The sequence below is a fragment of the Lathamus discolor genome, chromosome 2 (genome assembly GCF_037157495.1).
Source record: "Lathamus discolor isolate bLatDis1 chromosome 2, bLatDis1.hap1, whole genome shotgun sequence".
NCBI classification, from domain to species: Eukaryota; Metazoa; Chordata; class Aves; order Psittaciformes; family Psittacidae; genus Lathamus; species Lathamus discolor.
This window is the reverse complement of record NC_088885.1, coordinates 132,952,066-133,073,961: the sequence shown is the minus strand read 5'-3', so window position 1 is coordinate 133,073,961 and position 121,896 is coordinate 132,952,066. Positions and strand designations below refer to the sequence as shown.

The window sequence follows — 121,896 nt, the reverse complement described above, 5'->3', positions numbered from 1 at the left end:
CTGCTATAAAAATACTTAGTGTTTGCTTTAATAGAGAAGGATACTGCAGTCTGTAAGAGGAAGATGAAGGGCATAAATTGCTTAAACTAAGGAAACCAAGCTCATTCCAAGTCAGTAGTGAAAATGTGCCTTTTCTGATACAGAAAGCAGTATCTGCACACAGGAAGGCTAATCCAGGTACTGAATTAAGAATTGAGTGTTGGGAGAAAAACAGCTGAGTTGCTTGCAGTGAGAAAAGAGCAAACAACCCATGAACTACACAGTAGTTCCTTCAGGTAGTATTGCCTCCCTTATTCCTTCATCTGACCCCCAGTCTTTGATGCCTTCCCTCTCTTTGCCGTCTTCCTCCCTCTCCCTGAGCACCGCAGAATTGAGGGGAATGCAAACAGAGAAGGTTACAATGCAGTGTTACTGAAATTCCCAGAAGTCTACTTTCCCTGCACACAGACACACACACACACACACACACACAAGTATATAAATAGTTGGGGGGTGGGGTTTTTTTCCCCCCGGAGAGCCATGCTTTCAGTCAGTCCTTTGAAACCAAGTCATAGATCATATGGCCATGTACAGAGGGCCACTGGGTTTGGGGTTTTTTTCTTCCTTTCTAACCCTTACCCACAGAAGAAACTACTGCAGTTACGAGACAGCTAAAATACCAAAACAATAAAGCAACTACATGCTCGTGATGTGCTGTCTTTTTTTATTATTATTTTGCTCAACTTACTCACAGATTCACAAAATTCAGCAGTTGGTAGTGGGTCACCAAGTCAGTCATTAGTGCAAATTCGTAAAGTTCAGCTCTGTGACATTCACCCCTCTGAATGGTCTTTCAGGCAAGCCACGTGCCCTTCTGTTACCTGACCTTTGACTTTTGATGGTTGTTTTTTTCTGTAAAGCTTCCTCCATTCTAACCAGCTTAAGTCATAATTTAAATGGATCTACACTTCCAATTAATTTGATGCTATATTTATGAACATGGTTTTGCAGAAGACATTTGGTGTAGTATGAAAAACTCTCGAAAGTGGTGGAAATATTTGGAACTCTTCCAGAAAGTTCACGTAAGAGAGCAGTCTATTGGGCCCATTGTACTACCAGTGTTATCACAGCTATGTGCAGGTTAGCAGCTCCACAGCGAGCTGGGTGTATAGAATACAAAGCCTCAAGAGAATCCATTGTGTAGAAAAATAAAGTTTTAGCAGAATTCAGTTGCTGTATTGGAAAGATACATGAGCTTTTCTGCATGTACACTTTTAACAGTGCAATATGATATGTTACAGAAGTGTTTTTAATCATATTTAGAAAATCATTTTCATGTGTGTACAAAATTCTGTATAAGTTAAATGTAATGGAATTTACAGTTAATATTTAAAGCATAATACAAATGGTAATTTTAAACATGGTTTTACTCTATAATAAGGAAGCACAATTTGCTAAAAGTAGCATTTAATATCATTCACATGAATAAGGTGTTAAATTCAGGGGGGTTTTGAACACATATGTGCAGTTCAGCAAATGCCCTCAATGCCAATAAACCTAATTTTAAAATGCCTTTATACTATTGTGCACTTAGGGCAAACTTGACGTACACAACAGGATGACAGGTTTTAGACATACTTAATTCAGGTTCATCTGAATTTCTGTAAGAAGTTAAGAGGAATAACAGTATTTAAGGATATTTTTACCTGTGCAGAGCTGATGTAACTGTCATTTTATTTGGGTTTACTAGATCCAATAACTGAGGATGAACACAGAAAGCAGCAGAGTTCACATTACCTTTCGTATACTCTTCTAGCTCAGTGTACATTAACATACTCTACAGAGAGTTGTACAAAGGACATCAGGGATTGAAAAGCAAAACAAAAAACCAAAGAAACCTGTAAGACACCAGACCAAGGAGAGAATGTGTAGTATTTTCTCTTTTATTATTAGTTTTTCTTTGAAGATTACCTAACATCCTTGTGGTGATAACCCAAGGTAATATGTAAACAAATTTCAATGCTGCTCAAATGAATTAAAATATTCTGTTCAGCTCCTACAATAAGTCAGAACAGTGGCACCAATTCCTTTCAACATTAAATCACATTCATCTTATTGTACATGACTTTTGTGCAAGTAGTAAAGGCTTTACTCATGACCTTGGCTACATCAGTAGAGAGGGATATATCAGCTATTTACGTATTTAAAAAAATTAAACTGACAGAACAACGTATTCTGTCGTCTCAAATACCAGCAGCATCTTTCTACATATTTAGGATACGTTTGGCCTAAGCCTTTAACACCTTTTAGAACAGCCATGCAATAAAACAAACTTGGAGATGTTTCTTAAGAAAGAACACAGAGCAGTTTAAACATTTTTCTGAATAATAAAGCCAAGATAAAGCAAATCCAGGCCCTTTTAAATGGCTGCAACTTCTCATACACTTAAAGCTCTATAAAACTAGAGCCTATTCGTATATATATTTATACTTTTTATATATATTTTAAATAAGTCTCTTGTCTGCTTTCAAAATTTATGAGGGGTTTTTCTGGTCTTTTGGAAGGGCAATAAATAAAAGTAGAAAAGGCTGAACTGTTTTGCATATCTTTGTGGAAGAACAGAGAACACTTATACTTTTAGAGTTCCAGAAAGATCACTGTACAGAACAAAAAGCTTATATACAATTAAGTGTGCAATCTTAGTTGGCTGGGCCTTTTGTTATGCAATATCTCCTTTTTGACTAGAAGCCACTTCTACTCTTGACCAAATCCCTCTGTTTCTTCAATGGCAAAGAGCAGCTTCTCTTTTAGTTGTTCATAGCTTTTATATGGTGGCAAATCCAAACGATTAAAACTGAGCAGAAAAAACCAAAATGTTAAGTTTAGCGGAATGCCAGGTAGAACACTACAGAGCTTGACTGCTACAGCAGAAGTTAAAAATGTTCTCATCTAACATTAGAAATGAAGAGACAGCAATCAGTGCAATCTTACTGCCCTTTCTATGAGCAGTAAAACCAGAGTACTTTAAGAACAAACTACTCTTATCACATCAGATAAAACCCAGAGCCTTTGCAGATTACAGACAGCCCCAGAGACAGAGAACTGTAACACTCACAAAAGGAAATGTTCACCATTATAGAGTGATCCATCTTCAAATTCCATCAACAGCATGAAAAAACTGAAATTCTTCTTTCTATACATGCCTAGATACAGCCTGGGGCTTTTTTCCTCTCTAAACTTTGCCCTAAAAGGCTTCTGCCAAAATTCTGTTTCATTCCATGTCTTCCTCAAAATTATGTCAGACAAAGAGAGATGTTTAATTCCTGCAAACATCACTTGAAAAAACAGCAGTGGTGGAGGAAATGGTGAAAATGGAGGATTCCCTAAAGTAGATTTTTTAACTACTAGGAAATTAGATAAATCCAAATTAAAATTATTAATTCTATTAATTAATCACCAATGTTATTAATATTAATAATTCTATTATCATTAGTGTGATTAATATTATTGTTATAATGTTGCCATAGGAAGGTGTGTCTACTTTGCACACAGTATATAGGGGAAACTGACCTGGGTGCCTGTTGCACCAGTTTGGCCCAGGAATGACAAGCCAATAATAGCCTGCAGCCTGTCTTGACTAAGCATCCCTGTTCTGAACGTCTGCTGTCATTTCTCTCATGCTGCTTTTTCTCATCACTATACCTTTATCTTTTACAATTTTACTGTACAATAAGTGTATCTAATAGCTGTAGATGTAATAGCTACAGCTAATAATATGTAATATATCTAATACCAACTTGACTTCTGCCAGTTATTTAACATTCTCTAAAATGATTATGGAAATACCTCTCAGTTCTATGCAAGAAGAATGATATCATACTTTTGATAGATCTAATACTAACAAACTGTGTACAGTGCAGCAGCAAAACTTAAGAATAGGGGAACTAGAAGAGTTTTCAATACCGGAATGTCAGAGCAATCAAAGAAAAGAAGCTGAAAATTGACATAAGAGAACTGATTCAAATACATTTCATTTGATTTGGTCAATGCAAGACCAGAGGCAAGAAGCCACTTAGAGTACAGAAAGTTTATACGTATCAACTCACCAAGTGTGACTCCTTGGTAACCAGGTTTCCTTACCAACTTTTTCAATGCAGAATTTCTGAGGACCATTACTTCCTAGAAAAGAGTTCAAAAGTGTGATCACAGAATGGTTTGGCTTGGAAAGGACCTTAAGATCATCTAGTTCCACACCCCTGCCATGGGCAGGGATGCCTCACAGTCATATATTTGTGACATAAGACACAACTCAGACACAACAGAGAGAGCTCATTATGTGCTACTCTATGTTACATGATTATGAACATTCTTCTCACAGAAATGATATAACTTATTAATAATTTATAAAAGTATTCATGGGATTTCCCATATAAAAAGCCTTTCTAGATCCAAGCTGACATACATGAAGTTCCTGCTGTCTGCAAACTTGCAGCACAGTTCATTTGCAAATGGAACAGGTACAGTATAAAAGTTGAGGTCACCTTTTACTTACCCATAAGTTCAGCAAATCCACCCAGTGGTAATCGGCAAGTGCCAGTGACAAACTGCAGAAGTCGCATGCGAACCTCGTTGTCTGTTTCTTTTACAAACTAGGTACAGAAATTCAAATTACTTACTAAAAATCTTTACCATAGCTGGAGAAAAACAAAAACACCATGAAACTGCTTTAAAAGTGTAGTTCCATTTTAAAAGGCACCACCTTGAGAGCAGTTTATCTTTCCTTCTTTCAGCAAAATTGGGTTGAGGGACATTGATTTCAGATTATATGCACTGTCTACTGTTACAGTGTGAAGGCTGGGAACAGCAAACAAGAATAATCTTTACCTACTGTATTCCACACTAAAATATAAATCACGCCAATGATTATATGAAGGCTACTGCCATTTTGATTAAGCACAGCAACAGATTAACCACAGGCTCTTGGTATTTCAAGAGTGAAGTATTTCCTGCATATGGCAGTCTCAATGAGAGAAAACACCATCCAAAACAGCTGCACCACTATGGAAAGAAATTCACTGTGAAAGTGAAAAGGAAAGAGAAGGGAGGTAGTGAACATTTCAGTAAGAGAGGAGACACTGATACATCCAAGATTTTAGCTCAGAAAAACCAGGATAATAAAATGAATATTTTTGTCCTATAAATGTTAAAACCATATCCAAGTTACTGATTCTTTCAGTGCAAAGCTTCTTAATCATAAGATAATCTTAATCATAATCTTAATCATAATCATAAGCTTTCATATCATCAGATCTGACATTATTCTGACAAGATAAATAAGCTAGAAAATAACTGATTTACATCATTTTCTCATTGAAACTTTGTCTAAAACAATGATTTGCATCTCTAAAATGATGACTTATGACAAGACAGGAAGTGCGTAGCTGTGATTGCTCTTTAGGGAAATTCATAGAAACTGGGAGCCTGTATAGAATTTTTTGAGGTTTTTTCCTGAAAATAATTCTTATCCAACTTCACTGAATTGTGAGTTATAATCAGCCAGTGCTAGATTGGGACAGCTAATATGACAATAATCATAAATAGTATACGGCATTTCAGATGTACAGGTGTACTACACAGAAGAATGCTTAAAAGGTAGATCACTGCTAAGAATACAAAAAAAATTCCAGCACCATATAGTCAATACAAAGGACGAGATTTAGAAAAATTATTCAGGACCCAGCCATCGAAGTGTAATGCAGGTATCCATCTGCCATTTCGCACCCTAAAGATCAACATACCTGCCAGAACCATATTATCTGCTTGCTATTCCTTGTATAATGACGATAAACAGTGTTCCTCTGCCAGTCTGCTAAATCAACTTCTTGCATACCACAAAGCATAACCTAGAAAAGAGAATGGTTACTTGATAACATACATGTCTACATGCATTAATTAATTTTGTATCCTGTATAGGAGACTAACAAAAATGGAAGTACTTGTTCCCAGAAAAAGGGCTGAAAATTTTTAAGTATACTCTGCTGTTAAGATTTTTCTTTATCCTAAGTTTACAGAACTTCCCCCAAACTGTTCATGCGTTTAAGTGGTCTGAAAGCCTGCATACCAGGACCTTTTTCTGTCTAATAATTCAACAATAAAAGGTTGTACCTTAATATAAAATTTCTTTTTATGGGAAAAGAGGATATTACCTTTCCCATTAAAACCTTGCCTCGTTTTTCCAGCTGATGATAACATTGCTGCTACTGCTACCACTAGTACACACTGCAAAGTATACATCTGCAAAATATTCATTATGAGAGGCAACGGAAGCTGAAAGTGCTAAAGGCAAAGCCTCCTAGAAAACTGAACAACAAAGAAGACAGTTCAATGTCCTTTCTCAGGAAAAACTCCCATTCAACTTAAGAAGCCTTCAGAACACTGCTCATTCTATACAGAGAACCTTGGCAGGTCTCACAGAAGCCCTACAAAGCCTTTTATCGCTGCTACAAATCACAACCCCAGCAGTGAACATAGGTCAGGCAGACTGTTAAGTAAACACGGTGCCTGCAAGCAATTCCTCTTATCAGCCCTTGAATCACATACCGAGGACCTGCAAAATTCAGTTTCAAATCTTGTCAGTTCCTGCAACTTTCTGTCCTGGAGTGTCATAACTCTAGAACCTACCCTAGACTATGTATGTAAAACTAAGTGATCACTGTACACCAAAATCAACTTCCGTGACATCTGTTACAAGATAATTCTACCCATCTCCCACAGAGGGAGTAGTCTTCTGTGACTAACAGATCCACCTGTGACCTCATAGGCTGATCTTTTGACCTTTTTGAGGGTGGTGAGGCACTGGAACAGGCTGCCCAGAGAAGTGGTAAATGCTCCATCCCTGTCAGTGTTCAAGGCCAGGCTGGACAGAGCCTTGGGTGACACGGTCTGGTGTGAGGCATCCCTGCCCATGGCAGGGGGGTTGGAACTTGATGATCTTAAGGTCCTTTCCAGTTCTGTGATTCTGTGATCTTTCCAGAGAAATTTACAGAACACATTTTAATACTAAGGATGGAATCTAAAAATGCCAAATGCTGAACACCACAAAACACCAATTCAATATATTACTGGCTTTTCACCATGATTTACCCCCACTGCTCCTAGTAAATTCTCCATGTTTCAGAAGCTATGAAATGCAGCATGCCACAGATGAGGGATTCAATCTGATCTATTCACTTAATCACTCCATATATATTACCTTTGCAGAAGTTACAAATGTTGAACAGAAAACCTCACCTCCAGCTCCTTTTCATCAAAATAGTGCAGCCACTGTAGAGGAACAACTTCATTGAAGCCATCAAGAAAAGCTTTGGTTTGTTCTCTAACTCCCCGAGAAAATCGCCACTCAGCCATTAGCCTGGGATGGAAAAGAACAAACATAAATTAAATATCAATTAGCACTCACCATGAAGAAGCTCAAACATGTATGATTGCATGCGTGTTCCCATAAGGTAAAGCTCTCTCCAATTCTACTTTCTTATACTGTACAATTCCATAGAAGGTAACAGACCAACCACACCAACAGTATCACAAATCTCCAAACTCAGAAAACAGTAAAAGATGTACTTAGACTACCATTCCAAAAAACTATACATACATACATACATACATATATATATATAATAGGAGTATTATTAACCTTCCATTAACAAAAATTCAGCAGCCTTTTCATGTACATAATGCTTCTTGGGCATTACGGTTTTGTTATGGCAAAATTTGCTTTAGCTTAAGAAGTGCATAAACATAGTGTTTCAATGATAGGAAAGAAACATTTCCATTGAAACATTCTGTTCTTGAACAAAAGGCACCATGTACACAGAGAATAGTAAGAAATACTATTGCTGGGAACACCCGTAACTACAGATGCCCCATACTTCCAGCATGAGACTACTTTCAGCTTCAACAAAGAATAGTCATTTCCTGTTCTGAGCTTTTGATTTATGCTAAAATTTGGAGGAAGAGGTAACATTTTTTAAGTTTTAACTGAAATGGTCAAGCCACTTCTGAATAAAAAAAAAAGACAACAAATATATATTTGAGAAACTATTTCACTGAGAGACCAAAGATGCTAATTTAAGAGGAAACTATGTGTAGCACTGGACATACACTGTATCACAGAAAAGAATCTGTGTACATCTCCTTTTGAGACCACTCCGAATAGATGGATCAGAAATAGAGGTTCAGGAAAAGAAAGGCAGTGATAACATTAGGAGAGAGCAGCATAACAGAACAAAGAAAAAAAGTAGTTTAAATCACACCACACTGTACACCATTCTGGATTTCAGTTTCCACAGTGACAGCAAAGTTCTGAAAAATTTGAAAAATCTGTCAAATAAATGGCTTCCCTCCACCTGGATTCGTTACCTAAATCACTGAAAATAGCTTCGCTCACTTTCAGTTTCACCTATTCTCTCACTGTACATGTAATAACAAGACAAGTCATCTTCTCTTTCTATGGTCTCCTTTTTTGAGAGGGATGGGGCAGGAGGACAAATGGGGTAGGGGTGGGACAGTGGGGGAGAGGGAAGAGTGGAATGGGAGAGATTAAAATGTTCCAAGAGATTATGTGCACCAAGATACCAACAGTCCCAAGAATTACACAGTACTAGAAAAAGAAAAAAATATTATATACTGTGTCAAGAAAGACTAGAGCAACAGAACAAATATGGAATAATTTTTTTCAGCATCTACACCTTCCTACCCAATATATTCTTCCTTGTTTTCCTCAGTTACCAAGATATTTGAACCTCCTGATTTCAGCTCATGTGAGGTTACTTTTCCTAAGAGCTCCATATCCACACAAAAGTACATTTCCAAGTTACACTCTTCAATGTTGTTATCCCTGAATGAAAAGAGAAAAAAAAAAGTGTTCTATATAATTAGTTCTATATAAACAAAATGGGTTCTATATAAACAAATTAAAAAAAAAAAAATCAATAAAACATCACACACACAAAAAATAATCTACAAACCTTATCCAAATTAGGGAGTTGTAAAATTCAGTATCAATAGATTCTAGGTCCTTAATAGTAAGTTTTTTGCTCAGCATTCGTTTGTAGAAAGGCAAAGAAAAACCAGTGTCAATAAATTTCCCATGAAACAATGCCTGTTGAACAGAAAGAAGTCTGTTTAGCTCTTACTGAACTGCTGAATTATTGAAGCTTTTCTGGACTTGAATTCTTTTTTTCCTTTCTCCTTCAAATAATAAGAAGCACCAAGTAGCAGTAGCAGCTTGGTTTTAAAAAGAATGAAACATTGCATTAAGAGGGAAGGAAAAAAGAATGATTAATTTACAACGTTATCCAAGCATATGTTATCATTAGAATTTAGAAATTATCTGATTAAAAAGAAACTTGTCATAAAAGAATGAAGTCTACAAAAAGAGAAGATTACCAAGTTTCCTCTTTCTTATGTGGATAGGTATATATGCCAAGTGTTATTTGCTCTTACTTGATCATATTTGATCCTACTTGATAATATTTGATCCTGCTTGAGTAGTGCATACACCCTGCAAAATCATCCTTTACACAGTGTTACCGCAGCTTGTATAAAATACTTTAAAAATGTAATCACAGACTGCTTCAGAAAGAGCTTTGGGAATCACATTTTTTATAGGTAACAGAACTGAAAATGAAATTTTACCTTCTAGTGCAAAAATTAAACTGAAAAAAAAAACCAAACCCCAAACCAAACAAAAACATGTGCTCACACTTGTCTCGCCATACATGCACAAAAGGTGTAAGCTGATTTCTAGTACTGAAGCATAGCACACACACAGACATACACACTCTGAACCTGTATCCTGACTCAGTGCATTTGAGTGATAACAGAGCACGGCTTTTGAAAATATGAAATATTTTTTATGAATATGAAAATATTTTTTCCTCATCCTTATCAAGTACACTTTCTTCATTAAAATATTCCTTTAAAAAAATCACCCTAAACATTGGTCTGGTATGGCATTCATTGCTTGCCTTTACTTACAGCTGAAGTTTTACCAGCCAAAGAGCCACGGTAATGGCCCATTTCCTCTAGAAAAAGGCAAGGCTCCATCTTTTCTCCCCACCTTCTAATTTCCCCCTTAGGGCTCACTCTAGCATGTACTATCTTCTGATTTAGGAAAGCTTAAACAGAGGCATTTATTTATTTATTTTTAAACTGGTCTATACTTCTCATGGGAGAGCAACCTAATCAAAATGGAAAAATTAAATGCCAAGTGCAGCATCCACCCATAGGATTTCCTGCTTTTTGAAAAAGTCAGCTCTTAAATTATCTCATTTAATGTCTATGTCATCTTACAGCAAAATATAAAAGTTACCTCAGCCAACCTCATTTAACAGCTTTTTACTACAGTAATGTACATTTTTACATTTAATCCCATTTTGGTCAAAAGCATTTGTGATTATTTTAGCACTTAAAGCCAAAATAAGTCACAACTATTCTAGAACTGTGAGAGCAACAGAAATTACAACTGTACTTAAAAAGCCTACCTAAACTCCCTGAAATGATTTCCACTTACATTATTACCTGAGCTATTTTAAGCCACTAAAGGGTATCCCCAGGAAGTATTGTAGGGAATACCATCCATTACAAACCATCAGTATACTCAAACCTTTCAACTGACCACATCAGGCACCATTACACAGGCCTCTACCTCACTCTCTTCCCCTTACAGAATTTAAAGTAAAAATACGAAAGTAGTTCAGGAAAGAAACTTTGTCTTTTAATTACATTAAATACTTTAATTCAAGTATATTAATTAACTTACAGGCCTTCTATGATCCCTATTTTTATGAATTACATTTCTGAAATTAACATTTCAACTACAAATTTTATCTTATGTACAAGAAAAAAAAAAAACACTGGCTAAAAGAAAGAGAATTTGGCTCTAGCACCTACTTGGCTTTATCACATCTTCCTGCTTAATGGCATTATAGCTTGCTGAGGGTTCCAAAAGAAAGAAAAAAAATGTTGGCAGCCCACTGCATCTGTTAACCCAATGAAATAAACTTTCATGACAGCACAAAAATACAGGAATGTCAGGGAGCTTGCCCATAAAATCCTCAAAATCAGAGATGTTCTCATCAAAACTAAATAAATTTGTTTCTCAAGAAGAATCTGTAAGAAAAGTAAAACCAAGAAAACCCCCAAATCTAATTTCTTGTAAGTCTGAAAGTCTGTTATACTTTACTGGTATTTATTATGATTTCATACACAAAGCCTGAAGAACAGAAAACAACAGTCTCTTCCATCTGAAAATGCACTTTTGTTTACTTTTTGTTTTCCCTATTCACCATTTTCCGGGATGTTTGGAGGGCTACCTGTAGACATCATGATGATTATGTGGAAAGATGACTGTATCACTACATGGAAGGAAAGAAATATGACAGAGTAGGAGTCCACTATAGGAAACAGACTCAGTGGTATGAGAAGAAGAAATGATACATACAGCATGTCTCATCTGCTTTTAATTTAAGAGACACCCGATGGCAGAGAATCAGCTCCCTGCCAGCTTCTGCTCTCCTTAGTATCTGACCTTTGTATCCAAGTACATATGTTTAAATTAAGGCTCAGTGTATGCCACAAAAAAATTCTAACTCATTTTTTCAAATATAATAAGGTATATCAAGTCTAGCAAAGGAGCCTTTTTTGGAAAATACGTCACATTTTTCAGAGCATCAGAATTCAGACACTCAACCAAACAGCAGTTTGCATGAAGTACACACATCCAATTGATAAAAATAAAATATACTGAATGCCATGCTAACTGTCATCACTATCCCAGGAAACTTGATTGTGTAAGAGACTTAACTCTCCGGGAGTATTTTGGCTCAATAACCTTATGTGCCTTTCATTTCTAATAGATTAATATAACCTTTAATAACTGTAAAAACAAGTATTGTTCAGGAATAAACGTATAGCTACAGCAAATAATAAAACCTTAAAAATCTAACCTACCATGGCAATAAAGCGCCCAATGAAACAGAAATATGAAAGATGGTCAGGATTGATTGTTGATGCTGGATTTATCTGCAGGCAATAGTTGCTCTTGCCAGCATATTCAAATAGGCAGTACATAGGGTTCAGTACTTCATGGGAAAGCAAGAAAAACCATTCTCTAAGGAAAAAAAAACATGTATACACATAAAAACCATCAAATACAGATGCTTATCACCATTCCCCTTAGGTAACTAGAAAAATGGTCAAAATATATGCAAACTTAGAAAAATAACATAAGCAATGCTGTATTAGAATCATAGAATTATATATGGCATTATATACTTTTTAAATATTAAAAAAATCATTATTCAAATCAATAATGTTAGAAAGTCATGGTTGTCATAGTTTAGAAATTGTTAAGCTTGTCACCTTGAACACACCCTCATAGCACAAGTTTTAGCTGTATATTAGTAACATTTTTGCCTACAGAGTCCTTGCCTCAAATACACAGTATTTACCCTCCTGTCTGCTTTACTGCATATGTATCCAATCTCCATCCAAAAAAACCTACAATTATTCCATGAGCCGTGCTTAAAAGAAAACAAAACCAAAAAACCCAAACCACAGCACACCTTATTTGCTTTCCCCGTATGGCAGTGGAACACACACAGTTACTGTGGTTTAACAAACTACCATGTATCAGTTAAGCAAACACAACATGACAATAGGAAAACATATTTTTGTTGAGGTTTAACTAGGACATGTTATTCACCACTTTCATAGTTTCCAACTCAGCTGACCTGAAATAATAACAGATTCTGGTATTTCATCATTAGCATAGCTGATTTTTAGAGCATTTGTTGCTTTATAGCATTTACATATAACCACAGACCTCAGAAGCAATCATATATACTCAGGATTTATTGTATCAGGCCCTTTGTAAAGGCTTGGAACTGAACAATCAGGGTTAGGGAAAAGCCACAAAAAAAACCCTAAAAGTCTATCCTGCAGGGACTGAATTACATCCTAATCTGCCTTTCAGCAGTCACATTTAAGAGGTATCCCTTCTATCTCTGTATTTACCTGAGATCAAGTCACGGATGATGACTGCAACAACATGCTTCCAATCCAAAGGTCAAGTAGAAAGAGTAAACAGAGAAAAGCAGCCAGGATATGGTAACTCTAACAGGGTTCTGTGTATCTTTTAATAAGCACAAGACTGCTGTACAACATTCTATGCAGGCTTTATACTGAGACAATACTAACCCTACATAGATACATCAGATTTAACAGGCATTCAAATTAGATCAAAGCCAGATAAAGGATGAATCAAAGGAATCGATCATCAACAAGAAGTCTGCAGAAGCAAATTTTCGTATCAACAGCTAGAATTAGCCACAGGACCTCGTGTCAGACTGGTTCTGCTAAACACAAGGTAAATATCTGGAGGGAACACCAAGTTTAGCCTGCTGAGAAACAGGCAATAAACCAGGTGCAGCAACTTTCTATATTTGAATTAATACAGTATTACATTAGCAAGTCAGCACATGAACATTTACGCAGTGTCACTTAAGAATTCTCAGCTCAGATTACAATTGCTGGTTCTCAGTTTCACACACAAAATCTCGGACAAGACTTATTCCTAAAACTATGAAATTATACTACCTTTACATTTGTTATTTATTCTGCTACTTTCTGTGACTAACAGATGTTAGTTATATTATTCTAACATCACTTCTTTGGAATACTTTTTTTCTCTGGAACAGACAACTTGAACTCTCCTGGTCCCCATCCTGTGCCTAGGGCCATCATGTCAGGGACACCAATCAAACAAAACCCATGCAAAACAAAAATTTGATTCCTCCCTGCTGTAACCCCCCAAAAGCCTATCAGACAGTGTAATTCAGAAGTATAACCACCCATAAATGCAAAGCAGCTCAACCTTCAGATGCAAGCTTCCTTACTTGCAAATACTACATATTTTCGCTGAATTTCATTTAGTAAGCTACATAAACCAAAACTGAACACCTTTAAATTAAAAAAAAAAAAAAAAAATCAAAAAATTTATCACCTATGACTACTTCTAATTACCTGGATCTGCAGTAGTACTGACATTTTCATCCTAATAGTAACATTTCGGTCAAGTATCTGTCAATATTAGTCAGTGGTTATCTTTTATATGGTCAAAAGATGAAACACACTTTAGCTATCATTTTCCTGTTACCAGATTTTCCCTTCAAGTTCCACTTCAGATTCTAGAAAATCCCGTAGTCTAGCTATTTTGCACTCCTGCACAGCCTACATAGTCTGTTCATCTGCTGTTACTTCATGGCTGCACTACTCTCCTCTTGTTCATGTCCTTTCTGTTCTTATCAATCCCAATCTGGTGCTGACTCTTTTTTTCCAAATAAGCAAAACACTTTTTATTTTTCCATGGTCCCTACATCTAGGAAAGTGGAACTTTCTGATAGGAAGTTTCTGATATAACTCAGTCTACAGCAATTAACTGGCATAAAAACCTCCAATTTAAACATCAATCTTTGCCAAAGAACTGAACAACTGAGACCACGGTTTTACTAATGTAATGTTATAACCCATAACAACAGCCAGTGCTGTCAGTTTCACCTCCTGAACACCTTAAGGGAAGCTAAAAAAGGTAACCAGAATCAGACTGCAAAAGCAAGCAGTTTCTTTGCCAACAGAATTACATTAGAAATCAAGGCTAGAGTGCTATTAAAACATATACCTATATTTTAAATAAATTTTCTTTTACCTTGCCAAGCCACCATAATCCAATCCTTCTTCTCCTCTGAATATAACATACAATCTTCTCCTCAAATCATAGGGTTTTAATGCCATAATCTATAAAAAGAAAACAAAATTGTAAGAAGTTATAAATTATGCATTGTCAATACACTCACTCCTTATTTAGATTCTCTTTAACTGATATAGAAATGCAATATATGTCAAATGTTTACACAGATTTGACAAGCAATTAGACCACCTCATGGAACATGCAATTAATAAAGAGATATACCAACTTGGACTTAAAATCCTTGAGCAGAAGTCTGCTAGCAAGTGGGAGAGCATATCTGGAAAGTATCACTATATGACTGCCCTGTTCTTATAATCTGCCTAAGGCAATTCAGGGAATCTGGCAATGTTAAATGTATCTGATATATTACAGATTTTGGTTTTCGGCAAATCATTTAAAAAATAATTTAATCCAAAATAAATGTAATATACTTTCATTAATAATATAATTGTTACTTATAGAGAATCCCTCCCAGGAGTTTTTGATGTGGTGACAGCAGCAAGAATTTTCCTTGTTACAGAGAAAGAAGAACATGCATTGGCTACAGACTGTAACAGCTTAGGAACCATAAGCTTCAATTACACAGATTTAACCTCTGAAGGACAAAGCAGGACACCAGTTTTAACTGGAGAAAACACTATTTTGTAATGTATATAATCACAAGAATCAGAAAAGCAAATCTGATGTGGTTAATAGGGTATGCAATGTGGTTAAGCTATGAAACTCTTTTACCACAGGATGCAACAGATGCAAAAAGTTCACAAACAGAGCACAGACCAGCTCAAAGAAGCCCCTTGAGGATTATTAAAATACACAGAAACCACATCAAGCTAAAGAAGCATTTCAAATGTAAACAGCTGGGAGCTGAAGGATCATTTGGTAAAAGTGTTATATACAATACTTTTGTTCCCAGTTTTCCATACGAATCCCCCTTTGGCTAACACCAGAGGAAGATTACTGTGCCTGAAGGACCATTAGTCTGAACTAGCTATGGCCATCTTTGTTCTTATGCTTTGTCTTGATAAATAAACATAACAATCTTTGCAGGCTTACTTGCTGGAAGGAATCCTCAAACAAAGTCTGTCTGGATACATTGATTTTCACATGACTTGGCAGTGCATTGGACTGTAATCATAAGGCAATAACATTAAAAGGCAGCACATATAAATTCAGATAGTTTCAAAAAGTAAAGAATTACTTAACCAGTACCTGACACAAATAACGGAAATGAGCAAGTTTCCATCTAAAGCTACGCTCGTAAGCAATCTGTGGCCCTTTATTTCTGTAAGGAAATAGATTTGAGATATATTAACCACACAGACATCAAGCAGTACTTTCAATGCCAAACAGCAGCATGTAGATTTCAAAAATACACAAAAACTGTTAGAGTTAAGATATGATAAGAAACAAAAATGGAGTCCATGGTTTGGCCAGACAGTCTGTCCTTCTGCCACCCTCCTAGTCAATTTACCAAATTAGAGAGAAAGGTAGAGATCCAGAGGATTTCAAACCCCTGCCTATTTTGTAAAAATTACAAGTCAGCTAAAGAAGAGGTATTTAATTAATTGTCCTCACTCGAAGACTGTTAAATTAGGCTTCATAAATTCAGGTGCTTGTGGAAGTATGAATGAGTTTCTAATACAACACTCCATAGGCTTTTTGAATGAAAAGTCATCCACATGTCATCAGAAATAAACCCCACCCTACATAAAAGACATTAAGACGGTGTCCTAGGTTCAGCTTAAACCATGACAGACGGCCACAGGGTCAGTTTTTCTGACTAAACTATTTTTAAGAAGATTTGCATGTAAAGTTTTTGAAAAGTATTTAGAACTACTCTGTTTAGACATGAATGTTGCTAGAGGGTGCATAACTGTAACCAATACTCATTATGATCATTTCCTGTTTCTTAAGAAAATTAACTATTAGTCACATTATTTCAATATTCCAGTTTACCTCACTTTCCCTCTGATTTAGAAAACTATCACAATCTTGGTATTTGAAAAGTGTATAAAAACTAGTGAGCCTTAGAAAAGCACAGAAAAGTGTGAGATAGATTAAAATTAAGTCTTAAAAATAGATTAAATTTACAGGACAACAATTTGTTCATAATTTACTGCTCAATCACAGCTAAAGGTATACATTGTTTTTTAGTATAAGAAGATTTCATTATTAAACTACAGGAAGTTAAAACATTAAAAAATATATTTGATTTCTCACTTACACAGATGATTTCCCAGTACGAGGATCATTGAAGGTGGTGGTTCTTGTATTATGGTCAACAAAGTATCTGACACCTTCTCTTGTATATCTGATTTCCCAGCCCTCCGGAAGAGGGTCTTCATTTTGCAAACTGCAGAAGAAATTGCAGACAGTACTTTTTCCCCCATATCATGATATCTGAGAATTAAGCAAGACCTTTTTATTTCAGTCAATATACACACCTACCCTTGAGTTCGAGGGTCTTCCCACTGTGTTGTCTTTGTGTTATGATTTACAAAATACACCCTATCATTTGAATCCACTCTCCTTTCTAGGGAAAAGAAGAAAAAAAACCCAAAAACTATATAACAACTGCAATATAAATTTCTGTAACTGTCACTTCCTGAAATCAACAGCTAATTAACTTACCCCAACCTGGTGGTAAAGGCCCAAGTGGGTCATTTTCTGCTGACAACATCGAAGCCTATTTAAAAACAAGAGGACGCTCAGTTAGGCCAATTATTATTCGCATTTTTCCTTAACGTGTTCTAAGATTACCACTAGTTCTGAAGACTACTCATACTGAAAAACATGCCATTTTTAGTCTGGTTTTGAGAAGGAACACAGATTATATGATAATAAGATACAATTTGCACATTTGTCTCTACTGCTTCCAAGCCAATGTACCCCCTATTTCCCTTCCTACAGCAAACTTGAGACTCAGTGGTCTTAAAAGATGTAGAGTTCACAGAAATTTTGCAGAATGTATAAACAGATAAACACTATGTTCTTGCTGAAGAACATGCTTTATCATAAGATACGTTTCCAAGCACAGTGATTACTGCCAACACAGGGGTTTTTGCTTCCTCAATACATGATGACTTCCCTGGATGTTTGGCTATTTTCAGACCTGATCATTTTTAGCAACTGCAGCTGCAATCATCAAGATACATGGATGGTTAAAATTATACCACAGACAATAAGGGTAAAAGGAAAAAAAAAAATAACAAACCCAGATGAAATTATGATGTCAAACCATGCTAAGCTCATAATATACCGTAACCTTGCATTAGCCCCCAGGTAGCTCCCAAGAATAAAAAGCATGGGAAAAAATAAAAACTAGAAGGCAGAAATCCCCCAAACTGCAGGATCCATGCTCTGATTTATAATAAAAAGCATACACCCCCTAAAATTTTTTGCACACTAAGATTCCCTTCTTTTGCTGCCGTTGTTGTGCAGAATGGAATTTTGATACATGGAAATCAAACTGCATTATCTAAACAGTATCTTAAGGATCACCTTGCGACTAATACTGCTTTATATAGCATTTGCAATCCAAAAAATCTCAAATCCACTTAAGAGTTTACAACAGCAAATTCAGGCAAAAAAAAAAAAAAAAGCTTCAGTATTTTTCCTGTGAAACAGTAACAGAGCAAGGATCCGAAAAAAATGCAATATTTACACTCAAAATCAAGCTGCCTCTTTGTTCCAGCCACCAGCCAATAGACACGAACAGACTATTACCATTATCTCAGCAGCAAATGCAGTAAGCCTTTTGTGCTTTTGGGAACTATTCAGTCACAATGACCCTGTAACCAAAGATTTCTCTGTGGTGAGTATAAAAAGGATAGCACACAAAAGAAAATGCTGTCTGCCAAAGAACTGAATGACGGCACGATTCACAGAATTCTGATCTTCTTAATGAGTCCAAGGATTTGTGTGGGCTGCTGGCTAATGTAGATTTAACAGAACACTCCTAAACACTAGGCAGTGCCATGGAATGAACGAGGTTCTACAGCAAAAGTAGTATATTAACTGGGGTAAAAATAAAATTAAATTAACTAAATTAGCTATATCCTATCCATTTTTCTCCCTTCACATAACTTAGCTTTGACCATTCAAGGAAACTGAAACATTCTCTTACTCATGAAAAGTATTAATACATTTTTTTCCCAACTAATAAATTACAATCTCACTTATAAGCTGCAACATAGGCAGAGTCCTGGAGTCCTGGTATGTCACCAAAGGAAGAAAAGCTATTTCTAGTTTGACCTTAACAATTCTAGAAGAAAAGTATACAACAGTACTAAAGAGAAAAAAAAAAAAAAAAACACCAAAAACACACACCACAAACAAACAAACTCCAACAAAAAGAAAAAAACAAACACACAACACCGCACACAAAACCCCCATAATTTCTTCAATATAATTTCAGTTTTTTTACCCACAATATGTTAGTTCTAGGTATGCAACTGACACACTACTTAGAGTTCTAAAGCGATGCAAACAGTACCGTCATCTTCTCTCTTCCTTAAAGTATCTTCTGCCTCACAAACAAATCTTAATTCAATGATTCTAAAGTCCGAGGGGACATCTTAAGAAATTAGTCTGTGGGTTTCAGTAACAGTTGTTATTATTAAATGAAGAAACATAGTTTAATTAAAAAAATTATATTATTCCCTGAGAGAATAAGTCTAGCTCAAAAGAAAAAAAAAAAAAAGTCTTTGTGTCAGGAAAAGTGTGAGTTTTCTTAGATGTTTAAGCCACTGATCAAAGTAGTACACGAGTACAAAAAGTTGCTTAGTGGGAGTTCTTGACTTGTTATGTTTCAGCTGTGATTCCTGGATTTGCATTAAAAGTTACCAATGTGTACAACTCCGGTAGGGGAGGGTGCAAAAAGATGGAGCCAGGCTCTTCCCTGTGGCGCCCAGCGTCAGGTCCTGAGGGAACAGGCATTCCCTCTGAATATGAGGAAGCACTTTTTCACTGTGAGGGTGAATGAGCACTGGCATGGGCTGCCCAGGGAGATTGTGCAGTCTCCATCCCCAGAGATATTCAAGAGCTGTCTGGACACTAGGCAACTGGCCGTAGGTGACCGTGCTTGAGCAGGGCGGTTGGACCAGATGATTTAAAGAAGTCCCTTCCAATCTCAACCATTCTATCTTTCTCAAATTTCATGAGATAAATTGACTTTGATGAACAGCTCCAGGACTTAAGTGGTGATGCATGTTTCTCCTATTGCTAGTGATGACATATAAGGTCTAAATAGGTAAGAGGCTGAGAACCATTAAATGTAAGAATACTGCAGCATCCTTTACTTCAGAGGGGTACCTGAATAAAAGTCCATCAAATTCAAAGCAAAGTTAGGTCTGGAACGCACAGAGTCCTAGTTCAATGAAGCTGTTTCAGACCTGTACTTCAATGGTTTCTTCTTTAAAGCACTACAGCTTTGTTACATATCAAAGTCTCTGGGACTGGATTTATTTTTTTCTTTAAGGGACCAAGCACAATTCCTAAAATGGACTGGTTTAGAGTGACAGTGACATGCAGGCACCATCATTCTTAACTCTATAAAATGTAACTATCCTATTTATCCAGTCACAAATAGAAGAAAAAATAAAAATCTATCTCAAGAACTGTCTTCTTTGAAGCTATTCATGGTATTTTCTTCCGGCAGAAGTAAGTGAGCAACTATCCGAGAGAAATGAAAAACCATGTAGAAAATTCCAGAGCTGAACCAGGTGCATAAGCTTGAAAATGAACTCAACATGGAAAAATTGCCACCTGTACTAATGAATGACTCCTAATCACTAAAACAGTTTTGAAGGCCATTTATTGTTCAAAATGCCCATAACTCAGCTTTTATGTTCCTTTTCAGTTAAGGGACTTCTTTAGGTTTACTTCTTACTACTATCATTAAAGGTTTTAAGTATCATGCAGTACACAAGGCTCAAAAATTAGGGAACCAACTTTTGCCGTTAAGGACAATTTTTACAAGCATTTTCACAGAACCAGAATCTGAATTACTGATGCCAAACATCTCATAACACACACGACTGAACACTTACAAAAGCACTTTAGAAAAAGATAAAGAAAAAGCATACCTATACCTCTACTCATTTCCAATTTAATATGAAAAGTTGATGTGAGAAATTTTACCGAATAGAGGTATCGTTGGTTAAATTGCTGCATAGCTCCCTGCAGTTGATTCCGTTGAGACTGCCATTGCTCAAAGTTTCTGACTGATTCCATTGTTGGTCGCTGCCACGTTGTTGTTCTGGTGTTGTGGTCCACATAGTAAACTCTCCCACGATCATCGACTCTTCTTTCCCAGCTTTTAAGAAAGCCAAATGTTAACAGCTAATTCCATAACTGATTTTCTCTTTATGCTGAACTCCCAGACATTACTTGAATGAAGTACTGGAGTCACAGGCATGAATTTAATTTCTAAAGTCTCCAACCTTATTGGTAGGACAACAAACACATTGAGCAAACACAAAATTCAAGCAATAGCATGCTCAGCAATTTGTCACCTCATTTTTAATGTCATAAATTCCTGTAACCACAAGCAATGTGGGCAGGCTCCACAGAAAACACTTTGCAAGAAATTTGAGGTTTGAAACCAGTGCACTGGTGCCACCCAAGTAAAGGTAGTCATATGTGCTTAAGTTTTAAGGGAAGAACAAAATAATTTCGTAGCTGTATTTGAAAAAATGATGAGAGCAAACAACATATACAGTACCAATTTTCCTATAATAATAGCTGTAATTAATACAATTCTAAATTATCTGAAAGCTAGAATTTCTTACTATATGATCCACAACACAGTTTTAATGAGCTGCTTACAAAAGCTGGTATTTTTCCTACACCAAAAAACCCAAAACAAACAAACAAACAAACAAGTCCCTCTATCATATTTAAATAAAAAAAGTCTACATTACCCAGGAGGTAAGGGCTGTGGTCTTTCCCATGTTGTAGTTCGTGTGTTGTGATCAACATAATAGGTTCTACCATGAGGATCCTTTCTCTGCTCCCACCTTCGAGACAGAAAGACTTCCATGTAAGTCAAGGTGAAAATTACTTCCCACTAAGCCAAAAAGGAACCTTGGAACTGAATGAAAACACTGATCCAAAACTCATTCTAAAACACCAGAGAAAACTCACACCAGAATACATTCTGTTACTTCTTATTGAACTGGTATCACCATAAAGTGACTTGGTACACAAAATGAGCATACATCAATATTCACAAGCATTTTCAAATTCTATTTAAGGTATCTGAAGACAAAGGCAATTAAATATCTGCTCAAGGCCTTAATACTAAGATAAGCTCATTCAAAAAGCACTTAGAGATGTATTCTCTGCATCTTGAACTCCATGTCTCTTAAAGAAAGAGGCACATTTCAAAGCACTGTGCCTATATCCAACAAACAACAAGCTCTGTCACAGTGAACCTGAAATGTGTACTATCGTATGGTTTTCCTGTGTTTCTATTTCCTGTCCTGGTAAGTTATCTATCTGATATACCTGGGTATTATTTCTTCAGTTTTAGTTGCAAAGCAAACTTTTACTGAAGATGGAGAGAGGGCCAAACATTGTAAAACAACTGAGGTTCCATGCTGCTGAGAACTGTAATAATGCAATAGGAGTATTTATAAATGGGAGAGGAAACCAGGATAAATGTTAGATGAAAAGCTGATGCCCTTGCTTGCACCAGATACATGTTTTTCTTATACACCTAGAGAGGTAGGCAGAACACCTTGCCTGCCACTCATAGGACTCAACATGCATTTTCTCACTATTACAGGGTATCCTATAAAAATCCTACAAAATGTTTTCTGCAGTTCAAGAGGCTAAATGTTAAGATTATAAGAAGATAAGAGAGGAGCAGCAATATGTTACAGAGTTACTAGGGCTAAACATAATGGACTGAACTAGATGGGATGAAGGGGCAGGGGGGAAGCACTCACACAAAACACAACCCAGAGAAACCTGATGAGGGCGGAATGGCGAAGCAATGCATGTGGCCATAGTGCACACGGGCACTCATGACCCTGTCTTTAGTCTGAAACCATATAATTAATTAAAAAAGACTGTGTGGATGACCACAGGAATTCCCACCTATAAAGAGTCTCCACTGTCAAAGCATCTGAAAATTAAAAACTTTGTAACTCTTTCCCCAACAATATCTACACAATCTTTCTATCTTTTTAGGTGCTTGTTTTCATGTTTACCCAACTGCAGAAACTCAAGTGAAGTGTTACTAATAACTTACTGAACCTCCTTCAGAGGGAGCAAGTACAAGACAGGCTCTGAAAGATTAGCTACAATGACACAAGGTATATACACTTTGGGTTAAGAAACAATTTATGTCTTCAGAAAATGCTGTAATCGTTAATATCTAGAATATTACAGAAATGTCAGTATTTCCAATTAGTTACTGAAGACATCTTTCACACAAACCTGAGAGCATCTATTAAAGAGCAAGTACCGTATTTTCATCTAATGTCTGAGCACATCTTTAATTTTTCATTTAAGGTTTAGGATCACAGTAGTAGCTCCTAACAGTCTAGCAGAATTAAAAGTTTCTTGCTATTCTAAACACATACAGACACTTCAAATCTGTAATTTTACCTCTAACATTACTATTACACAGCAAGCACCTACAAGTATTTTATCAAATTTCAGTTCTCTGTATTTCTGTCCCTACTGCAGTCTCATAATTTAAGAGCCAAAGAAGTAACAAATTATGACCCAAGTAAGCCTGAATACATCAAATGAGAAGTCTTCATGTCCATAATGCCCAAGAGTTTGTCTATTTGGACCACAATACCATCTCAGCAAATTTGTTATCAGTCATTACTGGGACAAGAGCTACTAGCCAGTTACAGCAGCAGTACGAACCCCATTTTAGATCAAATAACCCCATCTCAGCAAACAGATCTGCACTTGGCAATCCCATTACAGAATCAAATTTCTGTTTCTTCATATGCGCATTTAGACAAAACACAATTACAGCATTAAATTCAAGCCCACATACCCTGGTGGCAAAGGCTCTGTACTCGCATTACCAGACTGCTGTCTTGCAGGTTCTACAGATGCGCTTGAGGTGGAGGAGGATTCCCTTGGTTTTGCTGCATCTGCTGCTACACTGTTTCGAGCATTAGGCTGAGCACAGTCTGTTGCACCTGCAGGTTCCAGTCCAGCAGACGCAACAGGTGATGCAGAAGCATGGCTTTCGGAACAGCTTGCTGCATCTGTTGTTGACTGAGTTTCTGCTGTAGTGTTAGCGCAATCTGAAGACGTGGGAGCTTCAACTGAATCTACCGGAGCCTCAGAGACAGAAGAATTACCAGCTTCGGGTGCAGAGGAGGAGGATTCGCCATTAACTGAGAAATGGGAAATAAGAACACTTGTGCATTATCATCTGCTGAGATTTATTTTTCAAATGACAAACTTTTGTAGTAGGATAGCACCGAAGGAATATGTTTAAGTCACACCTATATGCCATAAGCATTATTTTTGTCTAAGATGACAAAAAGTCACAATGTACCTCCCTCAGTTAAAGCTGTAATTAAAACTCAAGAGTCTGCAAGCCACACTCTATAGACTTCCCTGCTAAGGTAATTCCTTAGTGTCTGCATAGCTTGGTCTACATTACATTTTACTCTTTAGATTAGCGAATGTATCCATCTGCTTAGGACCAGAAAACAGTACTGCTTTATTTGCTTTGAAACTTATTTGCTATGAACTTATACCAACTTTAAAAAAGAATCTCGATCAGTATGACATGAAAGAAAAATGTGAAGAGACAAAAAATACCATGAAATTTAGAAAACTAAGATGCAGTTCTTAGAGATTATTTTTATCTTTTCATTTTTCAGAGTTGAGGTACAGAACCCTACAATTCAGCAAAACACACCTGTGTGTGACTTGGGTAAAAAAAAAATCCCCCTCCAAAAGTGGGATTAAAATGTAAAAACCAGTATTTGGCTAATGCAACTTACACAGTCCAATGACTGAACAAAGTAATTTCAGAATCACAAACTAAATCAATTTCTGTCTTTTAAAGAACAATAAATATGTCATCCAACTCAAGCAAGCATAATCTCATAAAAGGTTTAAAGCAGGAATGGATTTAGCAAGAAAAGGGGGCTAAGTAGGCTTTAATACTTCCAAGCTCACTTGGCCAACCATACATCAATACGAATCATCTGCAGAGCTTAACAGAACAGTATGTCAGCACAGGATCTTGTCTTAGACAAGTGAAATCAGGTACAGCAGCCAGTAGGACCCCATCAAATGTCAAGGCCCTATTAATTAAAAGCAGAGCAAGATCATTCACACTTTGCATTTTCTGCAAGACTAATCAACACCAGACACTGACAATTCTATTTAAACTCATTTGGACCTCTTACAGAGCTGTAAGTGCTTTTCTACAAGAAAAAAAAAAAAAAAAAGTGGATGGACCACTCGGTGGATAAAGAACTGGCTGGATGGCCGCACACAAAGCGTTGTGGTCAATGGCTCGATGTCCGGCTGGAGACCGGTAACGAGTGGTGTCCCTCAGGAATCGGTGTTGGGACCGGTCTTGTTTAACATCTTCATTGCTGACATGGACAGTGGGATTGAGTGCGCCCTCAGCAAGTTTGCCGATGACACCAAGCTGTGTGGTCCGGTTGATATGCTGGAGGGAAGGGATGCCATCCAGAGGGACCTTGACACGCTTGTGAGGTGGGCTGATGACAACCTTATGAAGTTCAACCACAACAAGTGCAGGGTCCTACACCTGGGTCGGAGCAATCCCAGGCACGGCTACAGGTTGGGCAGAGAAGAGATTCAGAGCGGCCCTGCGGAGAAGGACTTGGGGGTGCTGGTCAATGAGAAAATGAACATGAGCCGGCAGTGTGCGCTCGCAGCCCAGAAAGCCAACCGTATCCTGGGCTGCATCAAAAGGAGCGTGACCAACAGGTCGAAGGAGGTGTTCCTGCCCCTCTACTCTGCTCTTGCGAGACCTCACCTGGAGTATTGTGTGCAGTTCTGGTGTCCTCAACATAAAAAGGACATGGAACTGCTGGAACAAGTCCAGAGGAGGGCCACGAGGATGATCAGAGGACTGGAGCACCTCCCTTATGAAGACAGGCTGAGGAAGTTGGGGCTTTTCAGCCTGGAGAAGAGAAGGCTGCGTGGAGACCTCATAGCAGCCTTCCAGTACCTGAAGGGGGCCTATAGGGATGCTGGGGAGGGACTCTTCATCAGGGACTGTAGTGACAGAACAAGGGGTAATGGGTTAAAACTTAAACAGGGGAAGTTTAGATTGGATATAAGGAGGAAATTCTTTCCTGTTAGGGTGGTGAGACACTGGAATCGGTTGCCCAGGGAGGTTGTGAGTGCTCCATCCCTGGCGGTGTTCAAGGCCAGGTTGGATGAAGCCTTGTGTTGGATGGTTTAGTGAGAGGTGTCCCTGCCCATGGCAGGGGGGTTGGAACTAGATGATCTTGAGGTTCTTTCCAACCCTAACTATTCTATGATTCTATGATTCTATGAAATGTAATATGCAACACCAACTTCAAGCACAGCATACTATCCACTCACAAATCTAAGGACTGAGGCCAATACAGCTGCTCTATATTCATAACTTTATCAATACAGATTTGCAAAATTGAACCCTAGACTAGTGACTACAAACCACTGTTCCAGCATTTTACAGTTCATTTGCAAGAGTGTTATAAAGTAAATAAACAGCTACATTCTACTTGTGACTTGTAATATGTATATAATGTCAGCAATTTCTTGCTTTCCTAAATGGTCAGAAAAGCAGGTCAAAGAATTACACGCAATGCACTCAAATCAGGGAGTCAAGTTTTTTAAACAATTATCACTGGGCTGTAAGTATTTTCTTGATAATGCAGAATAAGCATGATTGTACAGACAGCAGCAGACTTGTAAAATCTGTAAATGCTTTGCTTTTTGAACACAATTATTTCAGAATAATCCGTCACTACTTCCAGCTCACACAGAACAGGTTAACTACATCAAGACATGTCAAGACTTTGCATTATTTCAATCAAACGTAAACCGTATTATTAAAAAAAAAACCCACATAACTACAACTTGATCACATTTCTTTCAACTTGTTTTAACTTAGCAGCAATTTTATCTTCATGGGAAAAAAGCCAACTGAAATTTTAGCTTTCATTAAAAAAAAATAAAATAACCACAATTCATCCACATGAAAGACTGAATGGGATTATGTAACAAAGTTATAAGCAAAGTAACTGACAAATCATCAGCTCTTTAGTAAGCTGATCTCCAAAACAGATCTATAAAACATTACATCAGCTGATTACCTCACCAATGAGATCTAAAACAGCAATTCTGGCAACATCACATGAAAATGCAATCCTGCTAAGCCCAGTAGTGTGGGGGATAGGAAGAAAGAAATCTGTCATCAACAAATGCTGGAGACCTGTTTTATGCCTTCCCTTAAAAAAGTCCCCACTAACTGGTACAGTATTTGAAGACTGCTCTATCAGTGCCCCAGTGCAAGCCCAGTGATGATTTCATCAATATTATTATTTGAACAAATCAATTATTTTTGCAATTACCCTATCCTAATACAGATTTCAAATGGATCTCTCTGCTACTGGAGAAAAAGGGAGCAATGTCTAAATAATACATATGCCCTCTGGCCTTCCACTGGAAAGAGAGGGGAATCGAATTAAAATTCTCCAAATAGAGAAAAGCTTCAGATAGGGCCTAATTGAATTATTAGCTTGTAAAGTTCATAACTATTTCTGCTATCTTTCCACTATACCCACATTTCCCACTCTATTGCAGAAAGTTTGACAGTCTCTGTTTTACTGTTTATTCAGCTTGCCTATTTCTACTGAAGGTTCTGAAGTTTGAAACTTAATACATCTAAGAATGGGTCGAACTCAAGAAAAATTCAAAGAAGTGGACACATAGGATTATAAATTCAAGCCCAGAAACATCCTTTCAGTATTTCTGAAATCTAACAAAAAAATATAGAGAAAGTATGCCAACTTCAGATACATTTCAACCAAACAAAAATGCTTAATGGAACATTTTCTCATAATTCTCCCATTCTTACCAGTGCTGTTGACAGGCTGAGATGCAAGTGGTTTTGGTTCTGGTGTATTTTTGGGCCTGGCTGCAGCATGAGCAGGAGATGGTGTGCTGTCTCCATTAACAGCTTCTACACAGAATGTATTCTGTACTATAGAGTCGGAAGGTACTTGATTGTCTACCCCATTAGAAATGTCACAAGCAGATCTTGGTAAAAATAAGAGATCATTTTAGGTTACCACAAACAACATGTTAATCAGATATGCAACTAAACCAAATCATACACTAAATCACACTAACGAAACAAATAAAGAAATGGAAATAAATTCACAACAGTTTGTAACACAATTTTTACCGCCTAGATAAGTCAAATGCAACACCAAAACAATTAAGGAACAAAAGGCAAATTTTAGTTTTGAGGATTTCAGACAACAAATAAGATTATCCTTTTCCACTTAATCTTTTACTTGTAATGACATACTAGAATTGAGTTGAACAGACTGATGCATCTGCCACATCTTCCAAAACTGCCTTAGGGGCCCTTCAAAGAGCAGCTATGAGCAGGAAAACTCTACTTCTCATTAAACAAGTGGAACAGTTGGGGTTTTCTGTCGTACCTCCAAAAATTATTCTAGTGATAAGAAAGTAACAAAATTCCCTCAGTAAAGGAAAATAAGATGAGCTTCTCAATACATAGGCAGGATTGGACATTGTGAGGACAGATATACACAGACAGCTCTGTGTTTATAAGGCCACATGAAATTAAATATAGCATCAGGGCTTGTGAATAGGAAGTCTCTTGTTCAGTTACACTGTTTTTACCTAAATCTATTCCCAAAATGCTTAAAGCCACCCACCAGAGACACATATTGTGAAAATTAAATTCAATGCCAACTCCCCATCTTCTCAAGGAGGCTAAAAATTAAAGAGAAATTAAACAGATGACAAAACAAATCTGAAAATCTGACAGAAGTCCCACTTTGCAGAGTAAGAAAGGAAGAAGCAGCATTTCCATGCTATCAAACTAGTTACCCAACTTCAAAGGAGTACTATAAATAGAGAATTAAAGTATTATTTCTTTCAGCTCTAGACTACAAAGCTGATTTGCTTCCTAAAGACATGCAGAGAAGCTACCTTAAAACTTTCGTCTCTTAATTTTAAAGCTTTAAAACAAAATTGCTGGATAGTTCTATGGAAAACTGCTGTCATCAAAATACCAGGATCAAGAGCAGGTACCCAATGAAAGCCGCACGCCCAGCAACAACAGCTGAATGAAAACAAATGATTGTTAACTACTGTTTCAAATCGGTATGCTTAACAGTTCCAAACCTAACAAATACTAAGGAGAAGCAACTTTTTATTTGATACTCATTCCCTCATATTAGGCACCCATGGGGGAATAGAGACAAACTTCCACATATTAAAAAAAAAAAAAAAATCAAGTTGAGTGTTAACGATAAATGTGTTCCTGTCATTCAAATGCATAGCAACTGTATGTTTCTTCAATCTATCACGTATGCCAAGAACTTAGATGGAAAGGGGTTCACTGCAAAATAACTGAGCAGGCCAGTAACATTAAGTTGATCTGAACATTGACCTACTTATTTGATTCACTAGCAGTGAGGGGGCAAACAATTTACTCCTACTTCTGTCCAGGCAGTCCTGGAGCTGCAATAAAGATCCAGAAGCCAAGAATTAAGCTCTAAATTGACCCCAAAGCCTATTTTCTTGCCACTTAAGGTTGAAGCAGGCAAACCCTTTGCTTCAGTGCTCTGCATAATCCTCCCAAAACTCAGTACAAGTCTCGTAAATTCCTGATCATAACCTTAAAAAGGAACTGGATGAGGGACAGTAATTTAGTTTTTATTTATTTCTTCTGTTCAGTTGGTATGTTGCAACAAGGTAGTACAAATGAATAGAAATGGTTCTTACACAACAAAAGAAAAGAAAACAAGTACACAAAACCACATTGAACCACTGCTCCCCTAATCTCTGCCACAGCATTTAGTAGACTTCTAGCCACTTGAACTATGTTCAGAGGGCTACACACGCAAGAGGTAATGCTAAAGCACTGGTGAGCAGACTCTAGCAGCAGAGGAAGAACAGAATTGTAAATTTAACTCTCCTCCAGCTAAACTATGTAATTATCATGTAAGTAATGTTTCTAAAACATCTAGTAACATTATTCATGTCTTGACAGTTAAAAGTCTATTGCCTTCAGGAAAAAAAATCCAAAAAAAAACCCCTACAAAAAACAACACACAAGCAACCCGAAGATTTCAACTGATAAATTTGCTAACACGTTTCATATAACGTAAAACACACACAAAAAATATTCCAACCTGGATGTACTTCTTGCTGAAGCATCTCTGCTTTCATGCACAGCCTCTCCATTTTGCTGAACTTCTACTGAACAGTAAGAAACAAATTCAACAGAAATATTCCATTATGTCTGTTTGAAATCTTAATCAAAATATTACCATCTGATTTAATTATTTTAACTTACTTGCTGCTGATGAACTGAGATTTGTAAGAGATTCTTGTTCAACAACCAAACCATCTAGCACAACTGTCAGTTCACCTGTTTGCACCATGCCACTCTTGTTTTCCAAAGAGAGTTTCAACTGTTCTTTCACCTTCTCCACTAAAAAATGTAGTGAGGATGGGTAGGGGGAGATAAGGAATGAATGGATAAAGAAAAAAATTAAATTTTAAACAACATTAAAAGACTTTCAAGGCAAAAACATGATGCGTATTTAGTTGTACAAAACTGAACATGAAGAATATTCAGATGATTCAAATCAACAAAAATCACTAAGGAGCTGTGTAAATTTACATCTGCTGTGGGTGAAGGCGCAGTTTATTGTAAAAATTAACTGGCCATTTACATAGGATATTCTACAGGTATGCTGGAAGATCCACATGGCTTCTTTACTTTGTTGTTAATGATTTTCCAGGTTTGCTGTTTCCACTAAGCCCCTTTTGAAATTATGCACTAACATAATATGAGACAGCTTAAAGTCAATCAACTTCTGAACTCCACATCCAAATATTACAAGTCACTGGGAACCTCATTCAACAACCAGAGCTTATGTTCATTTCTCATATCACCTTCCAAAACTAATCCTAAGAGACCACTGAAAAGAACATCACTTTAAGGAAGAAGTAAATGCAAAGACAAGACTGCAGAGTCCTTCCTCATTTTTTAAAATTATTTTTGGTAAATCCTCACTAGCATTTTCATAGATCCCAACTCCAAGGATTAAACAGTAACAGAGAAGATACTTACATAGCCAAAAATTAAATTAGAAACTATTTTCACCAAAAGAAATTTTGAGATAATTGCGATATACAAAAAATATGCACATGGTGCATTTAAAGAATTCCCTATGACTGATAAGCAATGCACATATTTGTTAGAGAGACATACATAATCCAGAAGTAAGCCCTACTGTGGATGCTGCGTAATTCTCTCTAAATCAATCATTACTAGTACAGCATTTAAAACTACATGTCAAATCCAGACACAGTCAGCTATGAATTAGCATTAATCAGGTTAAAATGGTTAAGGCCTTTTAGTATTTGTGGTCTCAGATTAAAAGATAAATTTTTCAAGTTATACCACATTTCCCTCCATATGATTTAAAAGATAAATTTTTCAAGCTATACCAACATGTTTCCCCCCATATGATACCACTCCAAGCTAAAGTTAAAGCTTACCATACACTTGATGCATTAAACTAGCATTTCCTTTTTTTTTTTTTTTTTTTCCATTCTTAACATATATCCTAAATGAACAGTAAACATGAAAACAGGGAAGGCTACCATAAACTATTGCTAGATACCCCCAAGCTGTTACTTTAAAGAGCAGGTTCGACAATGTAGTTGGGCAGTGGTATAGTGACTTGCAGACACCCACTGCAATATTACACTGGATTTCAAAGTATTTCACTGGAGCAAGCACAAAGCTCCCAAATCTACAGAATTATTAAGCAGTCCGCATTTTGGAAAATGCTACTATCTGAAAGAATCACAGAATCACAGAATCCCAAGGGTTGGAAGGGACCTAAAAAGATTATCTAGTCCAACCCCCCTGCCTACCACTGAGTTGTTAACATATTTGTAAATCATTCTGCAAAGGGTGATTGGTTTAGCTTATGCTGTTTTAACAAGTTATCTCCCCAGACCAGATCAACAGTTGGCTTCAGTTGAGCTGAGCTGGCAAGAAAGCTGAGAAGAGTGTGGGAAGCAACTCAATACTGGTAGTGTTCAGCAGGAGAAAATAACAGCACTAATTCTAAAGTCTCTGCATTTAGAGGACTTCCCTTTTACATTTTCTTCAGTAAAGAGCCTTTCAAGTGCTGCATTTTAGATTAGCTATTATCAATAACTGAATGACTAAGGGATACCAACAAAGTTATTCTACTGGAGAACAACTGGCTAGTACAGTGTGCGTCAAACTGCTGATTTGCCCAAATGAAACACTGCATATATATTAGTTTTGGTGCAATGTACAACTAACTCACTCAACCATTCCCTGAAAGAATTTGCCGAGTTGTTGGATCCTACAACCCCTAGATATACAGTAATAAAGCATTAACTATTTTTTTAGGCATAGTTAAAATATATCTTTTTTTTTTCCTGTCATTATTAGAACTCTGGTTTCTTCTGATAGTTTGGGGGGGTTATAACTTGACAAGGAAACAATTTTTCTGCCTAGCTATGAAATCCTGGGCAGAATCTTTACAATACTGTCAAAGAAACCCCACTTGCTTTTGGATTCTGTTGCAATTTTCTCTGAGCATCAGAAAAATTAAGCTTTTTTTCAGCTTTCCTTCCCCACCATCTCCCTAAACAGAGCTCTCAGGTATGCATATCTAAAATGCGAGACTGGCTTAGCTGGAATTCTACTGCCACTCTGGAGTGGAATTTAAAGTGTGGATTCACCATCTTCTAGTACTAACAAAAAACACACAAAAAAAAAAAGGGATACAAATTAGATAAAGAAGACCTGGTTTTAATTGTATTAAAAACAACTAAAATCAGAAGTTACATAGAATACAACAATCTCTAATGTACTAGAAGGAAGTTCTTGCTTCTTTCATTATTCAGTGGTTCCTACTGCTTTCTGAGAAGCTATATTATGAGGAAAAATACTCAGCCTTTCTGTAAGTGATTCCAAAGAAGGAAAAAACAAAGAATTACATAGATGACTTTTCTGAAAGCTTAGACTTCTTTTACCAAGTTTAAAAAAGATCTTCTAGCAAATTAGTTATTAGTTTGCCAAAAAACACTGTATTTCATCACTTCCACTTTTACTTAATTTGTAGGAACTCATACTCTAATGTTTGGTTCAAAATTATTGTATCCCATTGTTAAACTGCTCTCAACAGCACAGGTATCTCTAAAAGAGGCAAGACATCAACTGAAAGCCAGTTGTAATTACATGTGTAGTTAGTAGTCTGGTTGCCATTTTGATATATAGATTAGTAATAACAACTCTACTCAAAATACCCTTCATGGTAACTTACATTTTCTATTGTGTATTTCCAAAGCTTGTCTCAAGTCTACAGTGGCTCTTCCTAATAAAGCATCTGCTTTTAAAGTGTGATGGCTCCACACTCTAAATTCCAGCGTAGTCTGTGGAGTCACATTCCTGCATATAAAATACATTTTTAAAAAAAATATATATACAGGTTTTAAAGTATTTATTCTTGTTATTAGGAGTATTTGACCTTAATTTGCTTTCTTATAATTATTGTAGTTCTTGGTACTAATTAACTGAGGTTTTGTACTGCAAGGGGAAACTTTTAACTAAGAACTGCAAACACTACGATACCTACATTTAAGATCAAACTTAAAGTCCATTACTATAACATAAGGAATTTGAGGAGTATCAGAATAACCTACACTAAAGCTCAAGTCTGTTATATAAAACACATCTCTCTATTTACAAAAGATGTATTTTCCTTATTTCTCACTGTTCCAGAATTCTACCTAAAAACTCACATTATTAAATGTGGAGAAAAAAGGTGGCAAATATATTTATCACTAGAAAAATACTAATTTTTTTTTTTAAAGGAAAATGCAAACAATCAGTTTCTTGCAAACAGGAAGAACCTACTTAATAGGTATCAGCTTACCATGAAAGTGGTGATAAAACATTATTTGTGAATCCACAAATATGTATAAAACCATAAAGCATACTCACAGAAATCAGAGGGGAAAAATCAAATGATGAAGCTAAAGTAAAAACTGGAGGGAAGCAGAAACATAACAGACCAAATTAGAGTAATATTATGATAACCTTTGGCAGTGATCTCTCCCCTGTTCAAGAAGAAAAACTGGAAGCTATGCTAGGTCCTGGCAAGTAAGTTTCATAGTACAGGATCTAGTACTGCAAGAGTGATCCTGACTGTGAATAATGGAGTGGAAAGGCTGTTCTGCAAAAAGTCAAAAGCCACATACCCACCAGTTACTGGATACAGAAAGTTATATTGACATTGATGAAAATAACGCTAAAAAAATCCCCCTGGAGAACGTGAGTTGTTTTTGCTGAAACCTATGAGCAATGTATTTTTGCATTTCGAATAAGCTGCCTTCTAATGGTAGTCTTACTAAATCACTTATGTGACAAAGAAAAGAAAAAAAACCAAAACACATACACATGGAGAACATATTGCTGGTATATATAAGATCCTAATACTGATGATGGAATAAGTCTGTTTGGCTATACTGTGTATGTCAAATTACCTCATTTTAATCAGGTCACCAAATTCTCCCAAATCAGACCTGCCTCCTCAACAGAAACTTTGGATTCTCTGAATACACTGATAGCTCTGTACTTGTGCTAGTAATAACTCCTGGAAATCACTGTCAGGTCCAGGACTACACTATTCTCTATTACAATACTGCAAAGGGCTAGCAAGCTCTATTAAACCTAAAAAAATGAGGAATGTGACACAGGAATACCCTAATTGCTTCAGCCCAAATCTGCAGTTAGTAAGTAAGTGTTCCCAAGCAAACAGTTCCCAAAGCTAGGTATGTTGTACCACTCCCCACTCTCCAGCACTGTTAAGTTACAGGAACCTGGAATGGTTCCTACTGCTAACAAAGTTGAATTTTGCAAAAAGACAAGTCAACACTGCAAAATGTACCAGTTCGTGTACAGTGCCACTTGATAGTAGCTATGTTGCTTCCAGAGCCAAATCTGAAGCAGTACGATCTTGCTGGTATAATAATACATTCTTGCAAATTGTACAGTGCAAGACTGCCAGCTCTTCAGAGTCATATTCAGGTATATTAACACTTGTAGCACAGGTAAACAAAATTAAACCACAAGATGATTAAAAAAGTCAAACATTGGGATAAGTTGCAAGGTCACTTCGCAGTAAACTGTTTCTGCGTGTGTCCCTTCATCAGGACATTTAAAGGACAAATTGACCATCCTCTAAATTACTACTTATCCAGCTGAGATTTTTTTTTTCCTTTTGAAGTTGCGAATGGCATTTCTACAATTAGTATCATCACCTAGAGATTAATTTTAAACTTGAATGGTCCACAGCAACTGCATGAAAGGAACACTGTCCAAAAAATATTCTCAAAACACTGTAAGAATTGAGAAAAAAAAATCATTTGAGATAAATATCATCTTATGTCTGCGTTCAGTCATCAAGGGACAGAAAAAAACCTATGCAAGCAGCCAAGCTTAGTAAATATTTTCCTACAATGCCTGCCTAATAAACAGTATTAAACAACCAAAAAAATCTACTTACACTGTCAGCTGCTCATCCCATTTTGGATTTGAAGAACTACTTGATTTCGCTGTTTTCTTAATTTCTCCATCTGCACTTAATTCCGTGTAGAAAGTTGTTCCAAACCAATTCTTTCTCCGTTTCAGTTTGGCACTGGAAACTAGTAAAATACATTGCTTTATCTGTAACAGCATACTGTCACTGAAAAAAACAGAAAATGTGCTGCCTACACAATGAATGAAACACAGCATGAGAATGTTATTCCTCACCTATTTCTACTGAATATAAGGAGATCAATGCTAAAACATTAGCTTTTATTTCCAAAAGCTACTTTGTCAGACAGTTGAAACAAAGTGTGACATATTCCCTTCACCACATACTGGCAGGACGGGTTGGAGAGACAGCACGACTATTTACGGATAAATACTGAAAATCACATATGGTTTTTGGTTTATTTTCTCATTGTTCTTCTTACTCTTACTTAACTAAAAATACCAAAGTATGTTGACATACAACATCTGAAAGATTACCAGCCTTTTTGGTTTTAATTATATGTAGTCATGAAAGCATATGCAGTTCAGGCCTGCTCCAATATGTATGTCCCTGTACAGCAACGCCTGTACACAGAGCTTCATTTCCTTGCTTGTATTACCTGTGTGGTTAACTTGTGGCTTAACACCTCTGTTTGTTAAAAGTAAGAAATAAACTCTCAAGTTTGCCCTACTTAAACACCTTTTCAGATGAACTTGAAAGTTTCAGCTAAATATTTAACAATTAGGAAATAGCAAATGACCAAAGAATCTATTTTTTTAAACTCCAAATCACTGGTGAGGTCTTCAGGGCTCCTGAACATACATTTGCTCTCCTGCTTCCTCACCCAGCTGAGGAAGTCAGTATAAAAAACAACAGGAATCTAACTGCCCACATTTTAGACTCTATTTCAGGCAGATGTTGTCTTCAGAAGACCACATTGATGGACACACAGCTGTGTCCTACCTGCTGGCTATGCCTTCCCTCTCATTCCTCCCATAATTCAATTATCCTTTTAATTTCAAACTGATGCTGGGTATTTTCAGCCACTTGGAATTAACGCCTAAGTTTTACTTTTCTGTATGGTACTTGCTAATTCAAAAAGTGGAAGTTAACTAAATTGTCTGGAAGGGAGACTAAAAAGTCCCATCCTATATTTCTAGATTACAGTATTCTGAGACATATATACTAGAGACGCATATAAAAGTTAGTGGGACACTGACTTGTCATTCCTCTGATCTTGCAATAAGGCCTGGTTAAAGAACTAAACCTTCAGAAAACTACCCCTAAAGATTGTACAGATTTCTTCCCACTTCAGTCCTTGAACTAGATTTTCTGAAGCCAAGAGAAGCTCCAGAATACACAACTTGCATAAGGAGCAGTATAGACGAGGATAACAAAATGATGATTTCTGCCTGCATACAGAGATCTGAAGGTACAGGTCATTTGTGTAACTCACTTTTCTATAGTTCCATATATTCAATCTACAAGTGGCTCTATCTGTGTTATTAGTTATTGCCAGTTTTGGTGATTGATGATGTTATCAAGTTATGTGATCCTTACACAAGGTTAGTCAGTTTTAAGGTTTTTCTCTCATCTGATTAAAAAAAAAAATAACCATTTTGGGGACTCTCCGACAGTGTATTTTTTCCTCAGATAACCTGATCATCTCTGGACCATCCAAGCAGGATGTATGTTGAGATGCAGCTTTTTTTAAGACATGGTGTCTTCATCATGTTTTTCCAATTTTTGTTCAAGACTGCTTTAAATATATTCTCAGTCATGCACTCATTTTTATTTCAGAGCTCCCAGATTTCTCAGGATTCCTGAAAAGTTCAAGCTATTCATCAATGGTAAAATGATACTTATATACAGACATACATGCACATACATCCATATGTGTACATATGTATTTATGAACAGTATCTACTTGCTGGTAACATTATCACTTTTAACTACATAATTAGTTATCAAACCTATTTACCTAGAAGAATGTTACTTATCTTTTGATTACAAGTCTTTGTTCTGCCCTGCCAGCACACAGAAAGAGCAGCGCAGACTGACACTGATGGTCACATCCCAGATGAGTCCTTATCCATAAGCAGCAAAAATGCAGAACCTACTAGGCCTGTTCAACATCTATTGAAAAAAAGTGTCCCCAGCACAATCAGAAATTTCCAGAATTGCTTGCAGCCCACTGTGGCTTCTTCCAGCAGATTCTGAGATGGCTGAATTCCGCCCCAAACTCTGAGAGCCAGCACGGCAAAAGGAAAAAAATAGTCACAAGATGCAACACAGTAAATTCCAATTTGATGGAAGGAAAAACATTTTCACAGTGATGTAGTGTATCACCAGAACAAGCTGCCCAAGCTAGTAATCTACAGCCTTGGAGATACTTAAAATTCCACTGGACAATACCTTGAGCAACCTGATCCAACTTCAAAGGTCATCCTGCCTTCAGCAGAAGAATGGACTAGGAAATCCCCAAAGATCCCTTCCAACCTAAGTAATACCATGAATCTGTGTAATCCAACCTGCTGCTCTAAGGATAATAAAACATACCTATATGATACTCAATATATGTAACTTTTACTACATATCAAGTTGTTTACTTGATATGTAATCAAAGACCTTAATCTTTTGAAAAGCTAGCAGATTTTGTGATCTCTTCCAGTTCCTCTACAGCTTCACTATAAAATGGCATGCATTTTCAGCTTCGAGTTCACTACAACTGCCCATCTTTTTTGTAGAATTTCAATTATGTGTGCTCCCTCTATAGAATTTGTGCCATTAATTATTTGTTCCCAAGCAGAATTCCTTACATTTGCCCCTACTGTTGTATGGAATATCTTTTTTGTTTTTAATTATAATTTGAAGAGATCATTAAAACCAGTCATCCAACTCACTGTATAACGACTACTTAGCTTCAATTCACCTACATATAGTTATATTCTTAACTGTAACATTCAAATTATTAAGCTATTAACTATACTAATCCATTTTTACACTAATTTCAAAGACTGCTTTTTCAGAATACATATGCTTTCCTGTAAAAATCGCCATGGTACAAACCACTACTTGCCTGTTACTTGCATCTGTAATCTTCCATTATGGTTGTTACTTGTACCAGATCTTGGCGAGGATGTGGCCATGTCAGAGGTTTAGGCTTTAGCCTGAAAGAAAATAAAAAAAAATAGCACACAAGTAGCTTATCAAAAAGCACTTATCTCTGCATGGTAGTTAAAACTGTTAAATAAAATACCGAAATAATCACCAAATTCCCAAATGTTACTTAGGTATGGCAAAAGGCACTATTTCGTAACACCAGTTCAAAAAAACAATTACTTTGTAGATTTTTCCCATGCTACCTTTTGAAGATGCCAAGACACTTCAGTAATGCATAAATTTACATAGTTTAGAACAACTGTGGAAGGCAAGAGAAAAAATTCAGCCATGATGCATCAACATCCCTATCTCCAGAAAGTAAGCTTATGGTCTGATTTCAGATAAGCTAAGCACCAACAAATTCAAATGAACAAACTATCTGAAAGGTTTATATGCTTGAAAATGAAGCTGTCCTCAAAATGATACACTCGAGCAACAATGTGATTCAAACATTTGAATTCTATCATTAGATCTGCAATCAGCTTTCTATACCACTGCTGTCCAGCCACAAATCACTTCCCTCATCTATTGAGACGGTAAGCACTTTACAAGGACCACCCCATCTTCCCATTGAGCAACTAAAATAGTATGGTCTGATCTCTGGGCACCCCAGCACCTGAAGTGCATGTAGACAGCATCACTCCATCCTCCTGCATTACTACGCCTGAAACAAAGCTGGAAGTCACATATCCTCTGTTTCTATCAAGCAACTGTTTTTCATGGGAAAAGAATATGTACATTTAAAATACATTTTCCATGATATGGATGAACTTCCATGTATTTATTTTCTGGTAACAATAATTTGGGAACACTGTCACCAAACCTTTTCCATAGTGCACCTCTATCAGCAAAAAAGTTTAGAAAACACACCCCTAAAATGTGTATATTTATTTATACATTATGTATAGGTATCACTGTACCAATGTATTCTATATATTATAAAACATAAAAATAGAAAATAAGAAAATGAGAAAAAGATTCAACATTATTTTTAAATAGTATTCATTCCTAATGACACAAAAAAAATCTGCTCTCATAAAAATACTTTTTGTGATAGCCATGTGATTGAATATGCTTCATGTTTTAAAATGTTGGCTTAACACTTTGTACTACAGTGATCTGAATGTCTAGTTCTAAATTCAGTTTATTTTAATATTTAGGTTTAATGCCATCATAGCTGGAAAAGTCAATTTACAAAGATATATATATCCAAATCAAAGTGCATCAATGACGCTAATTTTTCAATCCCATCCACTAACAGTACAAAGGTTTCTCCTGAAATTTCACCAGTATATCTCCATCTTTGCTGTTGTCAGTCAGTTGTTAATGCAAACTAATGGAAACTAATGAAATGTTGCATTTTTATATTCTTAACAAATGGGTATAAACAGCCCTGAAACTCATTATTTAGAAGACTTTTAAACAGGTGAGAAAATTCTGCTTCCAAGTTTAAGTGTACAGATATGAGTTTTTAATAGATGACACATCTTTTCTGGCAACAAAACTGCACAATGATCAAACCATTTCCAAACATTCATTTTCAAAATGTTCTCTACATAGCAAGAGTTTCCTGCAAACAGCAGTCATCATCTTATTTGCTAAAACATCACCTTTACCTTGAAGGGATGTGTTAAGTGTCTTTTTTAAAAGAAGAAAAAAACCTGTTACTCAGCGTACTGCTGACAGCCACTTGTCATTACACAGCAGGTCAGAATACTTGTCTTTTTGTGAAAGAAAAATGTACAACTAATATTTAAGTTTTACAACTCATCTAAGCACTTTACCATGATAACCAGCAAACCTCTGCATAGTACAAGATTTTCCTGGTCACTCCTCACGTCATTACAAATTACTGTTATTATTCTACTATTTAAAGGTCTTGCCTTCATACAATTAACCACAACGATGAAATCCTGCAGCACGCTTCATGCACTTCCAGCTCCAATTTCCTTCTTGCTTGCCTATGCATGATGCAGTGAATGAACGACATGCATGGTATTCTCCTTGCAACCTTACCCCAGAATCCTTTTTGCTTTAGTCAAAGGAGCCACTCCATCAGTGGTTACGTTTGCAAAGTTTTTCCATAAAAAAAAAATGCTGTTAAAGAAGTCATTTACTGTTAAGAATGTTTACTTTGGTACCTCTTTCTTTAGTGACTTAGTTATCTGTGTATTTCATTATCGACACATAATCTAGCAACTACCATAAGCTGAGCCTCGTCAAACATCTCTACTTTCATTTAGCTGTATAGCACGTCACCCACACTGTGTAATTTCTTCTAGTATTTGCTTCTTCAAAACTCTGGCAGTGTTTTTCAGTCATCTTCCAAAAGTATCAGCTGATAAAGGAATGCATTTTAGTTTCTCATCATATTGTTTTCCATGTATTACTTCAGACATTTTTACTGCCACAGGAAGATCAAGTGTTTCCCCAGCCATAAGTGGCTTCTAAGTCTTTTGCTATTGAGAAACCTCAAAAGAGGCTTTTAAAGATCTATCATTAAGTTTAGTGAAATCATATAAAGTACTGGCCTGAGTATTGCATAACCTTAAACACTGGTGAAAAAAACTGTAGGGGTTTGTCCTCATATTCTGGATGCTTAGTTCTTAAATGGCTTGCTAATTGTGATGGCTCCATACCATCATTAGCTGATATTTCAAGGTACAATATTCTCTTAGAATGAGGTTCATCATTAACAACAGCAGATGTACACTCACATTTCGAACAGCCTTCTTAATAAATCCAAATATTTTATGGCCAACATCTTTGTGAGATCTAACTGCCATTGTTTCTACCTCATTAATGCAACTGACCAAGAGCTCATACTAGGAGTGGGAGAAGCATCAGCTCTGCAATATTCTTATTGTTCACTTGTGCTCACATTATTAGTATTATCTTCAATCCATGCTCTCTTTGCAGAATTTTTTTAAGCTCACTTGCACATTTTGTGTTAGCTTAGTTGAAATTAGATAATATAATCCATAAATCCACATAAGTGGGTACATGTAAACTGCATACACTGCAATACACTGAAAGTGAACAAACAAGTGAAGGTGCTACTGTGACCCTTCCACTCTGTGCAATACTAAATCTGCCCTCAGGACACCTGTGTCACCTACATGACACAGGACCATATGACATACACACCAAGTGATGGTGACAGTGTCAATGCGTATATTACAAGGAAAAAAAACCAAACACCACAAAACCCTTAATTTCTTTCTTATTATTCAAATAAAACATAAGTCTTAACGTTTTCCTCACCCACCCCACTTTGGATAGCACTGATACAGAAGACATCAAAGGAGCAACACATGTAATCAATTCTGTGACAAGTAAACTCAAATTCTTCACAAGTAACCAAGATCTGCAATCTAGTTGTAATCATACATTTAAAAACAAGTTTAGGCATGGTTTTGTAACTGACAATTATTTTTAATGAGTTTTTTCCTCTTATTGTTCAACGTACATAGATCCAACATGCTAGCACTATCGCTGAGTTTTATTTGGTTGGTTGATTGGTTGGCTGGGGTTTATGGGTTTTTTTAAGTCTACTTGTAGCATGCACAAAGCAAAACAAATACAGCAATAAAGAAATAAACTGTGTCAAAGTCCTCAGGTAGACAGTTGATTGCCTAATCTCCTGAGACTTCAGGTTTCAGGCGCTGATTTATCTGCAAGGCACACTACCTGCCCTAACCTGAGTTTCTGGCTCTGATTGCTACTAAACTGCTAACTGCATTTGGCAAACACAGGTTTGCTAATCTCCTGATAACAGGGAAGTGAAAATTCACTACACACACCTTGGCATCTTTCCACTTGAAGGAAAAAAAAAATTACCATGATGCCTGGGAGAAATTCTTACAATGCCAAAGATATCCCAACAGAGGATGGGGATGAGAAAGGATGAGAAAGTTGGGACTGTTCTGCCTGGAGAAGAGAAGGCTGCGTGGAAACCTCATAGCAGCCTTCCAGTAGCTGAACAGGACCCTACAAGGATGCCGGAGAAAGACTCTTCATCAGGGACTGTATCAACAGGACAAGGTGTAATGGGTTCAAACTTAAACAGGGGAAGTTTAAGTTAGATATAAGAAAGTTCTTTGCTGTGAGGGTGGTGAGGCACTTGAATGGGTTGCCCAAGGAAGTTGTGAATGCTCCATCTCTGGCAGTGTTCAAGGCCAGGCTGAACAGAGTCTTGGGTGACATATGCTTTAGTGTCCCTGCCCATGGCAGGGAGGGTAAGAACTAGACAATGTTAAGGTCCTTTCCAACCCTAACTATTCTACTATTCTATGAAACAAAGTTACGCTTAGGGTTGGCTGTTTCTACAATAATTACATGACTGTATCCCATGTCAACATGGAGAAAAAGCTGGCCAAGTACAAGATAAAGGATCTTATCTAAAGGTTCGGACACCTATTAGTCCCTGAAGACTGGTCTGGACATATGACAAATGCTGCTGCACAATCAAAGAACAGAAGTTTAATCTAGGATCTAGCTCCTCAGGCTTTGATAGGAGAATTTCCACCATGATGGGAGGGAAGAGAGGGGCAGGACACAGAACAATAACCCTATTTACCACATGAACTGTTTGCAGTAGTGGTAAAAACACTATTAGCAACATTGTAAAAGGTATTAGTACTGATTGTGACATTCAAGAAAAGGCTATGAACAGCACTACTTGGAAAATAAACACAATGAAAGTACAGTTTAAAAATAAGTCTGGAATTAAATCTGCTCATTGTCTATAAATATAACAGGAACATGTAGAAAACAAAAATAAAGGCCACTGAATTTAAAGAAAAGTGTTGACATAAATGTTTCCAAAAAAAACAGCTTTCTGGGGGACAAGGCTGCAGCAGAGAGGGCAAGCAAGTGCATACTGTATGAAACTAAGCAGAGACAGTAAAGAAGCCACATGGCAGAGGGACTGAGAGACTTGTGCTAGGATGGGATTACACCATCACTCTCTTGCCTCAGTAGAGGTAAAAATTTTCATAAGCTGAGAAAGATTCCAAAGAAGATCTACAGCTAGAAATTCTTCAAATACTGAAAACCTGGAAATTTCAAGGACTACTCGCCTCCCATCTTCATGAGCCAGAAGAAACCCCCAGCCAAAACCAACCAAGATTTCAACTATTAAGTTGTCTGATTTTGGTGAAGGAAGGGATGGGATGGCAGCTACATGAAGTGATGACACTCATTTGGAGGATTAAGAAGTTTTCACAAAATAACATCAAAAGCTAAATTTGAGTACTCTATTGATCTAACTTGCAAGAAAACCTGTATGAAAAACATCTGGTAAAGAAGAACTGAAAGATGAGTCTTTTTAAAAATAAACAATTTTCAGAAGTTTTATTTCAAATAATGCAGTCTTCTTACAGCTTCTGAAATCTCTGGTCATTTGTCCAATACCTTTAGCAGTTTTGCAACATCTGGCCTTTTTACAGTAATGAAGATGCCGGTGCATAAAAGCACAAGATAAAACCACATATAGGTGTTAGTATGTGGTGGTAAAAACAGAAATAAAGTAGAGGTAGTATAGTAGCTTTCAGGATTATACAGATCCTAAAACAGCACACTAAAGGTTTTATACAGTAGTCCTCTTGCCTACAGCAACACTAACAAAAACATTCCAAGACTTGACACTCCCTGAACAGGCAGCTTTGGTCATCAACGCTATTTACACCTAAGCAATTAGAGAACTCTGAAGTCAAAGTCTTATTTCCCCAGACACCACAAGCCTGCTTGCTACTTTAAGAAGCAATGGAAAGACTATGCTTATCAGCAAGGGATCTCCTCCACAAACACCAATACAGCCATCTGAGAAGCACTGAACTTTCTGTTGATCTTGGTGCAAAATTAATTCATTGTTCTTCATGAAAATTTGATTTGTCCTCTTCCATTTCAGATGTCCTCCATGTTTTTCAAATCTACTATTACAGGCCAACCCAAAATATATGCAATTCAATTCTCCTTTCTGACTAAATGCAGGGTAAACAGGAATATGCTGAATAAGCCCAGTGGGTACTTTGGTTTAGGTGTGATGGACTAGGGATACAGACAAGAGACATTATGTAAACCAAGGTATTTCATAATCAGTAATTCACTGATGTACGTGAAGGGGAAAGGGACAAAAAAAAAAAAAAAAAGAAAAAAAAAAGACAACCACCACCACACTCCTGTGAACAGAAGTTTCCAGCAAAAGCTGTATTCATGGACATCTTATGTATTTAATCAAAATACTTGCTGGTTTGATTCCTTTCAACGGGATACCAGAATTTAAAATACACAGTGTTATAATCCTTCTTTTCAGGTGTAACTAATTAAATTTAAATGTGGGGAAACAGAACCTTGATCTGCCACAGACATTTAGAAGGTTTATTTCATGTATGCACTAAGTTACACTCTCTCTTAGGGAACCAAATTGTTTGCACACAAGAACAAACATCAAGAAAAGAAAAACATTGTTAGTCATACCATTGTTTTATTGTCTCACATTACACATCCTTCTAGCTAGCAAGGGGTTTAAAAAGGGTTAAATTAAGTTATAAATTAACATACTGTAACAGTTATGTAGCCAATAAACTCCCCTTAAAATTACTAGAAGTTGCAAAAATTTTTAATGTTAAATAGAAAGCCTTGACATTTTTTTAATTTCTTGAAATTAAGTGAAAGAATAGAACAAGAACTACAGACTAATGAAGCACCATTAAGCAGCAGGCCTTTGTCTCTCATACATACGCTGAAAGAATCATTCCAGCAGCAAAACTAGTAACCAGTGCTCTAATCTGTGATTCTCACTAGCCACACACAATGAAGGCAAAATCCAAGTAAAGATAAACAGCTGTAACATTTGTTTTCTAATCTGAATACTTTACACTGAAGGTCTTAGATTTTTTTCAATTTAACTCAATAGATCTGTTTATATGACACTGAAATGTTTGGGTTTTTTTCTCAGGCTAAATCAAGTTTGTCTTTTGGTATTATGCTTTTGCCCCAACAGAAGCTGCCAGTTCCCAATCACACTTACTTTATTACCTGCATGAGTTCTATTACTTCCTGATTTTTTAACCTCTTATTTTTCATTGGTTTCACCTTTACTATATGTTTAATTTTCAGTCTTATTTATACTTTTGTCTTTGAGTGTTACATCGAAATCATCCCAAATTTTTCTGGGGAATATTTTAATTATCCACCACAGAAGTACACATCAAAGCCATATATTATGATATAAAAAATACTGGAACCATGCAACATGCATGTTTGCTATCAGTTTTTCAAACTATGTCTTAAAAATGGGCATCAAGAATTATCAAAGTACCTGCAACATTACCAGTCCTAACTTCTGGGACAGCATGCTCAAGGAAGGAAAGGTTAACTTTAAGAATCCCTGTGACAACAATTTAAGCTACAGTCCTATGCTCAAACTGAAGGTAAAAGATGGCACAAGACAGTCAGATCCATAAACCACAGAATAGCTTTAAGAATAAACTTGGAAATTTGTAAGATGCAATAAGTAGCATTGAACAGTGTCCTTACCTATGAAGTATCATTTATAGAAGTATTACAAACCATAGCTTATGTCATTGTTTAATAAATTAGAAAATGTTAGAAATGGAAATCAGTTTTTCGATGATCATTTAAAGTAATATTGTTTAAAGCACCGATTTTACTTCTCGTCACATACGGGAAACACACAATGGCAGTACTCTTGGGACTGGATTGCAGTAAGACCATCATTTGCCAAGCAACAGATTATTTCCTGTGGCACCTACTCCTGGTTTTAAACTTCAGTCAAACAAACAGTGATGGACTGAAATGCAGATCTCCAGCTCAAAGAAAAAAAAAACTAAGATCCCATTTATTAAAATGGAAAACTAGCAACTTTAAGCTATTTAACAGAATACTTAGCTACTTATCAAGATGATAAGGCTCCTGAAGATCCCTTTATCATTACCTCTACTTACTAATGGTTTCTCCAATTCCTTGGATATTGGTGAGTTTAAAAAATATATACATGTTTAAAAAAAAAAAAAAAATCCATCAGACTTGCAAGTATTACCTACATAAACAGATCTGGAAAACTTAAAAGGACAGTAATAAGTGCAGTGCAAAACACTTGTACCTGTATGACACATTTTATCCTAATAATGAACACTGGAAATGTTCTTTAAGTCAACAGTCCAATGAAACTGGTCTTAGCACCACTCATCCCATATATGAGATGTTCACTGTATATAGTCCCAAATCACAAAAATCACAGAATGGCTGAAGCTGGAAGGGACCTGGCCCAACCCCCTCTTATCTCGCAAGGCCACCAACAGCCAGTTGCCCAGGACAATGTCCAGACAGCTTTTCAGTTATCTCCAAGGACAGAGACTGCAATCTGCCTAAATACCCTCTGTGTATTTATATACACTCATCAGGTGCCCCCAAGTCTTCTCCAGAATGAAACATCTCAAATCACAGCCCCTCCTCAGAGGTCACGCTCCAGTGCTTTTATCATCTTCAGCATTCTTTGTTGAACTTTCTCACTATGTCCATGTCTCTTTCGTACTGAGGAGCACAGCACTGGGCACATGACTTCAGATGTGGCCTCACCAGCACTGAATAAAGGGGCAAGATCACCTCTCTCAACCTGCTGGCAACTCTTCATCTAATGCAGCCCAGGATACCATTTACCACCTTTACCCTCTGGACACATTGCTGCCTCTTGGTGCCTGGGTGTCTACCAGGACCCTCAGGTCCTTTTCCAACAACAAAACATCTTGCATCTTCCCGTCAAAACTGAAAAGTACTAACAAAACCATCTTCAACTGACAATATCACTCAGTCCTTTACCTAGGAGTAGCTTACAAGCATTCCCAAAACAAACAAAACCAAACAAAATTACTTGCACCTGAGAGGACTGAAAAAAGGACACAAAAATGTGAATCAGAAAATCCAACTTCAATAAAATAAAGGAGAATAAAGCTATGAGAAAGTCCTCATACTTTCTGTTATTCTTTCTGTTATCATCTACACACTTTCTGGAGTGGATCTTCAGACCAGCCAAAACAGTAAGGGACACAGCAGTATTTAATTTCTCTGAGCCTATTGCACATACTGTCAAGTACAGACAAACCAGTGGCTTCCTTAGGATATGCTTTGACATTAATAGAATTTCAGCTACAGCAGTCTCATCCTCAGGGTCTACAACACCTTGTCAGCAAGGAAAAGCTTTAGTTCTTCCTACAAATTTAACAGCTTCCCTAGAGATGCTTCAATATCTACTTTGTTATGGAGTTCCAAGTTGCCAAACCTACAGACCGCCTACATAGAACTGAACTGGAAAGCAAAATGTCATTCTTCTTAAACCACGGAACATCCCAAGATGTAAGAGACCCACAAGGATCACTGAGCCTAACTCCTGACTACACAGGGCAACCTAAAAGTTAAACAATGTACACAAAAGCACTGTCAACACTTCCTGAACTGGAAGTGTTCAGTCAGTTCCCAGAGCTATGACATCATTGGTATCACCAAGACATGGTGGAATGAGTCCCATGACTCAAGCGCTGGGATGGAGCTACAGGCTGTTTAGGAGGGATAGACAGGGCAAGTGTAGTGGAGGTATCACACTCTGCGTAAGTGAGAGGTTTGACTACCGCCTGCACAATTAACGATGATGTGGTTAAGATCAACTGGGTGAGGATTAGGGCGATGAGTGTCTACCACCGATACCCCACCCAGCACGTAAGCACTGAGGAGTTATCCTGTAGGCAATTAACAGAAATCCATGAATGAGTAGTCCTTGTACTTATGAGAGATTTCAACACCCCAGATATCAAACAGGAATACCATCGTGCTGTGAAGAGCAAGTCTGGGAAATGCTTGAAGTTTGTGAAAGACAGCTTCTTGTCACAAGTAGCCAGCAAGCCAGCTAGGAAAGATGTTGCTAGACTTGTTATCTACAAATACAGGATTCATGGGTGATGTGACTGTAGGCAACTCTTTTGGCCACAGTGATCACAAAACATTTGAGTTTAAATTTTTCAGTGTAATGAGAAAAAAGGACGGAAGAGTTTCTAGCCTGGACTTCACAAGAGCAAACTTCATTCAGGGAACTATTTAGCAGAGTACCCTGGGAATCTGCTTTTGAGGGCTTAAGTGCTGGTCAGTGTTTAAGAACCACCTTCTAGAAACACAGGAGCAGGCAATTCCAGTGTGTCTTACATCAAGTAAGCAGGGCAGAAGACCAGCCTGGCTGAACAGGAAACTCCTCCTGAAGTTCAAGAGGGGGGAAAAGAAAAATTATCTCTAGGAACAAAGTTAGGCTTTGAAGGAAGATTACAAAACCATGGATTGTTTACCAGTTGACACAAAAAGCCAAAGTTCAATTAGAGTTGAAACTGGCCAGTGTTGTGGGAGATAACAAGAAGAGCTTTTTCCAAGTATGTTAATAACAAGAGGAGGCCTAAAAAAAAAAAAAAAAGCAAACAAAAAAAATCCCAACATTGGACATACTTGTTGAAGATTGTCACCTGATTAACAGGGATGAAGAAAAAGCAGATACATTCAGTGCTTTCATTTTTCTTTTTGTCTCAGTCTTTAATAAGACTGATAGACCTTGAGCTGCCTGGTCCTCCAAGTCAGAGGACTAAGAATGTAAAAACAGTGACTTTCCATTTTGTGGTTACTCAAATTGTAAGAGACCAGCTGCAGCTGCTGAATGTTCACAAGTCCATGGGACCCGATGGGATTCACCCTCAAAGTTCTGAAGGACCTAGTAGATATTACGGTAGGAGCCTTCTCAATCAGCTACCAAAGGTCTTAGGAGTCTGGGGAGGTCTCTGCTGACTGGAAACTAGACAATGCTATTCCAATCTACACAAAGGGCATGAGGGAATACCAAGGAAACTACAGGCCTTTTAGTTCCTGGAAAAAATATGGCTAAGATCATACTGGGTACTACTGAAAGGCATTTAAAGAATAATGCGGGTTCACAAAGGGAGAGTCCTATTTAAATACTTTGATAACCTTCTATGACAAGGTCATCCACATAGTGGATGCAGGGAAAGTGGTGAATGTAGTTCTGGATTTCAGTACAGGTTTTATTACTGTTCCTCGCAGCATCCTTCTGGACAAGCTGTCCAGCTGCAGAATACACAGGTTCAGAGCGCACTGGGTGAAGAACCAGCTTAAGGGTGAGGCAAAAAGGTTTGTAGTGAATGAGCCTACATCTGGTTGACAACCAATCACCAGCAGTGTTCCTCAGGTCTCAATTCTAGGGCCAGTTCTGTTCAATATATTTACAAACGATCTGGATGCCAGAGTTAAATGTACCATTAGCAAGTTTACTGACTGGGAAGCGGAGAGGGAAGGGCGATCTCTTCTCCCTGGTATCCAGTCATAGCACATGTGGGAATCATAGAATAGTTAGGGTTGGAAAGGACCCCAAGATCATCGGGGAAGAATATTTTCACCTTCATTTTAATTCAGCTGAATTCACCTTCATTTAATTCAGCTGAATAGCCTTTGTACCCACCAGAATAAAGTAATACACTAGACACAGTCTCTCTAAGTCACCTTGGATAATCCTAACAACTGGTACAAATTATTGTTTATCAGACTGGCATCAAGAGCAATATAATGTAATATACCAAGATACATCTCTAAAATATGGGTAGATTTTAGTATAACTACACTGCAAACAGAAAATCTTACCATAGTTACATCTAGACACTTCCGTTTTAAATTTTAACTCTATAGGTAACACAACAATATGGAAAAGTATGGGCTTCAGAACAGACATGCAGCCTGAGCACATAACAAGAGTGCCCAGATATCTTATAAAAATCCACTCACAAGAATTCATTTCTGTCACCACCATCTTACTGGTCATAATAGCCTTGACTAGCATGAGCACATCCCTACTGCAGTCACAGCAAAATTAACAAACCAACAAATTCTGAAGGAACATAAACCAGCATTACAGATGTTAATGAAGAGCGATGCTGTTTCTGTTAGGCCCTACTCCTTGTTTCTGTGGGGATATGAGGAGACCATGACTAAGCAATACTAATAATGGAAAACAAATTAATACTGCCCCACAAAATAATCTCCCAATTGTTCTGGGAAGTCAGCAGAAAATGACAATTCAAAGAAGAGGAGAAACCTACTCAGCATTAAAGGCTAACATGGCAAGAAAGGTCATTGCACATTTTTCGGCACCAAGACAATTTGATGTGCTCTACCTCTCCTCAGTAACTGTATCTCAAAAAATATCTCAAAGAGGTATAAGTAGAATTCACTGCATGTTCTCTCTTTTCTCTGAATATTTGCTTTTTTTAAATGTGCTATACAACCCTCTTTCCAGCTGTCAATCTCAGCAGTGTTAAAACACTAAAACATGTCTGTCCTAATTCCAGTCACAGACTGCACTAATCTTACATATTTCTACCTGACAAGCACTCACCCAAGCATTATCATTTATTTTTCAAAATAGCCCTTCGGTCTCTACAGTGCTAGAGAATTCAACCTGATCCCTAGTAAGGCTCTCAGGTGATAAATAATTCTCACTTCTTAAGAGTTCTCTGCTCTGTTGTTTTCCAATATAATTTGATTCCAAAATTTAACTACACAAAAATGACAAGTTGAGAATATGAAAATGAACAACATATAGGTCCTATCAGAGCCCAAACCCTGACTTTTTAAGGGTCAGTGCTGGATGACATCAATACATTGCAGATTAAGTTTAACTCGATGCTACAAAGAAATCAGGGGGCTACAAGAAAAACACAAGTATCGTAGTAAAACAGTGTTTGAAATTTTAGTTCATGAGAAATGCAGAAACTCTTGATTAGGGTGAGTGCCCTTTCTGGTGAAATGCCAAAGACTAAATTATGTAACTTAAAAGCATTAATAGCTAATTCTTGAGAACAACCAAGTGACTATAAAAACTGCACAGAGGTCATCCAACTCCCCACTGAAAGATGTCAATTTTCAAAATTATTCCCTTATCCTGATTTTTGAGGGACTTCTGAAGGTAGATATTAGATACAGAGGAAAGACAAGTGAAAAGCATCTTCAGCATCTTTTACCCACATAATGTACACCTGCATGACATGGTCAATGCACAAGCCTTCCTGCCTGAAGAGTAGTAAGAATCCTTAGTCATTCTTTAAGTCTTCCATATAAATCGGTTATCTTTGCTGTCCTCCTTTGTAACTTCTCCAGTTATACTGTACACCTTTCCAGACAGAGTGAAAAGATGAAAAAATCCACAAAGCATTCCTTCAAGATAAGAATGTCCCATGGATATAAATAGTAGCATGATGAGGTGCCCTGTTTTATTCTTTATTCTGTTCCTGTGTCTTCTACAGCAACTGTTGAAACCACCAGCTTTTAAGCTGGGGGGTGTCAATTAACATCTGAAAAAATCTTCTTACTTCCCCTCCTTAAACAGGAAGGGATTGAAACAGGAAAATAAGCCTGAAGTGTATGTCTCAACTAATACAGATTTATTTCATCTAATTTTAGTTTCTTATGGCCTTTCAAGATTTGAAACTGAAGCAACCAGCATAGTAGGTTTACTCAAAACAGACAAGACCACCAATCAACTCCAAAAGCAAGATGTCCCTTGGAAAGGGCAAAAAATTCCAAGAGAGGCTGTAACAGCAGTCCAACTTGCTCAGTATTTAAAGATGCAGTTAGCTTATTCACTGAAGTGCTAGCTGTATGATCTGTTTTATTAAAACACTTATTACTTAGCAATGGATTTTCTCCTTGTTTCTGTAACAATTTATTCTTTATTTTGAATCATGTATTAGCCTATCCCAATTGAATCTTGTAAGAATTCTTTCTTAACAGACTAGCCTACTCAAAGTGTGCTCTCACAACTCCTTGCTTAGTTGTATGACAGGGTTAAAAGCACAGGGTGAAATTTATTCATACTCTGTTCAAGGTTATGTTGGCATCTGCTGGAAGCCTCTCTTCCATCACTTCTTTTTATGCTAAATATAAACAGTATTTTTCATTTTACTTGCACAAGAGCAGTACTATTCCAACAGCTTTCCCCTCGATCAGTTTATTGGAATTTTTTTCCTGATCAAGAAATGGAATACAAAGAAACACAACAATCTGTTTTGTAAAAGAGATAAAGTTAGCAGGTCTCCACATAGTAGCAGAACCACTTACCATAAAAGAGTAAAATTTAGCAGTTTTCAAATATGCTTACATAATTAATACAAAAATAGTATGCAAGGCAGTATATGTTATATTCTTAATGCATTCCACTGTTTACTTTTTATTCTATTCCTAATGGGACATTTTCATAAAGCAACTAAAAATTTTATCGGATTCTTATTAACAAATAATTTACACCCCATCTTAACAAACAGTCCCAGCTACTCACTCCAATACACATTAGGTCTCCTATATTAACACAAAAATGTACTTATGACCAAACATTAAAATAGCCCGTTATGTCTCTGAAGTTTCCACTTCCTTTACTCAAATATTTCATCACTTACAGATTTTGCCAGTTCATTAGCAGCAGTCTTTTTGTCATCTTACAAAGTTAAGACTCCAACTAGCTTTCTTCCTCATAGCTATTCCCTTAACAACACAGCTTTACTCACCATCCCGTGACAACATCGCTTTGTCAGCAACCTCTCACAAGACATTCAGCCAAGGATTTTATTTTAAAATAACATACAAATATCAGTCTTCTACCAGATTTTCAATACTAATTCAGTATTTTCCTGTCCTTGTAATTTATGACATATGATATAACAGGCACCACAGAAACATGGTGGGACGGCTCCTATGACTGGAGTGTCGGAATGGAAGGTTACAGGCTCTGTAGAAAAGACAGGCCCAGCAGGCGGGGAGGGGGAGTTGCTGTTTAGGTTAGGAATAGGCTGGAGAGTATGGAACTTTGTCTGGGGATAGGTGAGCAATGAAAAGAGACTTTGTGAGTCAGGGTTAAAGGGAGAACAGCTATGGGGGACATTATAGTGGGGATCTGTTACAGATCGCCTGATCAAGAAGAATCTGCGGATGAAGCACTCTACAGACAGACAGGAAAAGCCTCACAGTCACAGGCCCCTGTCCTCATGGGAGACTTCAACCACCTTGACATCTGTTGGAGCAATGGTACTGCCCAGCACAAGCAATCCAGGAGGTTCCTCGATTGTGTAGAAAACAACTTCCTGCTGCAAGTAAGTAACAGAGGAGCTGAAAAGGAGAGGAGAGGTGCCATTCTTGACCTCGTGCTCACCAACAATGAAGGACTCGCCGGAAATGTGACACTCCAGGGCAGCCTTGGTTGCAGCCATCACAAGATGCTCGAATTCAAGATCCTCAGGACAGTGAGAAGAGCGTGTAGCAAGCTCACTGCCCCGGATTTCAGGAGAGCAGACTTTGGCCTCTTCAGGTACCTGCTTAGTAAGGTTCCATGGGATATAGTCCTGGAGGGCAGGGGGGCCCAAGACTATTGGTTGATATTCAAGGATCACCTACTACAAGCTCAAGAGTGTTGCATCTCAACAAGAAGGAAGTGAAGCAGGAGGGCCAGGAGACCTCCTTGGATGGATAAGGAGCTGCTGAAGAAATTCTGAAGGAAAAAAGAGGCTTATAAAAGGTGGAAGAAAGGGCAGGCCACCTGGGAAGAATACAGGGAAGTCGACCGGGAAGCTAGGGACCACACTAGGAAAGCTAAGGCGCAGACAGAATTAAACTTGGCTAGGGATGTTAAGGGTAACAGGAAAGGACTGTACACGTACGTAGTGAATAAAAGACAGACTAGGGACAATGCAGGCCCCCTCGAGAAGCTCTCAGAAAAACTAGCTACCCTGGATTTGGAGAAGGCAGAGGCTCTTAACGACTTCTTTGCCTCAGTCTTCACTGGCAAATGCTCTCACCACACCACCCAAGTCTTGGAAGGCAGACACGGACTGTGAGAATGAAGATCTGGGTCCACTGTAGGAGAGGATATGCTTCGAGACCATCTTAAGAACCTGAATGTCACAAGTCCATGGGACCTGATGAGATCCATCCGTGGGTTCTGAAGGAGCTGGCAAAGGAAGTTGCTAAGACACTGTCCATCATATTTGAAAAATCACGGCAGTCAGGTGAAGTTCCCAATGACTGGAAAAAGGGAAATATAATCCCCATTTTTAAGAAGGGGAAAATGGATGACATCATCTACCTGGACTTGTGCAAAGCGTTCAACACTGTCCCACACAACATCCTTGTCTCTAAATTGGAGAGACATCAATTTGATAAGTGGACCACTCAGTGGATAAAGAACTGGCTGGATGGCCACATACAAAGAGTTGTGGTCAATGGATCAATGTCCAGCTGCAGACCAGTAACGAGTGGTGTCCCTCAGGGAACGCTGTTGGGACCGGTCTTGTTCAACATCTTTGTCAGTGACACGGACAGTGGGATTAAGCAAGTTTGCCGACGACACCAAGCTGTGTGGTTTGGTTGATACCCAGGAGGGAAGGGATGCCATCCAGAGGGACCTCAACACACTTCTGAGGTGGGCTGATGCCAGCCTCATGAAGTTTAATCATGCCAAGTGTAAGGTCCTATACCTGGGTCAGAGCAATCCCAGACACAGCCACAGGTGGGACAAAGAAGAGATTCAGAGCGGCCCTGCAGAGAAGGACTTGGGGGTGCTGGTTGATGAGAAAATGAACATGAGCCGGCAGTGTGTGCTTGCAGCCCAGAAAACCAACCGTATCCTGGGCTTCATCAAAAGGAGCATGAACAGCAGGTCAAAGAAGGTGATCCTGCCCCTCTACTCTGCTCTTGTGAGACCTCACCTGGAGCATTGTGTGCAGTTCTGGTATCCTCAACATAAAAAGGACATGGAACTGCTGGAACAAGTCCAGAAGAGTGCCACGAGGATGATCAGGGGACTGGAGCACCTCCTGTATGAAGACAGGCTGAGAAAGTTGGGGCTGTTCAGCCTGGAGAGGAGAAGGCTGCAAGGAGACCTCATAGAAGCCTTCCAGTATCTGAAGAGGGGTTACAGAGATGCTGGGGAGGGACTCTTCATTAGGGACTGTAGTGACAGGACAAGCGGTATCAGGTTAAAACTTAAACAGGGGAAGTCTGGATTGGATATAAAGAAGAAATTCTTTCCTGTTAGGGTGGTGAGGCACTGGAATGGGTTGCCCAGGGAAGCTGGGAATGCTCCATCCCTGGCAGTGTTCAAGGCCAGGTTGGACAGAGCCCTGGGTGGCATGATTTAGTGTGAGGTGTTCCTGCCCATGGCAGGGGGGTTGGAACTAGACGATCTTAAGTGCCTTTCCAACTCTAACTATTCTATGATTCTATGATATGCAACCAGTCATTATTGAGGAATATTAATTGAGGAATATGAATTTGCTTCCAGAGGCCAAAATACACTTTTTTCCCTTTAAAACCCAACTCTTTCCAGCTACCTCAGTAAGACAGTAGTAATTTTTTAGAAAGGTAACACTGTAAGAAGGCAGCTGAAAGTGTTTAAAAAAAAAAAAAGTGTGGCAAGAATGAAGGAATAAAAGGAATTGAAATTTAAGAAAGAGCAGCTTCCACACCTCTAGCCTGAGGGAGAGAGAAAAGAGAAGCTGGGCAATCCTCTTGCTCTTCATCTTCTATTTTGCATTTCTTTTATATTGCTTTTTGACTTATGTTTACACATAGATACTTTTAATGTCATTGTGTATACTAGGAAATTCAAGAGAGCCAGTTCCAACATACCAGTTAGTAAAAATGGGGTCAGTCTTTAAGATGAATGTTCAGCAGTCCTAACTCATGCTTACGAACAGTAACAAAAAAAATCTCACTGAATTTCTGAGGAACTAGCACTGTGTTTCAAAACTGGACATCTGTTCTTTTTTTTTTTTTTCATTTCTGATGACCAAATAGATTGTGCAATTTTTCAGATTATGAACTTTATCTTTCCTGTTTACTTTTCCCTATTCCAAAACTAGAACTCCTTGGATTTGTTCTACACTGAGAAATCACTCACTACCTTGAAATGTTCACACTATCCAAAGTTCTCCCCTATTTTTCACCCACCCATGCGAGGGACAGGTAAAAGGTTTCATTTCTTTCTTTTTCACGCCTCTCACTGATCTCCTGCTCCAGTCAAATGCTTATAGCAAAAAATTCTGGTTAGAAACCCCTAAAATAAGAAATATATGTAGAGTACCTCTGTGTATTTTTGTCTGTACTCACAGCAAACAAGAGCTCTCTTCTGCCCACTTCAGGATGCATGGTGAAGATACTTGAAAGTGTGAAACAATTATTTTGCTGTTTATTTTTAAAATGTGACATCCTCTTCTAGTCTTTTTTTAAATTGTTTTCTTCCACCCCCACTTGATTTTCAGCAAGATAACTCTAAAATCCTAGTATTAAAAAGAAGATGGGAGTAATTCTATGCCGTTAGAACTACTTGAGAAGGTCAGTTACTAACATGTATTTCCATTCTCAGTGCCATTCACACATCAGACAAATCAAGAGAATGTCCGACTGTATTTTCAGTGACAGGTATTTATGTTTGAAAGAATTATTCTGAAGTGATATGTGCCACAGAAGTATTCCTTGTGTTAGACTTCTGAGGCTGAATTTCACCACAGAAAAAGTATTTGCCTTACTAGTCACATCCCTCCAAGTTAACATCCTTAACAGTGAGAATGTTAAGAAGCTTCTAAACTTGTTACATTTAAGTACCTTGAGACCCTAGAGTCACTTAAAGCAGAACATAAGCACCTCTAACATGTTGCAGCAATAAAAAAAAATGGTGATTAATTCAAGAAGTTTCAAAAGCCCAAGAACGTAATCTGTTTTGTTAAACACATGCTTCCTCCATTTTTTATTAAAGGCTTTATTTTAGTTGGAAGCTATTATAAAGTAGTACAACCAGCTAAGTAAATTTCAGTTTACTCTTCAAAGTCAGTAGAAATTGTAAATTAAATCCCAAATCCATATTCTCTTTAAATAGGATTTTGAAAGTGGGGTTTTTTTGACAATACTGAATTATCAAACTGCATAAATGTATGCAATCTCAACACCGACTAAGGGGAGAGGGAATTAAAAAAAAAAAAACGAAATATGATGTTTGCCATCTATCTGCTGTTACAGAACCACATCAGTATACACTCAGCAAACCTGCAATGATTAATTGCTTCATACTACATACCACATGTAGTAGTTACTAAGACCTACACATAACACAAGCATAAACATTTCCCTGACATACTTTCCTTGAAATGCTAAGAAATAATATATATATATATGTATACACACACACACACACATCTGAAACACCTAGTGCTCTTCCAGGTAAACAATTCTGACATACTATAACCACTCTTGACTGCTGATGGCTTCCCTGGAATCTAATGTTCCTCTGTAAAGGAACACTATCAACACTGCATTTGCAAAAGTAAGCTAAACTTAAGTATGCTTCTGGTTAAACTACTAGGTCCTCAAACACACCAAAAACATATGCCAAGAAGCAATAATTACAACTTTTCACTTATAGAAAGCAATTAAAAACAAAAACTTCCTTTTTGAAGGTACTGTAGCAATTTTTAGCAAAACCCATGCCACGTCACTGTTCCACAAGCCTTTGGAATGCCTCTTCTGGACACTCCAACTCCTGCTGATGAGGGAAGAAGAGATTGCTCTCTACAGCCATATCATTTTCCTTCAAGACCTCTGATACTTCCAATGGCCCATACCTAAGCCTATTTTATGTCACAATAAGAGGATTTCAGCAAACCATGATACATCTGAGCTAACAGCTACAGAGAAAGTGCCCTACTGATTCAATGAAAACAAACTCTAAATAAGGACCCGAACGGAACCAACTCTTATTTTCGGCACTTGTACACAGACCAATGCAATACAGAATCACAGGGTCATAGAACAGTTTGGATATCCCTGCATATCGCTTAACTCAAAATTCAAAGGAACAATTCTGGTTTACAAGTTTCATAAAGACAGCAAGAATAACAGGATTTTGGTTAATCTGATGCCACCACAGAAACTGGGGAACCCTTCCCCAGTTTACATACTTTCACAGTGGAAGGCACACTAAAGCAGTTTTTCTACTGAGTCGCACGCAATTGATGCAGAGCTAGAAAGCCTTTTGCTTTGTTTTAATTAAGATGAATGTTACACTGTGCAGGCGCAGGTAAGAGCAGTACTAACCTAGCTTACAAGACATGGTATTTTTATCAGAAGCTTCACCCCTCTTCAGCCTTCACAAAAAAGCCTTCTTAAAGTAAAAGTAACTTCCAAGAATCACTTAAGCACAGCTTGAAGCAAGCACTTTTGTCTATCACTCCATCCATTCCCTCTCCAAGCCTTCTCACTTCATTATCTGCCTTTCACCCAACAAAGTTCTAGCATCAGCCTGGGCTTTGGGGGGCATGGTTTATTTAAGCTAACAATGAGTGTTTGAGTGCATTAACAGCAGCCATTTCCAATAAGCATGGCTTAGGTCATGATTTTTTTTTTTTTTAATTATAGTATCTTAGTTTTCAAATTTAGTGGTTTAATGGCATAGGAATACTGAAGCATGAAGAAACTGCTTGCAATACCAACTTCATGTTATAGATCCTTACCCCAAACTCTTCTTTGTATCCAAAAATCAGGAGAAATCTTTCTCCACACACATTCATATTTTTAAGAGGGACAACAAAACAAAACAAAAAAAAGGGGGTAGAAATTCCAACTTAACAAAATTTCAAAATGCACATGGAAAGATAATAAGGAAAAGCTACAGGACTAGAACTCCTCCTTCCAAAGGTTCCACAGGCTCAGGCAAAAGGGTTGGCTCTGAGCTTCATCAGTATTCCCATGATTTAAGAAGCATTTGTAGACAGCTGATTATTTAAACTTTATTGCCAACCCTTTAACAAAACACACAGTCTGTTACAATGCTCTGTTAATTGATGTTTAGCAACAAATGTAAATTACTTTTCCAATAAAAAAAATCCACATCCTTTTGGTAACAAGGTGTCCCACGCTAAGAGATTAAATCAGTCCTAAATACGTAAAATTGCCTTCATGTTTTCAAGAATAATTATGTACTTAAAGGAATTACTCTACAATACAATTAGGAAAAGACTACTGGCAGTATTAAGTTACTCAAGCTACAAGCATTTACAGGATCAGACCTTTAAAATATAGCTCAAAAATACCAAAAAGGTGACAAAAGGATTCTAAGCCCAGTTTCAGAAGCAACATTAGCTTAAAGTATTTCTAGTTGGCCCATTTGAAAGCATGCATCAAAAGTCTAGATAAACTGTGCTTTTACAATGGTTTTTTTTTCTCAAATAGAGGAAAAGCCTTCTATTTTTTTCTATGTAAAGTTTCTTTAACATTTATTAGCATTAAAATCAATAAAAAAATATTAATTTAGTTTACACCTTGACCAACAGAGACTCAGAAAAGGCAGCCTACCAAACTAAAAAAAAAAAAAGTCACTCAAGTTAGTGAAGCATTACCACAGCCCAACAATAATCCATTTTTTTCTGTATCACAAAGATTAAATGAGAATACAAATTTTAAGGGGAGCTTCTTATTACTACTAAAGCCATATTGTTTTTCATGTGTATGACCATATACATAACCCAGCCATCAGCAGTCAGTGACAGTATCACCTAGTAAGCCAGTGCTATTAAACTTGCATAACCTAGGGTTTTTTTAATGCAAAATATTCCAATTACTTTCTATATGACACGGGTGCCATGTGGAAACAGCAATGAACTATGAAAACCTCTTTTTACAGCCTCACCCGAACATCGAAGAGCTCCCATTAAAATGATTAGATAGTGTTAAGTCCTTTTCTCTTTTTGATGTACAGTTTAAACATTTATAGCTCTGAAAGCAGAGCTAGATCATCCTAAACTGGGATGAGAACTGGCACTGTTCCAAAAACAAGACAACTACAAATAAAACCAAGTAAATAAACACACAGAGTTGTAACATTTTGACACAACATAAACAAAGATAAGTGACATAAATAGGTCTTCTGAGGTCTTGAATTCAGTCTGCTCAGCAAAGCATACATTAAGAGGACCCAGAAAGACCAGCAGACATACAACTTGAGCAAGTAGCCATAACGACTTTCCACCCTGCTATCCCCTCTTCTCTTGAGGGGAGGCACACTACATATACTATGAGGGGTGACAGCAGCTCATTGTGAAGGGGGAACAGCTCCCACCTCCTCCCTCCCAAGCTTCACTAAAGGAAGGTGAACTGAACCGTAACAATATCCTTCTCCTCTGCTTTCACCCCGGAGACAAGCAAGGGCCAGCCGAGGAACTGCCTAACTGACTCCCACCCCTAAATGCCACCCGCAATCCACTCCGCGTTGACACTGGTCAAGACTCAGCCCTCAGCCACCCTCACTGGAAAGGCACCAGACAGGAATAAACAAGGTTATTCGCCGACACCGGACACCAGCCACACTCCCCTCTGCTTCCCCCCAACCCCAGACCCCCACACGCTCCCCGCAGCGCCGACCCTCCCTCCCCAGCCAGGTGTGGGCCAGGCCCTCCGCCCCGTCAGGGCAGGAGTAAGGGTGGGATACGGCAGGAAAGTGCAGCAATCCTCAAAATGCCAAACGGGGGCATCGAAAGGGGAGAAGCAACAGCCCCCCCCACCCCCCCCGATCCAGCAGGGCCCGGGAAGGGGAGGGCGACGAGCTGAAGTACCGGAAAGCACAGACCGAGACCTTACCACGGCTCCCTTCGCCATTTTAGCCCCACACCCACTGCCCCCCTCCCGTCCCTCGGTGACGGGGGCAGCCCGCACACCGCCCGGAGATCACCCCGCTGACCCCGCTCCCCCGCCGACGAACGGCGGCGAAGGAGAGGGAGAATAAGCGGCAGCCGCTTTTCTCCTCAGGGCAGCCGTGTTCTGCCGGGCCAGACCGCAAAGCGAAGCGGCTGCGGCACAGCCTGTTTTGTTCCCTTACCGTGGCTCGCAGCCTCACAGCTGCGACCGCCGCCTCCTTCTCCTTCCTCCCACCTTTTTCTTCTTTTTCTCCTCCTCCTCGCCGCCGCGGCGGCTCCTCACCCCTCCGCGCCGCGCTCCGCCGCCGCCGCCGCCGCGCAGAAGGATGCCATCTCACAGCGGCATCGGCAGCTCCCGCACAAGAGCCCCCCTCCCGCCGCCGCACGCCCCCAACGGCCGAGCCAGCCTCGTGCGCGCGCCCCGGGCACGGGGAGCAGGAACTTGCGGAGAAACCGCGGCTGGAGCTGGAGCCGCCGCCGCCGCCGCCGCCACCCGGGCGGGAGGGCCCAGTCGAAACGAGGCAGTGCGCAGCGGCGGTGGGAGGGGAGAGACCAGCCCGAGCCCAGGCTCTTGAGAGGGGACAGGGCTGACTCCTAGCGCCTGCCCCGGGCTGAACCAACTGGGGCGCTGCGGCGGGGAGAAACGCCGAGCGGGCGGAGTCAGCCTCTCCGGAGGCAGGGGAGGAGCGGCCGAGGCACCGTCCGTAGGGGAGAGCATGCTCGGGCAGGACAAGGAAGCTCTCTGTGAGTCACGGCCCGCCCCCGAAACAGCTCCTTTACTGCGGCGCTGAGAGCCGGTACACCCTGCTGGCGAGCAGGCGGTGCAGAGGGGGGTCTCTTCTTCACCCCCTCCCTGTGCTGCGCGGGCAGGGCGGGTCCCGCGGTCCTGACAGTCGCCCAGCTCCGGGGCCGTGGGGTCCCGTCGGTCTCCTTGCTGTGCCGGCGGAGCTCTGCTCCCTCTCTGGGTAACTTACACTTTCCCGTAGTTGGGAGGGCTGATGGCGGAGGCAGTCTCTTGCAGCGCGGCCTGGCTGGCTCTCGGGCGCGCGGTGCAGCCCGTCTGCCTGACGGCGGTGCCTCTGGCGATCCGCCCTGCAGCACACCTTGAACGCCGGCACGGGCGAGGGGCCGGCTGTCGTTAGCCGGCGTTAAAACAGGCTCAGGCGTTCAGTACGGATCTACGAACCTAAAAGTGCTTTTACGCACAAACGGGAGGCTTGTGGCTTACACTGAAGACTAACGATGTGTTAGCTTCGTACTATATAATGTAACGCTATGGAGGCAGAGGCAGCATGAGCTTTTGGCATAAACGAGGCCTTTTAAGTGGTTGTCTCACAGTCCAGTACCACTGTTCATTGAAAAGAACAAAAGCTTACAGTGTGAGACCCTGAAGCAACTTCCAGCAAAGCCTGGCATTTTCTTGTTCTCAAAAAACGACATGAAGGCCAGCAATCTGATTTGGGCATATAAATTCCTTCAGGAAACAAAGGGGAAGCTCTTAAAAGTACTACTTTCCAACCAGCTACTTTCCAATTAATTCAGTCTTTATAGAAAATCTGTGAGAAAACCACAAAGTTTTGAAAAGAAACATTATGTACAGTTATACTTTAAAAATTATCTTGGACTATTCCAAAAGAAAACAATACTCGTCTTCTCTTAGCTGGTCATACTAGTGCAAGTACCTGAAAACTGCTGGTTTGAGTGTTTGCATGCAGCAGTTGTAACAGAACTTGTGAACTGTACACTTGCAGAGCCCACTGTGGGCAGTTAAGACTAGCTGCTTACAGTTGGCAACCTAATTGATCCATCTGATCTGCAGAATTCGAGAAACACTGTTTCCTGTGTGTCAGCTAAAGCTTGCATCTAAAGAAAACTACAGTCCTGTTTTTGTTCTGAGATCGTCCCTTACTTGGAGGGACTACTTTTACAACACTTTGGTAGCACTCCCAGAGTCTGCTTAGTAAGCTGCATCTCTCCTTCCAGCTTGTTTTGCTGACATAAAGCAATCTAATTGAAACCTAGAGAAAAAAGTACCTATACCTTTAGGTTGGAACACTTTTATATGGGGGAAAAAAATATATTTTGGAACTTTCCACTGAATGCCGCATTATATTCCCAGCAGCAAAGGGTGGGTGAAGGTGTAAATGGCAATAGTTCTATCTCTGTTCTTCATGTAAACTATTAATTTCTCAACTCCCAGGCTTTGCTTGTAACTAATACCAGTAATCTGATACTTCATTAAAAGTATGAACATTATTTCTTAACAGATTGTATGTGTGAAATTGCTAAGTGCTTCTTTGTTGCCTTATGAAGTATGAGAAGTGTGTAGTGACTTGAAATAATGCTCTATATACAAGTTATGGGCTTCTCTGGCTTGCCTCCTCCCTGTTTCAAAACAAGCTTTGTCATACATTTGTCTCACCCCAGGGAACACTGACATTCCAAGTATTATTCCCTCTTACAGACATTTGATACACTTAGGAATGCAGAATGTCACAAGTTTGTGAATGTCACCAGGGTTTTTTGTTTCTTTGTTTGGTTGGGTTTTTTAATGTCTTCTAAAACATCAAGATTTTTCCAGCTAGTTTTAGGGCAGTAGGTAATAAATGAAAATGTAAAAGTTAAAAGCCATACATTGAAAACTTGATGAAAACATTTAACTTATACTTGTATTCTACATGTGCAAACACGTTTTTCTTCATTTTCTAGATAACCACCTTAATTTTTTTCTACTGTGCTGTGGCCAGTAAAGATTACAGATTCTGTCATACAGTGCTGAAAGCTGGGAGCAATTCATGCAGGTTTGGTTGCCTTATTGCTTCAGAGCTTTGCTCTTTATAGGATTGAAATACATTGTTAATTTCAGGTCAGGTCTCATAAGCCACTAAACTGATCAAAACATAAAGCTGGAACTTCACAAAAGAGTCTACATAAAGATTTATTTTAAATAAATGTAAAAATAGCTTCTGTAGTCATTTATGAGCCTTTTGAAAATTTTTAACGGTGTCTCCTTGGGTGTATTTCTGATACTTTTTTCTTTGCAAAGTAAGGAGAGTTTTGGAAAACTCAGGTTCAGAATAGATATCTATAACATAGCTTGCAGAATAAACCGGGTTTATCCTTAGATGATAATAGATCTTTCCTGGCATAGTTGAGTTGTGTATATTTGATAAGAATTGATTCCAGGATGGGCTTTTGCAAAATCTAGGTTATAGAAAACTAGAGCATCCACTGGCTGGAGGTGTATCTTTCCTTTTCAGTGAATGTGTTTGCTGTTGTTACTATACATAGAGGATTGGCAGTGAGCACTGCTAGCTTTTAATTGGAAGGTCTAGGTGAGTGGCAGTAGTTTTGCTCAAACTATGCTTCTGGGGAACTCTTCTAGAACTTTATAGGAAGTTAATCAGTAAAATCGTAAATTAGTGTCTCTACTAGCATTCAAAATTCAATACCATCTATTTGCAGTTCTGCTGGTATTTATTTTCTCAAACATCTTACAAAAGCCTTATGTAAAACTATAAACCCTTCATGTTACAAAGTAGTTAAAAAAATCTATAGAAAAGTAAAATTGAAGTGTAATCAACTTCCTTAACAGTAACACTGTAGTAAAAGGTGAGTCTGAAGCCAAATCTTTCTACTTTTAATAGACTGAAATACAAGCTGATTTCGTATGAACAAAGGTGTGCTGAAATAGTCTGTGTACAGTCTGGTTTCTGTTGTTTGAAATGGGGAGAGTGTTATAATACAAGACCTGAATGCAAGTGGTTAGGCTCATTTCCTATGCAGCCCTAATCTTCCAACCGTGAAAAATCCAAAAAGCAGTACCTAATAAAAGTAGAAGTTTCCCTGATAGTTATTTTTTACAAGAGTATTTATTATAACAAAACTCATGCAGAGTAAGAAAACTTCTGGATAAGATTCCTTAGACCATATTCAGAAAAGCGTTTAGGCACCTGAAATGTTGTTTAGGTATAAGTTGAATTCTGCCTTGAAGAGCACAAGCCCCAAAACTCTGTAGGTGTAGTCACCCAGATCTGCTAGTGGATGGATTTGGTGTCCATAAGCATGTGCAGAGGGCACCTGATGTCTTCATTGCAGCATGAGAATTGCAGCTGGACTTAACACTTGTTTCATTTGGGGTCCAGGCAGGGGGTAGTGTATCATCTGAAATCCATGGAGGGGTGGATCAGAAAGACATGATTAAGAGTATATCTAGTACCTGGAAGATATGAAATCAGCACAAAGTGCAGAAGTAGCAGTAAGGACAGAAGCAGAGGGAATCATGGTAGCCAGTTATTAGAGAAACTTGTGGCTGAGAAGACCTGTGTCCTGTGCCCTCCTAAACTCAAACCAGTCTGTCCTGAAAGGACAGACTATGACCAATGAGTGCTGTCTGATTTGGGATCAGGATTATTCCCATGTGCCAGCTCTGCTGTTTCACAAAGACACACTGAAGTAGTGCGGGAGAGTATTGTCAGACAACACAGCAATTAGGGAACATTGCTAAAACAGCTGGAAAGTTTTAGTTTCTGGTCCTTCTTCCCAACAGTGTTCAGACATTTTAACCAGTGGCTTTTCAATGCACAGTATCACCTTCTGTTCCAGGATAATAGACAATAAACACTCCCTATAACAACTGGATGTCTGCACTGTTGGCATTTGGTCAGAGTCTCCTCATATTTCTCTCTCTGATTCAATGATTATTATGTTCTGAAAGCAGACTGAGTGTAGCTATTTATATGTTTTACTTATATACATATCATAGAATCGTAGAATAATTAGGATTGGAAAGGACCTTAAGATCATCAAGTTCCAACCCCCTGCCATGGGCAGGGACACCTCACACTAAACCATGTCACCCAAGGCTCTGTCCAACCTGGCCTTGAACACTGCCAGGGATGGAGCTATCACAGCTTCCTCGGGCAAACCATTCCAGTGCCTCACCACCCTCACAGTAAAGAACTTCCTCCTTATATCCAATCTAAACCTGCCCTGTTTGAGTTTTAAACCATTACCCCTTGTCCTGTCACTACAGTCCCTAATGAAGAGTCCCTCCCCAGCATACTTAAAGGCCCCCTTCAGATACTGGAAGGCTGCTATGAGGTCTCCCCACAGCCTTCTCTTCTCCAGGCTGAACAGCCCCAACTTTCTCAGGTTATCTTCATATGGGAGGTGCTCCAGCCCCCTGATCATCCTCGTGGCTCTCCTCTGGACTTGTTCCAACAGTTCCATGTCCTTTTTATGTTGAGGACACCAGAACTGCACACAATACTCCAGGTGAGGTCTCACGAGAGCAGAGCAGAGGGGCAGAATCACCTCCATTGAACTGCTGGTCATGCTCATTTTGATGAAGCCCAGGATACGGTTGGTTTTCTGGGCTGCAAGCGCACACTGAAGCTGGCTCATGTTCATTTTCTCATCAGCCAGCACCCCCAAGTCCTTCTCCGCAGGGCTGCTCTGAATCTCTTCTTTGCCCGACCTGTGGCTGTGTCTGAGATTGCTCTGACCCAGGTGTAGGACCTTGCACTTGGCATACTTAAACTTCATAAGGCTGGCATCAGCCCACCTCACAAGCATGTCAATGGCCCTCTGGATGGCATTCCTTCCCTCCAGCCTGTCAACCGAACCACACAGCTTGGTGTCATCAGCAAACTTACTGAGGGCACACTCAATCCCACTGTCCATGTCAGCGACGAAGATGTTAAACAAGATCGGTCCCAACAGCAATCCCTGAGGGACACCACTCGTTACTGGTCTCCAGCCGGACATTGAGCCATTGACCACAACTCTTTGTGTGCAGCCATCCAGCCAGATCATTATCCACCGAGTGGTCCATCTATCAAATTGATGTCTCTCCAATTTAGAGACAAGGATGTTGTGTGGGACAGTGTTGAATGCTTTGCACAAGTCCAAGTAGATGACGTCAACTGCTCTACCCCTGTCCATCAGCTCCGTAGCCCCATCATAGAAGGCCACCATATTGATCAGGCACAATTTCCCCTTAGTGAAGCCCTGCTGACTGTCACCAGCCACGTTGTTGTTTTTCATGTGCCTTAGCATGCCTTCCAGGGGAATCTGCTTCAAGATTTTGCCAGGCATAGAGGTGAGACTGACTGGTCTGTAGTTCCCTGGGTCATCCATTTTCCCCTTCTTGAAAATGGGGGTTATATTTCCCTTTTTCCAGTCATTGGGAACTTCACTCTACTGCCATGATTTTTCAAATATGATGGACAGTGTCTTAGCAACTTCATTTGCCAGCTCCTTCAGAACCCACGGATGGATCTCATCAGGTCCCATGGACTTGTGACATTCAGGTTCTTAAGATGGTCTCGAAGCATATCCTCTCCTACAGTGGACCCAGATCTTCATTCTCACAGTCCCTGTGTCTGCCTTCCAAGACTTGGGTGGTGTGGTGAGAGCATTTGCCAGTGAAGACTGAGGCAAAGAAGTCGTTAAGAGCCTCTGCCTTCTCCAAATCCTGGGTACATACAAACATATGTATGTTTATGTTTGTAAAACTGCCCTTTAAATATATATTGTCATTACATAGTTATTTATATGGTAAGTAAGGGTTAGGGGTTTTTCCTTAGGGTGGTATACGTTTTTTTGCCATTATACTTAGAATCTTAATTTAGTCATTTCTTTACTGTGTATAATTTAAAGTCTCTAGTTTTACAGTGCTGAAGGAACTTGGGTACTGCACCTTCCAGTTTTTTACTGTATTGTATTTCCTCCCATCTCTCAGAGGTATGCATATGTTGCTTCTCATTTAAGGTATGAGGTATGGATTCTACTATTACGTATGCAATATTTGACACAATCAGGTTCTAGTCTGTAGTATGAATTTTTTGCCTATCTAGCAGTGTTTATAATACATAACAGAAATTACCTTGGGCACAGTTAATTTAACATGATGACTCACAAGAATTTGGTGTCTGATTGCCCTAAAATGACTGGGTTTTAAGCAGCATTGTGGAGAAATTAAAAAATGAGAAATTTCAAAGAGCTGACTCCAGTTAGTAAAAATAAGTAAAAATGCTTGCCTCTTGTCTTAGACAATATTAGTTTCTTTATCTATAGATTTGGAATTATAAGAAGAATCTTTTTCCTACACCTTTTTTGGTAGACCAAAAAGCGTCGATTCAAAAATTGTAATTTTAAAGGATGAGTCAGTGATTGAGAGTCTTTAAAAAACATTGATTTTTCTGTGTACATGTGTCTTCCAAAATGGCTCTGTGTTTTGAGAATACAGTTATTGCAATACCTTGATATTTTCTTCTTTTCAGATCTGTTACTCATCATTAAAGCACTGGTGAATCAGCAATGAAATTATTACTTTTTCATGTAAGCCTAGAGGTTTGTATGCCAAATCCTGAAAGTCTATGAAGACAACTTGTCAAAGTGTTGTAGTTTCTGGTGGGCTATCTCTTAGCAGCACAGGATGTAAGACTTATTTGAGGGAGGGAGAGGGAAATAAATAAAAGACTTTGCAAACCAGTACATCCAATCTCGTAATGAACACAAACATTTGCTACAGGTCTGGTACTGCAAGGTCTTCTCTAAACTCAGAAAACTTAAATTTTATGTGAACATACTGGAAAGTATTTGAAAGGCAGACAAAGTGTAGAGTTTCCTTTTTATTGAGTACTATTTTTACACTGACAGTAGTGTGGGATGTATTAATATAAAGTTACTTCTTTCTTGAAATCATAGCAGAAAAGTGTTGAAACACTGTTTGAAGTCTGTTGCTTCATACAGAGTTACTGCTTCGAAGCATGCCTGGCATGGAAGTGGGGCTGAAATAGGGTGAGATTGGGAGCAGATAATAAGTAGGCTAGATGTAGTTTAGATGTCTGAGAAAATAGAGACAGGTAGTGGAGAATGAGGGACTCTGGTCCTAGCATATGAGAAGAAATGGTATGCAACAGAAGAGTGGGGAATGTAACAGGTCAGTTTGGGGCTGGAGGAAGGAAGAGAATAGACTGTCTAGAAGGCATGAGGTAGGCAATTAATGGGAGGTGAATAGTTTAGTTTGTTCTGTTCATTTTTCAGTAGCAATTTTTTGTATTATTTTTTTTCTCCAATAAATGAACACTGACTTTTGGAAAAGAAAAACAGAGTATGGCAAATTATTTTAGCCTCACTTCCTGTGGAAGCAAGACGCATCTTTCCTGAGTGTGTGTTTGGTGACCAGTTGACCCTTTATCTCCATAATAACTTGAGTGCAGTGGGCAACTTCAAACATATCTTACAAAGACTGATAAATTCTTACAAACTTTGAGAAAATAGATGTCAGAGTAGAGTAGAAAAGTTCTGTAAATATCCCCTGGAAGGGCTACAGCCAAAGTAAAAGCTACATCATTAAACTGCACAGTATTAACCACTAGAGAATGGGGAGCAGAGAGAGAAAGAGTAAACAATAAGCCAGCCTGCTCTTATAAATGCCTGCCGTAAGAGAAGGCTTCAGTTAGAGTTTTCATTCTTAGGCACCAAAGTCAATCAACCATGAAAAACAAATCTTTAAGAGACCAAGCTTCATTAGTTCCAGTACTTTACTGAATGATGTGATTTAATTGCAGCACCACCTAAAGCAATGCTATGCAGCCCATAGTCTGCAGATAATTGATGGTCAATAAAAATTAAAAGGAAGCTCAAAAAGCAGGTCAAAACCTGAAATTCCTGCACAGCCATATTCTCCCATACATATAAGCAAAATGGAAGAGGAGAATAAAAATTAGGATAAATTTTTAATTTTTATTTGTCTCTACAAGAAGGCCATTGTGGCTACTTTAGCATAGTAACCACAAGATGGTCTATGAGTCTGTTTTGCTTCCAGAGGTTAAATGTTACTTCAGTTAAAAAGGCTGAGAAATGTAGTGGTCTAGAGACCACAGTCAGAGAGTCAACATTCTGGTTGTTGTAAGAGACCGTATGTCCTTTTTGCTTTATCACCCTATGTAGGTAGTGTAACTGAAAATGCTCAAGTGGATGTAATCTGTGTTCATCCTTTGTGAGAGCATGGCCTAAGTGAGCCAGAGTCAGCCATCAATTTGAGCTGATGGTTACTATCATCTTTTCTTGATCCTTCACTGAGCATTAACCAGAAAAATCTTCCTATTTTCTGAGACTTAACTATTTTTTTCTCTTAACATTACAATGGTTGTTACAATATTCATGATTATTTAAGAGCTGAGAGCTCTCTCTTCCTTTTAATATAGAACATGTGCATATTGTGTTTCTGTGCAGAACTCTTTACCATGACTTGTTTTTATTCTAAGGGGAAAAAAAGATCTTGAACCTCAGCTTTTTCCCAGCCTGCCTCTGACCTTTCTTGAATTCTTACCTGCAGGCCTTTTTTTCTCAAGCCCTAGTACTTCTTTTGTCTCTGAAAATCTTCTCTTTGCCTGAACTGGATATAGGAATTAGACCATGGTACTGTATGTGTATTAGCAAATAACATAGACTTACAAATCCACGCCTGTGTCTTAACAGCTTTTGAAAGTCTTTGGTTTTGGTTTGTTTGTTGTTTTTTTTTTCTTTTCTGTCAACTATTTACAGTTGACACACTTGTGAGGTGGGCTGATGCCAACCTTATGAAGTTCAACCATGCCAAGTGCAAGGTCCTACAGCTGGGTCAGAGCAATCCCAGGCACAGCTACAGGTTGGGCAAAGAGGAGATTCAGAGCAGCCCTGCGGAGAAAGACTTGGGGGTGCTGGTCGATGAGAAAATGAACACGAGCCAGCAGTGTGCACTCGCAGCCCAGAAAGCCAACCGTATCCTGGGCTGCATCAAAAGGAGCGTGACCAACAGGGTGAAGGACGTGATCCTGCCCCTCTACTCTGCTCTTGTGAGACCTCACCTGGAGTATTGTGTGCAGTTCTGGTGTCCTCAACATAAAAAGGACATGGAACTGTTGGAACAAGTCCAGAGAAGGGCCACGAGGATGATCGGAGGACTGGAGCACCTCCCGTATGAAGACAGGCTGAGGAAGTTGGGGCTGTTCAGCCTGGAGAAGAGAAGGCTGCGTGGAGACCTTATAGCAGCCTTCCAGTATCTGAAGAGGGGTTACAGAGATGCTGGGGAGGGACTCTTTATCAGGGACTGTAGTGACAAGACAAGGGGTAACGGGTTAAAACTTAAACAGGGGAAGTTTAGATTGGATATAAGGAGGAAATTCTTTCCTGTGAGGAGGGTGAGGCACTGGAATGGGTTGCCCAGGGAGGTTGTGAGTGCTCCATCCCTGGCGGTGTTCAAGGCCAGGTTGGATGAAGCCTTGGGTGACATGGTTGAGTGTGAGGTGTCCCTGCCCATGGCAGGGGGGTTGGAACTTGATGATCCTGAGGTCCTTTCCAATCCTAACTATTCTATGATTCTATGATTCTACTTGCTATTTATTTTTTGCTTTATTATTTGCTAATAATTTGCTATTTATTTTGTGCTTTTAGGCACAAGAGGAAGTAATATTTTTTAATTGTTATTTTTAAAACTTTTTCTTATGATTTATATAGGAGTGTTTTAACCAATTAAATATTAATACAGAACAACACTTGCCTGTTCACTGTAGAATTCAGTGTACTGTTGGTCTTTTAAAGCATTTAAAAGTGCATTGCAGTTTTTCTTCCACAGTCTGCACATTCAGTTTAACTTGTAAAATTTTAAGTACAAATCTGATGGAATGACAAAAGATGTTTGAAGTAGAGCTGCTCTTTTGCTCTCTTTTGTCTTTCGCATTCACCTGGATGTCATCTGTTGCTTTGGTAGGCCATTTTGTGATGTGGTCGCTAAAATATTGGCGATGTCACAAGTGATTCAGTAAAGTCTAAGTTGGTATTTCCTGCTGTAGTCTCAGTTGTTTGCAGTATAGTACAGGGAAGTGGGCTTCTGCTGTGAGTGAAAGCCCATGACTTCTAGTTCAGAAAATACAGGTTTTTCCATAGCTCTTTGTCTGATGTAAGACTTTGAAGAAGAGGCTTAGTTCATAATTTTCAAGTGCATAGATTGTTATATGCAAAGGTATGTGGAAGGTATATGTGGGAGATAAGCTCAAATAGATTTGTTGTGTTTTCAAAGGGTGCGTCCTATCTTGCACATCTTTGTTCATGAACCATAGGCGTCTCCTTTGGCTCTCTACCAAGCACTGAATGAATTATAGGAATGACGTGATATTTTGTGCACAAAAAGTCTGCTTTATGAATGCAGCCTCAGGGATGGTTCCTGTTTTCAGAAAATAGTACTACCCATCAGCCTTCTTACTTTCCCTGGGTGGTAGAAGGAGAAAAATGAAAGCAGGGTTGAAAGGAGAAAGGTGATGGAAGATGAATTCTTCGGAATAACAGAAAACAGCAAGATTAGTGTATTATTTTTAATATTGTTTATGATTATTATTAGTAGTATTGTTAATAGTATTATTATTCCTGCTAACAATTCTATTCCTGAGGGAGAAACAATATACAGCATATGGCAATGCAAGATGCACCAGCGTAGTTCTATTTAAGGTGTGTTATTTTTCCTCTCTAGAAGTAAAAGACAATGTTTCTTGATACTTACTTGCAGTAAAATACAGTTTATTTGAAAATGATGAAACATTCTAGCTTGTGTTGAATACATATAATAATATAAAAATGTCAGTTAGCAAGACCAGGTTCCCTAATGATATGGCTTTTATTATGAGTTAAAAACTACATGTAGGAGGAGAAAATGAATTAACTTGAATTTCTCAAATGCAAGTCTTCTATTTTCTCCCCTCTTTCCAAGATGTGTTACATTAAGGAGCATGCTAATCTTGCCATATCCAGGGAAGTTACAGTCCAATTTTGTTGATTTCTCTTGGGATACAAGTCTATTTTCTCATTTATTTCGTAAAAGTAAAAAGCAAAGAGAATGAGAGAGAAGTTTAAAAAAGCGGAACTTGATGAAACAAAAGTGGTAAAAAACTCATAGCAACAAAGTCAGAACTCATTTTGGGTATGCAGGTTTTTTAATGGCAATTCACTTTGCATCTGAGTGATTTATACACTTTTGAAGGTTCAAGGTCAGTCACTGTTTGGAAGGGAAATAGTAAGAAAAGCAGAAGGGAACATAGATATTTCTGCATGAGTAATGCCCCTTCTAAGGCAGAGATAATCCAGAGTTATTCTGAAATAGTTCACTCATAGCAAACAATTGTTTGGGCTTTCTGCAAAGCTATGGCAATCTGTTCTTGTTCAATTACATTAGCTTCTTGGTAGTGATTGAATCAGATTTCTTTCCTAAAATGTTAGGCATAAGTATGCATATTTAGCCTTTGCTGTTTCCAAGGCATTACTTTCTTTTTTTCAGCAGCTGTGTCTGCTGCGCTGCCAGTGGCCAAACAGCAAACACAGGACTTGGACAACAGCTAAGATATTGTAATTGAATTTTCAGTCAATCTGTATTAAGTTGTGAGATGAGAAGGCATTTTCCTTTAGCAAGCAAAGCTTGATGCACAGGTTTAGTGTAAAAAGAATGTATCTTTTATATTTAAAATTATTCTAAAGTTTCACTGCCATTTTTAGTATACTGAAATACCTGCAAATAGATAATTGATAGCAAGACTGAGCTGGGGTTTTTATGGCAACATCCATGACAAAGCTGGATAGGCTTCAGTCAGAAGACTCAGGTCATATGATCTTTGTGAAGGAGCTTAATTTTGTAATCATTAGTTAGTTACGAGCACTTCTATAAGAAGATATCAAGATGTGCAAAACGTGGTGGCTGTTTGGGGTTTGTTGGTTTAATTTTTTGTTTTTAATTTTGCTTTTAGTTCAAAATCAGGTTATTGGGTTTTTTTTTTTTGTCCTTCTGTGTTTTTGTTAGAGGACTCAGAAGTTTCTAACTAACTAATGTAATTCTGTCAGAAAAGGTAGTATAATTCCTGAGCATCTAGCTTTCAAAAGGCTGCTAGGCTTTCAAAAGCAGTAGAGGTTAGTTTAGTTTAAATTCATTGTCTTATACCTTCATTGTTTTACACACATTTCTGTGTTCCGTTTTACCCAGTGTGGTCTCTGGGCGAATAAGGGCATGAAATGTGATTGATAAATTCAATTTTTCATTGTTTTAGCATGGGAGTAAGACACAGGTTAGAAGCAGGTCATTAATTAGTTTCATGTGGTTTGCAGCCTGGAAGAAAGTGGGAACACGGTGTTGTACTAATATAGCAAAAAGAAACCCCAGTTGTGTTTCTTATTATTGCTAATGATAACTGATTTATTTGTATAGGCCATAAGTACCTGAATATTTGATATAGAGGTAAACATTCTTTGATATTGGTTTAAAAAGACAAAAAAATGTTTCAGTTTTTGCTTTGCAACTTAAGTTTTATCTTGACAAAAGTTGGAGGCATTTTGCCACAGAACAAGTTTTTTTTTCATCTTAGCACTGGCTGCTGTTGTCTGGTCTTTTTTCTGAGGTACTATCTCTTCACTATTGAGTATTTTCTTATATTAAGAATATAAGACATGTCTGACTGTGGAGGGCAGGACTGCAGCTGTATTATGTACCATGAATATATACACGTATACATGACCATTTCAAACTGTTAAAACTCACATTAAGTTGGTGGATTCTATTTGTAACTGGGAACTGCTAGATTATTTTCATTAAATGTTGCTATTAGTTGTGTTAGGATTCATAAATTACTGTGTTACAGGTAGAGAAGCCATTGAGCTGAGCATGCAATGAGCATCATTTTTCTTAGCCAAGGAGAAACTGCACCCAGATACATTTGGACAAAATATGACTTTGTCTGCACTACTGCTTATCTTGTAAAAATCAGCCTATTACAGCTAGCATTAACTTTGTGTATGTTAGCAGATAACCTCCTGAAAACCGGCTTCTTTTCTTTTTTCAGATTCAGACACATTACTTAAGATAAAACTGTTCTCAAACAAAATTTCTATAAAGTTAGACAGTTTGGAACTGATATCAGAGTACCATTAGGTTATGTCATTTTACTGTTTCAGGTTTATGACAGGTTTTTTATTGGTCTGTATACTTCTTATTTCAGAGACAGACTGTCTAACTGTTTTTTCTGTCAGTGAAATTACATCATTGTCCCCATTCAAGAGGCTGCATGGCTTTGCCAGAATATGTCAGTTATTTGCTCTTTCTGTGACTTCAAATACTGTCTGAGTAATAATCCAGCTTTGTTTACCAGCATCCTTAAGTAGGTGATAGAACTCTTGGGAGACTTAAATTTCCAGGAAGTTTTATTTATTTTTCTTTCTGCTTATATTGTGTACCTCATAAGTGCACAATCTGAAATGTTTTGAGATTTTTTTAAAAATAATCATTCTTATTAATGTGCCTGGTGCTGTGCCCAAAACTCATTTTAATTGGTGCACTTCAGAAGTGGAAGGAGTGCAGAGCAAACCAGCAGATTTTATCAGACATTTAGAAAATGCGATCTACAAGGAAAGACTGAGTTTATTTAGATTGTTTAGTGCAACGAAAGAGAAAATAGTCTTTTCAAGGTAGTTATTTTTTGATGATAATTTTACCTACTCCTAGGAGGGTGAACCATGCTTTATTGGTAGGACTATTTGGGAAATAAATCTTTTGAAAGGAATCTTCTGATGGAAATTGTAGACTAGGACTTGAGAAAGGTGTGCTCAATTCTTGTCTCTTTTGCCAAAGCGGCTTTGGGAAATCACTCTGTTCTTTGATCCACCAGCACTAACGTGTTAATATTTTTCCACTCTGTGTTGTTCATAAGGCTTAAACCAATTAGGACTTTGGCACTGGAAACAGAACTCTGGCATGCTTGGAGCTTTTGATTCTAAAATTGCTCCAAGCAAGCCTGGCTCAGCCTCTGACTCTTCAAAATGTCTAAATTCACCTGTCATTTGATTTTAAAATTTTCCAGTTGGTTTACTGGATTTCTGCCTTTCTTTTGCCCAGCACTGTGTCAGTCTGAACAAGTTATTCACTAAGTCTTGCTTAAACTCACTTAGGAGCAGGAACTGGTGCAATTCCAAGCTATTTCCTGTCATGCAGAGCCACTCTGTACATCTGCAAGAACTCTAGAGACCCAAAATCTGTTGGTTTCAGGGCCCACTTTCATCTTGTTTCTAGTGTCAGACTTGCAAACTCATGCCTTAAAATTATGCTAGTTAGGACATTTCATTGAGCCTGGATTATTCAGCAGCCAGCCAAAACTATTTCAGCTCTTTCACTGTTGGCTATAGATAACGAAGTGGTTCTGGCAGCAGAGAATGATCCCAAGATCTCCCTTCTGAGGGATTTAATTGATAAGTTAATGTAGTTGTTGGCATCTATGCCTAGGAACAGCCTCCTGTTCCAGCACTGGATAGCCCACTTATGCTTCAGAGAAGTATAGCTGTGTTCTGTACTTAGTGTTTGCTGTTGATCAGCAATATATGTCTCTTTGCTCAGTGTGCAGGATCCATTTTGGGTTGTTTAATCTGTCCAGACACTACACGTTAATGTTAGGGCACACTGTGAATTGGCCGTGTACCTGGCAGTCTTTCAGGTTTTAGCTCTCAGACTATGTGCTCTGACGGTGGGTGAAGGGACTCATTATCTTGATTAAGATCTGTAGACATTGTTATACGAATTAAAACATACCTACATACCTACCTCCCTTGCCTATTTTGTAAGTAAAATCGAAGAGTAGAACGTATTTGAAAACTTCTCCATTTTAATTGTTGTCGCTTCATTAGGATACAAGTGAGTGTTGTTTGGTAAATATGTTTTGTCTGCAGCATTTCAGAGGCTCATTACTCATGTGGAGCTGTATTACTATTTTTATTCCCTAAGAGCACAAATCCTACGTAGAAGAAAAAAATGTTGCAGTAGTTTAAGAAGACAGAGAGCTGGGTCAACTTTGTTCTCTATCATCCTCCTCTGATGTTATACTCCTCATATTACCCATCTCAACATTAAACAAAAGCAGCAGCTGTCTCAGATTGAGCCTAGTCATGATTAGGGTAATGCTGATTATGTACATGTTGTACAGGCTGTACATGCATGGATCCTGTACCTCCTTGGTTGTTGTCACTACTTTAAACTTCCCAGACTTCCAGTGTCTAGGGTCATAGTTCCAACTAACTACAGCAAACTCTTCAGCATTAGGGGTTTTGCTTAAAAATACACTGGGATATTAAACCATATCTGTGTTATTTCACACCCAGAAGTGGGAGTTTCTATATTGTTCTGAGCTGCCATTTACAAAATTTAATTTTCTGCTGTTTCTCACAATATGGCAATTCACTGCCTGCCGTGCTGCCAAGAAACCCTAGAAATACAGTTTGCCTTGTGATCTGTACTGTTTAACTCTCCTGTAGAGGCAAGTCATGTCTGATACCATTCATTGTGTCGTATTTAAGAACAATATGGATCTTCCCATAATAGTGATTTTTTTTTTTTTTTTTTTTTTTTTGAGCTGGAAGTCCTGGTGGTTAATAAAGGGGCTTCTGAGATTAATCCTCTATGGATTCCTTAAGAATATAGTAGACATTTGTTTTTCATTCTTGAGATCATTAGAGCAGCATATGGACTACTTAGTGTAATTCCAGACAATAATGCCTATTAGTAAACCACTCTTCCCACCTTTAGTTGGCTTTGTGTTTGATTTGCACTGTGTTTAAATATTCAACTCCTAAAAATGGATGTGCCATCCATAAAGTTGTTCTAGTGGGTATGGAATACAGCAGCCTGCATCCTAAGTAATGCTTATAAAAAAGAACTTTCTAGTTCCTTGTTTTCCTGTTTGCTATTTTGTTTTACTGCTAGGTCACAAATCTGTTTCAGGGCTGTAGAGTTCGCAGTATTGCGTGTTCTTGAATGAATGCTTGCAATCGGGTTTAGTAACTTTTTTTTTTTTTTTTTCAATTTAAAGAGCTGTGGAGCTGCCCACTTGAAGGATAAGACTGGACAGGTAGATAGAATGTTTGTGCAAGGTCTAGCCCACACCTCTTGAAAACTTGGGCAATGAAACATTTGATTTGCTGAGAGACACTTAGAAGAAATAGCATTTGTTGCACACGTGATTATAATAAGGAGGTTTGATAGGAAAGGCCAGTATCTTGATCGTTGAGTTAATACTTTTGGCAAGGGTTTGTTTTAATGAAAAATTGACTTGTGCTTTGGTAAGGATAAAGTCCTGAGAGATTAAGATAAATTACAAACTATAACTTATTTCTCATGATTCAATAGCAAGAGCTGATCTGAAAACAGTAAACAAAAAACTTCGCTGATACGATTACCTGTAGACTAATAGCCTCTATTTTGTGGTGGAGGTTGTAAACTGTTGCTGCTATTTTTAAGAGAAAAACGTTGAAGCTAGCACCTTTAAATAATAGACTCTTTGTATTAGAACGATAGAAGTAAGGCTCTGATATGGAAGTCATGACATGGTTTTATGCAGTCACTTTTACTAGCAGGCTTTAATAGCAGTGGCTTTCATTGGTTTCAGTGGCTTTCACTGTTCGGTTTCTGCATGTTTTTATTAAGCAAACTGAGAAGGGTTCATGTGGCTGACTCCCAGTATGCTGAATTGAATAGGTCTGTTTAATTAGTCAAACCTCTGAACCTGAACTTGAATGCAGAAGTGCTCTCATTTCAGATCATGAAGACCAGAGAGGGAAATACTGAGAACAGTGTTGGCAGATCCTCTCAGTTATTGTCTCCTCCCAAGGAGACAATAGTGGTAGGGAAATGTGCTCAAAGACATTGAAATCATCAGCCATCAACAGTAACACATCTAAAGGTTCTAAGAAAATGTTATCTTTTTCAGTCAGCTGCTCAATGCTTTGTGACCTGTGCTGGGCACAGTGACCATACTGGTCAACTACCCAGTACAATAGATATCAGCATCCTGGCTGCTGCAGGACACTGAGCACCACAGTCTACCGTACCGGGCATCTCTTAAGGACAGATTTAGGTTTTTTCTCATAAATCTTGCATATTCAGCTCACACAAACACAGCAACTTACTCACCCTGGAGGTTCTAACTCTGGAGCACTATTACAGTGCTCCTACTGAATTCAGTGGGAGCACTGTAATAACTTTTTTCCATAAGAGCAGATTAGTGGGCTATTAGCTACAGTAGCTTTTACTGTATGTATTTATATACTTTCTCTATTTATTTATTATTTTTTTTGTGCCATGATTTTATAACATATTGTTTAGAGTAATTTGGAATTTGTGATTTTCATGCATCTAAAAAAAGGTCATAATATTTGCTATAAATAAACTTCATCTGGTTTATTTTGGCTCCTTTGGCTTCTGCACATTTGTAACAGTGTTAGTACTCCCTCTTCGTGTAACAGATGATAGATAAAACACTTTGGCTATGTAACAGTTGTGATGGTTCAGTCCTATCTTTTGGTAATACCTATATGTCAGTAAGCCATTTCTGTCTAAGCTCTGGTTGGGGTGGGACACATGACTTTTTAAAAAAATCATTTCAGCTTTTTGAATTTTTAAAATTTCCACACTAAAGGTGCAGAATATGTGGCTTCCTCGTCTCTGTCTCTCATTTTCTCCAGGCAAGGGACAGCTTTTGTCCCCAAACTCTACCATAGTCAAGCTCATTTGGGTTGTTGTTTGGGTTTTTTTGGTAATACAGTCAGAGGTTGTAAATGACACTGGTACAGGGCTCAGCAGAACTTGACTGAAGTATTGTTGTAGGTATAAAGAATTTTTATGAGCTTACATCAGGCCTGTAATTATTTGAGTGCTCTCATTTGCCTCTTGCGCTGTATGGTATGAAGAGAATGATCTAAATCAGTTTAGTTGAAAAAGCAAAAACAGTTTGCTTTATTTGTCTTGCATGGATTTTATTATAAATCTTTCAAGTGTTTTAATTGTTGTTTACATTTTCATTGGAAAAATGTTGTTTACATTTTTGTTGTTTACATTTTTTAAATGGTGTTTACATTTTCACTGGAAAATGTTGTGAAGCAACATTTTTTTATTTGTTCTAGACTGATGTACCCAGTGTTGGCGCTCTTAATTTCTGGCTGATGTGTGACTCAGTGTAAAATTTTGTAGTCAATGCACATGTGTGTGTGTGTGTACCCATGCACGTGCATATAACAAAACAGAAGTTTAAGAGAACAATATGGCACAAAAGAAAATCAGTATATACATTTTCAGTATAATTCGAATGAGAGAAGAATATTTAGATTTTCTAGATTGGAAAAAAAGAAAATATGGCCATTACCTAATCAAGGACCTTGCAGCTTCTACTTGCCCCTTGTAAGGAGCAGGTTAGAACACATAATGAACTTCCATAGATTTTTGTTAAGTAATGCTTAAATGCATTGCATTATGTCTGCGCAAGAGAACTCAGTGAGGATTTCACTGTCTGTCCAAAGCTGGCAGAGATGAACATGTAGCAACTTGGGCTGAGTCTGAAAAGGGGCACATACAACACAGTTATAAGGTCCTTTCTGTGGAAACTGACCATTTTCTTTCATTTCAAAAATATATGAGTTAGTTTCATGTTGTTAGTATTTTCATGATAATGAATAGCCTGTGCTGTTTTGTATGATATGTTCCTCTTAAACTGCACTGCTACATGTCAGTATCAAGATAGCAAAGATTTCATCAAGCTTTTTAAAATGCTGGTTACAACTGACTCCATCATGCCGAGGGCAAGAGCCACCCCCCTGAGTATGTCATTTGACAACAGACAATAATTGCAAGGACAAAGTAAAACAAAAATTTAAACAGAAATTCTGTGACAGTCACTTCCTTCCAAGACTGTATTTTTTCATAACTTTTAAGATTAGTGCTTCAGGCGTATATTTTCCAAAAGACTTAGAACTTTGAAGTTTCAATTTAACAGATGAATTATGCTGTAAAAATGGCACCTGTGAGTAGGCTTGTGACTTACATTTATTGCAGTTATGTGTTGCAGACTTTTAGTGCAATTAGATTTTCTTCTTTTCACTCCTGGAGAAGCTCCAAACTAATAGAAAATAGGGTGTTAATTTTTCTGGCTTACACAGTTAAAATGGGATTATCCATGACTGTTCCATGTCTGGAATGTTTGCATTAGCACTGCAACCTGAGTTACGTGTGTTGGAATTTTTATTTATTTATTTATTTATTTATTCTTAATTGAGAGGCCCAATAAGTATGGATTCCAAATGTTCACGTTTCTCACTGTCTGTGATAAAAAAATTTACCTGGGTTCTTTGAGAGGTTTTTCTTATTTCTTCAATCTCATTTCTTATTTTCTCTTTGTCATCTCGGTCTTATCCCAATATACTGAGTGATTTTCTGTTTGAGATAAGTTTTTGTGTCACATGAACTGTCTTAAGTGCCTGGTAGATATTACTGCCTTTCATCACTCCCTTTTTAATGTGATTTATATTACACCATTTCCCCACAGTCTTTGATAGGGCAGTACAGTTGTCTAGCACATCATTGGACTTCGTCTTACCTCTTGTTTAAACCGTTATAATAATCTTCATGCTAACAGCTTTATAATTCTGATGCAAATCCAAATGATGACCAGCTATCACTCCATTCACATACTTTGGATCTGCTGATTTGGTCTTAAAGAAAACTGTTGAATAGCTTTTTATTCTGTAGCTTAGGCATAGTAAAAACACAAAGCGTCATATAGTCATATATGAAAGAAAATTAAGTTGTATTAGCTTTAATATCCATAAATGTGCAGAATAAGCAACGTATGGTATTGGGTTGTTTTTCATGTTACCTGAAGGTCATACTGGAATTGATAGAACCATGATGAGAGAGTCTACTTTTGTCAATGGACTGTGAATCCAGAGCTAGTCTTAGAGCCATACTCTCATGTGATTCAACCTGTAAATCTTCAGTTCCTAACATGGACACAAATGGTTATTTGTGCAGGAAGGAGGGACTGGACATGGGAAGTGCTTCAACTGCAGCCCGGTTCATCAGTGCTGCTCAGCTGTTTGTACGCAGACGGCAAGCAAGTCAAGCCTGAGCTACAGCAAATGGCTGGCATGTCTCAGAGTTCACCAGAAACTCATTCATCTCTCCCTGAAGACACAGGCAAAGGGGCATAGTTAGCATAATCACACTGAACAAATTTGTCTGGATAGCCTTAGATATTTAAGAGTGTGAACACAAGTTCCTGCTGTTTGAGAGGCATGAGGAAGAACAAGAAAAGTAGCTCATTGCCTCATGTTGCCTTATCCTACAATTCAACATTAAGAAGTTAATGATGCTCATAGTAGAGAATCTGTGATCTGGACTTCCACTGTAAGATATTGTTAGAGACCTTTTTTTTACTGTATTTGTGTATCTATCTATATATACACACCAGCATGAAGACTAATTTACTAACAAGAGAGTAATACAAATCTAGTATTTCTAGAAAAAGTTAGTTGTCTGAGGACTTACAACTTTGAAGTCCTACTTCCTTTCTTAGTCTGTTGCTTCTCTTGCTTATTCTTGAATGTAATTGATGCCTAGTGCATCCTATTCCTTACTTAGAAAATATCTAGAAATTTATTTTCAAAAAAGCATCAGTCAACACTGATGCTGTCCTTTTCACAGTCTAAAGACCAGTTCTGCTGAAAGCACAGTCACGTACACTGCTGTTCCTGCTCATTTCTTTCTGAGCTAACAGTATCCACAGACTGTAGCCATAGCAGCTGCATATCTTCCCTGGCACAGAATGGTTTAGGGTGGAGAGCAGATTCTTTCCCCTTCAAATCACTTCAGAAAATTCTTGGCAGAAAGCCAGCTGGTTTGTTTTGTGCAAGTAAGGAGGTTTGATTTATCAGTACAGAAGAAGTAGTCATGCACTCTACTGAATTCTATGAATTCAGTTTCTGTGTCCCAGACCAGTTAACTTTGTTATTTTCCTGCTCACAACAATTTTTTTTTTTAATGATGTTACTAAAAATTACAGAAAGATGCAAATTTGAGACAATACAGCCATATTACTTCATTGCGATTTGTGAAATAATTTGTGATATAAGTGTGAACTGGAAAGTGTTGGTCACAGACTAGACTGGGAAATAGGAATTAAGAAATGCAAGATAATAAAAGCAGTGCAAGGAAACAACTACACATGACAAAATTAAATTGCAAACCACAAATCTTATATTTCAGCTTGTTGTTTGGTTTTTTTTACTTCTGAAGTACAAGATCTCTTAAACAACGAAGCCTCAATATAGAAATATTATTTGTATTGTTTTCATAGGTACTCATTTCTTTCAAGTCAATTTTTCTAAATTCCTAGTAAATTATTTCTAAAGGAAACTCTATGAAAAGTATTTTTTAAAGTAATAATGTAAGATTCTCTGTGATTCACCATAAAGCAAAATATTTAAAATCTTCTCAATTCTCTATTAAATCAGTATGGGATATAACCCTTTGGCTATATTTACAATTTAAGAAGTGTGGGTTTAGCTATAAAAATGGTAACTTTTTCTATTTTTTATATATGAATGCATGTGCACATGTGTATATTATAGAGAAACATTTTATCTCAATTCTTAAAACCATGATGCCTGAATATTTTCCACAATTCTGTGTTGACATCAGATATGTTTTATTATTCTGTCTACTCAGCAGGAAATTGATTTTATTTCTGTATCATATTACTGGAAGCATAGTCAGCTGAAGATTGAGATTTGCTGTTCAGCCTGAAACTAGAGTCATGCAGAAAATAAAGGTATGGCCCATTTCAAAGATAAAAGGGCAGATTTTTTGGATGGAACAGGAAGGCAAAATGTTGATACAGCTTTCAAAATCCTTCCTTTTTCTTCAGCAGAATTAATCTTGTCCTGCTACAATCTAGCTTCAACTGTTTGCTGTATTTTTAGTTACCAATCTTAGCCAGGTCCTCAAATAGCTCAGAGGTGGAGTTGTTTGTGTCTGATGTAAAACTGATACAGACTTGGCTGGTATTTTCATTCATGTTTCATAATGTTTCCCAGTGCATACATGAAGACAGTGGTTTTGGTGTTCTAGAAGGGGATATTTGTATTGCTGTGGAGTAGATCAGACACCAATTGTTTGAGACTAATGGTTACTTATTTACATTGAGCTGATGAGAGTGTCACAGTTAGAAAGGTTCAGGAAGCTCTTTCTTGAGAGATACCATAGGGGAAATCTCAGGGTAACTCTAAAGTTTCTCTCCTATTCGTGTTTTAAGTTTGTTGTACAGTCTTGTATGCCACGAAGGCCCTAAGTGTATGATAGAATTAGTGGTTTAGCTGGCCCTTTGAGAAAACAGTTAATTCAGAATTAAGCCATTAAAAGCTTTTCAGACATCATTGATGTAAAGCTTACTTCCACAAAATAGAAACAATATATATGTAAGACCTTACAGGAAGCTTTTATTGATCAGTTAAATTAAAATGGGGACAGTGGGAAACAAATCTACTGGCAAAAACTATGAAGGATGATCATTAATATAATTTAAAACATCTGCTAACAGTTAACTTCTGAAATAAGATTTTTCTTCTTCTCTGTGAAATAATGCATGTTCTCAAGCGTTGTAGGATTATCAGTTCTCAAATTTAGAAAATTGGAATGTAGTTGTTAATTTTGGTTCTGTGCCTCTGAGAAATACATTCAGCAATCCACACAATATTCCTACATTCTTGTTCCTTTAACTTTACGTAGGCATAAAATACTCCAAAATGAAACTGGTTGTTGAATGCAAGCACATTCAGCTTTACCTGTGGAAAAGTTGAAACAAGTGTTATGATAAATATTAAAGAAGGCAAATGTGATTTTTCTATGGTAGCTTTTATGATCAGGATTTCTATGTAGCTTTGAAACCATGATTAGATTTAGGAGTGTCTTAAATATAAATATAACTGAAATGTCATCTGTGGATTAATTTTGGTAATAGACTACAGCAACATTATCGGCAAGTAAGAAGACAGTAGTGAAATACCTGTTTCAGTAGACTCTCCAAAAGAAATTTTGTTAATCAGTTTATGCAAGATGGCTTTTGGATAGTCCATCTGGGTTGACAGTTCAATAACTAGTCTTCAGAAGAAAGCCCTGGGATTTATTTTATTTAAAAAGGTATATCCTTCTATTATGATTCAGCCAATTGTTAACAGCCATAGAAATACTGAGTTCTTGAATATAAAGGTGAATGATGTGATATAGTAGAATCAAAAGCCTGGGTCCTCATTCTTGTTTTAAATGTTAATCCACATAGCTTTCATTTTGGTATTATAAGGTTAGAAGCTCTTACCTCATGTTCAAAAAATGCATCTTCCAGTGTCTTTTCTCCAGTGCCACTCCCTACACGTTCAAACACAGCCTTGTATTCCTAAAAGCATAAACAACCACCCAGTGGAAATGAGGTACTTTTACATTCTGTGCAGCACAGATACTTTACATTACTTTAGCAATTAACCTACATTATGTAATCTTCCTGTATAGAAGAACTCATGCACAGATTACAGTTCTACATAAATCAAAAGTTAAAAACATATAGTCAGCAAAAGAAAGAAAGATCATGTTTGTTCTTGTATTTCTTGCCGTCATTTCCTATAAGTTAAAGTAATTTACTGGATGCACTGAAAGAGACTTGACTTATTGTAGAATGACACATGACCTTTCACTCCTTTGGACAGAGAGCACTGAACTTCTTGTACAAATACTATCTGTCAGAGCCAGAGCTGTAAATGGAGCCAAAAACCTGAACTCTGATCCTTACATGGCTGCTCATTTTATTTCCAGTAGCCAGCTGGATTTACTTTATGTGTTAATAGTGTATCTAAATCCATTAGTCTGATACATCATCCTGGAATATTCTGCACAGATAAATTTGACTTTCATTTCTTAAGTGTTATATTTCTGTGTAACTTGCTTTTCTGTGCATTTGTTTAGTTTTTCCTATAAAGTTGTAGTACAGTATAGGTCTAGTACAATGGTTCCCAAATTCATGTATGTATCCCACCATCACATTAATAGACTTTCTCTGTTACCACATTGACGTGGTGACATGCTTCTAACATTCTGCTTATACACAGGAACAAATGTGCACCTCTAGCTTTGTTTCTTCTGTGGGAAAAGGAGAAGACCAGATATAATTTTGTTTTGTGTACTCACATGGAGGTAGCTTAAATAATATAGGTAGTCGGAGTATCACAGTTAATTCAGTGTTGCATATTGATTAATCTTCAATAACAGCGCTACTTGCATCAATATTAACAACTTCATCTACTTCTTTAATTCAATCACTGATTTAGAGAAAACTTTTCAGAAAAGCATTTTTTACAGTACCCTAGCAATAAATCAGGTTTGCACTGATCTGTGACATGAATTGTTTGGTCAACTCACTTTAAAATGACTTACGCATTTGCTTCAAAATCTTGGAAGTAGGAGCTGTGAAGTAAAACTCAATTTGGGAAAGGTTAATGAAGTAGGAAACATTTTGTTTATTAGAATGTGGTTTGGTCTTATTTAAACATCACTGTAAGAACTTTGTATCACACTAAGGTGATAGTATATCTTATGTCTTTGTATCAAAGGCCTTTGATTCCATATATGTCTTTATGGGATTTTTGTTATCTTCATTGTGGTTTTTTTTCTCTCTCAAATATGCTTTTAAGTTATGTGAATACTTTGCAACTTTGCAGATGTCCAAAGATGTTAAGTGTTTGTATTTTGGCTTTTTGTTCTAAGAAATTAGATTACATACTGCATAGTAATCTGCAACACACTTCACTTGCTCGTAGTCATCTGCATTAGCCAGCAGGTGTAAGCCTTCTGGATCCAGTTTTCCACAGGTTGGATACAGCTTCTCTCGGTCATCTTTACTCAGCTCAGTGCCAAAGGAATTAACGGTGATGATAAAGGCACGTCTGTCTGCCTCAAACTTAATATGCAAAACAAAGAACAAAGAGGTGTTATTAGAGATATCGCTCTAAATTAAGGTGGGATATAGGGGGAATCAGGAAGCTAAACTATGGAAACTTTTTTTAAAAAAGTGTACTTCAAAACGTTAGAAACATAACTTATATTAAAAATTGTAAATCCTTATTTGCAAATAAGTGTTCAATTTTAACTAGAAAACCGAACAGTGTTTTGCAAGCACAGCTTTTATCCTGTTCACTGAAAATATAATCTCTACTACTTCCTTATTTCCCAGTTTAGTTACCCAGACATTAACAACAGAAAATCTCCTCACACACCTTTCTGAAGTTATGAAATAAAACCTTTACAAATAATACAGGAAAGTACCAAGAATCAGTAGTACTGTTCTGGGTTAACTCAAAGTGCTGTTGAGAGTAAAGGCTGAAAGGAAATTCTGGGAAAAAAAAAAAAATAGAAGTTTCTGAATGCACATATTTAAAATGATAGTTTAATACTGTGGAGGGTGCTGTTTACTTGCCAAGTTAAAGCTTTCAAGTGTTTCAAATACAAGTTAATTTTTAACCCATAGAATCAGAGGCTGTATTTCTTCCCCCAGCTTTAGATGCCTTTAGTATCTGTATTTTCCCTGCAGCAGTAGACTGAAAGTCATTCTGATGTCTAGATCTCAGGTTGTTCTTTTGTACAAGGCAAAATTTCATTTGTCACTGTTAGAGTATGAATTAAAAATGTAATGGTAAATAAAAATAATCTCACTCAATTCTGTCTGATTTAAATCTATTCTTTTGAAATCAAAATTGACAAATTGACTACAGTTTTATTTCTGTATTACCTACTTTCATGTTGTAAGAACAGCAGAGCCCTTGCTAATTTAGAGATTATGCAGAAGGATCTTCAAAGGAAGCATATACAGTATATCCACATTTTAGGCAGCTTGCAAAATTTCTCATGCTGTAAAATACTGATCTATTTTAAGCAGAAAGGTGCTCTTTCTGTTGCATAAGACGACTGCAGTTGCAACACGGTTCTACAACTTCAGCAGTTAAGCACATATTCGTAGATCCTACTGTGTACTGGAACACACTGTAACGGGGACCCAGCTGCCCTCTGGCACTGACTTCAGAGTAAGGAAAATGAGTAAACAACAGAGAAATAATGAGAACAAAATAAGCATGCTTGAAAGGATTTCTAGCTAATGAATAACAGGGTCAAATTTCACTTGCCTTATTAATATGAACAGGCATATCAGCCCCAGTGAAATTGTTTAGAAAGACAAATGCTTTGGTTTTTTCAGCTTGTTAAAGCAATGTAGAATTTAGCTGTTAGATTTGTAATGTGTTGGGAAAAAGCATTCTCAAATGCAATTGTAACTAATGCTGTCAGGTTCCGGGCGTATTCTGGTGACTCCCAGTTTGAGAAAATTTGCAGGATCAGTCCCATCCATACAGATATATGAGTTCATCAAATTATTGGCATATGAAGTTCTCCATAGTGAGTAAGGCCATGAGGCAATTACTTTGTGACTTGGGATGTTTGATTGCTGGAGGTAGAGGTGGAGTCACAGGATGACCACTTCCTAAGGGCTCTAGTTTCCATATAAGAAACTGAAATAGCATGTCGGCTACTTGAGAATTAGCATGGGGTTCTGCAGTTTCTTGCGCATTCAGGGTTAAACATGCAACATGGTGCATGGTCCCCACTCTTCCATGGTGCAAGAGAGATCATCAGTACTTTCAGTGTGGAAGGCTGGCATCGTGACTGGTGCTCAAGGCATTTGGGAGCTAAATACCTCAGCCTCATCCTTACAGGGACAGGTTGGTAGTCTTAGATAAGATTACAAAATAAATAGCGAGCATTCTTTTGAATAATTAAACTTTGGCTTTTTGTGAATACAACCATTAGCAATCTGCTGCGTCTGAGTATTCACACTATTAAAATGTTATAGAAAAAGAAATAATTTTCAAAGAGTTTATCTTCCTGGATGATTGATGTTAGGTAAGGATTTTAAAGAAGCTTATCATAGGCCAAACTGGTTTACGACATTCTTAAACTAAAGTCGGTAAGTAATCTACTCTCATCATAAATTTCTAGCTAAAAATTAACTTTCTGAAAAATCTTGAATTAACTGTGGAAGAAAGTCTTTATCTCCACAGCCAATCTCTTGATTTTAATTTTTTCAAAAAAGAATATTCAAAATTCTTAATTTCTGGTCAGTTTAACTTGATTAAGAATATTTTTGTTAGAATATCAACTGAAACATTATGACCTGGTTAAATACAAAATGAAATTGCAATCCTCTGGTTTCGTCAGATATAATTTAGGCTCATTCTTCCTTCAGGAGAGAGTTCCCAGGAGTGTGATCTCTCCCTTATAATGCAAACTTTTAGTGTGATGTCATCAGAGTGCAGGGAATTTTCTTCAGTTTTGCTTATCCAAAAAAAAAAAAAAAAAAGACTCCTGGGGGCAAATGTGTGATCTGCCTCTCTAACCACATGTGCTAAACCCCATTGGGGGGTGGGGGAGCGGCGGGGTGGAAATAAAGAGATGAATGCTAAGAACTCAGTTTTAGGAACTTTTTGGAATTTCTGCATCTTTTATTACGGTAACAGATACAACTGTATCATTCGCTGCGCTGAAGGTATGGTTTGGGTAGGAGGATGTTAGGAATTTTGTTTGTCATAGGAGTAAGAAAACTATCCTGAGTAGAGACAAAAATAAAACATGGAATGTTGGACTTTTCTGTATGACAGTAGTTTCAAAGGTCATTCAACTATAACTTCAACTGTTAATAGGAGAGTAAACATACATAATAGTGCCATGACACTGAAAGATTATTGATTAGTAAATATACAATAATGCCAGACCTTAGCTATCTCAAATTCAGTTTTGAGCTAGGAGGTGTAATAATAATAATTTTTTGTGTGTGTGTGGTTTTTGGTTTTTTTTAAGTTTTTCTGCATAACACAGAGAAATGCTAAGGGGCAACAGTTTGAGTTTAGTGAAAATTTTATTCTGTTCTGCTCTCTGTTACAGAAAAATATTAACTGAGGCCAATTCCTCTCTGGTAATGGAATAGCTGCACCTCTAGTCAAGAAATAAAAGTAATCCTAGACTAAAATCTCCATTACATCTTAGAAAAACAGTTTTTATTGAGAGGAGAATCAAACATTTGACCAATAACATTGCAAATGGAAACAGAAGGAACAGGAAAAACAAAGTAACCTCATAATCAAAGCACTGTGGAGTACTTTCATGTAGCAAAGACTGAATTTTTCTTACCTCAAGAATAGGTCTCATTATTTCTGCTGTAGAACCACCTTGTTTTTCACAAAATTTATAAAATGCCTCAAGATAAGACTATACATGAAAGAAGAAGAGAAATATTTTAGATTCTACTTAAGACCTGAACCAGCACAGCACATAGTCATGAACCTAATTTTTATATATTTCAATTAAATTTGATAATTCTACCTATGAATTTAAATTCAAGTATGTGCTTAATTAACTTACTGGATTAAAAGTTCAAATATTGAAATGCAGAGGTCTTGTTACTACAATATGGGTTCAATTTTTTTCAGAAATTGTTGGAGGACAAATATGTTTTCTTTGCTCTCTAAAGAAGGAACACTAAAGCACCATTGAGCTTCCATTGTATAATAAGCAGATGGCTGAAGGAAACCATGCATTTATACTGTGGAGGAGGGGATTTGGGAATAAGCCACAGCCATTGGGCCAGCACTATGAGGATGCACAAACTAATCCCTACTGCTCTACCCTAAACCCTGAATTAGGACAAAACAACAGAGAAAGCTTCTTTAATACTGATCTGCAGAGCGCTCTGGTCTATTAAGGATTCTGGCCATCATACCTATTTCAAAATACCTGTCAGGAAGGATCCTAAATATCTCAAAGATGCTGTAACCCCCCCATCCCCCTCCCCATCCCCCAAAATACTGTTTTAGCAAACATTTATGTTACCAAAATGCATTTGCTACAACTTCACACAATCTCGTTAAAAGAAGCTGTCACTAACTGTGCAATTAAGTGAATTTTAAATAGGGACATCTCAAGGGGAATCTGCTGCATGGGATTATGCATTAGGTTCAGTATAGGGCTATCTGATAGAGCTGAAACATAACTGATCACACTGACAGACGAAGCAGAGGAGAAAGGCTATATTAATAATTTAGAAGTGTTTGAAGAATGATCCCCCTGATACTTAAAAGAGTAAGAAGAAAAAAAAAATTATTAAGTGTAAATGTATGGTCATCCACACAGGATATAAGAATCAAATCTGTATTATCGAATGGAAAAAGAATGTCTATTTTAGTAGTACCATAAGAGAATTCAAATACTTGGGCATAACTGATGTTGTTTTGAATGAGAGAAAGTAGCAGAATATTTAAGAATCAAATACTGGCTTGGGAATTTATAAATATCATTTGTAAGACAAACAGAAGAATTTTTTTCTTTCCTCTTAGTTCAGTCAGATCACTGTAAGAATACTTCCTGCAGTCTGGGCTATCCCTTGTGAAAGCAAGATAACAAAATAATTTTGAGAATGTGCTGGGATGAACCAACAGCAGAATGAAATACGGGTAGCCTTTAAAGAGACCATCCTACAAGTACTGACCTGTGTGCTAACATTTGTAAAGTACATTGAAAACGCATGGTACATGTTAGACACATATTTTTACAGCAGTGTTCCATAGCAGTGCCAAAGATAATTTAAAAAGGAAGAATATTATACAAAACCCTTAGGTAAAAAAAAAAAAAAAAAAAAAAAAGACTCAAAGCAATCAGACCTTTTTAAATCACGTCTGCCTTTTACAAATAAAAATCAATGTTAGCCAAAAGCCTGTCTAGGTTCACTTAGGAGCTAACAGTTCTCTGGTGGATAACCGAGTTATTCATAAACAAATGGATCTGGATATTAGCCTGACATCTACAGCATTTTCTTTAATGAGGTATTAAATTAGAATTTGGATGCAGACCTAAAATTTGAAAACACTTCAAACAGTGGCATAGAAATGACAAGAGCTGGATATGATTCTTGGGCTTGTCATCAGCCAGGTGACCTTAGACAGTTTGCTTATCTCACTATGCTTCTGTTTCCGCATCCATAAAATGAGATTAATGATATTTATCTCCTCTTCTGAGACACTTTGAAAAGCCCCAGATATTATTGTTATGTTGCAAGAACTTGCCTTGTACAGTTTGTTGCGCATTATTTCAATGTTCATTTCATCCAGGTCATTTTCAGACAAGCAGTCTTGAAAGAAAGCAGCTGAAAGCAGAGTTTATTATATTGCAATATAAATCTACATGTTGATAATATGCATCTCTTGTCTACTGTCATTTACCAGTGTGAGTAAGGATCTGAGGTTTCTGTTGTATAAGACTGATATAGCAGAGAGGAAGAGAAATCCTTTTGTTTTTACCCTTATCCTCCTATTCTCCCCCTCCCCCCCCTTTTTTTAATGAGAATCTGCTGTGAGGGGAATCAATCAGTGCGGCAGCCAGAGCCCACATCTCCAGAGCAAATCAGATGGAAAATGCTAATGAAAGCCCTAATCTTCTCTGAAGTGTATGGTCTGGGCATCGGGAGATTTTCTAGTGAGGAACATGAAAGATAATTTTTATCTTAAATCATGCAGCCATTCTGCAATTGTTAAGGAGAGTCCTCTTTCCCATTTTCCCTTTTCCTCTTTGGGCATGTCTGTAGTGGAGGAAAGGAAACAGGTTGTAACCAGTAAGGAGCAGAAGCCTTGACCTTGACCATCCATGCTTCCAGGTCCTCTGCAGAACTAGCTAGAGAGAAAGCTTTTGAACAGGGAAACAGATGATGAAGTTCATTTGTGCAGTTGGACTGCATAAAAATACTGTATTTGTAACTGACAAAAGCATGACAATCCCTTGCTGCTTCTAAGTTGTGCCAGTGGAACAGACCAGTGCTGCATGGCAGAGTGTTGTCTCAAACAGTGGCAATGAAAGATGGTATTTAGAGCACCTGAGCCTGGCTGTGATTTGTGGTCTTCTCCCTTCCTACTGTTCCAGCATCCAGGTTTTGGATGAACAACATTAGAGGATGTAGGTTTGACAGTGCGCTTTACTGTATCTTTGTAGATATTGGCTTGAATTCATCCCATCTTTTTAAAGATCTGATACTAATCTCTGATTTTACAAATTTGTTTAGAGAAAAAATCTAATTAAAAAATCTGGAAATTTACTTTCAGCTGTGTAAAGAGTGTTTTGTAAAACCAGTTTTCTGCTGGGATTTCATCTTCTAAGGATTTGGTAAGCAACAGTTCATAGCTAACTGTGGTCAAATCACTGCCCTCAGAACTTTGTAAACACCGTTCGTATCGCTTTCCAGCCTTGTCCTCACCAGACTGGGCCCAGCCTTTTTAGTCTGTCTGCACACAGCAGTGCTATCCGCTTATTTGTTTAGCTGCCCTGCTCTGTACCTCCTCTGATTTCACTGTATGGGGTGTTGGTGCCCACGTGCTGGCAGTAGGAGCCTGCGGAGCAGCCTCTGCGAGGAGGTGGGATCTGTCCTGTGCTGGACGTGCCCAGTTCCAGACAGTTCCAGTGGACCCACCACAGGGCACAGCTGAGCCCTCAGCCTAGTGGGAGGTGCCTCTTAAGGACTTACATAAGGAAGAAAATGCAGGATGTAAAAAGGAGGGGTTAAAAAAAAAAAAGAGAAAAGAAACAGCAGAGGGAACACCAGGGTCAAAGAAGAAGGAGGAGTTGCTCCATGGCCCTGCTGTCTGTGGAGGACCTGTGCTGGAGCAGGTACTCCTGACAGGAACTGCAGCCAAGGAGAGCCCGTGGCCCATGCTGGAACAGAGGGTAAGTGTAAGGAGGAAGGAGAGGCAGAGAGAAACTGCCATGTACTGACTGTAAACTCCCCCTGCTCCTTGTGCCGCTCATTGCCTCTCCAAAGGGATGGCGTGTAACCTGCAATGATAACAAGGTGGCAGAGGAGAGGAGCCTAGAGAAGGTGTGGCAAAGGAAGGAGGAAAGATGTTTTCCCTAAGTGTGTAAATGTTTCTTTCTTTTCTGTTTGTTTCATAATGCCTGGATCAGTAATTAATTCTACATGTATTAATCAACAATAAATCAGGTTAATTTTGCCCAAGTGGAGTCTGTTTTGTCTGCAATAGTATTTTATAGGAGATCTCAACCTACAAGCTCCTTTTTCCCCATTTTGTCCCCACATTGTGGGGCCAACCTGCCATGCCTTCCTGAGAAAGCAGAACCCAAAAGTACTCAAGGTGAGGGCCACAGTGGTTTCATACATGTTAAATCTATCCAGTTCCATCTTATTCTTGGTACCTTTCCCAGCACTGCCACACAGCTTGTTAATTTTAGATTGTGTTGGGTGCTGCACCACACTGAACAGAGTTTCATCCCAGTTTCAGAATGAACATTCCCAACATTGACTTTGTTTTGCTTTTAGATTTAGTTCTTCAAAGTAGTGATTTTCTTTGTGTTTGAATCATGCCCAACGTCTAAGATTTATTAGTAACTGTCCACTATTTTTGACTTATAAATGCAGGTGTTGAAATAAAAATCTACATGCTCTAAATCGGTGGCTGCTTTGGCTATAAAATATATTCATTGCACTTCCTTGTGTCTGCTACCCAAGGTTGATACCTGTTAATAAATGTTACTAGAAAATGTCTTGAATGCCACCTTAGAACTGCTTGATCCATACTTTGTGTTCTGGGTTACTGAGACACAGCATATCCAGTGGAAAATGTTACTTCATCTGAGATGTCATTAAGAATATAGGATGGTTAGTTTCAAGAAGCAAGTAAGAAATAATTTAGTGCTCTCACCTAATGGTGTGTCAACCAAAATTGCGTTGAACAGCTCAGTGGGGTTTGAGGCAATGCTGACTGCTTCCATTTGCTCAAAGCTCCCCAGTGGATGACACTTGGGAACCAGTTCAGCTATAGGCCGCTGATGTAATGTGCCAGTTATTAAAAGGATTATGTTGTCAATCATATAGCTGTATCTGCATTTGAAAGAAAAAGGAAATGTATCTTTAAAATTAATTTCCTTTTGAAAAAATACAAAACCAAGAGTTTTGAAAAGTAGCAAAAATACTGAAGTTAGAAACAAGCACAGTACTCGCAGGTTTGTACGTTCACTATGTATCAAAGTGCAAATCACCTGAGCTAGCAGCTTCTCAAGTTTGGGATTTTGTTATTTCCTATAGGCCATCTGGACAGAGAAATGCGGGAGAATCTCAGCACTAAAACTGCTGAGTTCATGCAGGGTGACCAGTCTTGGGGCTTTCTTCTCACTCAGCAATAAACAGCCTCCCATGAGGAAACTAAGAACAGATTCTCACAGATTTCTTCTTTATTGCTAAGTTTTCTAGCAGCTTCTTACTAGTTTTACAGTAGGAGAGACCAATGACAAATTTGTCAGTGACTTGGAAATGGGAAAGCTATTCCCTTGGATGCTTAGAACAAGGATGCCAGTCTTCAGTTTGTGTTGTTGATTCTGAGCGCAGCTAGAGACATAGGAATTAATATGATCTCACACAAAACCTGTGAGGGTGCTTAAGGATCTGGTGAAGTGCAGATCAGTGATTTAATAATTGTGTTAAATATCTTAAACTAGTGTCTCCATTATTCAAAAAGCAACAGTGTGCAGAGTTTGTGCCTATACGTGTACACGTGCATGTCAGTCAGTGTGAGAAAAGAGCTGCCATAATTTTCCTATTTCCATTTAATTTCCCTGAAGCAAATTGTAAACATTGTATGCCTACTGGTCACAGCTCTCTGAGGACAGTCTCTAAGATCCTGTTGATATATGAGCCTTAAAGTGGTCAGCTACACTTGACACCAAAAAAAGAAAAAACAAAATGAAAAAGAATAATGGTACTTTATTTTGCTGCTATGATATAAAACCTCCTTGAAAGCAGACTGACCAGTCTAGTGTTCTTGTTATAATATATTGAAAAGATAAGGGGAGTGAGCATCATTGAGGTAAAATATCCAGCTGATATTTCACTAATCCATGCTGGTAGACTTATTAGATGCCTTTTCCTTAAGTTGGTTAAACCATTCAGTTACAAGTTTTATTTGTTTATGACTGTATTGAGACCAGAACTTTCTATTCATCTGGCATCAAATACCACTTCTACTTTAAAAGAGGTACTTGGATCTTAGTATCTTGCAAGACACAGCTGTTTTTAATGTTAAGATGGTATGAAAAGTATGGTAGGTGTATGACGTGTCGTCTTTCCCCTTTTTAAAAAGTCTTAACTTGTCACCTGCCTGGGAATTAAACCACTGCCCTGTATATCATGAAACTGTTAATCTTGCAGGAGTCACCCCTACAAACTTAAGTTTTGCAAGGTCTCAGACTTAAATGATGTTTGAAAATTAAAACCATTTTTCTCAATCTCTACCACTCCTCCTGCCACTGAGCACAGAAAAAAATCTGCTTGTGTTCTTTAAAATAAGTATTTGCAATAACAACAGGTCTTCGTATGTATATCTTTTCAGAACTTATATTAGCAAATAAAGTATGTAAATATTGCAGTATCAGAGTCATTTTGCTATTTATGAAACTTGATGGAAATTCCAGTACAATACATTTACACTGTTTTAACTGATGACTGTGTGGTCTTTGAGTCTGTGTGGTGAGCTATGTGGTAATATTACTTACGTAATAAAATTCAGAAATGTGGCAAGTGGTTCAAAAGCGTGGTTTCTGAAGTAATGAAATTCTGCAAGTAGCTTCGCTTTCAGTTTGTCATCGATGGTGGAAATAGTGAGAGGGCCAGTTTCGTTAGCCAAAAAGTTGCCATAGTCTGTAGTCTGCAAGTGTAACTTCAGATCTGTAATTAGATTCAGGGAAGACCATGAGAATAAACTGTCATTATTATTGCCTACAAAAAAAAAAATTAAGTGTTAATTTCTAACATTATACTTTCAGATTAAGCGGCTGTTTATTGAAAAGATTTGGGCATACATTTAATATAGAAACATTTAAATCTCAGTTAATATTACAGAATCACAGAATCCCAAGGGTTGGAAGGGACCTCAAAAGATCATCTAGTCCAACCCCCCTGCAAGAGCAGGGTAACCTACAGTACATCACACAGGAACTTGTCCAGGCGGGCCTTGAATATCTCCAGTGTAGGAGACTCCACAACCCCCCTGGGCAACCTGTTCCAGTGCTCTGTCACTCTTACAGTAAAGAAGTTCTTCCTGATGTTAACGTGGAACTTCCTATGCTCCAGTTTACACCCATTGCCCCTTGTCCTATCACTGGATATCACTGAAAAAAGCCTAGCTCCATCATCCTGACACCTACCCTTTACATATTTGTAAACATTGATGAGGTCACCCCTCAGTCTCCTCTTTTGCAAGCTAAAGAGACCCAGCTCCCTCAGCCTCTCCTCATAAGGGAGATGTTCCACTCCCTTAATCATCTTTGTGGCTCTGCGCTGGACTCCTTCAAGCAATTCCCTGTCCTTCTTGAACAGAGGGGCCCAGAACTGGACGCAATATTCCAGATGCGGCCTCACCAAGGCTGAGTAGAGGGGGAGGAGAACCTCTCTTGACCTACTAACCACTCCCTTTCTAATGCACCCTAAGATGCCATTTGCCTTCTTGGCCACAAGAGTACATTGCTGGCTCATGGTCATCCTCCTATCCACCAGGACCCCCAGGTCCCTTTCCCCTTCGCTACTTTCCAGCAGGTCAACCCCCAACCTGTACTGGTACATGGGGTTGTTCTTCCCCAGATGCAAGACTCTACACTTGCCCTTGTTAAATTTCATCAAGTTTCTCCCCGCCCAACTCTCCAGCCTGTCCAGGTCTCGCTGAATGGCAGCACAGTCCTCTGGTGTGTCAGCCACTCCTCCCAGTTTTGTGTCATCAGCAAACTTGCTGAGGGTGCACTCAGTTCCCTCATCCAGGTCATTGATGAAAATATTAAACAGCAATTACATGCTTACATTGTCAGGCTGCCTGAAGAAGAAGAGAGAACACATCTTGCCTGGCTCAGATTCTAATCATAGAATCATAGAATAGTTAGGGTTGGAAAGGACTTTAAGATCATCTAGTTCCAACCCCCCTGCCATGGGCAGGGACACCTCACACTAAATCATCCCACACAAGGCTTCATCCAACCTGGCCTTGAATGCTGCCATGGATGGAGCACTCATAACCTCCCTGGGCAACCCATTTCAGTGCCTCACCACCTTAACAGGAAAGAACTTCTTCCTTATATCCAATCTAAACTTCCCCTGTTTAAGTTTTAACCCGTTACCCCTTGTCCTGTCACTACAGTCCCTAATGAAGAGTCCCTCCCCAGCATCCCTATAGGCCCCCTTCAGGTACTGGAAGGCTGCTATGAGGTCTCCACGCAAACTTCTCTTCTTCAGGCTGAGCAGCCCCAACTTTCTCAGGATATCTTCATATGGGAGATGCTTCAGCCCCCTCATCATCCTCGTGGCCCTCCTCTGGACTTGTTCCAACAGTTCCATGTTCTTTTTATGTTGAGGACACCAGCACTGCACACAATACTCCAGGTGAGGTCTCACAAGAGCAGAGTACAGGGGCAGGATCACGTCCTTCACCCTGCTGGTCATGCTCCTTTTGATGCAGCCCAGGATACGGTTGGCTTTCTGGGCTGCAAGTGCACATTGAAGCTGGCTCATGTTCATTTTCTCATGATCCTGGGCTCCAAATGGCTTCTGCACTGAAGCACTTGAAACGGCAGTTACACTCTCTCAGCATTTCTAATTTGGCTTTGTTTGATTTATGGCTGTAACTACCAGATCCTATGAAGTTACTCCAGATATTTGGTTTATCGTGTCATATTCTGTCTGAGCTTCTGACCCTGGTGACAGAGGAAAATATGTTGCTTGGGCACCAAAGTTGAAAGACACTTTTGTAATATCAAAGAATTAATTTGACACATTTCCTCCTCTAGCCATTTTCCACCATGAAGCAGAAGTAAGAATTTGAATTGGTTCTTAGGGTTCAAAGCAGTGTAACATTTATTTTTAGAAAAGCCCCTGCTATATTGCATAATTATGTTCAAATGCTATATTAAAACTACTGTAAATTATAGATTGGGATAATGTTATATGGTTTGGGCATTCATAAGATTTAGATTTCCAGGTAAAACCTGGATATTTAGGGAAAAAGACAGCAACACTTCCACTGACTGAAATAAGGGAAATTAATATGCAGTTAGCAAGGTGTGCAGTTATCAGTATTGTAGCTACTCTTTCCTATTTCCCCATGTGTATTCTTTCTTAGCATGCAGTAAGGTTGCCAACACTGAGACGTAAAGCAAAAGAACTAGTACACTGCAAATTCAAACTTCTGCCTTACTCTGCCTTACCGAGATAGAGAACCTTCAGAGTTTCCTGTGCAGGTTGGTTGCCGCTTGAACTCACTTTGCTAGTTACAGAATCATCTACTGGTTTGGGTTGGAAGGGTCCTTTAAGGTCACCTATTCCACCCACCTTTGCAATGAGCAGAGACCTCTTTAACTCTATCAAATTGCTCAGAGCCCTGTCCAACATGACCTTGAATGTTTCCAACCTCTGGAGGCAGCCTGTTCCAGTGTTTGACTTCTCATAAAAAACATCGTCTTTCTATCTAGCCTGAATCTCCCCTCTTTTAATTTAAAACCATTACCCCCTTTCCTATTGGACAGACTTTCTTATAAGACATCATTCTTATAAGTCCTCTTTAAGTATTGAATGGCCACATTAAGGTCTTTCTGGAGCCTTCTCTATTCCAGGCTGAATAACCCCAGCTCTCTCAAGCCACGTCATAGGAGAAGTGTTCCATACCTGACCATTTTCATGGTCTTCCTCTGGACCCACTAACAACAGGTCCATATTTTTCCTATACTGAGGACTCCAGAGATGGATACAGTACTCTAGGTGGGGTCTTATCAGAGCAGGGTAATAGTAATCACTTCCCTTTACCCACTGACCATGGTCTTTTTGGCACAGCCCAGGATACGGTTGGCTTTCTGGGCTGCAAGTGCACACTGTCAGCTTATGTCCAGCTTTTCATCCACCAGTACCCCAAAGTTCTTGCACTTGGCCTTATTGAACCTCATGAGGTTCACAGGAACCACTTTTTGAGCCTGTCCAGGTCCCCCTGGAAGGCATCCTGTCTCTCAGAGCCATTGTCCACTACCCACTGGTGACCATCCAGCCAATACCTTATCTACAAAATGCTCCATCCATCAAATCCATATCAAATCATATCAACAAATTCTTGGATATGATAGCCTTACTCAGCTAGCACTCAGGATTTGTTAGCATTTCTGTAGAACTTGTGGAAATAGACTGAACTTATTAAAAAAAAAGGTAAAAAGGTAAAAGTACACAATTTAGGAAAGAAAGAAAGAAAGAAAGGTAAGAGAGACTGAGATAAATAAAAATGTAGAATTATGCCCCGAAATGAGCCTAAGTTTGTAAAACCATCTTTTTTAAAAATCACTAATATTTTATATGACAGCTATACTTACTGCGAAAACTGATTATTTTTACTGTCTTTTTATTGCAAAGAAATTAAAAATACTTGGCATATGGTGGGATCAAATAATACTGCATCAGTGCATGCAGAGAGCTGAATTCCAGCTTTCCTCAATTCCTTTTCAGACTAGCCACTGATGTCTACCTTGAGTCATATTCTGTAAACACAGAGGTTTTCAGGTACCTAAAGCAGACTGCAAAACCCAAATATCAGTCCCAAGCATTGACCATTCCAAAGTGTGTTTAACATCATCATGGGATGAACAGAAACCAAAACTGCTGACTGAGAGTAGTTTGACAAGACTGTGTTACCTTCCTTAGTTCTTTGGTTGACTGAGTGGCTTCAGAAACCATGCCCTAATGTAAGGCATGAAAAATATTGGCTGTAACATGAATTAGCTTTGCCTGACTCTCGAAAGCTAAGGAGGAAATACTGTGCTGGGATCATTCAGTTTAGGACCCTGTCAGTTCCACAGCCTGCTTTATAAAAGTATTTCTTCTAACTGATTTAAGAAACACCAGCATGCATACTGTATGAAAGAAACATAATTAAACTCTATCTCCTGGCCTTGGCCAGAACAACAAAAGAAAATAGTTGTCCACAAGCTCCAATACCATATAATATCAGTCAGGAATGTCATAATCAGAGTTCACACTATGACAGAGCTCATTGCAGCTCAGTCTTGCTCTGCTGGTCTTAAATTATAGTCTGCCGTTTTGCTGTTGGTATTTACAATAAGACCTGGGGATTTAACACACTCAGACACCTGTAATAGTAATGTGCCCTGATGACCTGCCAGAAGTAGGTGGCTGAGCATTACATGGGTTTCAGATACTCCTGTCCACCAATACTTTTTAGTGATGTTAGCTGCTCCTTTGCTCAGGGGCTCTTGGAGACCTACGCAAGACTCTGGGCTTTTCAGCATGTCCACGAGATCACTAGGAAAGAAAATTCCTGTATTTCAGCTGTCAGTATTATTGTCATCCATCTGCACTGTGTATTTCCTCCTACAATTATATGCAGGAAAATCATATGTAGGAAATGTATGACTTTAAAATAATGTCACATCATTGAGTAAAATCACATGATTTTACTCACAATTGAACAGTGACCAAACACAGCTAACAGTTTGTCTAAAGGGAATTAATGCACAAAGTGAGCCTAATTTAACATGATGCTGATCAGAAAGGAGTATAGAAAGAACCTAAACAAAGCGTGAACCTTGTCTCTTGGCACCAAGCACATGGTGTCTTGTCTGACTCCTCACTTTGATAGCCCACTACCACGTTTTCAGTTACGTTTTTCAGCCACTGTGTGCTGGTCTGTCCTGGCTCTGTCGAGTTAAGTGAACTTACTTCAGCAGTGTATGTGGAAGCAGAGCTGGGCTGCTTGTCCTTCTGTGACCAAGTTTCCCTTCTAGAGAGCAGTAGCCTTTCCATCACACAAAGAGGCAAGAAAAGAATTTAACACCCCATATCCTACTCCAAAGACTGTCATCAGGGTTCCTCTGGGGATTCCATTCCCCAAGGGAGTAGGGCCAAGCTAGTAGCATGCCATGTTGCAGAGGTTTCAAGCCAGCATTGCAGCAGGGTAATTCCATGGAAATTATAATAATTCAAACAAGCCCACAAGGATGTCTGAATTAACCTGAAGACTTCTCTCTGTGTGGCCCTGAATTGAGAGGATGTGAATGTATCCTAAGTCAATTCACAGCCTCCTTTTTTCTTTCTGTCTCACTGTTACACTTTGTGATGATCAAGCATATGTAAAGCACTAACCTACAGTTTTCTTGTGGTTCTTCTGTACTGACATGGTTTCCCCTCAAGAGATATCAAAACCACTTTGAAATTAAAAGATCTTTTTGATTGTATTTATGGGTTACATGGGGTGGTTTTCAATTTGTTTCTGCTTGTTTGTTTTAGCATATTTAGAATATTTTTAACTTAGGTCAGTTTTTGTGGTGTGGTGCTATGTAACAGAATGCAGAATGGGGTAAATTTATTACCTTTTAATGTACATGACATGAACTGAAGGTACTATTGGATAAGCACAATAGTACTGGAGTACAAATACGCATGCTGAAACTTTCACTTCTATGCATAAAGCTCCAGGGAACTACAGACCAGTCAGTCTCACCTCTGTGCCTGGCAAAATCTTGGAGCACATTCTCCTGGACGGCATGCTAAGGCACATGAAAAACAACAAGGTGCTTGGTGACAGCCAGCATGGCTTCACTAAGGGGAAATCCTGCCTGACCAATTTGGTGGCCTTCTATGATGGGGCTATGGAACTGATGGACAGGGGTAGGGCAGTTGATGTCATCTACCTGGACTTGTGCAAAGCATTCAACACTGTCCCACACAACATCCTTGTCTCTAAATTGGAGAGACATCAATTTGATAGGTGGACCAATCGGTGGATAAAGAACTGGAACTGGCTGGATGGCCACATACAAAGAGTTGTGGTCAATGGCTCAATGTCCGGCTGGAGACCAGTAACGAGTGGTGTCCCTCAGGGATCGGTATTGGGACCGGTCTTGTTTAACATCTTCATCACTGACATGGACAGTGGGATTGAGTGCGCACTCAGCAAGTTTCCCGATGACACCAAGCTGTGTGGTCCGGTTGATATGCTGGAGGGAAGGGATGCCATCCAGAGGGACCTCGACATGCTTGTGAGGTGGGCTGATGCCAACCTTATGAAGTTCAACCATGACAAGGGCAAGGTCCTACACCTGGGTCGGACCAATCCCAGGCACAGCCACAGGTTGGGCAAAGAAGAGATTCAGAGCAGGCCTGCAGAGAAGGACTTGAGGGTGTTGGTCGATGAGAAAATGAACATGAGCCAGCTTTAGTGTGCGCTTGCAGCCCAGAACGCCAACCGTATCCTGGGCTGCATCAGCAGGTCGAAAGAGGTGATCCTGCCCCTCTACTCTGCTCTTGTGAGACCTCACCTGGAGTATTGTGTACAGGTCTGCTGTCCTCAACATAAAAAGGACATGGAACTGTTGGAACAAGTCCAGAGGAGGGCCACGAGGATGATCAGGGGACTGGAGCACCTCCCATATGAAGACAGGCTGAGGAAGTTGGGGCTGTTGAGCCTGGAGAAGAGAAGGCTGCGTGGAGACCTCATAGCAGCCTTCAAGTACCTGAAGGGGGCCTATAGGGATGCTGGGGAGGGACTCTTCGTCAGGGACTGTAGTGACAGGACAAGGAGTAATGAGTTAGAACTTAAACAGGGGAAGTTTAGATTGAATATAAGGAAGAAGTTCTTTACTGTTAGGGTGGTGAGGCACTGGAATAGGTAGCTCAAGGAAGCTGTGAATGCTCCATCCCTGGCCGTGTTCAAGGCCAGGTTGGACAGAGCCTTGGGTGACATGTTTTAGTGTGAGGTGTCCCTGCCCATGGCAGGGGGGTTGGAACTAGTTGATCTTGAGGCCCTTTCCAACCCTAACTATTCTATGATTCTATGATTTTTTACTTTAAAGGTAAGGGTCTGTTGCTTTTGGTGAACTGTATGCTCATAGTACAAATTCAGTGTTACAGCATCCCGTATGTTTAGAGAGGTGTCTTTAGTCTTGTGTGCAAATCCAGTACTTCTCATATTTTCATTATAAATAATACATTTGGTAGACAACTGTTAGTAATCTGGTAGCTGTGTAAAAGAGGTAGAAAGTGTTACAATGGAGAAACGGATGCAGATGAATAGAGAAAAAGGAAAGTGATTGTGGGTAGTAGAGGTGTGCGTGTAGGTGGATTGATGAAGGCTGCTGCTTCTGTTGCTGAAATAATTTGCATTCTAAAATTGAATGAACATTAGAAAGCAGAAGGTCCAAATATAGAAAAGTCATTATTCTTTCTACCATAAATCTTACTTATAAAAGTATTTTATCTTTCTATTTTGAACTGTCCATCTGTTGCAGCTCTTAATAATGTTGAAGGTTTATATATCTCAGAAATGTTTAAAAACTACTTCCTGGTTGTAAATAACTTCCTCACAGCATGACATAAAATTTAGATAGTTTTTCTTAACTATTCTTAACTTAGCCTGAGCAAGCAGTCTTCTGGGAAGAATGAGGGAAAATTTCTTTTTTTCTGTTGTGTTTAGAAAGTATTTAAACCTGTACATTTTCATCTTATTTAGAAGTAACAAGGATTTTATCAGGGTTTTTTTCTTCATGGAGGTTTTGATGACATAATTTATTGAGCTTCTCTGCACAAACAAATGGTATAAGAGCAAGGTTTAATAATTCCATCTTTCTGTCGTTTGCATCTTTTAGAGATGTTTGAAGCTCTATTAGCTTCTTCTGAATTCTGCGAACTCATGGAGCAGGACTTTCTGACTCGAACAATCAAATACAATATCAAGAGTCTTTACATTTCATAGATCAAAACTTCTGGTACAAATAGGCTTCAGAAGCTGTTGATTTTGTCTAGCTGACATAAGCAATAAATTTCAGTTCTCAAAGTAAGTGTCTACATGTGTTTATGTGTCTAAACTGCCATTGTATGAAATGGAGAGCTGACATGACTCTCCAGCTTATCAGCTGAAGTAGGTACAGGCACTTGGTCGGTTGAAGTATCTAGATCTCATTGGCTGTATTGACAATCTGTAACTATGAAAGGAACTTTATCCTGCTGACAGCTAAATACCTACATGTATCTATTTAAATGCAGTTGTTTTAATCTGCCAGATGAATGGCAAGCAACCTCCCCAGGCTTATGTTGTGATTACATTAATAGTTTAGGCAGCCTCCAAACTCTGTTGTATATGGGAATCATCAGGTTCTGAACTTCTCATTTCCCAAAATCCGTTACTGCATACACAAAGCAATCAGTGCTTAAACCAGAGTGAACTTATTATTTTTCCTTGTTCCTTTTTCAAATTAATCTGATAAACTTCATGGTAAAGAAATTATTTCAGTGTGCAATTATAGCTTTCATTTTGGAGTCAGGGAAAGAAACTTTATGTTTCTGTAGAAAAGTGATTTTTTTTTCTGTGTCATTTTTTTTCCTGCCAAGTGACTAAAGGTTTGTCATATGATTCTTTGTACAAGTCTGTCCTCACCAGGCTGTGACCAGTCTTGGCCACACAAGGCTGTTTTGGAAACTAGTGTGTGTTCTCTTTATTACGGTAGCAAAGTCACCTTGAAATAAGCTTTTTTTTTTTTTTTTTCTTAAAGCCTGAGAATAGTTCAGTTTTATCTTTGTTACCAGGTTTTCTTTTCCTGGTAAGTAGGCTGTCCCTCACTGCCCTAAAACTTGTGAAGTAATAAAGTACTAAAATTATAACTTTTCTAGAAAAACTCGTAGCCAAATGGTAAGCTTTTAGTAAGATTTTTGGGAACTATTTTATCCAGCTGAATGATATGAAACTTCTATGCTTGAACAATTTTATAGCGTGGTTAAAATCTGTGGAAGGTTACCAATTTCCATAGGAACTCTGTGGATGAGATTTCCAAACCTTATCAGTAGACTGGAAAACCTCATCATCTGGATTGCTTTCAAATCACAGTCTGTGAAATCCTAGGGTAATTTATCTGGAAAGCTATTAAATACGAGAACAGCTCTTCAAAGGACATCAGGGTCATCTCTGGTTTTTCAGATAAGCTCTCAATAATTCAGGCTTTTACCTTCCCTTTTTCAAAGGTCTAAGCAACCATGTTTCTTCCTAAATAAAACAAACCAGCAGACTTACCTTCTAGTGTCTCGCACTGCGCTAAGTTGACATAGTCCGCACTTGTCAAGATCCCAGCTTTAAACCCTCGGACTAGACCCTCCAAGTAGCCGTGGTCCACATTGAAGTAAAACTCTGAGTATCCCGGCATGGAGAAAAGGAGATTTAATTTCTCTGCTGGATACTTGATTTTACTGAGTATCTGCCACCAACTGTTTTCCTCCTCTTTGGGAGGAGTGACAAATAGTCACTGATTTTCTGCCAGCCTATGATTGTGTTTTACCAGCTGGTTTCTTCCTGTTTATTGCTGCTAGTGTAGTTCCAGTATACTTGATGCTTACACAACAGCCAGCCAGCAAAACCAACTCCCTCCTGCCAGAGTTAGAAAATGAACCTCCTATTGTTGAAAGAGAAGCCAAAAATGAAGTATAAGATCTAACCACTGCTTACAAGAATGCTCTTTACTGACAGGATAATAAGAAAGCATATTACAAAGCCTGAGAGCATGTTTGCATTTTTTAAAATGTATTGCAAACAGGAAGTTATCTGTGAATACCTGTTGAAACAATGTTTCTGCTCTACAGTGGTGGGCTGTGGTACAGCATAGGCTATTCAAGGAACTCAGATGATTTTTTTGGTGTCTCTGTATACCTTTTGTTTTTTAATGTTTTTTATTGCTGGAAGTTTTCTGCTGCTCATCACTATCAATAAGTATGTATAAGAATTATAAGATCCTTATAATAATCACAAAGAATATTAGATCATGCCCATAGATGAAAGGTTCTTGAAGGGTTTGACTTTTGTTAGCCTTTAACGTGAATATCCAGAACTGACCTCAAAACTGCAGTTTGTCCAAGTTCCAATAAAATACTCTATTCACTAAGATGTGGGAAAAAACCCTAATATTTTTCCTCTTACAAAATAAAGATTGTTTTCAGTAACACAAATTTAGACCCTTTTTAGACTTCCTGATTTTGATTCAGTTTAAATTCAAAACTGGTAAATGTGTCAGTGACTTTCATATTGAACTGCTAAGTCTGCTGCCTTTCAGATTGAAGTGCCTGACAGTTCAAAGTGGCTATGCTTCTGAAATCAACACAAAAAGTTCTTTTTGTCCCTAAATTCACTAATGTATGCAACACATCTGCAAGCTTTACTGGAAGGGAAAGTCTTATCACACCCAAGGTGATATTTAGATATGTAGTTAACTGGAGCTTGGAAATGTTGCAATGAGTTGTCTGAAGACTGATGCATGGTTGGAGGGTTAACACCAGCAACAGCAATTGCAACAGCTGTCTGCCAACCTCATCTCAACACTCAGACTCAGTTTTCAGTGTCTGAACGTGTTTGGTGTATTGTGTCAGCTGAAGACATGCAGCGTGGCTTTTCTATTGATCCCTTGTGCTGAAATGTGGCTGCAGCGAGAGTTGAGTTGGCAGCCACAGGGACAAAGCTGTGACTGTAAGATATTTGCCCTATCCTGGGAGCCAAGAGACTGATAACATCTCTTTACTCACTAAGTGATTCCTGTCTATACTGCCTTGCTCCTGGCACAGCAAGGCTTTGCAGGCCTTACAATGAGGCACGAGGTGCCTCAGTGTTTGCTGCCCAAGCAGACACCCGTTACCTCCTTTAGGAAGGTCACTACATGTCTGGCTTCTTGACTGACTGGCCAGGAGCCTCCAATGGGCAAGAGGTGGCCATGAGCCACCTGGCAGGCCAGGCTGAGCCATGGGAATAATACTAACTGCTCCTTCAGGGTCAAAATTGTCTCAGGCTGGTTATTCCTATGCTTGTAATTGACTACAGGGGAAATAATGACAACCTTTAGACATTGTTGAAAAAATCACGTGCTTATATATGCAAGCAGTAATTAGTTGAGAGTTCAAATGGTGTCTAGAGTATTGAAGTTCATTCCTTGTAAATTAGGCTTACAGTTTTAGTTTGGTCAGTTCTTAGTACTGCAGACTTAACCCAGCTAAAGAAGAATGAGACAGATTAGGCCTATTAGATGATAGAAATAAAACCAGCTCCCTCCCACAAACAAGCAGTTTAGTTTTATCTCTCAAGTCTGCATGCCAGCAGTGCTCAGATCCTCCTTGTGCAGGAAACTGTCAGGGGAATTTTGTTGATGATATTTCAGAAATCAGGGAGATTTTCAGGGTACATGACCACTCTCAGTGCTTCCCTACTGGTGCATGAAGACAACCACATTTTCAATTAAATCTGCTTTTTTTGTGTGTTGTCATCGTCGTTCTTCTAGTGTGTTTCACTTGGCAGCCTCTGGTATTAGTTTCTTCAAGGAAAAGAAATAAGGATGTAATGACACGAGGGACTCATCGTTGTATACACTAAGAGGAGTGTTCGGTTTTAACCCCCATATCTCTAAAGTGTGTGTTATGTAAACAAGTAATGTCTTGCAGCAGCTGAGTTCAGACCTCCCCCAGCTGCAATCACAGCATATCAGAACATGGCACATATCCTGCTGGTGACAGTCCAAGGTTATGCGGCCAACGAGCTTCCAAGCCTTCAGACAGCAGAGCCAGTGCAGAAAGGCTTTGCAATAGATCCTAAATTTAGTAAGGTATGGGGTCATGTGAATACTGTCTGGCAGGTGCAAATGACTCCACTGGTGATCCTCCAGTGAGAAAGTGCTACCACAAGATCCACAAATACTGTAGGGACCATCACTTGAAGTGTAATCACTCAGCAAAGTTGTTTCACGAAATATGTGTAATCTTGAATAATTTCTGGAAACTGCAAAGCCAGGCTAAAGTCTTGAGTGTCAGGCTGTCTATTAAAGTGTCAGGTGATACGATCCTGGTTAAACATTAGAAAATGCTCAGTTCTCTGCTTTTTGTTGCAAGAAAAATTGATGAAAGGAGATACTGCGTCAGTTTAGACATAATACATATAATAAGCTAATGCGTTAAATTTCTGCATAAAAATGTATATGTTCAGTATCTATTGCTCTAGTCTGTCTATATAATGTTTAATATCTGTTGTTCTAATTTATTATAATGAGCGGCTAGTACTATAGGAGTTCTTTAACATTTTTTAGTGGGAAAGTTTTTATTTTTAAATTATAATTCTTTATATTAATGAATAACATAGAGCTGTGGACTGGCTTTAACAAATTACCAAGTGAGAAAACATGATACTCTGTCCAGTGAAGTTCAAAGGTTGAGATATTTTTAAAAGAATTTTTTTTTAGCAGTGAGCTAAATAAATCCTTATCGTATCTTTGGGAGGAGAAGTTAATTCAGGTTAAGCAGAATTAACAACACAAACCGGCTCAGATTTAAGAAGAGAATTTAACCTTTGATACTGAAAGTTTTCGAGAATCTGTGAAACAAAATTAGTTTAGCATTTAACCACAAGAGGTCATCATAACACTGCTGTAAACCACCTTTCTTCAGTTTTCTTTCACCTTCAGTGAAAGACATCAATTTGGAAAGAAACACGAAAAAGTTCTGGGGTTTGTTTGTTTATTTTCAGCTAATGTAAAGTTAACAATAAATTACTTACTCAGAAGTAACAAATCATTTCTGGTTGACCTGTGTTTTTGCTATATCCACAGATCTTCCTGAGCTTCCTCTTTTTTTTACATTTAACACTTTTGACAGCTCAGAGCCACGAGGTTAACAGTGAAGAACGAATGACCAAGAATCAGCAGAAGAGTGAATAAGTGGTGTTACATCAGTGGAATGTTGACTAAATCACATGAATTTAAAGTTACTGCTTTTTCTTTCATTAGAAGTACTTAAAGATGCTATTTTTTCATCTTGGAATCTCATTTAGAAGTCTATTTATAACAGCTTTAGCTAGGCAGATCTGTTTTTAAATTGTGGGTTTGCTTATCTAGAAATAAAATTCACTCAATTCTTGACTGTGCAATTGCTTACACAGATAATTAGCATTACGTGTGCCAGATTTGCTGTTATATAGTTCTGCTTCAGCTATAGTGTGGGTGAAACAGATTTCTTCATTTGTGTGTATAGAATTTTTTTATTTGGTTAAGGGGAATTTTTGACCTAATGTGGGATCTGTACTTCCTAACCTGTCATTTCAAAAACATAACTTGTTCTTTCAGCTGTTTCCCTCTCCCCTCAAAATGGATCATTTTTAGGTCAGCTAAGTAAAAATTATGAGCTCTGCACTATTCAGATTAAAACTCTTTCAGTTTTCTAACAAAGTAATAGTATCTAAACTGATTTAGAGACTTCTGGAATGCAGTGTTTCCAGTGGTTCATATGTTACAGTGCACTGGCACTGAAAGTCAGTTACATCAAAACTCCTTAAACTTTGTAGATTCTGGATTGGTCTGCTGTAAATTTCTGATGGGTGTGACTCATTCCTAAAACCCCCTCCAATGTATGGTATGTTATAATCCCTCATTTTCTGCAATAATAGTGGACTATTCTGATTGCAGTATGCAAACTGAGATTTAGCTTTTCTGAAGTGCTGAGTACCTGCAAGATGAATATCAAACACAACTAGATACAGCATGGACACTAGCACTCTAACTAGATAGAAGGATACTAAATAAAATATATGAAATAAATATTTTCATAAAATATATGGAGATTGAGAATGAAGAAGGACTACACCTGTATAGACGCAATCCAGCTACTTTGCTTTCTATTTTTAAAGCGTGATAAAGATGCATTCCCATACAGATCTTACTGATAGCTAAGCCCTCCTGTGCAGGCAAAAATGTACCCAGCTGACACACCCAGCGCAAAACCACACCCCAGCCAATTTACACTGTCTTTGCTGTGTAAATTGTGTAATCTCAACAATTATGCACCCCAGTGTTCCTATAACTTGATTAGCTTCAGACTGACTTTACATAAAATCCATCTTTTGCTCCTGTTCCTTGTTAGAAATGTTATTTTGATAGTGGGTTCAAGAATATCACTCACTCATGCTATGAAATATCAAAGAGCTTCCTTTTTCCCTTCACTTGCCACCAAAAAGTAATCCAGCAGTTTTGTAGGTCAGCAAGGAATTGTTCAAGGAATTACATGCCAGTGTAATAAGAAGGATTTTGTCAGAGCCTTAAAGTGGTAAGTCTGTGGAGAGAAGCCAGAAGAAAATCATTATCAGTAGATGTAAACCTAGAGTAAAGCAGATTTGAGAGAATTAACAGATCTTTGGAATACTTTCAGAAGTGAAGCTGGAATTTTACAAAATTTATACATTCATTTACAAAATTGGGCTACTTTGGTGTGAATAACTTGTACTTCTGGGCACTGATACTCACATGGACTAACGGCTTTCTGCTCAGGATTCAAGTTCTGGCTAATTCCAGTGAGGACAGCAAAAATTTAGATCCTGCATTTATCTTTAAGGTCCTTAAGCCCTTCTCCGCACAGTATCTGTTCTTTTTCTGATATCTTAATATTCTTGAGAAGTTTTTATGCAGATCAACACCCTTTTCTTCATGGATCAGTTATTCATTAGCTCTCACAAAATTCATAATCAACAGGTAGTATCTTTCAATTCCTTCAGGTGGTATCCTTGATACATCATGAGGGGCTGGAGCACCTCCCGTATGAAGACAGGCTGAGAAAGTTGGGGCTGTTCAGCCTGGAGAAGAGAAGGCTGCGTGGGGACCTCATAGCAGCCTTCCAGTATCTGAAGGGGGGCTACAAGTATGCTGGAGAGGTACTCTTGAGCAGGGACTGGAGTGATAGGACAAGGGATGATGGATTTAAACTTAAACAGAGGAGGTTCAGGTTAGATATAAGGAACTTCTTTACTCTGAGAGTGGTGAGGCACTGGAACACGTTGCCCAAGGAAGTGGTAAATGCTCCATCCCTGGCAGTGTTCAAGACCTGGTTGGAGAAAGCCTTGGGTAACATGGTCAAGGGTGAGGCATCCCTGCTCATGGCAGGGGGGATTGGAATGAGATGATCTTAGGGTGCTTTCCAACCCTAACCATTCTGTGATTCTACGGTTCTATGAGAACAAAATAATCATGATAAAACTTTGAGATAAAATGCACAGACAGCTCCATATGAAGTGCATGTGGTCCATTAATTCCCCAAATTTACTTTACCGTACCAAATCCCCCACTCTGAGGACCGTAACTTGAACGGTTTCCTCATCATCATACCCATTTCTAAAACAGATGCAAATTCTGACAGCTTTTTTTGCTGATACAACAATTGGCGATTAAGATCTCTTTTTGACCTTCAACTTCATCTACTTCAAAAACCAGCCAGAAGATGTATGTGACTGCAAAATGTAGCATTTTGTTAACATCACGTTCAGTTGATTATAAATTGGAGAAGGATCTTTTATTTCTTACTCTATAAGCATAGCAGTTAAGCACTCTGAAGCAATGAACATGATGGTGAGTGTACTGGTGTTACAGTGTGTAACATGCCAGACTTCTATTAGCTGTCTTTTTTATGGCAGATAATTGAAGATCTAATAGGAAGACAAAATAGAATTTAAAAAAATATATATTTTACTTAGAAATGGTTGCTCCTTGAAGGACAGAGTTGCAAAATACTAACATTTAGATACCAGTTAATACATTTCATCCAACAAATCTTGTTTCAAATAAAGTGGTAAGAAGTAAAAGCCATTACTTTTAGTGATGTAATGGCCTTTGGTGTTTCTGAGCTCCTTCAGTTTTAAACATTGATATAAGGAATTTATACAGAACATTCTTATTTTTATTATGACTTTTTTTTTCTTTCTCTAGCAACCCACACCACCTGTTTAAAATTCTTAAAAATGGGTTCCTGAAAACAGAATAAAAGCTCAACTTTTAGTAGGAACTGTATCTTAGTATGACTTGAGAGAAAAGCTGCAAGTGTGAAACCTATTAAATATTCAGACACAGAATGAAAGAGAATGAAATTAGAAGCATTAAATTCTTACTTTCAGCTGTCTTCATATAATGCTGTCACTTTAAACTTGGTTTCCAGTCTCCTGGATAGTAGCATGTTCCTAACTACACTGGGTCCTTGTTAAATAATTATTAAATGGGGAAGAGCAGTTATATATTACAGACACCGAAGAGAGACTTCCTATTATTTCTTCTCTTACAAAATCTGGGTGGTTGCAACAGTTCTCACAGCATTTGTGTTACTTTGCATTCTACAAATATCATGTACAAATGAACAATGTGCAACGCATGATGCAGAAATAAAAATGTGCACAAATGCAAGATAAGTTTCTTCACATGAATTATTTTGAAAATCAACCAGCTTTTCCTGACCAGACAGGAATTGGAGCACCTGGAGGAGAGGAAGAACATCTTCCTGGAGGGCATGGTTTTCTAGTATTTTAGTTCTGTTGATTTCTCCACTGCTTAATAACTGGAGATGATGGATGTGTATTGCTGACAACAAAAAGCACAATTTGAGAAAATTGGTATTAGGAAGCAGATGTTGAAAGGGTTGGTTGGTACTGGAAATTGTGAGTATAACTTGAATAGGGTTTGAAAGGGGAGATGGAGTATCCAAGGATGGAAAAATCATTAAAAATTCTCAAGAAAAATTGAAACAATAAGATATTAAACCAAAAGAACAATAGAGATTAGAGAACATTCGATTGCAAGAGGGAGAAACCAGGGATGGGATGGACTCCAGTCATTTGGGATGGAGAACTTTTACACCCTATTTCTTTTAACCTTCATTACAGTTCAGTTTTCCATTTATGACTTCTATCTCAAAAGGTTATGAATAAAGTCTTAAACCTGTGATTTAATGTAAAATCAGAACTCAGTTTTAACAGGGGGATGAATAGAATTTAACTCGATAATGATTATTTTGTTCTTTTGTGGCTCGATGAATTGTAGATTCAAAAAAGCACATTTTACGGCTTCAGACTTGACACCTGATGTGTTCCAATTTTTCACTAGATGGAGCAATAGTATCTTTCTTAAAATGCTAGCCCTTCACTGAACTGCTGTGCCAGGAACTTTAAATATGCAAGGATCTTCTGAACGAAATCACTATATTTTGTAAATAGGGCATTTAAATTTGGGAATATATTATTATTCAATTTGAATATTTCTTTTCAATGATAAGCATTTTTCTAGCTTTGATGCTTCTTAAGAATTATTTAAATGGAGAATTACTGATTTTACTTCTATTTTATCCTTATCTGTATGAATGCTATATAACTGATGGAAATAGTAATATATAAAACAGTCCAGATAAAAGTTTAGTACTTACACCTTTTTTTTTTTATTAATGCGTGTAATAAGAAAGGAGAACAAATTCTGAGTCATTTGCATCCCTGCATGTGTGGATTTAGAAAGTCTGAAAAAAAAGTAGTTCAGCTATTTAAGGGAATATAATCCCTCTAACACTTCAGAAAGAATCCCCAAATTCGAATAGGCCAATTATCAAAATGGGTAAGATTATAAATCTGAAATTTAAGCATGAAGGGTGTGAAAAAAAAGAAATGCCTCAGCTTATTCTATAAGGAACAGCTTTGATTTCCAAGAGTTATACCCATTGGAAAATCGTATCCAAAACCAAATACTGGACTATGAGCTCTCAATATTTAAGAGATCCACCTACTGCAATAGAGCTAGATTAGATCTCAAGTTATTTTACTAATTGTTTAATTATTGTTATTAATATTGTGGTATTTTATGTTATTAAAGACTGATTAAATAAATCATAAATCTAGAAAGAAAGCACATAGAAATTATATTCTATTGTATCTTAATGAGAACCTTACTAGCTGTGTAAGCTCTTTTGTTGGTAGCTTGCTCTTTCTCGCTCACACACTGGAATCTCATTCATAAATTAATCGCAGTCTTCAATAAAGTGGCAGAGTTGGTTTTAACAATTGCTGTGCATTTTTTACATTTAGGTTTAGAAGTCCACAATGCAAATAACCAATACATTCCTGTCTGCTTCTATAAAAGCAGATTCCCCAAACTCAGACTTTAAACTTTATAACAAAAAGTGTTGCTTTTATACAGTCATAGGAGATAGGTAAAGAGGTTGTTTAAAAATAATACTGTTAAATGCCTGGTCGATTCCCTAATCTCCATGAGTTCTCTACATTATCTTGAATAAATTACGTTTACAGTTCCTTGCCTTTGATATTATGAACAAAAGCAAAATGCAGCGAGGATTTAAGCTGGTACTATACATACAGGCTTTTCACTCTGATTGGTACATATGTGAACAACTGATTAGATATGGAAAGAACTCTAGAGAAGACAATTTAGTGGAAAAAAAAAGTTAGGTTGGCCTTCTCACAGTAAAAATTACCTTAAGTTGGGCTTCTCTACATCTTCGGCTACTGCAATTTCACATAAATTGCAGGAAGATAAATTGCAGGAAGAAATTGCCATGATTAGTTTTCAAATTATGGTAATTTTTGTTATATTTAAAAATATATATTAAAAAATCATGTTTTCCTTCTTCTTCCTTCTGTTCTGCAAAGCAAGCAAATCTTCTTAAGTACATATTGCTTCAGTACTTTTCTGCTTAGTTCCTATTCTTTGGCAGGCTTCTGTTCGCTGATTTTCTTCTAATTCACAATGCTGTGCAAGGATTTTTCAGAGCTGTCTTTCTATTTCTGCAATGGCTATATCACATCTGAGAGAGCTTACAATTGTTTTCATTTTAAAACATTCTCAAATAGAAGAGAATTTGTCCCACTTTGTGTGGCTTGTGCAGTGTCTGCTCATAGCTGCCAAAGGCATTATTCTATTCATTTTTAAGTGAGTCTTCGTGGACATAACAATGCCTCCCTGCCACTTCATTGACTTCTTAAGTCAGATACATTTTGAAATTCCCAATGTTAGCTGTAACTCAGACAGCAAGTTGATAGAATATCCTTAACTATAAAAATACTTCTTTGTGCTTGAACTGAAAACTTTTGGGTAGATTTTTCTGCAGGGCTGAGATTTTAGATCAGATTCGCCTGCTGGCAGAATAAAAGTTAAGTTTTTATTTTACAAGTTTTCATGAATAACTACTGTCAAAGGATATACAATTAATATAGTGCAAGCAAGCATGGTATTAATTAGAATAAACCCACACCTTTTCATAGAGGGTTTTAGCATAACTGTGTATTTTGAATGGATTCTTTCACAATGTCATAATTTTGCTTTGCAATTAAAACAAAGCACTTATATTAAAGATACAAAAAAATATTTTTGGTAATCCTTCTGAAGTCAGTGAGCCTGTCCACTGTATCTTAGCAGTCAATTATTTGAATATGATTATTTATACATTAACAGAATGAATTTGAACATTATGAGTTGAATATATATTTTTATTTATTAACAAATTGAGCTGCTGAATATAAAGGTGAGGATTTAAAATTGCAAATTGAAGGGGAAAAAAAGGGATTTCTAGGAAATTGGAGGGGGAGAAGTTCCTTTCTAACCTGTTCTTTAGAAAACCAAACAATAGAATATACAACTATTTCAGAATTATTTCAGATGCCTATTTCAGATGCCTATTTCATATGCCTTATAAATGAAGGGCAGGGAGCCACAACTTTGGTGAACTGAACTGAATATTCCATTAAATTCTTTACAACTCTGACGTATATATAATTCAAAATTTTCAAAATGGCTACTAATTTTTCCATTTCACAAACCTAAGTTGTCTGTAGGTATTGGCAGCTATAAATGCTAAATGTCTTTGAAAATCTGATCCACGGAGGACAGTTCCTAGGCTGAAGAAGGCTGTAATGCAATTGAGTCCCAGATGACATGGGTGAGACTGGTGTCCTAATTTCCCCTTGTCTCTGGAAAATATGCCACAGGGTGTCTAGGATGGAGTGACCTCAAATTAGTGGCCTTTTCTGGAAGTTTTGGTATATGACATTACAGCTATGTCTGCCTCACATAGCAAATCAAAATACAAACCACTGAGTAAAACATAGAAAGACTATATTCGGTTGGCAGCATTTCTTATCACTTAGAGTTACTGCTAATAGTATTTCTAGAAGTGCCACTACAGATAAACATTAAAAAAGAAAAAAGAGATGACACTCATTGAATCATACAAGTGGCAGATGCTCAGTAAGTCCAAAGAGTCAACACAGGTCTATGAATGGCTTTTCATCTAAGATTTGTGGTAATTTTGTAGCACTATCAGAGATGCTGCTCCAATCATGAGCATCTGGCTTTCCCAACAAATGAAATCCTCATTGTTTTTTCTACTCAGACAAAATTTCCAGGTGGAACAAAAATGGAACCATCTGAAAAAGACTGGTTGCACATCTCTAATCTGATGCTTATTTAATATTCTGGGAGCAAGTAAAGAGCCAGTGTATGTGTTCCCCCTGATAACTTGAAAATAGCGTGGTTCTTGGGACATACACAGATCAGTTGAGTACTGGTCCAGGCGCTTCCATATGAGCTATTCCAGAGCATCCAGTAGTTCATGAATTTTGCTGAACTTTGACATGGAGCTTGGATGAAGGCCTGCATATCCCTAGCACAGTCTTTGATGTTCTTTATCAGTTTATCCTTCTGATTGCTTTAAGACAAATTTTGACTTGGTTGGTATATCATCTATAGTAACTTCTCCAGTGGAAGGAGCAGTGACATTATGGTGCAAAAAAAAAAAAAAAAAAAAAAAAAAAAGTCATATACTGGTATCTGATGTAAGAATATTTCTAAATAGTCTATGAACAATTCACAAGATAAGCCTGTGGGACACTATGCGATGCCTTTAATGGAACCATAATGAGGTAAGGGATTTAAATGAAATTATGTAGTGATTTATACCTAATGAGTTTGATGAGAATGAAATTTTTATGAAATGAAATAAAAGCTTGTGGGATGCTAAATCACCACAGCTGGTAACAGAAATTTACAACCTTCAGACCAAACGCAGTATGTAGTTGTAGGGTAGATTAGCCTTTTTTTTTTATTACTTCATCTTTAAAAGAAAGAGGAGAGGAGACAGGCATTTTAGAGGGAAATGCTGACTTAGTGTTGCTTTGAAGTTTCATACTTTAAATGTTAATCTTAACTTTGATATTCTTATAATTTAATATGTTTTGCTTATTATGTCTTGTTTACATTCCTGTGGACTTTTAATGGTACTCAAGTTATTTTACTAAAAACGCTAGCTTCCTACACTCCCCTTCTCTACAATTAGGTTAAGATAGGATTATGTTTTGCATTAAAGATTTCATTATGTGATTACACTTTCCACAATCCCAGAATATATATTGGTTTCCACCACCAGTCAGCTAAGGAATATGAATATCTGTGGATGCAAAATCCAAAGGGGAAGTGACTGGTTAGAAAACAAGACTTGCCTTAGACTCTGTGCATGTTAATATTTAGCAAAGCAAAATGTCAGGGAGCTGTGTGGAAGTTTTCAAGTAAACAACCTGCATCAGTATTAAACATTTTAACTGAAGTCTATTTTAAATAACCTCTATTGTTCATTCAGCTGCTTTACAGCAAAATTACCAATTTCTAGTCCTAATTATGCCCAAGTACTGACAACACTGCTGCCTGTGAGGTAAAAGTGTCTTGTTGTTAGAAGAGCTATCCACTGTGAATGATTTAATTTTCTGCTCCTGAAATCACCTTAAATTATGTTGCTCATAAGAAAGTGGCTGCAGACAGAGGGTTATTATTTGGACAAGCTTCCATGAATGCAAACTCAATGGTCAGACTCATTTGTCTGCTTAAAGATGCTGTTACATTTTAGGTTCACTTCATTTTGGAAAATTTGATGGGAACAAAGAAAGACAGTTTTTGCTGGCGCTTGTCTGGTGGAGGGAGGGCCAATTTCCATCTCCCTCATCTAGTCTAACAGAGAAAAATGTCAAATCCTGCTGAACAATGGCAATATTTGGCTTCTTTGCAGAGAAACTTTAAATAGGGTCTTCACAAAGTTTTAATTGAAGTACCTTATGCTTGACCGGTGTTCAACTGCTTGTCAAGCTGTTGTTGGGCCCTTCACTAACATATACCTGACTTTGGTTCCTATGTGTTTCTTTTGTATTGTGGCAAGGAAACCTTTAGGAAAAGCTTAGCCAGTGGTTGGTTTTGCAGTTGTGAGAGCTGAGCTCGATTTTGCAGAGAAGGGCATCTCTGGAAGCAGAGGAGGTGCTTTCAAGAAGAATTTGCTAGGTTGTGTGTGGAGAAGCAGTGAACGTTTCTCCATGAAAAACATGGCCCTGTGAAAGGACTGCGTTGGGAAAATAGAATTGAGACTAAGCTGTGCAGGCACCAGTTCTGCAGACCACACCGGAGCTTATTAGACAGCATGACTTTTACACATTTTGTTACAGAAAATGTCATGCAAAGTTTTAAGCTACTGTTGCAACTAGAAACTAATAGCTAGGGACTGATTCTTCCCAGTGTGCTTGGTCTATGTGCAGTAGGATAGCATTTTTCTGCTAAAGGAGAAGAAAAGATACCCAGTGTTCCTCAAATGCTTGTCACAGAATGCTTTCAAATGTGTTCTGTTAGAGCACATTAAGAAATGTGGAGATTATAACCTACTTTTCATGTCTTCTACAAAAATGATAATTTGGAAAGCTTGGATGAAATTGGCACTTATGACATAGAATCATAGAATCATGGAATAGTTAGGGTTGGAAAGGACCTCAAAATCATCTAGTTCCAGCCCCCCATGCCGTAATGTGGCAGCATATATTTAGACAGAAGTAATACATGTAGAAAAGCAGTAACCTTTGCATCTCTGAAACACTCAGCTAGTTAAGCATACTAGAAAGGATTATAACTAACAATTCAGTTCTGGGCATCTTCAACCACCACACTTATTTTTCTGGTTTCCTAGATTGCTGCAAAAGAACAGCTTGCTGCTTGAACCAGAACACTAGGAAATTAGTGCTAGCAGTGTACAGGTTGAAAATGGAGGAAGTGGTTGGTATCAACAATTTGCCATCAGTTTGACTTTGTAGAAAAAGCTATGGGAGATACTGAAGTATTTTTTGACAAACAGTAATTCAGAACATTCCGCCAAAGAAACAACTCTCTTTCTGCATAATGCTGGTAGCAGATTTATGTTGTCTGGCATTAGGATGCTGCTGTTCATTTTGCATGTTAAAGTGTGCATGGCTATGTTTTCTCAATATTTGAGATACCCAATGTACACTTACTTAGTTAACAGCAATGTTAAATTTCTTCTTTTAAGGTGCATTTTTAATCTTTCAGGCTTCTGTATTAATGTGTTACAGAGACATTACTGAGACGTCATTTGTCTTTTATTGAACGGAAGATTGCAAACCAATCGTATAGCTTAAAACAGAAAGCAAGGACATTCATTCTTATCATGGCATCAGTGTACGAAGTTTCACAAAATTTCCTTCATTCATCCGTACTGGCACTCCAAAGCAGATCCTAAGTGGGAATGTACGTGCTGTTCATCACACAATGATGCAGATGCAGTATCTAGGTCTCTGAAACATGTGACTCTAGTGAACACTGTACGGGTCAGTTGCCATTTAATTTCTGTTTCACTAATAATCATAAAGAATGCCATAGGGGCTTTTAACAGGCAGTAACAAAACAGTGGCTTTTGAAATACCACTCTCAAATGTGAATGAAAATGTTTGATAATTGAATTTAGCTATCTCAAATCTTGGCTTGGGTTTCCTGTGTTTTCCTAGTGACATTCCTCCATGCTTCCAATAACATGGCAATTTCTATAGAGTGTGTCTGTGTGTGCAGGCAGGCAGCTCTCTGATGACACTTTTCTTTTGTCCCTGCAACACAAAGAGGGATATATTACTCTACTGAATACAAAGGACTAATTCTACTAAATCAGCTTGTGGGCTTATTAGTGGACATAGCAGTTTGCAAAATTTAATTAACGAAGACTCACAATAACATTTTCTAAATATTATTAGTTATTAGTTTTCTTTATTATAAGCCATTTTACATGATCTGTCTAACTGCTACAGATGCATGCATTTGTAGAATATATGGTTTTCATTATGATTGATATGAAGGACACAGTTATGGTATATCTTTTCGGTAACTTTTCAAAATCATTTCCTTGCATATGAATTCAAAAGGTTTGTTATCATGATTCAGTGGTATTATGAGCACAATACGTGGTTTTGGGGACATGAGCATATACACGTTTTTAATACATTATCTTCATTTAAGAATATTAATAGACAATATTAAAACTAACACATTAAAATGTGTTAAGAGAAAAAGAAAGAAGAGATGATCATAAAATAATTGTGGTATCTCTAGTCCAACTAGTGAATTGATAAACTATTTAGAATTACTGTCTGGTAC

General features: G+C 38.1%; 2 protein-coding genes across 3 annotated transcripts; both read right to left on the bottom strand.

The window, feature by feature from the left end:
- Positions 1-683: 683 nt before the first annotated feature.
- On the bottom strand, positions 684-62,080 carry WWP1 (WW domain containing E3 ubiquitin protein ligase 1). Of its 2 annotated transcripts, none has more exons than XM_065668529.1 (24): positions 61,784-62,080; positions 38,726-38,816; positions 35,635-35,773; positions 33,391-33,515; positions 30,366-30,503; positions 30,202-30,268; positions 27,885-28,066; positions 23,811-24,159; positions 21,712-21,807; positions 20,930-21,104; positions 17,420-17,474; positions 17,237-17,321; positions 17,013-17,141; positions 15,998-16,070; positions 15,842-15,913; positions 14,747-14,835; positions 11,992-12,151; positions 9,006-9,139; positions 8,735-8,875; positions 7,270-7,390; positions 5,778-5,882; positions 4,532-4,628; positions 4,086-4,158; positions 684-2,833 (listed from the first exon to the last, which is right to left on the bottom strand). In XM_065668529.1, exons 2-24 carry the CDS (start codon positions 38,793-38,795, stop codon positions 2,734-2,736), a joined length of 2,775 nt encoding a protein of 924 aa, XP_065524601.1. In that variant the 5' UTR covers positions 38,796-38,816; positions 61,784-62,080; the 3' UTR covers positions 684-2,733. The 2 variants fall into 2 exon arrangements, with proteins under 2 accessions (XP_065524601.1, XP_065524602.1); XM_065668530.1 differs by having other exon boundaries at positions 30,202-30,265.
- Positions 62,081-84,908: 22,828 nt separating this feature from the next.
- On the bottom strand, positions 84,909-106,913 carry ATP6V0D2 (ATPase H+ transporting V0 subunit d2). The gene is made up of 8 exons (XM_065668528.1): positions 106,674-106,913; positions 97,129-97,300; positions 95,283-95,461; positions 92,643-92,722; positions 90,715-90,792; positions 87,263-87,439; positions 85,808-85,885; positions 84,909-85,277 (listed from the first exon to the last, which is right to left on the bottom strand). The coding sequence occupies exons 1-8, from the start codon at positions 106,801-106,803 to the stop codon at positions 85,116-85,118; spliced, it is 1,056 nt and encodes a 351-aa protein (XP_065524600.1). The 5' UTR covers positions 106,804-106,913; the 3' UTR covers positions 84,909-85,115.
- Between the last annotated feature and the right edge of the window lie 14,983 nt (positions 106,914-121,896).

What these genes read in the sequence shown, in the direction of transcription:
- ATP6V0D2 (XM_065668528.1), bottom strand. Translation starts at nt 106,803, where the DNA reads ATGCCGGGATACTCAGAGTTTTACTTCAATGTGGACCACGGCTACTTG. An exon ending in GCAGTGCGAGACACTAGAAG is followed by an intron (nt 97,301 to 106,673) that starts GTAAGTCTGCTG and finishes ATCTAATTACAG; the next exon opens with ATCTGAAGTTACACTTGCAG. An exon ending in ACATTTCTGAATTTTATTAC is followed by an intron (nt 95,462 to 97,128) that starts GTAAGTAATATT and finishes TTTCAAATGCAG; the next exon opens with ATACAGCTATATGATTGACA.
- WWP1 (XM_065668529.1), bottom strand. Translation starts at nt 38,795, where the DNA reads ATGGCCACATCCTCGCCAAGATCTGGTACAAGTAACAACCATAATGGA. An exon ending in CCACAGCCCTTACCTCCTGG is followed by an intron (nt 21,105 to 21,711) that starts GTAATGTAGACT and finishes CTTTCTTAAAAG; the next exon opens with CTGGGAAAGAAGAGTCGATG. An exon ending in TTACCAAGGAGTCACACTTG is followed by an intron (nt 2,834 to 4,085) that starts GTGAGTTGATAC and finishes TTTTCTGCTCAG; the next exon opens with TTTTAATCGTTTGGATTTGC.